General features: G+C 30.8%; 1 protein-coding gene and 2 long non-coding RNA genes across 4 annotated transcripts in view; 1 reads left to right on the top strand and 2 right to left on the bottom strand.

Moving 5' to 3' along the window:
* The window catches only part of LOC130451434 (prostatic acid phosphatase-like), a 5,817-nt gene extending 4,911 nt beyond the window's left edge, over positions 1–906 (bottom strand). The window contains exon 1 of the mRNA XM_056790446.1: positions 575–906. Within this exon, the coding sequence (XP_056646424.1) occupies positions 575–679 (105 nt within the window). The 5' untranslated portion in view covers positions 680–906. The remainder of the gene's footprint in view (positions 1–574) is intronic.
* A 15,055-nt stretch (positions 907–15,961) lies between these two features.
* On the bottom strand, positions 15,962–71,912 carry LOC130451408 (uncharacterized). Its single transcript, XR_008910724.1, has 4 exons — positions 71,641–71,912; positions 58,403–58,507; positions 43,529–43,589; positions 15,962–20,923 (listed from the first exon to the last, which is right to left on the bottom strand). It is a non-coding gene; the product is annotated as an uncharacterized LOC130451408 (long non-coding RNA).
* On the top strand, positions 40,915–44,332 carry LOC130451409 (uncharacterized). Of its 2 annotated transcripts, XR_008910726.1 has the most exons (4): positions 40,915–41,133; positions 43,345–43,436; positions 43,922–44,043; positions 44,233–44,332. It is a non-coding gene; the product is annotated as an uncharacterized LOC130451409 (long non-coding RNA). The 2 variants fall into 2 exon arrangements; XR_008910725.1 differs by having other exon boundaries at positions 43,922–44,328.
* Positions 71,913–134,493: the final 62,581 nt, after the last annotated feature.

The following is a 134,493-nucleotide window of genomic DNA, read 5'->3' as shown; positions in this document are numbered from 1 at the left end:
TAACTCTTATATATGTTTTTTGTTAGTTCTCTTCTAATGAATTTTCCGAAGACAAATGTAAGATAAAGCAAGCAGAAATAAAATTTTTTGCAGTACAAATATTAGAAAATCCATAAATTATATCAAGAAGTTTCACAAAAATTGTTTAGAAAAGCAACATAAAGTGATGACTTCATTTTTTACATTTTCTAGACACCTTTACAGTAAAAACTGTATTCCTCAACCAGTAAGAGGGCACATTAAAAATTCAACGAATTGACTTTCGCACTGTTTTGTTTGAAAACTTAAATGTTTTGTTTTGTTATCTACTTCGCATTTCGCTTACTAGAATGAAACATTCACCTAAAAATAGCATATTTCTATAATGAACTGTTTAAAGTTAATAAGTGTTAAAAAATTATGAATACAAGTGTTGTTTATTTGGATTCTAGTAATATTTCAAACACTCACATATTCATTTAGTCTGCGTTGCTACAAAATGCGCTCTTATTCGTTTTGTATGTATATGTACATGTTTCACAGTACGCCTAATCTCATTAGACTGGTTAAATTATAATAGTCTTATCAGACTTACCACAACTACTGCTATTAGCTCTTCTTTGTTATTAATATTGTCTTTCGATGCATAGCTGTAACTATTGGAACAAATCACCAAGAAAATTATTAATACAGCTCCCATATTTCGTGTTACTAAACTAGAATTACTTGTCACGTTTGTTGTCAACGTGCCAAAGATCAAAATAGTTTTTACCAACAAATCACCGGCAGAACAAAAACTTTCACAATTAGGTGATTACTAATCACATAACTTTTTATATTAATTTATTTTTCAGAAAATTTACAGCGTTAACAACGTAGTTTTACATACGTCAGCGATTCAACAAAGTGAATAAATCTCATTTGTGTATCTGATAACGGTGAATTAGAATATGTTGCGACTTGTTATTTGAATATTTACGGAAATATTTATTATACGATAACAATTTTTCATTTCTTATCGTGACAAAGCTGTTAATGGTATTTCATGATTGGTAACATAAAAAATACTTTGATGACACTGGACATAAATCTAGGATTGAATGATTTGAAAGTTCGTTTATTAACTACATCTAAATGGTGGAGGTCCATCAACTTATTAATACAGCTTAATATTTCTTCTAGAACAAATAAATAGGATTTTAGGGGATGAAACTGAATACCAAATGTCGACTTATGTAAATACCAATTCCACCTGCTCCATTAATTATTCACTGGGTGTAAAGGCTGGCTCTCGTTATTTGATTAAGAATCGTGAACTTATTAAAATGGAAAAATTTGCATTGTTTGTCCATAATAATCTTCAGTTTTTATAAATATTCCTAAAAAATCTTAGCCAATAAGCAATGAGTTTCATTGTGCTTGTAGCTTGATACAAAATCTAAACATAGCATTGTAAAGACTACTACTATCACAATCCTTTAGTAACAATCGCTATCGACCACTATTACTTACAAAAATTACTAAGAACATATATTGTTTATTCCTGCTAAAAACCGTAAGGATAAAATACGAGGTGTCATGGAAACACATCTATTTCAACTAGTATATCTCATACCCTCATGTATTCAGATAGCTTACTAAATACTAAACTGTTAATGGTGATAATGTGGTAACTTCTAAGATGCTTACCAACGGATATGAACGATTTAAAAGTGTAGTTGAGATAGTTCAGGATAAGGAATAGTCGGAACGAAAGGAAATATGAAAAAAACTAACACGTTCGTTAAAACAGGTGATTGACCATTCTAGAGCATAGTAAAGAACTTGAAATCTAATAAGAGTGTGTACTATGTGCTAATAAACAGATTAACGACTTCCTTTTCCAAAATTTTGATGCCACGATGCGCTATTTACTTCCATACATATCTGCCTTACTAATCAAATTTATCAACATGTGACTTCTGCTGTTTTTCAATAACAAAAATGCTGAAAGCAATACATTCTTGACAATAAAGATACCACCACGGAACACAAGAAAACCAATTTGAAAGAGGCCTTCAAGTCATAATGTGGATTGTTACTTTGCTAGCCACGTGCAGTACTTTGAAGGAGATTAATACAAATTTCATGATACCTTCTCTTGTTTTCAATAAAATAATTTACCGTATTTTTCACACCTCGTATTGCTTTGAATCCTAACAAAATATTCAGTTGAATAATTTATGGAGTACTTACCCAGTACAGTTCTTGTATTTGTTAGGAAACATTGGTCATACAATTTCTTGTTTCATCATAGAGTTGCGTTGCGTACATGGACACGGTCAATAATTTGACCACTATAACATACTGGAGTCTTAGAAAAAACATAGATTATCCATATGTACCTAGACATACATTACAACAATTTGAGAGTTTTTAATAGTTTTGATTGTTGTTTCATTCATACGAAAAGATTTACCTGTCGAAAATTCTAATTAAAGGCAGAGGCTATATAGCTAATATCGAAATTAACAGTTTAATATTTAAGTATAAAAAATTAATAAAATATAGCAAGACAAATTGATCAATATAACTTTGAAGACATGAAGATATACTATTATGTTTTAACTCTTAAGTAATATGGATACTCAATATATTATTACTTTTGTTAAATTTAGGATTGTACTTTTATAATAAAACAGTATACCAATTTATGATAAGGTCTACCGTTGAAAAAATAAACATATTCTTATTAATATTTCTTAAATATCGTCATATTAATGAGTAGTTTTTTCCATAGTTGAGGAAAATTTAACTCTCAAAAACCTTTCAAAAACGTTCTCAATTAAAAATTAAATAACAGTCAAGGCTTATTACATTTTCATTCGGATGGTAATAAAATTGGAGAATTGTTTATCATTTTCACAGTTATTTTGATAATATTGTAAACGTCAACCAAAAGAATTTATTAAAAATATCCGACTGCGTTATTGGGAAGTAATATTTATATTTCTTCAAGAAAATATACGTACAGCGAGTACGAAGTACCTGGCCCAACGAAAGCACAAAAATTTTAGAAAAAATATTTTTATTTTTCTCTTTTTAGCTCCATACACAAGCGATATTCATTAAGATCGATAACTTTTTTTCATCAAATCGAGCCATTTTTCCAAATCTGGAAAGAGAAAATAATCCGAGAGGGCTAAATCTGGCGAATAAGGTGCATGAGGTAGCAACTCAAACTGTAACTCATCAATTTTGACCATTGACCATTGACGGATGTCATACATGGCGGCATTTTTCTTGATGGAAAACAACACTTCTTCTTAGCCACATGCAGTCATTTCCAGTTTTTCCTTTCCCAAGATAGTTAATGAAAATTATCCCACGCGCATCCCAAAATACCGACGTCTTTGGAGGCGGTTCTCCATTTGCAGTCCATTGTTTGTTTTTTTGTTTCGAGTGTGAAGTGATGGACCTACCTTAGATCCATGGTTATGAAACCTCACAATAATTCGTCTTGATTTCTGTGACAAACACTCGATGGAAACATCTTCAAGATAATGTTTTTGTTCCATTGTGAGAAAACGCGGTATCCATCTTGCGCACAGATTTCTCATGTCCAAATTTTCAATTAATATGCGATGTACCGCACTTTTTGAAATGCCTACTATGTCTGCTAGCTCGCGTACTTCCAGTCGACGATCATCCATTACCACTTTGTGGATTTTCTTCAACATGTCTAGAGTCGTCACCTCATTTGGTCGGTCACTGCGATACTGGTCTTTGCAGGTAATAAGGCATCGTTTAAACTCGATATTCTACTGTTGATGACGAAGAAGCAGTATCACCAAAAGTAGGATATAATTCAGCTTTTATGTTGATTGGGCTAATGACTTTCACTATTGATGACTGCAAAACGAAATATTCGTGGTGTCTTGAAACATATTCTGAATAAATTGTATAGCATTATTTTTCAAGGAACCACCGCCATCTCTAGATTAGGCCAGGTACTTCTGGGTCCACCCTCGTAATATGTTTTCAAAAGCAGATTATTTCTACCTCGTTATACGAAAATGTAGTATACTTATGCTTGTTACAATAAGGTAATGACTATTGAAAGCATCTAAATTACGTATATACACAATACTTTCATTATAATTATAGAAGACAGAGAATAGAAAAAAATATGTTTGTCACATAACAAATATAGACAAAAATCGTTATTTAGAATCATATAGAAGGAGCTTGAGAAGAAATATGTCAAGGATTGTTGTTTAATGAAAAATATATTGGTGGTAACAGATTCAAGTTTGGAAATTTATTATTCAGTTCAAAATTTATATTAGAGGAACTAAAAAAACAATTGAATAAAACACTACTCAATACTTTCGGCGATTATTGAAAGAATAATGTTGGTTGTTTAATTTATATAGTGATACATGCCATTCAATAAAATGTAATTGAAAGTATTTAAAATATACTCAAATCTCCATTAATGTAGGTTTGCTGCAGTACCGAAAATTACTACTTCGGCCTTATAATAAGTAATTACAATTTGGAATAAATGGAAAAATCAAATTATTCATGAAAAAGAATAAATAAAACAAGCTTTTCATTAACTCATAGAGTAAAACTAACTTGGCCCCATGTCAATATCTGAAATCACTATGTTTATCTATTTAAAAAGATTTTCTATAAAGGCTTCCGGGGCTAGAAATGTTTATGGACATTCTATAGTTGGAATACTAGTGCTATTTGTCTCCATATAAAAACAGTTTGATCAGGCTCCGAACAAATAAAAAATAAATATTTATTATTCTGTATTTAAATAACGTACACATATTTCAAGAAAAAACAGGTTTCCTAAGAAATTAAATGAGAGACAAAACTGAGAACTGTACATTTAAAGGTTGGTCTTCGGTTCTGGTGAAAATATAAAAACTGACACATGAGGTAAAGAAGTAACAGATTCCAGGCCCTAAAATACGATGACATATATTGCAGACTTTTGGAATTCAATCATTTTGGAATTTTTAGTATAAAAGTTTCGAAATCCCCTGTAATCTTCCTGTTTGACGAGGTTTGGAATGAGAATTAGAAATTAGGATTGAAATTTATCATTATTAGTAGATGAGGTAACTCCTTTTAGCTTTCCTATATTGAAGGTTATTGTTTGCAATTCTTCAATTAAATTATATGAATGAAAAATCACACTCTTCGCTTCGTAAATAATATTCGCAATTCTCTATCCAATGAGTTAAAAGTCACTATTTTTTGTCATTAAATATTAATTAATGAGAAGATTGTTATGTCATATTTTTAACATTTAAAGTACGTATATTATCTGTGTTTCTATTTTCTCAAAACGTTTTGCCGCATATACTAGCACAGATAAAGATAAACTTGACGACCTTCTGTGAATAGCTGAAAAAATTTTATAAAAAATACTGGTATTCCAATTTTCGGAACTTCTAATAAAGAATAATTAATAGCAAATAATATATTTCCATATTATTTCCAACTTTAGTAACAAAAGAGGAAATCTTCACTTTCTTTGTTTAATACAGTAGAGCACACAAATGTAAATAAATTATTTGATTTAATAAACATTAGAAGCACAAAATGTCAAATCAAAAATGTTCTCAATAATTATAATTATCCATTCTTCAACATCTTTGTTAGAGGAATTATAGCGTGTTGTGGAAAAGGTACATCCAAGAGCACGGTATGAAGTTCCTACGATATAAAATCACGTAGGAACTCTATACCTCGCTAGTGGTCTACCAAGTAAAATATCCAGTATGGTTCCTGATGATCTGAAAGAGCACAAATACCTGCAATGAATGAATCGAATGATTAGTTGTGATTTATTTCTAAACTATATTGTTCAGAGCAGGACAATCGACAAAAAAGATTTGCTAGAAACATTTTTTTTCCATAGTTCTAAATTAGAAAAGCAATTTATTTGTTGATATAATATTAGTTAATGACTCGTTTTACAATTATTTTTAATACGTAAAAACTGACTGTTAGAATAGCAAATCGGGGTTTCTGAAAACTCATGTTTCAAGAATTCAATACCAATTATCGTTAGTATCACTTACCTTTTTATATATAAGTATTCCATACATACTTATCACTTCCAATAGTTAGTTCTTTTTTATCACTACGAAACTAAATCTTCCGTTGCTCAGAAGAGTCCAGGAAATTATTGTGTGAGCTTCTTCGGTTTTATAGAGATTACAATTAAGGAACATAATAACGCTCGAAATTATCAAGATTAGAGCTTTTTGATCGACAGTGTGAATCTACAATTGAAGTTATCACTTGCGCGAATATTTAACTCACGGTCAGATGGAACCAGATTATCCACATTTTTCAGTATCTCATCTAAGTTCTTTGTGAAAGTTAAAACAATTCGTAGCTCACAACACACTTTTCGGCTTAAACAAAAAAACTACGATTGAACGGAAAACCTCAGCTCAACCGACCACCTCACAGGAGCGAGAAATACTGAATTCGAAAAGGACTAACAGCTATCGGTCGCGTGCGAGTAGCGCATGCGTGCTTCTTCAGTGACGGCACCAGTCTCGTTATTCTAGAGCCACATCTTGTAGGTCGTCGTTTCGTCATACGTAAATTTTTAAATTTTACGGAAAAGCCTGCCGTGCCGTTCCTAAAGTTCCCTCATTAAGTATAAAAGTATTCTGTCCTTTTTTACTCAAGCTGCCGATAGATGGCAATATTATCAATTATGATATCTCTTGTGTCATACACATACTATGGTCGACGAAATCTCACATTATTAGATCTTTCTATAAAGTAGAATATTGTGAATTATTTAATCTAATTCCAAGTAGAATAATTGTTGTCTTTGAACCTGTACTGATAAACGTACGAAAAAGTATTTCCTAGTACTAATTTCTAGAAATCGGTGCAGTGGTTGTTTTGCGCAAAGGATAGCTGTAATAATTCTTGTTCCTGATTTCCAAGTACTTAGGGCTAAATTGTCACTATTCATTAAAAACATTTCTCTATAATAAAATAATTATAAAAAAATTGTTGAATACAATAGACAAATTTGGTTTTATATAAAATATAGTTTTGACTATAAAAACATAGAATTTCTAATTTATTCTGAAATACGGTTTGCATTTTTAAGAAAATTAAAACAGATATCAATGTTTAAAAAACTCGCATATTAATAATAATTGGATATCATTATTGCACGCTAGATAAACATCAAAATTCTCGTTACTATTTTTTTTCTAGTAATTTGAAAGCTACAGAAGATCAAGTTTCTAACAATGCTCGCGTTTCTATACTATAATTATATAATTTATTTTATAATCCGCACTCGCAACGGAAAGTTAAAAGTTATTAATAATTTGTATGGTTTATCAGAAATAAACGATCGCTGTAATTGCAAAAGATAAGCAATTAGTTGTTTACTGAAGGTATTCAAGATTTATCACCGTTTCTCTCCTCTTTTTCTTATCCGATATCAGAAAATCTTGCCAATAGGAATATATATTTACAATCAATAATTTGTTGTGAATTGATTTCGATTAGCGGTAAAATAATAAAATTAATTATCTATTTTTTGAAAATTATATCTCTGTGGTGGAATTTTTAATTAAAATAAAATATTTCACGGGAAATAAAAGTATTTTTGAATGTGTCTGGTTGTAGGATACATAGTATGGAAATATACAATTTTGAAAGTGGAAAAGTATATTGACTGTATTGATATTATTTTTTTTCTACTATAATTATATTGCAACATCAAAGATGTAACTTAACTTTCAATAAATTTACTTGTTAGGACAAGTCAAGTCTTTAGTATTAATATTCTCACTGAATATCAACTTCCAAAGAGGGTCGCGATATCATTTCTTAAATGGTTCGAAAAGACGTGGATTGTCTGTTAAATAGAAGAAAGCTTTTTTCAAAAGACTAAAAATACCGGTACATCGTGTTTGTTACGGCATTGCCTTGTATCGATTGAATCGATTTATAAATTATTGATGCTATTTAATACATGTTTATTGATAAGAACAATAATTCTTTCGTTCAAAATATATACTGAGAAAATCAAAAAGCACGAAAATTGAGAACATGTCATAAATAATAACGTAGGGATTGACGACTTCATATTGCTATTACTACTTGATACGTTACAGCTGTTTATGAAAATAACGTTCGAAATGAATGTTAGTTAGTTATCTCCAAATTCTTAATTTACAGAATTGTGTGTTTTATGGAAATAGGGAGATAGGTATATATAACATAATTGCATCCAGAACGCAATCAGCGCAAGTTATTCTTTACTTAGTTCTTCATATTCTAATGATTCTATGCAACATTTCAGTATTTGAATTTCATTCAATACGTCGCAAATTTAGGCTAACTCTTAGATTTCATCGAGTACATAGTACTAGTACATACTACTCTAAGGAATAAATTCAGTTATTAAAAAACAGTACACAAGAAATTAGAACCTTTTTGATTCTGAATATGATTCAGCGGAATTTCCAAGCTAAAAAGACAATCATAGAAAATTAAGGATCAACTGGAGAAGCGGCAGGTGATATTCTGCATTAAGTGTAGAAGCCCGGGTGTTGTCAAAATACTCCGAAAAATAAAACGTGATTACATCGAAGACCTATATGTTGAAAAAATCTGTACCCAAATCACAAATAGTGAAATTGGGAAACGAAGAAATACCAGTGACGGAATCTACATTATCAAAAGGTTTGAAGGACTGTAAAAGATGATACTGAATGGAGGAGAAAAGGAAAAGAGGAAGCTCTATCAACAAGCAGAAGCATAGTATAAACTAATGTAAATATGAGCGAAATCGCATCATCGAGACTCCTTTTCTATGATTCCTAAGACCGCGACTGCGGAGACTAATCAAGAAAAGCTTTCTGTGATACCCCAAATACATTTTTAAATATGTGACATTTTTTTTCGGACACTAAAGTCATCAAATCAATTAGTATTTGTGGTAAAGTCTGAAGGCATCGCGTTCAAAAAGGCCTTGTGAAACCCCTGTGAGTGCTATGCTACAGACGAGGGCCAAGTTCATCTAACGCACAACTACTCATCTGTCAACAAGAATAAACGGCATAAAATTGAAAGAGCTCTTTGAGTTGGCAACTATTCAGTTATAGAATCTAAAATTATTTTCAAATCGTAGAAATTTAAAGTGAGAAATTCAAGTGTTCCAATCATGATCACAAAATGAGAAAATGCTTAAAATTATAAAATATGTAAAATTAATACTTACTCACAAGTCGTACAACAAATAGCATCAATACTAATTACTTTGAAGGTTATAATCTAATAGTTTTATTTCTTTGTATACTCCTACTTTTGCTTCACCTTGTATGTTAGATAAATACGAAATGCCGCAATTTTACACCCACGTTAACCTAATGATTGTTGCATTATTATTGTTCCCATCATTTTCTATTTCATAATATCTTCAGTGATAAATTGTTGTTGGAGCTCCTACACGGGATAACTCGCCCATACTTTGATACTTTTGATAAATCATCTATAATTACTAATTGCGACTATATCAATTAAGGACACGTAATATTCATGTCCTGTTAGTATTTCACAAATCACTGTTATTATGAAATAAGAATTGTTGTTAAGATCTTTGAGAACTAGCATTTTAAATGTACATAATAACCATTTTTCCTGTGTAAGATTATTAAAAAGTTTCACCCCATTCTAATTACCAAAATGTAATATAGCATTTTATCATACTCAAGAAAACTAGGAGCTGTAATTTTACACGTAATCAATCTAGAAATCAATTATCCAGTTTTACTTTTTCCATTCAATACTAAAATTTAAATATGATTAATGGGGAGAATGTTATTATAAATTAAAATAGAAAGAATAGTAATATTGTGCAAAGTAGCAATTTATTCATAGGTTACTCTTATGTTCACTCCTGTTTTTGGTTTTCTTTTGATGTAAAATATATGGATTGTACAAGTGAGCTGCATTAACAGTAAATTCACGACAATTTATATAGATACAGAATTGAAACCAGAAGTAATAACAGTGTATCACTATATTTACTTCGTTAGAAGACTAAGCATCGTAAATCTAACGATTATAGTAACAAAAGTTGTAACGAGAGTAGAGAAGATGAAGATCAGCTAGAAGAAGAGCCACGGATAGATTCTAAAAGTGTTCTGGAATGTCTGCTTCAAGAAAAACAAGTAGATGACGGATTTGTGTATTTTATGGCATGTTAAGAAAATTTACACAAACAAAAATATATTTTCTCATTTCAAAAAGCGTTCATCGAGCCACGGAAGAGCAAAAGAAAATGCCTACTAACTAGGCAGCGCTTAATCCGTGATTAAAATGGATATATTTTAGAGAAAACTCAGTTTCAGTGCCTGAGAGTCGTCCAACAGTATTTGTAAAATAACGACCACAAACCTATTCAACCTTTATGGAAAAGCATTTTTTAAAACTTGTGCATATGACTTAAATATTGTAAGTTGTAAATTTTGCAATTGCTTAGTTTCCTCGGTTAAAGTTGCTCACTCCGGAGAATTGTTAAATTGACTATCGTCCACCACAGTTAATATTTGTTGTAGTATTATGTGATAGATTAAAAATCCCATGAAAACATCTCTACACATGTTTGTATATTTTAGAAATATAAAGGTGAACAGTAAATAGCAATTTATGAGATTCGAGATTATAATTCAAAATTATTCCGTGTTAAGTTTTCTTAACAAGCGTTATTGTACAGTTTGACACTACTATAAAAAAATATAAACTTATAAAATGAAGTACAAGAAGGAATTAAAAAGTCAAAGCAATGAGTTGGAAAGAGTATCGGCATATGAATATCTAGGCACAATTATTAGTGAAAACGGAAAATTCAACTAAAATTAACAAACTCAACCGATAAACAACAAACACACAGTTGCTATATACGTATAATTAGAATAATGGAGGAAGAAACAGGGAAACACCAAGAAGATAATACACTGATATGATAGAAAATGAAATGAAATGCGGGAGGATATGATACAAAGAAGCTCAGTTTAATAGGAATTTGTAGCTGTTCATGTTGAACTCTGCTTTTTTATCAAGGGTAAACCGTCCAATTCCAAGTCCTTTATTACTAAAAACAAGTGTTAATGTATTAATTTTGAAATGCTTCTGTTTTTATTATTTAAAACTGTAGGAAAAATTCGGAATTCTTCGACTAATATTCCCTCATAACTTACGTTACGCACCACATCTCTATATCTCAACAGTTCTGGAAGTGATCTAATTTATATTTTATGTTCTGATTATTACATGAGGCAAATGAAAAGTTAAAAGGTACTTTATGTGTACACTGTAACTGAAATTAAAAGTTAACGATCTATTAGTCACTTGTCCAAAATGTCTTCCAGCGTTTAACGGTTTCATTCAATCGACCCAACAACTTTGTAAAATTAATTTTATGTATCGGGAAATTAGTTATACGGATGACTTATTTAATTTTATATAAACAATGTATTCATTGTTGATACTCCAACATTCTATTTTTAGAAACTTCAAGGTAATTTGCGGTGTTTTGTGCGATTTAGAGAAAAAAAAAACGATAATACACTTAGTCACCTTCCATTACTCGTTTATTGCTGCATACATTTTGTCAGGACAGTCATATATTTGAACATTTCATGTGTCATATTTTATAAACGTTTGTTGAGCTTGAGTATTGCGGCAATGAATAAATAATTATTACAAATTATCATTGCAATAGAAGTGATTCATCTCCGCAATGATTAATATATAAAATACTCCAATTGAAAACTTTTAAAACTGAAGTTTAGGTATCTCTGAAAAATATATTTGATATGACATATCTATTACTAAAAGATTCTTAACAATGATTTTCTATGGAAATGAATTTTATGTAATAAATCTATTAGCAATGGTTTCGAGGTAATTATATTTCCCAGAATGGGTCTCATATTACTGCAGCTGTCTTGATAACTTGGCCTCGTAACTCTCTTTTTGTTTCAATTCTAAATTAACTATAATTTATTTATAACCATTGAGACATAGGCTAATTGCAGGTTCTTAGGACTAAATAAAACCAAATAGTTGTCAATAATATATTGCTATGCTATATAAGTTGAAGCGCGTTAACGAAAAGTGTGTTAAATGATTCTTTCGGTAAGGGCATTCTTTGTCATCAAGAAATTTTTTGTTTGTCCTGTCTCATCACAAGTAAATTTTTGCTGTCGTACGCTAGAAGGTATACTTGTTACATCCAAACGGATGATAAGCAAATCAAAATTTCTTATTCGTCTAGCCGTAGTGCAAGCCTGGATGGTCGGTCTAAACAAATCATTTTTAATAAGGAACATGAAAATTGTGTTCGAGTATAAGAAATCTTGTATACTTTGCCAACTCGCAGCAACAACAAATCTTTAAAAAGCTGATTGACTTAGTTAATTCATATTTAAAGCTGAGCGTAGTGCTCTGCATTAATATAATTTAGAACCACTCCCTTAATATAAGGTATGATGCTGTTACTCATCCCTCATTCATCTAATAGGAAAGTTTTTTTAGAGGGAATATGATACGCACATATCACAACGCTGCTGATAAGTTCCTGGTTTAACAAACAAAGGAGGCCACTAAATACCAACCTTCATGAGGTATCAAAGAATGTTTGTCCAACATATATTATGGTTTAGTTTTATTTATTTAAAAAATACGTACACATCTATAAAGATAAAATGGGCAAAGTCAATAAAATCCATTTATCTCTTAAATATAATTTACTGTTAAACCATAGGGGCATTAAATAAACCATATAAGAACGTATCACTTATTGTGAAGTCAAAATATAAGCTGAAGAGTATGCTTTTCTGATGATAATAATATTTTTCTAGTTATCAATACTATATAATTTTATTTTAAAATATCGGAATGTATTGCATCAATTTCAGGAATAATACTATTAATTACAATGTGGTACTTACAATAATCCCAATATGATTAACATAAAAAAATAACAAACACTTCAAAATCACGAATTACAAAGTTCAGTTGATAGAATCCATATAAAAACAGACTAAACTACTGGAAACTAAATACTACACTTACTAGCTTACATAAACATACTCCAACATGTTGTACTTTGTAAGAAAATGATAAATATGTCTTTTGGTAGAGGGAGGAACGTTATATTTGCTAAGCGTGTTATTTTGGAACGATATTAACGACTTGATGGTCAGTAAAAAACAGTTAAAGGAAATGACTGTCGCGTCCTTAAATTGAAAGCGTACCAAACTTCCTATATACGTACATATATAGTGGGTATGCAATGTATGAACCTTATATTGACAATGGAAACATCATTACAGTACTTTTGACTAGTTACAGAAGTTTAAAGCACTCGTGACAGCAAAGAAAATAGGTGAAATTGAAGGGTGAGATACAAATAATGATTTTACCAAGGCATCAAAGAGCTTATTAAACGTTGGTTTAAAACCATAGAATACGGTGCGGTTATATTTCGATTATCAATGCGTTGTTTTTGTATGATTACTTTATAAATAGAGTGACCATTTCAAAAAGACATCATTTATGGGACACTCTATATATTTGTCAACTATTTCAGAGCTTTGCGGGAATGTAATAATAATTAATGAAGGTGTCCTTTAAGTCAAATAAGTAATGATTAGTCAGCACCATATTTTTTGTATTGAAAGATATAAACCAATAATTAGAACACCAAACGTAATTATAAATAAAACTCGAGAGCTTTGTCATTAGTATGTTTTGGCGAAAATATTTAACATACAATATAATTGCTCTAACCGTAAGTATATCAAAGTAAATAACGCAATTTGCAGTTGTTTTTGAAAAATGGTAAAAATTATCGATACGTAAAATTAAATAAAATTGTATCCACCGTTACACGCCATACTCAGTAAACAGACGGCGAAACCAACCATAAGGATGGATGTTTTGTTTATCATCGAACTTGACAAAAATAAAACGTTCAATAAAGAAATACGGCTCCATATGAGGAAATAAGGAGATTTATCACAAATATTCCTTAGTACGATGACAAAATTGAGCGAAGTACACATCGAATTGCTGACACAACCCCCCTATCTTCCATATTTAACCACCAGCGTCGTAAATCTGAAGCAATGATCCTTTGAAAAATTTTGAGTCGAAGAAGAACCATTATTTATCAAAGGTGGCACAATATGAAATAGAATTCGACCAACGAAACTATATCACCTCCAGTAGAGTGAGTAAATTAATTAATATTTTTTCAATTGCTTTTAAAATACCGATTGCTAAACTGCATCACTCCACTATTAGAGTAGTAATTCCAAAGCGTTATTTAACAGATAAATTATTGTGAAAAATTAATAAAAGAAGCCGCACGAAGAATTTTTGTTTACATCCAGTTCCCTTTTCCAAATAATTTTGAACAATGTACGTATCATAAAAACAGCCCCCCTCTTGCAATTAAGGAGTGAAGTAAAGCATATTTTCAATTAAGTTTACGAATAAACTGCTTCGTAAGGATAGTAAATTAAATAACATAAAAAACAGTGCACCTTTCTCTCCAATCCCTTTGGTTACAAATTTACCTGTAATATAATTACTATAAACATAGGCGTAATATGTAAGTTGAATGCGTTTTTTAAAGCTTAGTCAAACATTGGCAGATGTTTTCAAAGGGTTGTTTCTTAATTACTACTAATTTTTAACAGGATATGAAAACATTTATAGGTAATTCATATTATTTTTTCTTATGCCGAAATTACTGCTGACGAGTTTCATATACGTTCAATTTTTCACTCAATTAAATGCAGCCTTTGATTTAATCTGATTTTATTATAGATTATCAATTAATTAATCGTTATAAATATTGAAAAAAGTAATTTTGGAATTATATTTAAATAAACTACATCATTGAGTTAGGTTAAGAAATATTTAATATTATTATTTTCAATTTTCCGCACTTCCATTGTAGCGGATGATACTAGTTTACAAATCTGTATTAGAAATATTCATCCAGACATTGGGATCAACAAATAATGAAAAACATTTCAACATTAACATTTTTTGTTAATTTGCATTCTCGAGTTTTGAGTTTTCAAATTCTATTCTGAACATTTTCTATAAGTTTGAAACCCAATAGTCTTCATAAGTCTTAAGTTCTCGAATATGTGAATCAAACAAGGCGACACCGGAGCAACCATATTCAAGAGGACCTTGATATAATACAATTATAATATATAATCATTAAATTTATTATTTGTCAACAAAAATCAATAGACTGAGCTGCCCTTATTAATCTAAACAATAACCAAAGCGGTGTTAAAAGTATGGAACAGATTTCTGTATGAACAAATTAATTACCCGTTAATTTGGTTTCAAGTATAGATTCATTTTTCCAAAAATTTCTTGTTTAGAATTTGAATATGAAGGAATATTCCACGTATGTTTTCCAAAAATATTCCCATTTTGGCATAATCTGTTTACTACCATTACTTTTTTCATGAGATATTGATGATACGAATATTTGCAATCTTTGTTTTCGAATGAATCCACAATTTAAGGAACTGAAAATTTGAATGGGTAGAATTCTGACGACTTAATCTTTCGTCCGATCTTTTAAAAATTCTTCATATCTCATCGCCTTCTTTTTAAACTTCCATGATTAACTATTTAGTAAAGAACAAAAATTTATACCGAAAACCTGTTTGTTGCGATTATTAATATAGAAAAATCCAATTTTATTCTATTTTTTTTTCTTCAATTTCGCCTTTAATACCTGACACTTTCCTACTGAAATAAGTAATATTAATGAATAAAAAACTAACTACTCAGAGCACGGAAAGAGGAAAATAGAGAATATGTGAACATACTAAATGTACAAAGTATCAACTATTTGATATAAATATTTTTCTATAAATCATTTTCATTTTTCTTTTTTATGTTTTTGATACTAACATTGTTTTGATTTTAAGTTTCTTTCGATTGAAAATTAGAATTTAAAACATGTAAGAAATAGACGTTCCAATCTATTTCGGTCTTTATCAAAATATTTTTTCTGTTATTCCTCGTAAAATAAATAGTAAGGACTCATTTTTATTATCAGTTTAAAAAATCTTATACTAACTAGACAGATTCTTAATTGGAATAGGTAAGTATATCAGAAATTAAGGTGTCGTTCGGTATAAAATATTAATTCCATTATACTTAGTTACGTCCATCTCATGTCTTACAACGTTGCTGCCTTTCAAACAATCAATCTCCCTGCGAAGACTAAAACACAATTTACCAAGGATTAGTACTCTTCGGGGGACTCTTGTAATATATGCACGGCGCTTCATCGACATCCAGCGGGGTGCTATCAGGACCGTATCGGTAGTAACTTAATTATAGTTCCACGGAATAAACAATAAATATAATATTATAATGTTACATTTAATAAAGATTTGGAAATATTATGGATATCTCTAAAAGGTAAGAAGTATTTGTTGATAATGAGCAAGTTATTTATTACATTTTGTGATCTTGTGGAAAGAAAAGAGGAATGAGAAACTAAAATTTATTCATGTTATGAAGATTTACAAATAAGAAACGGACAGAAAAAAGTTGGAAGATATTAAATCAGGAGATTAGATTAAGCAAGTCGAAAAATCGCTATTAGTTTAATTTAATGCGATATTGTCTAGAAGACTAAACACTTTTTATTTGAGATTGATGTAAGAAAACTTTTTCAATTATTTTTAAACATCTTAATATGAGTTTAAAGAATTTGAATGGTCAATTGCATCTTTTCCGTATAGTTAGAACAGATTTTATCGTCGACATAAAATAGATTATTTATTCAAATACCAAGATCATGGTATACACATTCCAAACAGTTTCTTTTAATCCGTCTCTGTCGCTACGAGAGCTATTAGGGGGGCCAAAAGTAAACGATGTATGAATTTTGTCGACAACACGCTTTATGCTAACATGTCAACGAATTAATGAGTATAGATTGTAGATAAAGTAAAAGGATAACAGACATGTTTAATCTCGCATCCAAAGGTTACGTTTTATTGTAAAACTCAAAATGTTCGTGTAAGAATATTGGCGCTATTCTCAAAGAAAACGTATTGCCGTGTTAATTAAACCAGTAGTATTACTAACATTATTAACGTCGTTATCGAATTGACAATTTCGTCTAGATGTAACTAGCACTAATAATTCGAAATTGGTGAAGACTGTAGACTATATGTATAAAGGTTAATTTGCATCAAAGTGTTCTGGTTGTGAAATCAAAAGAGCTTTAGATCCATTAACTTACTGAACTTATAATTACGAAATAAATTTTGAATCGTTTCCGAGCTTTCGAATACTCATGTATTCATCGAATTGGAATCAATTTATCATACCGCAATTTTCAACTAAGTGAAGTTTCTGAGTATACCTTTTAGATTCTTAGATAATTTTGATAATGGTAGAGTTATGGTATCTGTATTTTGATCAACGTCTACTTGAAATAATATAAAAACAATAGTTAATGAATAGAAATTTTTGCATGGATCGAACGAGGGCAGTTAGAAGAGACGACCTCGTATACAAGGAAAGAAAAGTACTATATCGCGAGTGTTTAATAGCAATTTTACTTTTCAAATTAGGTTTTGCTTACACCAAATCCTAATTGAGTACAAGTGTGTTTTGTTTGTTCATAGACAAAAATGTTCTCGCTGAATAAACGTAAGGGTATCTTGAGGGAGACTATGATGTATATTATCAAATAAATGGAAAAACATCTATTCCTAACGTTTCCTATAGATGCGATACATACAATGTGATAAATAATAAAAAAATCAATTTAAAAAACAAAAAATGTTGCTAGAGTTAATCCTCAGCAGTCTTTTGATTCTATGAATAGAGAAACTTGTAGCGTCGTCATTACCAAGACAAATAAAGTAATGGAAGTTATGCTGACGGAAGTTATAGAACAAGATAGAATGATGGGGAAGAATAAATGTAGGGAAAACAAAAATATCAAGGTTAGGAAATAAAAACATGACTGAAAAGATCAAAATAGGATCAAGAGAAGAGTTCACACACCTCAGTGTTATAAACACTCCAATAAGAGAAAGAAAGCAGGAGATAGAGTAAAAAATATTAAACGAAAACATAACATTTAACTTAGAGGCGTTTAATTAGAAGGAATACTATAAAACTTCATAGTTTATATAAATAAAATTCTAAAACTGTAGCCACCAAAAAATAATCTTTCTCAAGAAAAAATAAAATGTACCGTGTGTTTAATCTTTCTAATTAAATCACTTTCTTCCCTTTTGATCTAAAAAAGAGTATCAACATCAACCTTAGAAAAAAATGCAATTTAATTTTCAATTACACCACGATTAAACGTTAAGTTGTTCCCAAATAGGAGGTAATTTTCTTGATAATACCTTGTTCTATAACCTAGGGGGATGAAATCGAATACTAGAGGGTTAAAATTGCAATCAAAATGGAAGCCAGTCGCAGTGTAGCAATGTCGCGCGTGGGAGGAACATGCATGTGATGAAGAGGGGAACAGAGTTGCACCTAATTGACAACATATCCCCCTCGATACGGCTTACTGGATTTGGGATGACGTCAGCCATCCATCATGGCCCCTAACATCTAAGCCACACATCGATATTCAGACATTGCCGATTAGTAGTCCACGAATTAAATATTATATAGATAAATATACAGTTTGGGGCAAATTTGCACGATAAGACATACTAATATGTGCACACATATTGCGATTCGAAATTTCAAAAATATGAGTAAATTAATTTGATTGATTGATTCTATTAACAGAACTAATTATTCAAATATTTACGTTGTGCCGTCATGGCATGTTATAGATGTGCTATTGTATTTTTATATTTAAATTATTCATCTGTAGTGTCATTTAATATATACGTGCAGCAGAACTTCCCTAATCAACCGCCATTGCATGAGAAACTTCTCTTGAAATGTCGAGTTTTATTTGTAAGGTCATAATTATTATGTTTTTAGTGATAGGGAGACAACCTCATGGAGATAATATGAATTTTTTTAACGAACGAAACCTCCAATCACGAGTTTATAATCGATGAAAAAAGGGTGAGAACTAATCAACTTCTAGCCAATTATGTTAACCCCTAATAACAGTTAACTATGAGTTAATTATGAAAGAATTATTAACCCTTCGAGTGTTTGGTATTGATTACTCAGCAACTAGATAGATAAGACCTACCAATTACTAAGTTACAAGTAGGAATTAAAATTTGCTTGTTATTGTATTATACGTCTTTATAATATTTATTCCAACTTTTAGTTTTGTATGGTAGAATAAAACATTTGAAAAAGGTAACTTCCCTTAGTATTCAATTTATTTTATCAGTTTGTACTACTGTGGCAAAGATCCTACTGTTTGAAAAATGATCATGATGTTTGCTTTAGGTTAAGGTTATAGAAAAAATTCTTGTTTTTTTACAGAACATAAGAATTTTAATGTAAATTCTTCAACCCATTTACTTCTATTCAGTGTAAATTTCAAGAGAACGTTGCATTAAATTATAATAAAGTTGGTAAACTGGATTCATTTGCATTTGCGCCTTAAGCTGATATTATTATAATTTTATAAGATATACACGGAAGACGAAATAGTACAGATTTTTAAATTGCGTTTTGGAGGTCACATAAATCAACAATTCAATAATTTATTTATTTGGCCTTATGCGGGAGGCAAATTCTTATAAAATCCACTATAATCAGATGAGTTTGAGAAATGAGGTTATATCCAGAATTTCAGAAATCCAAAAAAAGCAATCTACCAGATTCAATGTCAAAAGAAAATTGTTTTTCTGCTGCTTGAACTAGTAATATTTGTTCATTCAAAAACATTGCTGAACAAGGTAAAGTGAAAACAACTAAAGAAATATTTTCTCAGGAGAAAATCTAGCAAGTGAAATTTAGTGATAAAAATCACTTTCTTTCAACTACGAGTAGATTGTTTTCCGACAAGACGGTTGGTCTGCACAATTTTTTTTTAAAAACGCTTTCAATAATAGTTATTTTTTAACATGGTGCGACTAAATGGTTCAGAACACCACATGTATTTCCAAATTATACAAACATTTCTAGCATTTTTAACAATATGTAGATTGACATGATTTGGGAAGTTCTACAGATTTCCACGAATTAAGGAAAATTCAATGGAATTACAGTTAACCAGCTTAGAGGAGACTTTCTCTTTATAATTGATTTGGTTATTGTTCAACTGAAAGAGATGAATTATTTGTGTTTACTATAATGTCATTTTTTGCTTATTCGGATAAATCCAGTAAAAATTTAATCTACTAATATTTAGAATTGATGATCGTACCAAAATTTCACAGCTTGGAACTTATATCTAAACCAGAATGAGAGAATTATGACCTTTGTAACGTACATATCATCCAACATAAGAAAATAAACTGAAACAAGTATAAAAAGTTTTCATGACTGTTTGATGCGCGTTTCCATAACCAAGTTATCTTCAAAGATTGAAGGTTCAGAGTGAATGTATCAGTAAACGAAGATAAACCAAAGCTCTATGAAAATAACAATGACACAAAGAAGGGGGCAATAAGATAATTAGAAACAAAATGAGTTAAAACTTACGTTAGTCTTGTATAGTTTTCCGAGATAATAAGGGAAGTAGGAGAACTAAGTAAATTCTATGAACTAATGAGTAGGCCCCTAAAGCTTTTTTTATAGTGATAAGAAACACATTTTTAAGAGCGACTAAACAGTTCTCTTTAGCCCTTCATCATATTAATAACGATTAAGGAAAGTGTTGGCAACATATAAAATAACTCACACATAATGATTCATAGACGCATATCGACCCATAGATCTGAAACAGAAAAAAATGTTATTAGAGATTTCTGTAATTACTTTATATCTGAAATGAATAATTCGGAAATATATTTTGCTGTTTATCATTAAAAAATAATAACGTTCAGTAATTACTGCTTATTTTAATTAATTTTAGTATATTTGTTATGAAAAGTTATGCTTTATTGGAAAAATTCATATTCATAGCAGTTTTACTTATTCGATATCTGCTGATAGATTTGAATTATTTGTTGCAACAACTTTATATGCGGAACTTCTTTTTATACGAAAAATGCAAATAAAAAAAGAGTGTGTAAACGTTTTTTGATGTTTGCTAATGTGTTAATATCTGTAATGGTTGTTTTATGCCATAATGCCTGTAAATACTAACATATTTCATTCAAGATCTCATAAATTACTGCAAGCTCACAAAATCAACTACTGAAAACATATTTGAAATACTTGTGATGTTTCTAATACTACGGCGGCATTTCAGTACCTGCTATATCCATGTGAGGTACATGAGAATAATTTTACGAGCAAATTGTGCGAAGCTAGGAGTAAATTAAAATGGTACAGATATCTTACCCAATGAGGTGTGACAACACTCCATATATGTTTATTTTGTTTTTTTTTAAATCATTGCGTGTTTGCATGCATACCATCACTCCAAGAATCTGGAAATAGTTCTCTAAGGAGCAATCGTTATTGAATTACTCGAGATTTAATTGTAATTGAGATTTGTTGGAATCCATAATAATCAGTTACTCGTCATAAAATTCACATTAAGGCATCTTATATCATTACAGCCATCATATTTGTGAGTTTCTAATTTCTAAAATGTTCTCGAATAATTGATGTTGAAGGCGACGATATATATTTGCATTGTTTTCTTTCTAAGTAAAGAATTTAATTTTTGTCGTCGAAAATAACTAAAATATTAGTGAATTCTGTATCATGAAATATAAACAGACTCCTATAATTGTGTTTGCAGTGTTAAGTTGCAAAAGTTGCAAAAAAGGCCAAACAAACCTACGTAATATTGAAATATCTGTATGGTGTTTTAAGTGATGTGATTTGAAAGTTTGAATGAGTCCGTTTAGGACATCTTACGACCTCAAAAACAGATGAAAATATACAAAAAGGAGACAAGCATATTAGTTTAAACAGGTAACAGATTATTCGAGAACTTATTACAAAACTTAAAAGACTGTTAATCAAAATTGACCATCTATGTCGAGGTAACTGTTGTTTCCTATTGCGATCAAAGTTGTTCCAATGGAAATAATAGTATACTCTGATTTTCCCAGATGTACTGTAACATTTACGAAGACTTAAATAAAAGGTCAACGAACTTTCTTACTTATAATGGCAACGCGTTTTACCTCAAGCTGTTTTTTGACTCGCGAGTGTTTGGCCGCTAGAAGTCTATCCATATTCACTCTAATCACCAGAATTAGGACCATGGGACTTTTTGTTCTACCCAAATAAAATGTGAAACAAGTGAAACGTTCTAAAATAATTCTTGACATCTTTGTGGTTTTTAATATAAAAATTCATCATATTTTTTGATCACACCTTATAAATGAGACACGTCAAAACTCCATCAGTTCATTTTGCTGTTTTTAGTTGCAAAAATCGTTTGAATACTCATACAAAGCCTAACAATTTATGTAATCAATAATGCATCTCTAATCTCCTAAAATACGAGTACACCCAATGTATTGTGTAAACATTTAAAAAATCATGATACTTATTTGAGATGGTTGAAAGTATTTTGTTCCGCATAGATCGAGAGTGTTTGTTTAATTTGTTTAATTATGCATTTTTAAATTAATATTGATTACAGAAGACAATGTAAACAGAAATTTAAATTTAACAAGTAAGCAAACCAAAGTATTAGAATAGTTTCTCTTATTGAAGACGAGCACAGTTAGAGGTGCGTTGCCAATATACTGCAACTTATTCAGTCAACTGTATCCCGGGTAGTTATATGATAGAAGGCTAGTGCTGTGTCAGCCGTCTTGATTAGAAATATGCCACGGTGTTGTCGTGATGTGATTAGAGCTCGAGAAGACAACACACTTAACTATTTTAATTTAATCAACTTTAAAATAATTAATTTGTATTGAAATTTTCGATTTCTAATACATTTCTTTCATAACACTCTCTGTCTTGTTGAAATACAGAAAATAGTTGAGACTATTTGAAAACATTAATAAAAACAACAATAGTTATTTTATCTCATTTCAATGACCAGAAATCATAATGATATTATACTTTTTGGCGGAGTGTATATAGAAGATTTTATATACTTTATATTTCATTTTGTTCTTCACTCTATTTTATTAGTTTTTCGGTGTATCGGCAATACAATTTTGATTTGAATTTTGAAACCTCATATTCTCTTCAAACTTAAAATGGGTGTATTTTGATTATTAATATTCTGACGCAAAAAGTTCGTTTTATCCATAAAAATAAAATAGGCACTATGATTTAAACGTAAAATAGTTATTTATACTATAAGAGATGTAAGTAACATTTACTATTGCGATAACAAGAGATGACAAACAAGTTTGATTTTGAATTTATTTTTGTATCTTTATTAATTTATATACTTAAAACAGTTAAGACTATTTCAATACATTCATATAAATGACGATAGTTATTTTATATAATTGCATTGCTCAGAAATAATAGTGATACGATACATTTTTGGTGGAGTGTATTTATTTTCAAGTCCATCTCTGAAAATAGATCCCGAAACGGACAATTAATTAGCGATTACTTTCGAAACAGTAGTTGCAGTCACGTTGTCGTGATTCTCTGGTCATAAATATGTCCGATGACACACCAAGGTATGTCCGATGGTTTTTAATAGGTGTCATTTGTATGTATTAGTGGAGTGGAGTTCATTAACTGAACGGATAAAACTGGTGACAGACGTGTTTGTACTCACATAGATACTTACACAGGAATTCGATCTATTGTATTGATGATTTTCTAAAAACGTAATATCGGAACTGATTTGCTTTTCTATTATTATTTTCACAAACAAGATATTCTGGATGAACAATTCAAAATAATCGGAAACCCAACTTACTACAAGCAGATATTTTTAGATTGGTTAAATTTATATGAAAATATTAATTCCACTAAAAAAATATAAAAAATTTATAGAAGAAAAATTGATGACATGCACAAATAAAGAGTTATCAACATATGATTCAATGTAAAATTATATTTAATAAATTTCAGTACCTCTTTAACATTTTTCTTTTATTTCGCAAAAATAAGATAAAGATAAACTTTCCGTCTGTCTATATTTGCTAACAATTTCGCAATATGATACGTGTAAAATACATAAAAATGGAAAAATCAACAAAAATAATTATAGACATACATCTACAGATATATCTTACATAAATACAGGGTGTGCCTCATACGAAACGACACAGAGAAGAGGCGTATAGGAGAGCCCAAAATATGACGGTTGGAAGCAATTTATCTCTATATCAAGTTGCATACCTGAGGAGTTATAGGCCTTGAAACTATTGCACAGAATTACGAAAAAAATGAATTTCTTAGCAACCCTTTAAGTTAAAAATATCGAATTTAGTACGGTGCATATATAAGTTGAAGGCGATCGAACCGTTCTGGTTGGTTAATTAGGGGTTATATAAGCTTAAAATTTGAAAAAAAAAATATTTCCAGACCACAGATAATTTAATTCAATTTCGCATATTTTATTTCAGATTTAACAAATTAATACATACAATAAGAACAATTTAATAAGAAAACAAATAAATAATATTGTAGAAACAACTTGAAATTGTTCATAATTTTCTCTTAAAGAAAATTTATTGTTCACCGAAAATTGAAATCGACTCAGCCAGTAGCTGATGATAACTTTTCATTGCAATGCAATTTTTTTCTGGAATCAATTGGAGAAGAATAAACAGACCCTATTAACGCCCCTCGCAGTGATTAATCACATATAATGAGGTCCGGTGAGCAGGGAGGTCAATAGTGAGGACAATTAATGACTAGTCCAATCCATTTATTTGGATGTTGGCGGTTTAAAAACGTACATTGATACTAAAATGAGGTGGCCCTTCATAATGCATAAAGCAATGTTCCAATCTCAATCTTTCGCCAGTTACCCGGTAAAATAACTGGTCCAATCAAATAACGATAAGAAGGTTGACCCAACCATTAATCTTAAACTCATGTTCAAAATCTCGAGAAGTTTTCATCTGATTACGCATATTTGTAATACACCTACGAGTGTAAAGCAATTCTCATTAGTAAAAAGAATTTTCTTGTAAAAGTGAGTATCAGACGTAGAATAAATCGACAGAAATTCATTCTCTAAACCAAGTCTTGACGTATTATGCTTTTGATCGTTAATATTATTCAAAATATGATGTTCATCTCGTTCATTTTCATTTGAACAGGACGTTTTCGATTAATAATACAAAACTTTCCTGTTACTCGAGCCCATCTTTCAGCATTAGAAAATATTGTGAGGAACGTATCTAAAAAACGAAGCTTTTTCTAACCCAAAAATAAGAGAGCAAATTGAAATGATCCTTTATAATATCCCTTATATGCAATTTGTTCAAGAAATACGGTAAGTATGGTTGATGTTTATGTCGTTTGAAAATATTTGTATTTTTGCTTTCTACAGCATTTGGTTTTTTTATCAAAAACATCTCTTGAAACAAGAATCCTTATTTCAACTGGTTGAATTCACTTTCTACTTCAAAACATATTTTCTTAGTTGTTACTATCTGGTGAAAATATCTCATTTTTATAAAAAGTAGGTTCATAAAAACTACTTTGCAATGATAATCAACTTCCCAACAATTTCCTATATAGTAAACTACATTTTTATTGAGATTTTTATAACAAAGCTTTTATAATTTGGCTTGGGTTCGATAGTGTCGTCCGCTTTATCTTAGTCTTATTCGTCTTGTTTAGAGTTTTCTGATACAGCCACACCTCGTCCTTTAAAATGTGTTAACCTGGATCGTGATTGTCACGATCCGCCACCATGTTCTGATAATTTATAGTTTCCAACACGGTAGTTGATAATTGTAACTTTTTTCTATGAGTTAACGTAAGTTGACGATTTCAGTTCTTTCACAGCAGCCGTAAAATTATAAATCTTTGATATAATTGTCCTATTCATTGATTCTATATTGAATTCGCAAATGTTCTGTCAGAACCTCGATTTCATTAACCAGTTTCTTTTAATATAACAAAAATAATTTATAAATACTTGTTTCTGTCTTTGTCGCCGTTTCTGTTGCTAATGTATAAAATTCTCGATAGCTGTATCGCCAAAACCACAACTATGGTTCACTTTTCAATGATTCAAACAAATTACTCTAGACTGAACTAAAGGTCTTGAAAATGGTTAGGCTAAATAATTTTAAATACATAAGTTTTAATTTACTTTCAGAAACAAAAAAATGCTTTTTTCTTCTATCTACGTGAGCTTAAAACGTTTCAACAGGCCAATTAAACCGTTGATTACCGCATATGTTAGTTTTAGGATTATCTGTTTAAAATGCTTACCTGAACCGTAGTTTATGGCGGGCTTTAATTACTACTATTGCAGTCATTCATCGGTATCATTGGAGTATATAGATATATATATATATATATATATATATATATATATATATATATATATATATATATATATTCTGTTACCAAATCTTCTCCAAAAATAATTTGAAATATCACAACATCTTAATAATACAGATTATCTCTAATTGCCTATTTAACTAATATAACTTTACGTAAACTGAATTATCTCAATGAAAATCACGCCTTTGATGGGCACTTAATATAGATATCTTGAGATTCAATCTAAATAATCAAGATTCGTTAAGTGCACCTCCAGCAATTTAAAATATTTAATAATATCTTATGATATTATAATAACATAAACTAGTTGCAAATTATGAATAGTAAACAGTTAACTATAATCAACACTGGATGTGTTCTTTTATGTCACGTCAACTGTCAGTCAAAATATTTTTTGTATATAGTTCGGAAGTGAAAAACTGGTAATTAAACTGAGAAACTTTAGTACAAATAACAAAAAATTTTTAGGTTATAAGGCTACATACATACCAGAAGTAGTAGTAAGGAACAAACAATTTGGAAGATAAGATCCCAATAAATTGAAAGTCAGTAAAAAAAATTTGACAGGTTTAATAGCGAAAGAAACCCTAATTAATTATTGTAGCCTGTTTTGACTAATTTTAGGATTTATAGTCCATCCTTTTTTGATTGGAAAAAGCTTACAACTATTTGAGGAACAATTTTAAAGAAGAGTTATAGAGAAGGACTAATGAATGATTTTTCTTTAAAATGAAAAAAAATTAGTTTATTGAGTACTAAAGCTCCCGAACGTTCCAATCAAATATCAAACTGTCATAAAACTCAGTTACCTGCGTGGTAAATTACGAGAGTATGATATTATCTAAGTCAATTTCCTGGGAATTAAGTTAAAAGTTTTCTCAAAAAATATCATCAGATATTTACAGTAGTTGATTCACTTTTCACATGTGGACCTTCAGGTTATATTTTCATTTTTGCAAATTTTGCAAATTATCGAAACAGATGGACATGTAAGTTTTCAAGGCATCGCTGTGTATATTAACAACCTAACAGTTTGGAATCATTTGAAAAAGTCTTATATATGAGAATATTAAACGCAAACGATCGTGGAAGTTTGGTGAAATGACACAAAGATTGCACATTCCGGATTTACGGCCCATAAGGAGATCATGGGATAAAGGGAAGTATATATTATGAAATTGTGAAACCTGGTTAAATAATCAATCAGTACTATATTGTCAACAATTGGTTGGATGACAGAAGTGCCTGGAATTGATTATTAGACCGGGCCTTACGCTCCTTCACGACTACGTCATGCCATCTTTGATTTCTCTCTCCAAAAATTGATTGAGCTTAGTTTTGAACTTTTTATGGACCTGCCGTATAACTCAGATATTACTCTGTCTCACTATCTTTGGTTTCGATCGAATATAATCATGTGTTTGAAAAACATCGAAACAATAAAAAAATGTATTAATTAAGAATTAGAAAATACTTTTTAGATGATTATATCTAATTTATTTTGTAATATAATACATTCATGATATCTCTTTTGCATACTTCTAAGCTGACAGTATCATTTTCCTTTACTTATAATTATGTTCAATCTAGTTTAGGATAGTACTGGTAAACAAAAGGTAATATTTCTCATTATCCCAAAATAAATGATATTATTATGTACTTTGTTTTTTAAGAATATACAAACAAGCGCGATAATTCTTATTGGATGATTTCTCTACTATTTTAAACTCTCTAGCGTAGTATAATATAATAAAACCAAAACTTTACAACATATAAATATAACACAAAGAAATATTGTATACACCAGCTGTCCGACAACAAAGTAAGAGTCAAAAGAATCTAAACATAGAAAAGGCGAACCAGGTCAGGTTGTTATTTCTTTATGTAACCAAACTATTACCTGTTTTTACCTGTTTTCTTTTCTCACACTAGCACTCTCTCAACCCTTTTATTACTAAAATCTAAATATGTAAACACGCAAGGGATAATATGCATACGGGGAACCCGAATATCTTTTTTCTTTAAGGTATCTTGGGTGATTTATTAATATATTATCGGTGCCTTGATTTTTTATAATGGATTAGAGATAATATATTTAGTTTTTATGATAAATATATTGAGAGAAAGGGTTTGTATGTAAACCAGGACTCTTTTGAGTTACGCAATTTAATACTTCATCATGACCTGGTGAGAAAGAGTTCCACGGTATGTCGACAGTTATATTTATCTTTTGGATGTGAGACACATTTCACTTTAAAATTCAGAATACATGAACAGATGGCTTCTGAACTATTTTCGTTCAGTCAAATTCGTGATTTCCACCTGTTTCAAAGTTGACTCTGATGTAAACCTACGTAGTGCCAAATATTATTAAACATCGAATTTTCTGACGTTTACACGTTGTGTATATTTTGTCTAAATAAATATTGTATGATCTAAAATACAAAAACATTTAGGTCTGGAACAAATATAAAAAACAAAGCAGAAGGAATAATCATATCAGCTAAATGGTCATATTTTAAACTGTGTGAACTTTTTCCCCAATATGTTTTTCATTTGGGGTGTGATGTGAATTATTATAATACAAAAGTTTACTTTCCATTTTCAATTACCACAATTTTCTAATATTCTACTTATTTTGTTAGTTTCAGCTATTATATATTTTTTATATTTTTATCCGCTCTCAAGACAATTTCAATTCAATTCATTAATTTATCGGTAATGACAAAATATTGTTAGGTATTTCAAGAAACGTTCTGTTGTTTATAATTTGAGAAAACAATGAAAAATGGTGAACTTCGACTGTCTATTTGCTTCGAAAATGTTCAAACTTTTCCACATGGCGTAAATAAGATTTTAGTATGAGGGTGATAGAATAAAACACGATATCCTCGAATTATCTAATCGACTTTAAAATATTATATTAGTATGAGCAATGAAAGAGAGTCCGTAAGTTCGGGACATGTTTAAACAGGCGATTAACTATTCAAGAACTTAGTGAAAAGCTCTGATAGTAAACGTTTACGAAAGGTGGGAAGTAAGAGACCTGAAAAATGGGCTAATACCTTTCCACCATGGCAATGAGTTGTGCCACAGTCGTTCTACATCCGCCTATATTCAGCACCACAAAATTTTTGGCTCTTCAAAATAAAAGATGGAATAGAGATGAAAGAAACCGTTCAGAAATGCTACTACTCATAGATAATCAACGTTGTATTGCGTGCCAATGGTACTTGGAATGAGATTATCACAAAATTTATGTTACCTTCAATGTTTAATAAAATTACACTGGTCTGCATGAAAATCGACCCTGACACCGTTCTTGACTATTCCTATGTAAAATGACCTCCTGAGTCCAAATTTTTCACCATCCCTCTCCGTTTGTGGGGGCATCACCAACTTGTTTTTTATTTATTTATTACATATTTCAACTTCTAGCCGTTAAACATTCGAAAACAGAAATTAAAATTTATGGAAATGTATGTGTATGGAAATATTGATTCTATATGAATTCAGTTCAGTGTCCAGCAACCTCACCTGCTTACTCTATCTGAATTAGATGATTTCGTCAGGAATTTGGAGTTACCAAAGACTAAATCTCAATTTCTTGCATCGCGACTTCCACCATAAAATTAGTTATCATGATTATAAACGGAAACCTTGCGCTGACTTAAAAATTGTTGCTCTAATCGCGGGCCGCCAGTCAGGAATTACAAAATATTGCTGCTTCCTTTTTGTAACCATAAAAGTGATGATAATGTCGCTTACATCGCTTCCCTGAAAATTTAGGAGCAGTCTCCGATGAACACGGGAAATGGTTCCATCAAGTAATTGCTAAGATGGAGAAGATATTTTCAAGGAAGTGGAATGCGAGTACGTACTACTGGTTTTTGCGACGGACAGCTGTATCTCAGGGTATAAAAGGAAAACAAACACCAAATGGTAGTACATATCTTTATTATTTATAATTGTTTCCAGCTAAGATAGTTCTTTTTACCGCTTTAAATCGAATCAGTGTTCATAGGTTTATCATTATAATTGAAAAGTGGTAACAATAGAAGTGCGGGGCTCCCCAGAAAATGTTGGGTGATAAAAGACGACGGCAGTTATATTTTAATTAAGGACGTCATTTTAATACATTATATTATATAACAACCGTTTTATGCGATTATTATGATTTTCATAAATTATATATGCCTCAAATTATTTCAATACAAGATTGTTTTGAAATTTCTTGAGCGGTGGTTATATTTGGGACATCGATCGCAGTGGAAAAGTGTTAATCAACAATAAATTCTATTAGTCGATAAAAATTTATTCGCGAATAATAAAGATAGTATAATGTTAATCCAAAATAAGTAATACTTTTTTCCTTAGAATAATTAAATAATGTGATAAAATTATCTCCATGATTGTTAGAAAACTATCTACATTATTAATTCCTACTGAATTGACGTAATTTAATGATTTAAAATCATGAAATACTAAAAAAATTATTACTCACTTTTTAACGGAGAAGTCATAATATTACCAATCGAATAAAAATATTCCTTCTATTTTTAATATAATTATATAAATATGATATTTTCGTATAAGTAATTACTAATATACTATAATGGGAAGATGTAAATATAAAAAGAACGGATACATACGTCTTTTTATATTTTTATATCTCCATATTGTCTTTTATAATTGTCAAATAGAACAAAATAGCTTAAAACTCTTTTCTAACAGTTTTTGTTACGATTTCATCATGCTGTGCCAAATAAAAATAATTTCCTTTTCTTAAAACAATAATAGTGTGTATAACCCTGTACAATAAATAAGTACCACATAGTAACAATTGTAGAAATTCAAGTTAAGTTCTTGTTTCAATAATATGCAATAACACAACCGGCTTTTTTCTAAGGTATAAAATTAATACATATTAATATGTGTTTTCAAGGTGTGTACGTAAAAGGTAGTTTCCAAGAATATAAATGAGTTAAATTAAAATAGTTTTCTACATTCTTTCTCCAGTTCGCATGTATATAATTGATAACGAGGTAATTTGTCAGTATATTTGTGGGTTACTTGTCCAAATATTAAAGATCGAATGCTCTGATTACTACGAGAAGAGGATGTTTGTCTAACTCAGTTGAAATGAGATAAGCATCTGTGCCGTACATAATATAACTTTAATGTATTAAATATTAACGGTTTTACACTTAGTTGGTTACCTGTTATTTTTATTCTTTAATAAAATCGACCACTGGCATGCATAGGAGGCGTGTCACGAAACTAAATCGTGAGATTACAAGAAATATAACAACTCCCTTACTGTCGCTACTGGCGATCGATTTAATTCCAATTTTAAAATTATTTGATTATATTCATGTCCAATATAGTTATTTGTAAAATTAAATATAGATGACAGGTAGAAATTAGAGTTCTTAATCATTACCAGAAAAGGCATTACACTAGATATTTTAAACAGAAAAATTCAAACCAAAGAAATATTTCGTGCCATAAAAGCCAAACGAACGTATTGACATTTTGACAACTTTACAGGAGAGATAAAAAACTATACAGATATCACTATTTTGAACTTTGAAGTACTTTATTATACATTATATAACAGCTAATCGAGAAAAGAAAAAATCCTTGGTATGGACCAGTAATTAGAAAGTTAAAACAGTAAAAAAACTTTTAATAATCTTGTATATATATATATATATATATATATATATATATATATATATATAATATAATTATATGAAATATTTACCGTTTTCCACAAAGTGCCAGGCTTACGTTTTTCTGGCTCTTATTTTCAAACAGAATAACTTTAGCTATTTAATACCTTATTTGGGAAGATAAAATAAAATAAATGAATACATTTAAAAATCTTTATTAAATTAAAAATGGCCCAGTAATAATGTTAAAAAGTTTGTGAAAGTAGTTTTAAAGTGGCGCCTACGTATTTTCATCATCCGTCGAACCAACTTTAAAACATAAATCTTGCAGGTCAGCATACTTTTCTGCTGAAATAGGTAATGGTCCACTATACGCCTTTTCCAGTACAATTTTGTCTAAAGCCACCCTCTTGCCTTTTCTTAATACTTTTATTTTCTTAAAATCAGCGTCGTCGTAGTCATATTTGAAATAAATATGTTTATTGTCTTCCTTTCTATACTGCAACCACTTAATTTTAAGCCAGTTACAGGGTTTCTTTCACAATCTATTTTGGCATTCTTGATTAAGGTATTTTTAAGATCTTTAATGTCAATAAAATCTTCCCTTTCCATTTCGAAGACTTCATACGGAGATTTTCGGGAAGCTTTCCTTATAACAGTATAAAATCCGGAAGGGTGAAAGATTGGAATATTTTTTTAGCCTGTTCGATTGTGGCATGTATATTATCTGCCTCCATTTGGCTATGCCCAGGCTCAAAAAATTTTTGATTGATTTCTGGAATATCGTAAGCTTCAAAACAATATAGTAAGAGAGCAGAAATGTACATATTTCTACATTGACTAGCACAAGTATCTGACATAAAAGTGACTGGCTTACCATCGGCTTTATTTTTGAGGTATTTCATTAGGCATATTCCAATCTCAATGGCTCCTTTTCGTCCAATACCTTCATGCCAACAGTAACAGTAGACTCTGCGCTTTTCCTTGCCAAAGTCTAACATAGTAAAATTATAAACTGGAATTCTGCGTTTATAATAAATCAATTTTGACGATGAAGATGGACAGTTACATATTGCCTCCAAGTCATATTCAACGAAGTGTATTTCTCCAGACTCAGCCAACATTTTCCCTTCATCACGGTGTTTTCGGGCAGTGACTTTTCTTTTTATATGCTCTTCGTATTTTGTTTTTTCTTTATCTTTATTATTATATAAATTATTAAAAATGAAACACTTGTCACATACACCTTTGCGTGGTCTATGGAAACCTATATTGAATTCTGTGTTAATAATCTTACGATAGTATGATATGTCCACTGGCTCTCTATTCTCGTCTTCGCATTTACTTTTGTAAAGTTCGTACATTTTGGTCACGTTCAAGTCTTAGTATAGGTATTCTTTCTTAGACTTTTGTCTCAAGTAGTGGGCCGGTGTTCGCGGATAAGAATTATCATGGTCTCGTATGAATTGTCTTATTTCCTCTGATTTTTTATTATGTGGTGTGTGATGGCCTCGCTGGTCGGTTTCACTGCATTTCTTTAAACAATTTCTGATGTATATTTCCGAAACATTCAACGTTGATAAAAAAATTTTTGGCATACTTTTAACTTTTCTGATAATTCAGTTTTTTTCAAAAAATAATTGTTTGTCATATTCCTTCTGCTTTCCTTTCCATTCAGTGTTCTAATTGTTGGTATGCGATCTATTAGGCTTACAATGTACTGTCTCTTCTGGTCACTGCTATTAATGTTCCAAAAAGAGGAAAAAATGTCTAGCCTTTCATCCTAGCTAAAATTATCAATACATTTTAGTTTACACGTTCCCATACATTTACTTTCCAATAATGATTATATTTCCTTATATTTTTTCTACATTCACTAGGATCAGCGTTTGCGTTTACGTTTTTGGTGCTCAGGAATAATAGATCTAACCTCAGTGGTATCAGTAGTATTGATTTGTACGCTTTCATCAAACAACTGTTGTACGTTTTCGGTAAGAATACTTTCAGATAATGTACTGGAATTGTTCGTATTATTATTTGTTACTTCAGAAATGGTATAATCAGTAGAAGATATAATACATTCATCTGATAGATGCAAATCTTCATTCAACAGATCGACAAGCGAAACGTTTTGTAATGATGTCAATACTGAATAATTTGGGAGATCAATACAGTCTTGGAATGTAAATTCTGCTTCTAGGCTATCTAGTATATGTTCAGCTGTACATAGTTGCAGATCAGGAATTGCAACGTTGCATATCTCATTAGCATTTGAGTTCGCATCAGTTAAATTTATTTCACTCTGAAAACAAAAACACACTAATAAATTTTACAAAAATATTATTTAATTTACCGTAAACAAAAACCCAAGCTAGGTAGCTATGTGTATATCAATAAAAAAGGAACTATTTGATTTAACGCTTTGTTTTGAGTTTAGAACAAACAGATGAATGAGAGTGTCATTTAGTCAAAGGCTTGACATTTTGTCTGAGCGTGCGAAGTCAATACAAGTTCCTGCATTAAAAAGTTAATATATAGATATAACATAATTTAGGGGGGATTTAAATAAATGTTTTAGTTTAGCTTAAATACTAAACTTATTACATAAATTCGTCGATAGATATGTAACAAGTAGGTATTTGAAATCGATGTTTCTGATTTACATGTGAAAAGGTAATAATTATAACAGTTTTAAATTAAAAAATCTGAAATCATTAATACAATAGTTAGAAATTTGAATTTAATAAAGCAAAATAACTGTGATTACATTTCTTTTGTTAACCAAAAGTTATAAAATAAACTCACCTGCTCCAATACATTTGTCTAATTTTGCGATCCAGGTGAGTTCAAAGACTCCAGAATCTTCCATGTGCGACTATTTCTTTTTATGTTTAAAAAAAAATCAATAACTCTCCTTAAACACTGAATTTCGGGGCTCCCCGCACTGTTAACTTGAAGTTAGTATCGAGGGTACCTTAACTTTTAAGAGCCATTAAAACGTAATTTCAATCAAATTCTTCCTAAGAAATGAGTATTAAACGTAAATGTTACTGCCAAAGTAATAAAATTGGTTTAACGTGGTATTGGCATTCAGTTAAGTAAGATATATGCTATTCAAAATAAGTTCTTATGGCTCTTAATTAAAACATCTAACTCGCTTATTGTTTAGAACTATATAAAGTTCTTATGTTTCTATGGTTGGCTAGAAATTATCAATTAGGGAACATCTAAAGTATTGAAATAACAATATAAACAAATACGTTCTTCTGGAACTAACTAAAAATGAAACCGATCACACAGACATTTACCAATCGAAAGTTAAGTTGCTATGGTTATAAAGAAAACATTAGTTTTTATGATATGTTACAACTGAACTCGGAAAGTATTGGCAGATGGTGTAGGACCACAAAATCAATTCGATATTTTGGTGATACGTTCATTTGGCTCTTATGGGACGATTTGACTTTTCATTGAATTTCGACAATGTTGAATATATTTTATTATTTCCGTTCTCAACATTTTCACATTGTTCTTAAACACTCAATTATTGATACAATACTAGACACTAAAAAAGTACAAAAATGAGGCAAGGAAAATATTGGTTAGTTTAATTTTCAGGAAAAAAAAAATTAGAACACTAGTTAATTGGATTTTGCTTCTTATTAGTTTTTGTTCGGCAGAGTTAGTGTTTTATAGGGAATATTGACTATGGAAAAGCGTAACAGAACTTTAAATTTAATAAGAGAGCAAATTATCAGAATAATTTCTCATATTAAAGAGAAGCGCTGAGAAAGGTACGTTGCCAATAAACTGGAAATTATTCAGTCAACTGTGTACCGGGTAGTTGCGAGATAATCGAGAGAACGGAGGATATATAGAAGGCCAGTACAGGGTCGGCCGTCGGTAACTACATCTGCAAAAAATTTTTGAGACTGCAGACTTCACGAAGAAGATAACTTCAATAAGAATTAGCTGAAGCTTGGAATGTAACAGTGAGTAACTTCACCAAACTTTAAGAATGTTTTAAGAAATGCTGGAATTGGAGGCAGAGTAGCTGACACAATTAATTTTATAAGAACTATTTTGTACTGAAATATTCGATTTTTAATTCCTTTTACTAACGTGCATACAAGATATTACTTCCATATCACCGTCTATTATTAATTTAAATATAAAAAACGTTTAAGATTATTTGAAAACATTCAATATATATCATATGTTTAGAATTAAATTATTTATTTAACTGACGTAATGAAAGAAAATAATAATCACAAATTCATTTATATATGCCTTACTTGTTAAATGTGCTCGTGATATATCAATATCAAATTATAAAAGATTTTCTTGTATATAAATATTATTTTCAGGCAAACTGAACGATTTAAGGTAGAATTCAATAAATGTGAGTATTTAAAGATAATCATTTACTGGGTGCTTTTTTATTAATTAAAAAGTCTTTATGCAATGTAACAAAATAAAAGAAATTTTATTATATAAGCCGCATTCAGCCAGCAATATTTCTGAACATCAAGTATTCAAAGTACCCATTGTCTTGTTTTTTTCTAAATTTTTAAATCCTCGCAAGTGTGAACAACACGTTACTATCTCTCATATATCAAAGAGCAGATTGTTGAGATAAGGGATTGATAGAAAGTTAAAGTTTTTATACATCGTTGCCAATTGTACTACCAATAAGGAGTAGGAGCAGGTTGAAAGGAACAAAATTAAAATATGCAATTACATATAAAGAGTAAATATAGTTGAAATTCTTTTTCACAGGAATATTTAGAAAAGTATCGGACCGAAAGGTCCAAGTTGGTATAATTACTGCCTCGCACATATGTACCTACTTTGCAAGGATAACAATATCGTTTGAAGAATTATATATTACTATAATTTCAGTAATGATCAGTTTTTGTATGTTTCATTTTTTAATCATCAGTTGATTGATAATTTATAACTAGTTCGCTAATTAGTCGTACCATGAGTCCATTTTATGAATAATTAATTGGATGGAAATTTAGTTTTGTTTATGATATGCATAAAAACTCAATTATTTTTAACCTTTCTCATGTAAAAGCTTGTTTTGTCACATTGACGCAAATAACTGCCTGTAATATTAATAAAATAATAATTAATTGATTCTATAACTGTCCTCAAACTGTTTAATAATTTTAATACTTCAAAATTGATATCCATTATTGATATTCCAACAATATAAAATGTAAAAAGGATCGAAAGTAACAATATAGGTAGGCCGAACACACTGAATTAAATATAAATATAAAATACCATTTCTAGGGTATCACGAAAAAACGTTGCTTCTAACAAAGGCACTACCATCAAAATTTCTATTGGTTTGAAAACTCGTGAATATTCAACTCTACATTATTCATATGAGACGTATTGTATATTATACGTGACAATATTGATTAGATCATTGCCCTCGTAATAAAAGAATTTTTATACATATATAAAATTGCTAAAATTTCGGCCCAATATTCAGTATTTAACAAAATATAACTTGACATTTACAACTCTCATACGTGATGCGGTCCTTGAGTTCTTAGCAGAATGTAGAAATATTATGAATTAAAAAAATGTGACTATTTTCCATTACATTCTTCCTTTATTTCCACACACTTTACAAAACATCTAACTAAGGCTTCTATTCCACTAAAAAAAGATGACGCATCTTTAGAGTTAAAATGTTATATATACCGCCTGTTTAATTTCATCGTTGCTGTTAATCTTTCACCCCTTAACTTGGCCTCCACCTTTGCAAACAAGAATTGGCCGAACGAGCCAGATCAGGGCTATATGGTGGGTGTCCAATCTCGGTGAAGCCACATTCGTGTACTTGGAAAGCGAAGCAGTGTAAACTGGAGCATTGTCATGAAGCAAGTGCACACCTTGGCTCACTTTTCCGCGCCTCCTTTCGATAACTTTTTGACGCAACTGCCTTAGTAATATGGCAGAGTAATATACCACGCTTACGATTGTATTTGATTCCTGAAAGTCAATCAAAAGGATACCCTCGCAGTCCCAAAACATTGTAGCCATCAATTTTTTGGTGCTTTTCGTGACCTTTTTAACACGTGCTTTCCTCTCTGATGCCACTCCATGAAATCTCTTTTCAATGTCGGATCGTACTAAAATACCATAGTTTCATAACCGGTTACAATTAATCGGATTACACTTTCTTGGTCCTCACGGCAAAGCTTTAAAAATCGCTCGGAATATTCTACTCGACACTGATTTTGCACAGTGCTGAGAATTCCACGTTGCACAAATTTCTGTCAGATTTAAATGCTCATATGAAATCCTTACTATACTGTTTTGGTAATGCCGGTCTGTGCTGCAATTTCGTTTGTTTCCAGGCGCCGCCGCCGGTCACATAGAAAAATTTCTTCTATCAATTTAACGTTTTCTGCAGTAGTCATCGTCACAGGACGTGCACGTGTGTCATCTTCTAATGATTCTCGTTTCCAGAGAAACAATTTAGACCAATTATGAATTGTTGAAAATGATGCACATAAGTCACCGTAAACAGCCTCCATTCTGTTTTTTATTTGGTTGGTGTTAATCCTTCTTCAGTAAAAAATGGAGCAAAACTCAATTTCAGACATTTTTCAAGACAACTTGACTAGATTGTTCTTGGAACTATACTATAACAAAAATTGATCCAAGCAGCAAGTTGAAACTTTGTGAAAAGCTTGTTGAGACTTATCATTGATGCTTGCATTAAGATTTTTGCGAACGCACTTCATTTACAATATGGCTAAACACTGCTGTACCTATATGAAGTAATGAATTCATCATTAATTATCAAATCACAAATAAAATCAACAGTAACATAAAAACAAAATGGTATACAAAATCCATTTTGTTCTCAAGATATTATTAATGTAAAGATCAGTGATAATTAGGTAGAATGTTGAAGGTATCCAACTATCAGAAGCTAAATTCACATGAACAGTCATTGATGAAGCAGAAACTACAATATTTCGAAAAAATGATATAACATTTGAAAGAGAATAAACGAATATTGTAATCAATTTTCAAACAAAATATATTTACATCAAAATATGAAACACGAATATATACATGAATACAAGGATTTCTTAGCTGTTATCAAAGAAACAAGCCACAATATGCTGCGGACAACTTTTATTGGATTTTGGAAGACCAAGACCCGCACTCTCAACATGCAGTCATACTAATTCCCAATCCACAATCTCAATGTATCTCGCATGACGATTTTATTCAATCGACGTGTGTTTGATAGGTTTTTCTACGGCTTATACGCATTTCATACAGGAAAAAATATAGACCACGTTTTAATAACACCAGTTTTTGACAGTGTTGGAGGATGTGACTTAATCATATCAAGCTCATTGATCCAGTTTTGCCGTGGCAATATATGTAGTGATGGAAAATAATTGCAGAAAAGTGTTCAATTTTTTACTGGGTGCACTCTTCAATAAACCGAAAACAGCGTTAATCGCATTCATAAGGGAAAATGTTTTGGTTGAGGTTATGTTCAATAATGAACAGTTTACACGGAAAATTTCAATAATAACAAGAAACAGTCAGAGTAGGGCAAATATGTAAATATCAACTCTCGTATTCTTGTAATTTGGATAGAATTTTTTAACATTCTGATAATAATTTTTGTTTTTGATAGACTATTTGATATTTGGAAAGCATATTTTTATGAGTTCTCCCATGAAGAAACAAAGGAACCAATGGTACACACGAAAAGCTTAACAAAAAAAATCTCGTAATCATAACATATCCTTTTTATTTGCCGTTACAAATTATAGTCTCACTTCTTTTGGTTCTTTATAATTATAATACGTTTAAGGTGTAACTCGTAATCTTCATCTTCTGCCAAAAATTTCATTCGAAATTAATGATTATAATTAACAACGCCCCGTGTTATTAGAAAACTGACTGGTTCCGTGGAACACAAATTAAAAAGACTGGGTATCGAATCGTTTAAAATCAGTACGGTACTTTCGGGGGAAAATAAGGGCAACCTAAATTAAAGTTAAAGAGTACTGGGGATGAAATTGTCTGTTTAATGAGTGTACTCATTAAAACAACTGTTAAAAATCCACTCTCTTCCTTTTTGTTGATTTTTCAACCAATAAAGTATATGAAACTGTAATATTACAGTCTCAACTTGATTGTAATTTCTTATTCAATGACCATATGATTATGACATGTATCTAAGAAACCAAAATAACACATTTTTTATTCTACATCTAATAGAAAAACAATGTTTCGGAACTCAATCAAATGTGGCGACCAAACCAATTACTATCAAATAAGATAATCGATTCTCTAGGATTTGTGTTGAGCTATTTCTAATTTTATGTTGATGTGGCAATGTGTCCTATAATTACCAAAAATCAATTGTTAATAATTATTAAAAGAAAAAAAATTTTTAGACCTACGTCTACGTGACTTGACCTAATAAAACGAGATGAAACCAGGTGCATGATTCACCCTTCTTCAAGAATGTGGCGGCAAAGGTGAAGAATTTTACCTCAGAATAATACGGAACTGTAGTATCTGGACCTTAAATTCGTCTATCGTGAGGCCAAATCTTCCCCGTCGCATATTTTAGGGTAATTTTCAAGCGAGATTATTCATTTCTCTACCTGTACACGAGGGCCAGCTAGACAAGACAAACATGACGAGTCAAACTGGTTATACGAGGTAAATTATCTTACAAATTGGTTGAACGTTGTCGGGTTCAAAATCCAATAAGTGTTTTTTAGTTTTCTAAATTCAAAGACCTTTGTACCATTAAAAAATACATGATGACGATATTTGCATTTATGTTACACATTCGTGTAGTAGTTAGCTGGTTATATCAGAATGTTGTGTAAGTATACATTTTAAATATTTATAAAAAAACTACAAATAAAATTACGTTTTTGACTGCGGTTCGTTTGGTTGACATAAAATGTCATTTTTAGTTGTTTGCTTATTTGTGGTAAAGGTGAAGGATTCTTTGTAATTCATTTCCGATCTTGAATAATTATGGATTAAGTATTTATTTTTAACTTCTATTTATAAGCTAAGTACTTGGAGCATTATCAAGTTCAATCTAAACTTGGTTTTGCATTTTCACCACATTCTATTGAACTTACTCTGTTGTTTGTTTATATGAAATTTCTTCAGAAAACTTTCACTATCTTTTAATCAATTTATTGAGTAACAAAAATTTAAATAATGTTTTTTTACTTGTTGTAGTATCTGTATTTGAGCATAACGAAGACCTGTTCAAAAATTCTTTGAGGCGGTACACTTTTTTTTTCAAATAATAAATAAACTTGTCTTCCATGTAATTTATTGTTTATACGCATTCTGTTTATATAAGGACATTTTTAGTAGACCGCTATTTTCATTTTAGTTAAATTTTTGCATTGGAAAACCTCATACGCAGTTTGGATCATCAATTATTATCAGAATATAGTTGATTATGCAAGTATTTTCATGTCTTATCTTATTACTAATCTTATTGTCGGCTGTGTTATGCCTTTAACCGTACTTGTAAATCTGTGAAGTGTCTCCAAATATACCATTTCCGTTAAATTACAAAGTAAATATACACAACTTCAAAGTACTTAGTTAAGTATGTCGTCCTACTTTTATGTCGTAAGATTTCAGAATTTCACACATTGTTCTCAGCAATTTTTGTTTTTTTCAAATAGAATCCGTCTATTTTTTAGGCATTCTATAATCTTAAGTAAGAAAACTAGTTAACTTGCATATACGTACAATCGGCACATACTTATGGCACAAAAGGAATTTAGAAATTTAGAAGATTGGATAATCTTGTTTGTTGGAAATAACATGCCTATCTAGAAAGTATCGGTATGGTTTCTTGGAATGTTTAAGTAATCTTGAGTTCATTACATTCTTGAATACAAATAAACATAACGTACTGATCGAGTGTTAAAAGGAAAAAACATCTTCGGGCAATATTTGAAAAAATTAGTAAACAAATTTTAAAGTTCTTATGAAAACGATCACGAAGCGTTTAACGTTAATTAAAAACTAGAAATCATACATGGATTTTGTTAGAATAGGTCTGTCAACGTAATTCATCGACTCAAAATCATACTTCTATAAAAAAATAACTGATTGCATCACTGAAATTATGAATAGAACAAAAATAATCTGACTTTTTCTACTTTATACTGTAAGCAACCAGAACTTTTCCTCTATATATTTAATAAGAAGTTTTGTGAATTACCAACTCTTTAGTTAACACTGATGCTACCACAGCTTTTTTCATATGAATAGTACAAAAGAAAAAAATCGAAATGCACCTAACTTTTGAAAACGGAATCAATTTAATATAGATAAGATATTTAACAAGATGGATCTTTATTGGATTATTATTATTGTAGCTGTAAAAGTGAAAAAGATTAATGTGATGTGTCAGATGTATGTACTATGGAAATCCAAAATATTAATATTATCTGAAAAATAACGATTTCAAAAGTGAAATTTGTTGAGAAGACTATTGTATTTCCAGTGTGTAGCGTAAAACATGGATCTCATTATGTTTGTAGTTTATAGAAAACTGGCAAAGTTGTAGGAGCTTAGAAGGCTTGTGTGAACCTTTAAAAGTGTAAATTATTCACGACGAGAAACGCTTGGGACGTCAATCGGTCTCAAAAGGAAGTGAACATTTGTAAAAAGTGGACAAACTTGTCACAATGATTACGTTACTATGAATGAAAGTTCTATGGTTACAATTCTGACACAAACATTTTCAATGGAAAAACACTGACACATCTAGCACTAGGAAGGCACGTTAATCAAGCCAAACAACAAAGTAATTGTTATCATTTTCGATTGTGAGTGCCTAGTACGAGCAGAGTGCGTTCGAGCAACTGTAAGTTCCGATTTTTGATAATTGCTAAAAGGGAAACGTTTAGAAACCATTTTTGACATTAAGAATGACTTCACCGTTGGGTGAAGTGCATTGCTAGCCAAAGGCACTGTTAAGACACTAATAAAATAATCCACTGTATGTTTTGATCTCATCTAGTCTATAAAAATAATGTCTCCATTGTTATAGTGGACTAGCTTCAAAAATACAAACACGATCTACGCCATTATAATACAACCGACAATTACCGACTGATGCTATACCGAATATATACCAGGACGGTAAGACAATAAACTATTGCTATTAAGAAAGTCTTCTAAACAGTAAACTCTTTAGTCTTTACTAAAAAACATTAAAAGTATGTTCAACTTACATGTAGCTTCCTGATCTACTCAATTCTTGTTATGAATTCTTAGTGCTCTGAACAGTCAAACCTGGAAAAACACATGATTGAACATTTGATATAGATAATAGAGAGACAAAATGAACGTATTAAATATTTTTAACCGATTCTTTATATTTTCAAAGTTGAAGTAAAAGTATGATAAGGCTTGTCCTTAAAACCAATTCATTTGAAAATTTACATTACGGATACAATAAATTTAAAAAGGAAATTCAAATTCCAAACATCTCCATGAAATATATTGAATCATCACCATATGGAGTCTAGAGCCTAAGGTTTAGATATTTGATATTCTTTATAAATCATCATGTACTACACCCTATATATATTTTTTAAAAATAATTCCCTCCTCGTTTTTTTTAGGATTGGAATTTTATAACGACTTCTCAGAGTAGCTGGTCATCAGCATATTTTATTCAAATTCTAGGTATCTCTCATACATTGGTTACTGGATAATGAATTCTTGGAATATTTATATATACATAGTAAGTTTTTGATTGTAATACAGACACAATCAGCAGTTACGATGGCACCGGATGTTCAAAATTAAATTAAAAAGTCTTCGTGCAATTTAACACATTACATCGATTGCCTCCATACTAATGTATAATCCAACCCAATTAAACACATGTGGCATCTGTTCAAATCCAGAATAAAATCTGAAAATATTTTAGGTAAGTAGAGCACGATAGATAATATTGGAAAACTGAGAAAAATCAATCAATCATGTAATTAAAATTGAAGGTTCCTACCTAAATGCAAATGTTGCTATTAACCACTTGGTTATTAACCTAAATACAGTGATAATTAAATAATTATGGAATAAATGTTAATATATATTTCTGTATGTAATAAAAATTCAAAACTATTGCTTTTTAATTTTACAATTCCATATTTAAATGTTTATTTCGTTTATTTTATAATAGCCATTTAGCCAATAATTCGTTAAATGTGGTACCTTTGACTCAATTGCGAATCTCGAATGATCGAAAATGCTGATAATCGTTCACCGTATTTTTTGTTTAATGATTTCCGATCTAGTTTTTACAATCGATGAAATTATTAAGTGCATAAAGTAACCGATATTCAGGTACGGATAAAACATCTAATATCAAGGAAAGAGGAAAATATATAATCACTACAATTTGATAAAAAATCTGTGACAAATAGGAAATAAAAGTGCAGTAAACCATTCTAATTTCATGACTAACCTTTATCAACATCAGTCACCATACCTACTCAAGATCAATAACATGTTTTTAATGGTGCTCATGAATTTATATAATTTACTCGTTATGCTATTGTCAAGCGAAACTTTATTGTGAACGCGAATTACTTATGCTTTTTATTCTTCAGTAGGAGGTCACGAAAAAAAATATGTAGGTATATAAAATAATTTAATTTTGTGTAGGTACTTTCCCCATCTTTCTTAAGAAGTATACGGAAAAGTATATGTTTTTGATAAATGGAGCTTCTATAACGTACATATAATAAAAGTACAACAATATAGCAACATTACAAAAAAGATATATACATAACTTCTTCATTTATGTATACTTTTTATACATATTTCCTTCACATTCCTTTTCCATGGATGTTTGGAGTCTATTATGATTCCTAAGTATTTATCTTGCTTTGATAGGCAAAGTTCTTGTCGATTCCATTTTGGTGCCGTGAACTTGTATTTTCTTGTGAACATTTCGACGTTTCTTTAAGTCTTTATCAAAATATGATATCGACACTGACAATTTGCTTATTTATACTGATCTATAGATCACCTTCATCATGAATATCAAAATAAGGATAAAATCAACTTAGAACTTTATTCCAATAAGAAAAATTAATTTTCCCTTGGTTTCCACATCTCAAATATATTGAATTTATTAGAATTTACAAAATAGAGCTATAAATTTTACTTAAATTATTTAGATTTGTTTTATCTTTTATAGCTATAACACTTGAAATGGATCCTCCTATAGCACAACCATCAATTTGTTTGTATATTTCATTTTCATATTTGATATATGTTGTTGTTAGTGTGAGTTCTATAGCGAATGGGAAATCTTGAAGAAACGGTTCCTAAGCAAAACTTGATATAAATATTCCATTTTTTTTCCGATATGTAGATGATTGCATTACTGCTGTACCAAAGAATTAAATTGAAAACATAAGTAAAACCACCAAAAAACAAAAGAAGTAATATTATATATCAAGTGCCTTGCACTAATTGTGACGCTGTCTACATAGGGCAAACATCTCAGCATTTAGAAAATAGACTAAGAGGTCATCAATACGATAAAAAAAATAGAACTGCAGTAACGAACCATGAAGTATTAAAAAAACATAAATTCAATTCAATTCATAAATTCAAAAATTCTTAAAATGGAATCTAATACGCGAAAAAGAGAATTTTTAGAAACGGTTCACATATTATGAGCGGTTTTTTTATTGGGAATGTAGAATTTTATGAGTTTTAAATTTTTACGAGCATTAACAATATCAAAAATCACCGGAAATCTTAATTAATTAATTAATTATTTCCCAGACAATGAATATATAAGTATTCGAAAGCTCGGAAAATATATTGAAGTTAGTCCACAAGGTTTAATTTTTTCCCATTTAGTATTTATTTTGGTGTAAAAAGTTCTTCAAAATATTCTTCAAATAAATAGATAATTGGGTGAGAGGAGTTTGAATACTTGATACAATTGGTCGCAGAGGTGTGTCAGGTTTGTACAGTTTTGGTAGACCAAATTTATTTTAGTGGTTATGGCAATATGAATTTCCAATTTTTTCGCATCTGTTGGTGAAAAAAGGAATAATTTTTTCAAGATCGAATTAGATCTTTATTTTGTTTCTTTATATAAATTCGTAGGGTCCCGTTTAATTTTTCTGTAAGTTGTCTTATCATTTAATAATTTCATAATTTTATTATTATTATTTTCTGATTTCGTTATAATAGTTATTTGTTCTATAAATTTCTTGGTTTTAGCTATATTTCCAGACTTTGTTTCGGTCTCTATAAAAATCTTTTGATAAAAAAATAAGACGAAACGTCAAATTGTTACCTCTTATTTTGAACTGATTTCATAAAGAGACCTAAAATCAAGGTATGAGAAGTAAAAAGTCAAAAAACATTATGTTTTACTTGCCAATTTGATGTCAGATGTGTTTTGACCATATTTGTACTAATCGGTTTTCGTCGTTATGTATATTCCTCAGATGTGTTTTATCTTTTTATTAATATTAACCCTATTCCAGCATAAGTTATCGAGTCAGAAAGTATATTTGATATCAGAATATCATCAACAATTCCAATACATTTAACTGACAGTAAGTCCATGTTAAGATTATGCGAACCAAATTAAAGTTATTTGTTAATGGCACCATAATAATTGCAATTATGGCTATTCTCAATGACTATACATGGCAGTAGTTTTATTCGCGGTACTTTTTAAATAATTAGTAGCAAAAACATTTCAAAGCTTTGAACTCAATTAGAGCAACTTTTAACTAGAGCAACCATAAATCAGTCGGCTTAACATGAATTGCTACATTATTGATAAATTGTGACTACGCATTATGAGTAATAGATTATATGATGATACCGCCAAGTTTTTATCTTGAAGTAAAAGATTGCGCATTTGAAAACGGACCATAAACACTTGAAGAACGCAATAAATGTCAAAAATGACCTTGTATGCTTATAAAATCTGATTTTTTGGTAGTTCAAAAAAAGGTCCAGCAGGTGGGTTATATAGAATGTTTATTCAAGTATTTATTCTAATAGTATTTATTACAATGTCATTTCTATATTTAATATCAATTTCCAGTTATTACATTTACAAAATTTCATTTTCTCATGAAATCGATCCAACTGGAATCAATGGATAGAGCACTGGATTTTGGGTCGGGAGATACTTGCTTTCCATTACATGTTTGATCCATATCGGTCATTTTTTATATCACAGTAAATTCTGAAAGAAATGTGACATCATAATAAAATTTTGAGAACTACTTTTGCAACGCTGTCCTATGTGATGAGCAGGGAACGTTTCAACCGATATAGTCAGTTAAGATAATCTCAACTTAAAACTTTTGTAGAAATGAAAAAGAAAACCGATTTTGGGAATTATTTTCGAGCATAATCAAATATAAAATTATGCCACTTCTACTAAATTGAAAAAAAAGTATTATAACGCTAGATAAGTTATTCTTCTTTCCACTGTAACTTTATCTTTGCCTGTATGAGCACGAATATTCTGAAACTGTTCCAAAAAACTTCTATGGACATAGTTTGTCCATAAACATAAATAAATTTTACAGAAGTATTCATAATTTCAAATATAAAGTTCAAAATTTTGATTTATGGATTGTGAAATAAATAATTAAGCCACGATGTTTGATAGTATGCATAAGTCCTTAAAGATACAGATTAATGGTAACAAAACATACATGATTAATCAATATTTTGATTCTAGAATTGCAGTTGAGTAGAAGAAAAATTCCGTTTGAATTGCATGTACGATAATTCTCGAAATTTTAATGTATATTCAAACCAGCTAATTTCTACTGGATATAACCTTGAGAATATCATACATACATAATAAAAAATATCAGTCAGTAACTTGTCGATGCTTGTTTAAAACTTTAGAAGTCATGTAACTGACAACACAGCATTGATAACGCCGAAGGAAAAATAAACAATGCATAACTATAATTTGCATAATACGGGGCTGTGTAATAATTGGTTTAAGAAAATTAATGCTCAAAATAAAGCGTCTTTTTAGGCGTAGAAGAATGTTTTCATATATTTTATCTCTTAAATTGTGTATACAGATATTTCCCTTCAATAGCAGTCTACTATTAAGTCTCATGAGCAGTATCATTGATAGGTTAGTGAGGTTCACGGTTTTTCTTAATTTTCGGCATTTCTTCATAAAAATAGCTTCTTATTATTGAACTTTAGTGCAAAATCCGTGTAAGGGAGTAAATCGTTGATAACTACCCGATAACAAATATTAAACATCAAGAATTTGTTATACAACTAAAGAAATATCATGGAAGAATTAACGCTCGAAAAAGTAATAAAAATCGAAAGTTCTTGTAGATCAAATTTGAAAATTGAGCGCGACGTCGGACTCTGTGATCTATATCGTCTTTTGGGTTAGAATCTCTAATCTGCTGATAGGTGATCTACTTGAATCCGGGTTATAGTTTCCGAAAAGTCCTGTGATACCAATTAAGCAATAGAAGAGACTGAGTTGGATTAGGATCACAAAAATTGACCAACTGCTGGAAAAGCAACATCGAAAAATTAGGCGCTTGGGTACAAAAGCATTGGGAAGCTGTCGGTAAAAACACAGTTGGCACAAAGTCTCAAATTTAAAGTCACTATTGTTATTATATTTGAAGAATTGCTAAAATAAGAAATTGAAATTATAGAAATATTTCTTTTATAAAATACTTTTTCCCTGCGCATAAAAATGAGTGTTAGTGTATGTTCATTTGTTTCAAGATAAGAAATTGCAAAATTGGTTGGAGGAAAATAACAAAAAATAAAATTAATTAGTTATTGAATCACTATCACGACATTAACTGATAAAAAATAATTCACTACATATTTATCATCAACTTATTTCCAAAAATAGACAGCTACAGGATATTATTTACTGGAGAGCATACAAAGAATTCATTTTGATTCTAAGAGATATTTTCTCCGATACTAAATAAATGAACAACGTATTTCGCTAAACAACGTATTTCGCTAAGGATAGTATCGTGATTATAAAGTTACCTTCGCAAATAATAATATTTTAGAAAAAAATGGAAACACCAAAGTGGATTAACTTCAACATATTTTCCGAGCTTTCGAATACTTATGTATTCATCGTCTGGGAAATAATTAATTAAGATTGCCGGCGATTTTTGATATTAAAGCTTGTAAACATTTTTAAACTCATAGAATTCAGTAATATATCTATCAACGTCAATTTGATTATTAAATGCATTAATATATCAAAAGGTCTAAGAAATTTATATATAATATATATACGCTATCGCGGATTTTTTTTTTACATTTTATCAGTGATAAAATTTCTATTTTTGTATTTAGCGTACAGGATACAGAATAAAATAGAATTTATTGTTTCAATTTTCGAATATCTCAATACTTTTGTTGTTTTTTTCATGTTTATTTCAATTATACCTGTTCTCTTATCTTGAATGCTTCTAAAAATTGATATAAAAGGAGGTAATTTCTACAATTTAACATATATCCTTCTACCAATAACTTAGTGAACTTATAATTTATTTTGAGGCCTCTACCTGTTCGACCTATATAAGGGTTTATAAACATATGTTTTATCTATTATCAACTTTCTAATAACTTAGAAAGGTGTTAATATTGTGTGGAAGATTGACAGTGAAACCCCTTCAAAGTATCTTCTTATGTTTTGTAATTAAGATCCTTTTGTCCATTATTAAATCCAACACCAGTTGGCACAAAATATCATCTTCTCGTAAGTCAGTTTGGATATTCGTGTATCACGTTCGCAAGTAATTGCAATTGTCGAAAATAATACTTTGGATAACATGCACAATTGACACGAAGCCTTCGAGGTTCTATTTGACTACTAGGCAAAACAGAAAGTGTAATAGAAATCACATTTTTTGATTTTCTATAATTATCTTAATACGTTAGCTGAAAATTCTACTAAGTAGTTTATTGCAAATATCTCAGTTATTATTAAAAATACTTCAAAATTATTCAAGACGATTTTATTGAAAATTTCAATCCCTGCATTCGTGTTGGAATTTTTTTCTTCATATTTTTATGTATTTTCAATTTATCATCATTTTTAATGTGGTTTTGAATTGTTTTCATCCCCTCGAATTGAATACAACATTTTTTACATATATAACATTTAAACATGTAGAAAAATCAAATTATATTAAAAATGAAAGCTTAACTTTGGGGTAATAATTTGATTCCTCATTTTATTGAACTATCTGCAAGAATAAAGATAATATTTTTCGATGATCGAACCATCTATTACAAAATTATCGATACAAAAAAGGACAATTAATGCTGCATGCTACTTGAAAATATGTAGTTGTTTTCGAAAGACGGTATACTTCAACACATATTTATTTAAAAAAATTAGACTTTCAGTCACCAAGTGTTATAAACTGAATGCAGTTTGAAACAACAATGTGATTATTAATTTTTTTAAAAAACGAGAGCATTTGCTTCAATGTAACAACAATTACAACTAAATAATAAATAGATCGTTAAAGTACGAGTAGTAATGAACAATTTGCCTCTAAAGTTCCTGGAGTGTCTGTGTGAGTGGTTAGTCGATAGGATTAAGATCTGGCGGTAGAAGGGCTATGCCAAATCCATATGTTCAATATTATATGCAAATTTGGCCTGTGTTAATGGAGCTCCTCTCAATACTGGTCTTTAATCGCATGTTGCTTTTGACGTATTATTTCAATTGAAACTGAAACGCAAGAAGCATTCAGAAAAGCATGATTCAACAAGTATTTAGAGGTTCTCCACGAATAGACATAGGCTAAAAATGTGGGGGTGGTAACATTCACTTCCAATTTTTTTTCTTCCACTTTTGCGGTAGTTCAATATCTAGAAACGAGTTGGAAAAGTTCTCTATGTAGACTGCTCCAGCCACATCCGCGATGAGTTCAAAAAACTGAACTCTAAACTAAGCTTAACTGAATAAAGTGTAACCAATAACCGTTAAAAAAATTCTTGAAAATACAAGAAAAAACTACTCGCCTGAAACATGAAAACTTTGAATCAATTTGAAACCACAAAAATTAAGTAAACATTAAACATGTAGTACAGACTACAGATATTAATAAATTATTTATTAATTTGTTACAATAATCAAATATTTATGAGGATTCCTAATTTTTATGGATTAGAATAATTCCAAGATTCTGCATTCGATGAATGCAGAATAATTTAATTAATGAACACACATAAAGCGTTTCTTTCATATGACATCCACTTGCTTGACGTACTTTAAAATACTGTAAACACTAACAAGAGCAACGAGAAAAAAAAATGAAAATAAACCAGAAAGTAAAATATCTATGTCACATTCTTACTTCAAAGAATGACTCGAAGATTTATATGCGTAGCGATAAAACATTAGTTATTCCTATCTGCCATGAAACAGTATGCAGATGTGGAAGGGTTGAAAAATGCAATTTCACACTACCAGGACCGGTTTCAACAAAATTATAAGAATGTAAAGAACGAATAGTTAATAATAATTTACAAAATTATTATCATGTTTAGACACAATTTGAAATGGATTATTGTTAATTATAGTAAATTAACCATCGATTTATCCACTTCAAATTACTACAAAGTTTTATTTGCCAATTATCATGTTGTAAGAATGGTATATTTTAACAATAACTTTGTATTGAATACTTTCCAAAGCCTTAGTTCCTGGTAGTGATAGATAGGATCTATACTTTACTAAATGGAGTTTAATTGCTACCCATATCTTATGTGAACGTGTACAGGATATATTGAAGTTAAGCATTCAAAGTAAGATTAACATAGAATCGACAAGAAAATAACAACTGTACAAGTTGAATCGTCATAAAAGTCGAATTTGACCAATGCGGCGGCGAGGCCACAAACAAGAAAAATGCTAGAAGATAGTTATTAATATTCCATAACATTTCGATAATTTCCTCGCAAGTTAACATAAATATTTTCACGTGTAAATGAATCGGATATTATTATACATTGAATTGAACTGATTCAATTGAACAATTCAATTTTTCTCATGTCCAAATTGACGTGAACTGTATGATAAACGCATTTTTATGAAATATTCAGTGCTTCAGATATCCGTTTTAGCCCAACTCGACGGTCTGTTACAATCATGTCATGAACTGTATCGATATTTTCGGGGATTGGCACAGAAACTGGCCTTCCCGATCGATCATCATATTCAATGAACAATTTACATTTTTTGAAGCTAGCAGTCCAATTTTTCGATTTTCACAATTCCTGTGGACATCTTTTTTCTTTCAATTTATTGCGTAACTCTGTTTACTTTTTTTCTTTTTTGACGTCAAACTTTGCACTGACACTTCTAATAAGTTATTGTTCGTTGCTATGGTAACGCAATATTTTGTTTATGAATGGAACTGGTCTGGACTAACTAGATATCAATATATCCTCGTATGTTACTTTCAAATTAGTTCAGTGAATATAACAAAACTTCTATGACGAACAACTGTTCTCAATTGACTATTTTACTGTCCTACCCTGATTCAACTAAACATTTGCGTTCCGATGCATATAGATAAGGGCTGTTCTGTTCTAGGTTTTTACCTTTTTGAACCGCTATGTACCCTACTTTGCATATTGCACATCATGAAAAGCAGGGACCAAAAAAAGATTTTATTTCCTAACGATGGATACCATCGGTTGAAACGCGTAGACAATGAACGACGAGTGAAAAAAATTACGGAACCTCTTGCTGGGAATTGTGACTCGTATGCTAATTATTCTTGCTTTAAAAAGGGAGAGTTTTACGCATTAAATACTGTAACGGGGAGAAGGTCGATTCTATTTTTTTGTTAGCAAGCTATTATGATTTATAATTAGTTGATATATCACTGATAGACACTCTTAACTAGATACAGTTTCTCATTTACATTTTAAGTTTATTTCAATGTTGGGACTGCTTGTAGAAGTGTATTACTCGATAAAATTCAAAAATTCAATCAAAAGTTATCTAAGTAATATAAAAAATCATCAGATGATAAGAGAAAGAATTTATAAATATAAAACTATTACAAGACCGTGATAAACCGCGGTAGATTTTTTTTTATTCTAGTCTTTTTGAAATTTTTGAACTTGGCGGTGTAAAAAAGACAGATGAAGTAAAAGCTTTCAGTTTTGCCTAGTAAATAAAAAGATAATTTCATTACGAAAATTAATTTTATCTAAAGAGAAAACAAATCAAATAAAAAATAAGGCAAAACTGGCAATCAGGTTAAACAGGGAAATATCTAAAAATATGCTGTAGACGTTTCCAAACATACCTGTGAGCAAAAAGTTATTTTGTTCTTAATTTTTCAAATACTATTCTAGTGAATTCAATATTTTCATAATTCGTAGTGGAAAAACTTCATTCTGCTTTATTTGTTTTTAGAATATATCTTATTGAGAAAGCTGCTCAAATAAATTTACAATTTACCATTTTATTTAATGTAGTCCCTGGATTTATTTGGAGACACCCTTTATAAACGTCAACTAACCCAGACAAAGATAAAGTGGACAAAACACTGGACGAATAGCTACCGTTTGTTATATGCAGCCTTTATAAAAACCTTTTTTTATTCAGGTATATATTAACATCTTTATCATATTCATAAATATTTAATTTGTCTTCGAAGTTGGCCGCGTGTAATCATTCTACGTGAGAAAATGTTCTTTTAGTATCCCATTACATAAATATAGAAGGGTAAAGGTATAAAAGCTTGCCGAAGATGCCGAAGGTGATATTAACTATACATTTTTGTTTACTCCATTGCCAGGGCGATTTGAATAAAGGGTTCGATTTGCAATTCATGAACCACCGCCGCCTGATATTAACTCCAGGTGTTGCAAATTTTCGTTGGAGAGCTAAAGCGTTTTCATAATATGTTCGAAAATGTTAAAAAGTATATAAAATATTCCTTTGATATTTACCCAACAAAACTGAAAAGTGAAAAGCAATATTCTACTATTATATTTCTAATCACTATCTTACTTTGATAAACTTTTTTGTTCAATTTTTTTTCAATTTTTCTAAGCATTTCTCTCAAACTAATGAATTGACTGACTAGGTTCTGGTCTCATGGAGAAAACATGGGTATAATAATTCCAGTACTTTTCTAACATTTCGATCTATCCCTTAAAGAAAGATTTATATTTGTTGTTAAAAAAGAAGAAAAGTGCAAGTAAGATTTAATATATTGGGAAAGCTTTATTTTTGGTATAGTACATCTCCCATAAATTATATCTAATGTCGCAATGACCAAATGTATTTAGTATCATCATGAATTTAACATAAAAGGTAGAAAAAAGAATTATCTTTTAAAATTAAAATTTCAAAAAATATTTTTATAGTTAATCAGAGTAAAATAATTCTTAATATTTTTTCTTCTAAAACTAATAATGCATTTCGGAATGAAACTAGTAAGAAATTATAACGATATTTATAGAGCTCCTACTCATTTCGAACAGTGATATTAATTTTCTAGTCCGTCATTTTATCCTAATATTGAGATTTCTTGTTGACTTCTTAGTTTTAGTAAATATGGTATCCTGTTTCTAACTGTAATTTGTTTGTTGAACTATATATGACTAGAATATCAGGTCGTCTTGTGAATCATTTCGCAAAATAAACCCTTTTACACTCAAGAAATTTTTGACTGTAGGTTGAAGCTGATTTCACGGGCTTACACTTTTCCAAAGAAAGAAGTCTCGATAAATTGTTTTGGTTCTGGTTTTGAGCCTCTGCAGGCGAACTCGGTGTTCGTGAGTCACGTCTGTCTGTCAAGAAAGTCTTGAAAATGCTGCTCTAGGTGGAATTATGTTCGACAGCTTGGAAGAGCATCTGCCGTGGTAGTGTCCGTGAAATGGAGTCAGATCAGCGACCTCTCTTCTATGCTCTAGCTGCACAAGTTTCTGTTTACCTCTGGGTTACCTATAAGGGGAATTGCTTTCTACTGTATTGAGTCGAACATCCTCAGGGTATACTTGCGCGCCAAGCAATACTCGAAATAATAACGAATCTGGGTATTGTAGAGGATTAGAAGCTGTTGCGGTGTATATAGCTTTTTGGTCTCGAAGAGGGCTCTATGTTTGTGTCAAATTACTTTAGCTAATTCGGCCATCTGTCTATGCTAGGACTCATTGCTCCCATCCTTAACACCAACAAGCGAATTTACGGTGATGGTGGTATTTTATGTACAGATAGGAGCAAATCCTGAGCTGCAGTGCCAGCCTTCTTTGTAAAAATAGCATTCTGGGTCTTTACTGCATTCAACTCAAAAAAAGTTTATATGATTTTCGGTACTATGATTTGTGCGTCATTTGCGATAAGCAGCAATTTTGTTTTGACTGCTTTAGTATAGTTTTTATCAAACCATGGATTGTTGTCTGTAAAGATCTTAAAGGAATAAGGAATATAGGCTTCCATACCTAGGAAAATTAATTCCGAAATCACGTTTGCACATACTAAAGGGCCATAGGAATTGAAGCAAAAATCATTTCAAAGAAGCATAAAAAGGAAATCTTTTAGATGCTTGTCGATCCGTAATGCCAAACTTTGCGTGGTCTAGGTGGATCCTGAGTTTGGATTTCGAGTTTACACGTTGCTGTAATTAGTTTATGATAAGTTGGGTTAGTCTGTTGGCTAAATCTTCAGCTTTTCGACCCTCATCGTCAGTTCTTTTGGAAAAATTCAACCAGCTGACGTGATGAGCATTGAAATCACCAACGATAACAATATCTGTGTTTGGATGGTTTGTTTGCAGGTAATCGATTTTATCGGCAAGGTTTGAGAATAACTGCCCGTAGCGGGAATCGCTAAGAGGTCTGTATAGCAAGCAAAAGAGTTTTGTTGCTCTTTGAGTTATTTTTTTAAACCACATAACATCAAATTTTGAAGGCTCAAGATTCTATTCCAGCTGGAAATATATGTCGTGCCTAACAAAGACGGCGTGTCGAAAATTATACCTGAATGGGGTGTGTAAGTCGTATCCCGGATGTACAAGGTAAACCTTGGATGTTTTTGAGTTCACTTTTATTTCTGCTACGGCCAGAATATGAGGCTTCTTCGACTTCCGATGTTGAAATGGTTAGGTTAGGTGTTAAGACCTCATATAGTCCATAAATCTACCTTAAAGGTATTTTTGCCTGATAGATCCTCCAGACCAGCTTCCACGCGGAGATCCGAATGGGAGTCTATTTTAACTCCGGAATATTTTGGCTTAGAAGTTGCCATCATGCTGTTTTTTTTCTTTTTTCCTTACTCACTCCATCGATTTACTGGTCTCTGACTCTCAGGCCGCGTCCCCGGAAGGAAATCGTTAACCTGATGAAGATTATGGGACCAAATTATTGAATCAATGTATTTTCATTGGTCTTTAACATGTCCAAGGATTCCGTTACATCCTAGCCTGATGATCCCTGGAAGGAAATTGTAGGGAATTATGGAATTATTGTTATTCCCTTCGGTTCTTGATAAATGTGTTGAAATTCAAATCCATCTAATCAAAATGTGTTAAAAAGAGTGCGAATATTCGATAGTGTATATGTTGCATGTATTTTCATACACTAACAAGCGTTAATAATATCCTATGCTTAGTTGCAGGTATTTAGACGTAAATACCAATTATTCAAATATTTAGTCATCAAAACTTTGGTTTAGGAGGTAAGAGACTCAATTATAGAAAATTTTGGTATTGGAGGTTTTTAATTATAGAACTCCAGTCGATTATAAGCGATCGTATAGATAGTGCTGAATTGGCATGAAACATTATTCTCTCATTGATTCACATGTTCATTCATCAATTATAAAAATAAAGCATGGTCGTGCGTCCGGCAGTGATGAATGTTCGGCCAAAATCGATTTTCTTTCCGCGAAATTTGTTTCGTATTAATTAGACTGAATAATGCGCGTAGATGAAATATTCGACTACCAAAATTAGTTTATAGTTTGTCACTGGATTATCATTTTTTGGTCCCATAATACAGAAAATAAATTTCAGTATAATCATTTTCTAACATTCAAAAACCAGCGCTGTTGAAAGGAGGAAATCGCATCCGCAGGTACTCAAATAACTTACCAAAAAATTGCACAAAAGCCTTTGTATATTTCAATAAGATTAGTCACTTTAACCATTCTCATTCAATTTTCAGACAAAATTGCGGTCTTGTTAGCCAAACTCTTGATTTTCATAATAGAGAAATAAAATGAGTACAATAGATACAGTTAGGTATAGTGGTAACAATAAAAGCAGGAGTACACTTGTGACCCATTTCAGGTATTTCATCATTTGAAAAGAATGTTAGTGATTATTGCTCAAATATTTTCGGGGGTATATACAATAGAAAATTGAACTTTTCGTTCTATTAATTCGGACAAAAGTTATTTATATCACAAAAAGTAAATAGAGCTTGATGAATAACTGATACAATAGAATAATAATAGAAAAACTGCAAAGTAACGGTGATTAATTAAATTGAATTAAATCAAATCGAATAGTGAATTTTATTAGATTTGATGCAATTAATTGGCGCAAGGTTCTTCGGTTTTTCACGATGATCGTATAAAACATGCTCTATAAAAAAACACGTTTCACAAAGTCTTTAGGTTAATGAATATTATCATACAACGCTCGTATCCAGCTCGAATCATTGCACTAATTCTTTTATAAGCGAGCATCCATATAATATTAGTCTGTAATTTGGAATAAATTAAATATCAAAAAAATGTTCAGACCAGCTGATTAGTATTTCCAATTGGTATATTACACTCACCTCAATAATGTTACACGGGGTTATGACATGAGTAAATCTAGATATTGAACGAAAAGGGGGTATCTATCACTTTGGTTAATAATATGGATTATTAGTGAAGTCAGTTCTTTCAAAGGAATTGTTGAATATGGTTTATTAATCTTATATGAACAAGAATGGAAGTTGCGCTTCTATTGTGGAGAAAAATATCCCAACCTGCCACCTATATAATAAAGAACTATAAATAAGATAGCAGTGCTAGAAGATTTGATACTCACATCGACCCTTTACATCTAAAGCAAACGAGACCCAATATGCCGCTGCAGTTTCTTTATTCAATTTCTTGAACGGTCAATGGATCTAAATTTCTTCAATTTAGTTCGCTAGAATGAAAAAAATTCTCTAATCTATAAAATCTAAGATAACCTATAGATTTTAAATAGCATTATTCATTTCGTTAGGAATAAATAGTTAAAATTAGTAATGTTTACCACAAACTGTTTTTCATGTCTTTCTTAGTGGGTGATATAATTATCTAGAAATAAAAAGTTCTCAAAAATGAATTTCTATCTTAGATGATATTTCGACTAAATTATATCTATATTTAGTATAAATTGGACTTCCATATTGACTGCCGAATAGTCCCCCACAATGTTTAACGTGTTTAAATCTATTTTTGGAGTACTCAGTGGTAATTTTTTATATAGTATAACAAACTAAAAACGAAATAAATCAGTTACATTATCGGTATACATAAACATTCGAATTTAAGTGTACCATGTATCGCATCTAATAGTGTGTGTTAAATTACGAATGATAGGTGATTGATTTATTGGTATTTGTCTGACTCCAACTGTTTTAAGTTTTGTTCGAATATTGAAGGAATAAGTACAATTAGCACTTTGAGCAGTGAGAATAGTCTTCAATATAAATAAATATTGTGTAACGTGTTTGATTCTTTGAGAAAGACATTTTCATAGGCAGAAGCACAGAGTGGCGACTAAGCATAACATGAAATCAGCATTGATCGAAGATTGGAAATAAACATGTGGTGCCGGAGCTACCTTTCGCAAACAAAATCCAGAAATTCACTATTTAATTGAACCAAAGTTACAAGCTATTGGTTGGGAAGGATAGTGTTTCAAATTAACTCATATCAATCAAAGTGAGAGTTGATTTATACATATACATATATAATAATATTTGTGTATAAAAAACTGTCACTTGAACATGAACGCAGATCGCTTTGAACTGTGTTTTTAGTCTGTTCTGCAATATGTTGTAAAGAAAAAAAAATCATTGTTTCCGGACCGAATGTATATTTACTTTAAGCAGTCTAAAAACTAAAATAAAATAGTGGTGCATAACACAAAAAACATCCAATTTCATTTTCAGTTTTTTACATGACAGTTAGTTATAATATATTTTGTGAAATATCCGTTAGCTAACACAATGTATATTTAACATTATTAACCAACATATGAGTATATCTAGCATATACATCGGAGTTTGTGTCAGATGATCAACGTTGAAATCTATCATTTCAGTACAATATATTAATAGCCACAATGTATTTTTTTGACAATTTGACATCTCTTCCATTCATCTTAGTTTAACTGTTAAACAAAAAGGTTTGTTAATTCAATAATATCTGCTAGTTATTTATTGCCTATTTTCTAACAACAAAATGTTAAAAGTTCTATACGTCGGTCGATAATAAACTGCTGTTAATTGTTGTAATTAAAAAAATGAAAGTGATTTTATCGAAAAAAGCTTCCTTATTTTTTTAGTAATATACCGTATTATATTCGTGTATAAAAAATTCATCAAATTACTACCTACTGTTTCATTATAATTAATCAATTTATCAAAAGCAACGAAGCAATGGTAACTGAACCTGCGACAGAAATTAAATTAAATGATAATAAAGTATGTCTGCTAATAAGCATACAAGAAAAATAAAACGTGTGTAGGATATATGCAGTATTTTAATTACTTTTCCGTCATATATCCTTCATTTTAGACGTTAACAATGTTTAAACATTGCACTGGACAAAGGTTGGTCTGAAGTCATAAATAACGCTGCCATTTTCAGGATGTTATTAACAATTTGTTATGTTATGAGAATATTGTCATCAACGTAGGGGTCACAAGAAGTCACTAACAAATGCTTTTTTTTTCTAGCTGTCAGCATAACAGGGATATTTCTCGGTACTGACCATGATAAGTGTTAATTGTTTTCTAGATTGTTTACTAATTATCAGATTCATAAAAATGGAAATAATGTTTTCACGTTACCATGACAATAAGAAATTTTCCAATGTCGATACGAAATATATATCAAATTTATTTTCTGACATGCAAATGAATATTTCTCAATTTAATCATTTGCCCATATATTCTACATGTGTGTGCACATCATCCCGCACAAATAAATAAAACACAATCATACAGTAAGCACTCAATAAAATAATAAACTATGGGTTTTACTCTGAAGTATCAGAATACAAGTATTGTGGGGTGATTACTTCTGTTAACAAAAATAAAGTTACAACTATCCATCCCCCAATCACCCCGTTCCTTTAAGAGACGAGAAAAAAACGACTCTTGTTTTAGACGTTTCCTGAACCTTGGGTATCTTAAACTGTTTCAACCCTATTTTTTTGGAAATTTGATGATCTATGACTATGAAACATATGTTTCAAATTGAAAGATGCCACTTTGTTTGGTATTTGTTTGATTTCAGCCCAACCAATATAGAAGATTCCACTCTGAATGACTCTGCTTATTCGATAAATATTGGGTAGCAGAGTTTAAATGAACTGCCAAGACTAGCAACGTAATGGTTAACCAAATGAGGTGATCAATCCTGAAATGATGAAGAAAATCTGCAACCGGTAGTGGATAATCTTTGACTGAAAGTGTACGAGCTAGCAGATATGGTAGGCCTCTCAAAAAGTGTGATACATAGCATATTATTAGAAAGCTGCGAGCAACATAAGAATCGTATTTGTTCATACTCGAGTAAAAACAATGAGTCGAAAATGTTGTAGTTATGTGTTTGGACACAAGAAAGCTTGAGCAAAAACGGTTGAGTTTTGTGGGATGCACGTAGCGTAATTTTCTTAATATGAATTATGAAAAAAATCAGCTACGAAGGTTTAATATTGAAATAGATCAATTATCCGTTATTGCAATGGCTAAAATTCATGAATTAAAGTTAGAATTGTACACAATGTCCGCCATATTCGGCTCCCTTAGATTATGATGTAAAGGTATCGAATATATTGAAATTCGCTGCGAAAAAAGTATAAAACTAAAAATGTTGAGAAATTTACTGTTTTTTTTTAATCGGGTACTCGATGATATTCGATCAATGTTTCCGGTATTGTAGCGAATTCAAAACATAGTAAGTCATTAGATACAAGACTTATCTATTACTTTCTGTAGATATTAATGTAACTAGCAATCATGTATGAACGTAGGACGATGATGAGAATGTCAAAGTGATCATACATAAAGTTTTTCTTTGATTCAGTGAAGTTTTGAAAAAAGACCAATCAAAAAGGTGCAAAGTTATCAGTTTGTTATTGGAATAGAGTAGTTGCACATAATACTCTCATTTCGCATGTCAGTGAAATGTCGTTATTTAAGAAAAAAAATATAAAAATGAACCAAAACTATGACCTAATATGATAGATCTAAAAGACATAAGTGTACTTTATCGAGTTTGACAGAAAATTAATGCTCTCGGTAATTAAGAAATATGTATTTTGAGTTTTTACATGTTTATATTATGTTATCAATTTTCACCTACCCCAAGAATTAAGAATTTTATAGGAACAACAACTTAACACGAATTTCATTCATTTTCTTGTTGATACGTTTAACTATGATAAGATTGTCTTTCTGGAACAGTTGGCGATATGCAAACTGAATACATTGTTGACTACCATTACATCAACACCCACAATTACGCTTCCTGTCGCGAGATCGATAACCACCTTATCATCTTCAGAGACCGATTTAGTTAACCGGTTTACCTTCAATCGAGATAACTTGGCTATCGAATCGTGCGTCAGACAGTGTAAATGTGAGTGTTGGTCTAGTGGTAGTAAACAGTGTGTTTCAATAAGGTTAAATATATTTCAGCAATGCAAATCACTCGTGGTATAATGTAATATATGTAACGATTATTTAGTAGTTGATAAAGAAGTTGTGTCATGTAATTTAAATTATAAACAAGTGAAATTAACGTAACTAATAAATCGTTACTTTCTACGTAATGGAAATGTGATTATCTTCAATATCATTAATATTTTTTTAGTCAGTTATTCATAAAATAAAAGTAACATATCGTGTTGAAATGGGTAATCTTCCTCATAATCTATCCAAAGCATATCTAGTTTATTACAGGCTATTATAATGGAAGAAATACAAAGCTAATTCACTCGGTAAGACTTTGTAAGATACAGCATCCTTTGTTCTTTCTGATTATTAAACGACTGAAAGATGACTGCTTATTTCAAGTTGTCTTTCAGAAGTTCGTGATATTAAAAACCCTAATAAAGGTTTGGTGTCAATTCTTAAGTCTTCTAGAAGCACACTTTAAAAATTAATGGAAAAAATGTTCATTATATATAAGCTTTATGTGTCAAATTTATGAAAATTTTAATAGATTTAATGTTCTGAAATTAATTCTAATGTTATACATTGTAAATAACTTTCAAGTTTTAATGGTCATAAACATTCTTGTCTTATCACAGTCCAGTCCTGAGTATCCCGGCGTGACATTAAATCTTAATCGTTTCTGAGTAGGTAATTCGAAAGACCAATCAAGTTCGTATGTTCCTATCTCGCTTTCAGAATCTGTAGACAAACTATATCATAAATTTTTAGATGAAAAGAAGAATGCTGTTGGATGAGAATATTCTCGAGCCTCAGTGTTATCTAAACGAGATTAAGGAATGGAAAAAGAAGTAAATTTTGTTTATTATGAATATATATGGACTTATATTGAAATGCAGTCTGACGATAATACGCACTATTAACATTTTCTCTATCGAGGTATTTTAATATTGGAAAACAGTAATGTAGAAGTACTACAACATCTAACTGAAACTATGCTAGATATATGTATAATATAAAAAATCGGAGGTGAGAAATTGAAATTACTAAATATAAACAAGTATGAAAAATCTTAGTTATCTATACAGAAAGCTAATAAAAGTATGAAAATATAAACACTACAATATGAAAAATTACGTACTAATATGACAAAAACATGCAGATGATTTAGGTAATATTCCACGTAAAATATCTTCGGAATCTACATTTCCACCTATTGTAATATCAACCTAAGTATCTTGTCTGTATAGGTTGTAGCGTTGTAGAGCATATGAACATTATGCAATCTAATTCGTTTAATCTAAAATCTGGTTTCGTAGTCTAAAAAATTTTCTAGCCAAATTTTGTCTTATTCCTTAGATAATGATACAGTCCAACACTTATTCAACATTTCTCGTCATTTTTAGATAACAATTGGTCTCAAAATAAGCTTGTGTTTTAGCAAATCAGAAATCATCCAGTAGGGGGCCAGATCTCGAAAATATGGAAAAAGATAAAGCAATCCGAAGTCCATTTCATTGACCATTGTTATTCTATCTTCAACAGGTCCAATAATTTACAATAAAATTCGTTGTGAATGGTTTTTTCTTTTTCCAAATAGTCGATGAACATTATGCAATGAATATCAGTTCAGTATGCTCAGACGACTTTGGTGTATATATACTGCTGATACTAGCTGAATAATCATTTTGACTTTGCTTCAAACGGCGCTTTGAATCATCCGTTGTTTATTGATTTATTTGTTGGTTACATTACGACAAAACAGGGTATCCATTGGAGAAGAAGCCTTTTCATAGTTAAATGTCTCATGTAAATTCGCGTTATGACTTCTATAATATATAATAATGGTGATGTCTACTATCTACCTCAGTTTTTCTCACCACATACGGGACTTTTTTATGTTTATATAACCGCCTCTATTTGACATCCTGCTTTTGAGCATTATCGGTGCTTGTACAGACATATTTAAACTCAGCATACCAGTTAATGATGGTTCAAAGAAAGCATTTGACTCAAACTAACAGAATTATTTTTTTATTGTTTAGAAAAACTCAGTTGTTCACTTAAAAAAAACTATTGAAGTGAATTAACTCAAAATTTTACAAATATTGTTTGAAAGATGAGAAAATATATTTCATGTCGACCTTTTTTCATCAGATCCGGTATTTTTTAATTGATGTGTTACGTGGCAGTTTTCTGTTCTTTTCCATTTGTTTAGCTCATAGCTAAGATATGTGTATCATAAACAAATGTGGATAATGTTTAGTTTGGAAATATATTTTCAAAAGCTTGTGCTTTACCAGCGGAGATTATAGCAAAAAATTATTCCTTTAATACTTTCTCGTGACTTAAATTGATTCCAAGTATTAATACTTATCTTCTATCACTGATTTTAGTCTCGTTAGAGAAAAATGTTTGATTCTTTTGTTGCCGTACTTTGACGTTTGCGTAGTATTTTCTATATTGTTTAGCGCAAAAAAGTCGCTTTTTAACCAAAAATTGTGAACGTGTATTTGTTACTGAATGTTTCACAAGATATTTATAACGAATCTCACGATAGAACGTGTGTATTCATGCCGACTGTCTTTACATAAACGAAAATCGTGTTAAAAGTGTCACAACCTAGCAACTTACATGTTTGCCGCTCTCATGTATATCTGTGTGGATAATACGAAACCGCGCTACTTCTCATGTGACATTAACCATTTGCGTGTGCCACACTTTTCCTATTGTACAGAGAGAATAAAAGAACACCTCCTAAGTTTCAGATTATGGTTAAAATGAGCTCAAGTTCAAACACTTGAATTACTGAGTATAAAACAAGTCACTAGTTCGAATCTATCCAGACTCATGTTGAGTCTTACGTTTTTTGAAGCGATAACACTACTTTTGTCATATGAACTATGTGATGATTTTTTAACATGTTGGTTAGGTAGAGGGTACATCATTAACATACAGTATGATGCAAATGAAAGGAATTCGTTATTTCGTAAGCCGGCGACTTTGAGGAAAAATCCCGAAACCCGTCAATTTTTTTTTTAACACCTATAAGAATACCTTTTTATTTTTAACGTCATCTATATGAGCGTAATTACGTCATCGCTAAAATTTTTAAATGGAAATGTAGGTCTTGTAATACATTATTTGAAAGATCTTTTAAATACCTATTCAGCCATATCAATATGTACAGTAATTGATTTGCGTATTATCACAAATATTATTTATGAAATTTCAACAGATTTCCTAATAAAATGTATGTATATGATGTAATTTTTAACACACACAAATAAATTTACCTACTTTTTACCGTTTTTAAAAATCTAGTTACCTTATCAACATCAACATTAACACTTGGACATAATTAACTTTCTGTAAAATGATTAATAGTATTATTGTATTAGACGAATTCAAAAAGTCGTTGTATCTATCAACATGAAGCTGACTGAAACGCAAAGAATTGAAATTCTAATAATAATTGGTTGTGGAGATAAAGCGAGTACGCAGAAAGAAGTATGTACGTTATTTGATAATAAATACCCCAACCGAGAACCAATTCCACAATCACAATCCACAATAAGTAAAATTGAGAAGAAATTCAGAGAAACGAATCATGTCAAAGACCTTCCTAAAGATAGTAGAAAACCAATACAGAAAACAAACAACTAGATGTTCTGTTAGCCTTTCAAGATAATCCCCAGTTCACGGCAAGTAGCATTAGATAATGACATGGACCATTCAACAGTTCTTAGAAAGCTAAAGAGGGAAAAGTGGTATCCCTACAAAGTAAGTTTAGTACAAGAGCTTATGGAAGATGATTTTGACAGATGAATTTTGATGGACCAAATTAACAGAGATCCGATGTTTTTAAAAAACGTTCTTTTCTCGGATGAAGCTACATTCCTTCTAAACGGTCATGTCAATCGACAAACTTATCGGTATTGGTATACAGAAAATCCACACTGGATGCAAGAGTACCCGGAGAATGTTTGAGCGGGAATAATAGATAATAGGATTATTGGGCCATACTTTTTCGAAGAAACCGAAACCTCATTTCTCTTCATTTACATCTCTGCGTCGAAATTTCACATAATTAATTGAATACAATATTTTGGATTTCCTTTGAGGAATCAAGATAAATACTAGGTTCCACATAAATGTTGTGTAAAGTGTGTGAGACTGCTATTAGGTTGGGCTTAACAAGAACCCAAACATATGCCTGTTGCTATACCAATGATTTGTACTAAAAGTTATTTTTGTTTGACTCACACAACAGGCATAACAACCAAATGCAAATACAATCCAAAATTATATTCGGCATACAGACCCATCCTACAAAGTGCCGAATTGCATTCAGAATTCTACTACGAAGCAACTTAGCACGACAAGATATTTGAAGTTAATAACCCAAGTTATGACCCGTCAACTTAGAAAGAACCGCTCTTATACATTTAAGTAATTTAAACGATTTAGTACGTAATTTGCATCTGTCTAAAAAACAGGCTGAGCTGTTGGGGTCCAGATAAAGCGACTGGAATTTACTTTATCCTGATACGAAAATTTATTATTTTTTATTCCTCTACTTTTTAAAGTAGGTGATTCAGTCTATTGTTATAGCGTTCCTGTTATGATGATTTTATAAAATTTTGAATATGACTTCTCAAAAACTAGTTTTGAAACAGTGTTGCTGCATAACTGAAATAAATTTCCTTCGGTGTCGGTTGGTTATGGTTCTAATATTAAAGAGGCTTACGAAAATATGAGATTTATTTTTAATAAAAAGTGAATATAGTAAACACAACATGGTTACATAAAATGTTTCATTTGCGAATGAGAAAGGAAAAATCACTATACAAAGAAAGTGTGGCCTAAGCGTTAAATCACTCATTCCAGGACAAAAAATGTTAAAAATAATCCTCTAGTGAAACCTGAAACATTCGCTTACCACCGTTCTACATAAAGCTCTTAAATTAAAGAGGGAATATTTGTCGGTCCACAAATAAAGCAACTGATGAAAAATAAGAACAAATGAATGATCACGAAGAACGTCCAAAATTTTCTAGGCGATAATAAATCGGAAAATTACAACTACAAATGAACTTATAATGTCATATAAAGCTTTGGGATGTAATATGTTCATATATATGCTTGACTCCTATCAGGATATTTTCCGGGAAATTTTGGTGCTGCCAGTGACGAACAAGGCGAGAGGACATTTCCTTAACGAGGAAGCGATATCAATGGAAACGGAGTGCAGGAATGCTAGCAGAATATTGTTGGAGACAAAAAAGATCTCCCAGCAGCAAAAATTTGGTTGTCAAACACAAACTGAATGATGCAGCTTATGACATTTTTGTTCCCATTAGCAGTCTATATCTCCCATTGAAAGAGCCCTCTTTTTAAGCAATCCTCGTACCATATTGCGTGACATGACAAAAATAGTTATACGGTTTCTATATAATAATTCCTTATTTAATACTAGCAAAAATGTAGGCATGTAAATAGCGATAAACACCACTATTTTATGTGAGACGGACGTGTGTACTAGTTTTTTCATAGACTGTACAGTAAGTGTTCTCAATTCTCAATAAATCGCATATAAAATCACTTCAATTTTAATGACTACTTATTTCATTACAAGGAATTAATTTAATAGTCCATAAAATTCCAACAGGTATAATGATCAGTTTACTTTTGAAAGTTAGCATTACGTAACGTTCGCGTGTGTAATAAACAAAGATGTTCAGTTTTTAATAATCCTGACTTTATTTCTTAGAGGTGGCATTAAGGTCAAAAAAATCAATTACAAACTGTACATTAATGCATTTGCTATTATGAATTACGAGTTCTGAAATAACCGATTCATTCCTGTTTCATGTATTATACGTTATAGATGAACGTACTAATAGAAAAGTACTAGAGGCTCACAGGTAATTGATAATTATATTGCTGAATAACTGGGTGTGGTTCTTTGGTATAAACCTTTATCTGCTGTTGTTATACAGAGTGAGATTTAGATATGGACCGTCACATTTACTTCGAATATAGATAGCACAATTTATATAGATTTTCATTTCAGAGGGTTGAATCATACCGATTCAAAGCACCAAATAATTAATCATGTAAACAGAAGCCCAACGTGGCTGGTGTTTTCGAATGTTTAACTCATGTGGATGGTTTTCGAGATTTTACCATTTTGAAATAAATAGTTAGAAAAATCATATATGGAAAATAAGGAATATTGAAATCCATTTGAATGAAGGAAATAAATGACCAAATAAAATAAATAAAACTCATTGACATTGGTTTTTTGGTACTGTTGAATTAATGTATAGTTTGAATTGTTAAAGAATAGACTTGGAATTTTATCATTGGATTACAGACAATTAATTCCGTGACAACAAATAAAGACATAAAATGTGTATTTATGCCTTTCATATCAATTAAAACTCTTATTCAATTCCACAATTCCAGTTGATAATAGATGCCAATTAATATGAATTTAATCGATTGATAACTATGAATGAATTAATTATGACATTGTATATATTGTGTGCAAAAAAATGATTTTAATTGATATAAAAACATGATTAAAACCTTGAATGCAATTAGTTTTAATGTTTAGAACGCTATTTCATCACTTATTGTTCGAATGAAATAAAAAAAAAGGAAAATTTGAGAATAATTGTCCCATATAAGTTGAAAAAGAATCTGATGGGCTACTACTTAATTATTATCCAATTCAGATTCAATTCTATGAATTCTGATCGGTAAGTTTTCGTTTACAATAATTCGTTCTGATCGGTAAGTTTTCGTTTACAATAATTCGTTATGCATTAGTGCAGATTTTGATATATTTTTTCAAAATACAAGATAAAAATGATTTTCTTGTATATTTCAGTAGCAAATTCCAAAATATTATTTAATTGGTATAATATTGATAACCTAATGCCATATTAATCGAACTGTGTAAATTTTTTCGATTGCTATTGCAAGCTTGCACTACTTTTAGATTAAAATGAGGGGGTTACGTTAGGAGTTGTCATTGTTGTTTCTGTAAATGTAAATGTATATTTTTTAAGTACCATTACATGGGATTGGTTGAAGTGTTAGAAGAGATATAATCTCTGGATACCTTCCCGGTTTTCTATGCTTAATCATCTTATGTAGAACCGTTAACAGTCAATCAGTTATTTTTTTAATTTGGGTATATAACGACTGCTCTAATGGTTCAATTAAATTAATTATAGTTTGATGCCGTGAATTAAACTTAGTGTACGACAAGATAATATATACATTTTTTTAATCGTTAAAAAGTCTAGTGCATAATATGATGAAAATTGTGGAGCTGCTCTAATTTATGGGGGTAATTTATAGTAGAATTAGCAGCTGTGTCTACGTTGAATGTTCGAAAATATGTAGTCAGAAAGTTGAAGACTGGCGACATCTTTCTCTATTGCAATATCTCAAGTCATGTTTCAAGAGGCGTGTTTGTCTTTTGTTTTTCTCTGTTTAGTGATTAGTCTCATTATATAATTATATGATTGTATAGTCTGGGTAGTAAAATTAGTACATTGTCTGTCGGTTCTCCACAAATTATAAATATCACGTTATTACCAACTATTATTTACCTTAAATCAGTTGATTTAAAGTTAGGTATAATTGGATGAGGTATCCTTAAAAACGATATTTCTCTTCTTAATATTTCCGACCATCTGATATTTGTTGACGCTTATTGACAGATTCGTTTCAACTGATGTCCTCGCTTATCAATTTAACCTTTAATTTGACGATTGAAATTTTTGTTATTGTTCTTTTATTGCTCAATCGAAACTTTCGGGTAAATAAAAAACAGAATTTGAAACTGAGAATTCATTATTTAAGAAATGTCCTATTAATATTATTTTGACACAATTATATCTTTACGCCTTTTCGTGTAGTCAAGCTCTTATATTACTGTTCAATATAAAAAAGCGTAAAAGTTGCTGGGAGTCAAAACTTTAACTGAAGGTGGATGTGGAAGGTACTGATCAAATATCACTATCGTGATTTGCATATAGAACAGCTTTTCACAATTTCCTGGTTGGAAAGATTGAGTTGGGTTTGTAGCGATCACTACTGTCTTGTGTACCGGTTTGTCCCTCTAAACTCCACTCTAAAATCATCATGTGTTGTCTAATGTTACTATAGTTAGCACCACAGCTCATAGTCAAAAATTCATCAATATAAAACCTATAAGTTTGTTTTTTAATATCTAAGAAGTCATCTATCTCTTGTTACTTCACCTAGCGTTTTTTTATAACAAAAAACATTTCATTATTATTTATAAAATGAAAAACTGGTTCCACTGTAAACACTCATACTTTTTAATTAAATATCAGAGCAACATGAAAATTTCACAACTGACAATTGAAAGTACAGAGTGTAATCATCTTTAATTCTTAAAAAAGATATATGGGGAAAATTGAGGGAAAACTAACAAAAAATTATTGTCTTAATGTTAGTTTTTTCAAAACCGCTAAATTGTATTAGCCATCAAAAGTAGAAAAATAATGGTAGCTTTGAAAATGTATTAATTTTGACTAAACTACGTAATTATGAATAATCAAAAATATTTTTCACCTTCTATGTCGAACATTTAACATATATAATGAAATAATGTAATATAAATATTTAGGCGGATATTCACTACACATTATTATCCTACATATTATTGAATAAATATTTTTTATTATAAATTTTTACATTTATAATATCAAGCTCAATAAACAAAAAAAAATTAATAATTCAGTTTCTTTCTCCGAATGGCAAATATTATATTGTAGAAAAAAATTATAGATTAGGTTCCATTGAAACACGAGAATTTTCAAAAATTTGACCAGACTAAGTTGATATTTTTTAATATAAAACCTGCTCATAAAAATATTTTATACAATGGTGTCACTGTTGGAAATGGAGAGAGGAAAGAAATATTACATTAAAATTTATTTTTTTGCAATAAACAATATCAGTGTTATAATGTTGGTTGCCTATTTATGTTGTTATTTCTACAATTCAAACTCCTCTAAAACCCAATTATATTAAAAATATCTATAGGGAAACGAGTTATGCCAACTGGGATGATATTGGATGATATTTTTAAAACGTACATCCGAAATTTGCATAGTACTCACCAAGAGCAAGCGATAAAAAATTCAAAAAGTACCAAAAGGAATAAATGCGAGTAAGGATAGGCTTGCATGGATACCTATACATTCGCTTTAAAATTAAATTTAAAAACAGTGAAAAGCTTAAACCAACATATTAATTATTGACATTTTCCAACAAATTTTTTCTAAACATTGTTCACATTAACAAGAAAACATTTTAATAAAAATTTTTATGTACTTACCAAATATGTTGAGAAAAACAAACAGCAAAGTTCAGCAGATGTATGTCCTATCACAAATAGAGTTCACTTCACTTCACTTCGTTTGAACCACAATTATAATAGGTATTTTTGTAAAGTTAGAGAAGTCCATTTTTAAAGTATCGTGGTCAGAGTTTTCAGGCTGGTGTTGGTCACCACTCAAATTCTGCGTTGGCAATGCAATGTTTCGCCGTTGGTGTGGGTTCAACACGAGAAATATGTCCCTCCACTTTTCCTCACTGCTTGTAACAGGCGATTGCGTGCTGTGACCGAACGCTAACAGATCTGGTGGGGATGAGAAAAACATCGTCTTGCGTTTTAGCAGTTGCAGTTGACTGGAAAGAAAATTGTGAGTTAGGAAAAATTACAATAAAACTGTTATAAAATACACGCTGTAAGGTTTGAACGTTCGTGATAATAATGTTTTTTTTCTTCTAATTTTCTGTTAAACGACTCTAACACTATCTATTTTATCTTCATAAGTATTTCGTTCGTTCTACAATACCAGGTAATTTTTCACTGTTAATGTAAATATTTACGATAAGAATCTCCATCTATTGTTTTAATATGACAAACAAGATTTTATTCGTATACTACGTCAAAAACAGTAAAAGTAAAAAATTGTCTATCCAAATATATTGTACAGATCAAAACCCGCCGAAAACAGTACATTAATACAAACGAATAATCCTTTATTGGTAACAATTCCACAGAAATGGATTATTTAATGTCCGAACTAAAACTTTACAGAATACAGAGATTACGTAAATATACATGTATTTTGCAATTTGCATAATAAAAAATAAATTTCTTACATTTACTGTTTTCCTAGGTAATTTTTATAAAATCATCAGGTTTTATGTTTCAAATTCCGCTTAAATCAGCGAAATTGTATCTAGGACCTAAAAATAACATAACTCGCACAATGAATGTCATACATCATGTTTATACAAATTTATTTTTGCAAACTTTTCGATTTTATCAATTGTTTATGATTCTTTTTCAATTGTATACATGTGCGTAACTTATGTGGCTGTCTCTAAAAGACACCAATAACGTACTTTTAGTCAATTATAAATTTAATAATTTCGTAACAGTCATTTATGTCATAAAATATCATCAAAATTCTAAACATGATCATCGGAACAAAATTATTTGGGAGTAAATCAGTTCGATACGATTTTTTGTACCAAAAGAATCATTTAGAATAAAAAGAGTTTTTTTTTGAATATTTTAAATTGAAATAATGTTGTGACGTATAAAACACAAATAGAACAAGACTTACAACGTGGTAGAAATTTGCTAAATTTCCATTAAATTGTAAAAATGTCAATTTCCGTTCCTTTTTAACAATAACTTTCTAAGTTAGAGGGAATTATTATTGCTCTTAAACTAGACCTAGTATGAACTGAAATCAAGGATTGAAAATTGAAATTGAAATTCTTCTGATTAAACAAAACAAATCACACGAATCTATACTGACAGTTTATTTCATTCTAAATCTGATTGAAAAGACCTGCTGATCTTATTCTATATAATGAGTTTAGTAAGATTGCAGTTTTTGATCATTCACTCTGTTAACCTAACCTATATCTATGCAACTTTTATCGTTTCAATCCTATTTAGCCATAAACGAAAAAGTGCCACGTGTAATAACTGAATTGACAGTGTGTGTATGAAAAATTGAGGTGAATTTCAATTGAATTTAATCCAATCAACGTAGCAATAACAAAATCCATTAAATACAGTTTTTCTTATTTTTCCTGTAGCTTAAAAAATAAATTTATTGCCAAAAAGGTGACACTGAATGAATAACTGTAATGAAATCACAGGCATCAAAAAAATCAAAATTCTGTTATTTTAATACAACAAACTTGGAAATTGGTGACTATTATTTTGTCTGGCTTGCTGTGTTATCGGAAATTTTCCGACGTCACTATTAATTAGAACCCAACAGATGGGGTGTACAAAATAGAATTTTTGAAAATTGTGTCAAATTTAAAAAATAAATGAATATTTTTAATGCAGTTGCAATTCACCATTTCTGGATAACTGATTTCAATATTCTAATTTTGACAAATCTTCATTGATACTCATTAGTAAGTAGTTGCAAGGATCAACACAGACAATAAGAAAAAGAAACCAACATATTGATTATGGATGATGAAAAAGTTTGGTTATCATTAAATATTTTGTAATATTTAAAAACAAGAATTTGCCTCAATGTCAAATTTGCTTAGAAAAGCATTCAGTGAGACACCATACTAAATATGTAGCACTTTTCATATTTATCTTGCTCTTCCGTATTAGTAATTCGAAAACATCTATTAGTTAACAAGTTGCTCTTAAATATCTTTATCATAACTTTGGAGTAAATAAGAAGCTTTTAAATATAAGTGACTAATGATAATCGACATGCACAAGAAGGATGGGTAATAATATCCTCACTGGAAACGAATGTCTAGCATGGTATATGTTTACATAGTGCAATGTGAAGCGAAGATAGGGTCAAACTAATGTTATAAGTAAATGTTGAGAATACAAATTAGTTTCGAAACTTTACAGATTTACCAAGGATGTAGGTAACTGTACTTTCCTCCCACTTTATGTATATTACAGCTAATCATCCATCATTCATCTAATGGTTATCCGTCAAAACCACATCCATTAATCAGAGCTGTCTATACCATCAATACAAAAAAACAAACTGAGTTAATTAAAAGTTGGGCAAAATAATAATTTTATTGTTTTTTGTTTGGTCAAGGAAAAGGATTCAACAACTTTCCTGTTATAAGAACGGAAAATATATTTAGTGCGTTTCACGTACTGATGGAACAGAATAAGTTGAATGGTATAGATAAAACAGATCATGTAAAGGAATAAGGTATAATTTTGTAAAAAATTGTTAGATCGATACAGATGCGCCAATTTTCTTTTTTTTTTTTTTTGTTTAAATTGTAATAATGTTCTGATATGTATTTGTGTAATTCGTTCCCAGATATTTCGAATCAACTCCAATAAACATCGAGTACTTACCAATAATCAGTAGTACATAAAAAAGCTATATTTTGAATAATTTTTATATAGTAATACTAAACACTCACTTCAATTTTTATTTTTTTTTTTACATTTTTATTTGGAAATTCTCCAACTTTTATCTAATTGTCCATTATTACCGATTACTTTACTGTTTGCAATTTACGATGAAATATCTGAAATAATAATATCTACCTATTTGATAAAAATCTTGAGGAGAAAACAAAAATATAACCAGATAAAAGAGGCACAAAAAACTGTGTATTTTTTTATTTCAGCAGGAAAATTTGCTAGGAACGTTATTATTTATATTGATTGGTGAAAATAGTTTTCCAAAAGAATTTCCATGGAGACTACTTAGAATAAATTAGATGCGTTTGAAACAGATATTGAAGCACTTTTCCCACTTTGATTCAATATTTCCAAAACGTTAAATTCGAACACATTTTTTTTGTATGTGAGAATAATAAGTTTCAAATACAGGAAATGACTTATTGAGAAAGCTAACTTCTAAAACTCTATTTTTAGGTCCCCTTTATATCAAATGTTGAAAGTAATTAAGTAAATCTTAACAATTTTTGCGGTGTTCCGGTAAATTATCGAATTATAATTGCGAAATTTTGAAGTTCATGAATAGAATTACTTAATAATTGCTGTTGAGATCATTAATTTCTTGATAAATTGTTTACGTTTTATTGACGAAAATTTAATCATAAGGACATTTCTGAAGAGTTACTTTACAAATCAATACTATTATTAATAAAGAGCTAGATTGGGTTGATCTATTTAGCTTTCTGATAAATATACAATGTTGGAAAATACCATTTCATGTAAATATATTGGGTTAAAAATATTCGAGTATATCACCGTGTAATATTTAGATGAATATTCAACATAAAAATGTGTGTTGACTCATTTTTATCATAAAAATTCTTCGTCGCTAGAAAAGAGCACTAAAATATTCCAATTAGAAAGTTCCTCATCACAATAGATACTGACAATATTCTAAATGGAAATACCAAGACTAAAAAAACTATTAGAATACAAATATGTACGTTTATGTCCTATTTTACTACATTTGGAGTTTAGAATTTGTAGATACTTTTTCTAGAGTCTATACTAGAGAGCAAATGCAACTGACAAAGTTTGATTTCATAAATGCGGTGCATGAGATTCATTTAAGTAGCTTTGTAACGATACCAAAAGGATTATAACATGAGAAAATGATTCTTAACATTGTTGACTTCAACATTATGATAGTTATCAACCTTGGACACAATTGGCGGTCGTTCAAGTCAGAAGCAAAAAAACATAAGAAAGTGTTGTATTTTTTCTCCATTATTTGGAGCACATAACAGAGAGGCGAAAATTGTGAAGGATTGAATGAAATTCGTGACGCGGGTGATAAGGTTGTATTGGTTGATACCCTAGAGGGATTTCATGAGCTCCGTAATATTGTTGCCATTTATACAATGAACGAATGATTATAATCAATATTAATGAATTAATGTTTCTATATTATAATCGGGCAATTTTTTTAAATAGTCAATAAATGTTAGTGATATGAAAAAAAATTGTTAATTGACTGGATATATAAACAATTATTAAATTGCTGGTCGGGTATGAGCTATAATGTTCAATTATTAGTATCTACATAAACTTTGGAATCAGTCCGAATGAAGCATTTTAATTTCGACATAATTTACAAGAAAAAAACAAAACATAATGTTGACCGAGAAACAAACCATTTTTGTGATTTTTATTCACCAAATGGCTCATTTCGACACAGATAATCTCAGAAAATCAACCGAAAAAATAAAATATTCTTGTTAGATCCATTTGAGTGATACATCAAACGAAATATTTTTCTATAGAAGATGCTTGGACAAAATTGACAAAACGAAAATATTGACTGCAATAATCTTGATGATCAGAAGCCTGTTGCGATAAAAATCTAGCCCCCAAGGAAGTTATTAGCTACTAACGTTTCCTAGGAATCAAACTGTTCTCAGTATCCTTTAGACGATACCATGTGGCACACAATGTTCTGGATTTTATGTCGTTTATTTTTATCAATCATGTGTTTTTGTATATATATATATATATATATATATATATATATATATATATATATTCCACAATGATAATGGAGAGTAACCTGGACACATTTCCAGCTCCAATTCTTCTTTATTGCATTGAACATTGGAACCTTCAAAGATAGTGTGATAATTGCAACATATTTTCAAACTACTTATGGGTGTTGTAAGAAATAGTAAATTTAATTGCCAAGTTTCAGTCGCAGTTTTAATTTCTCTGAACACTTGAATCATTTCAATAATATCAGTTGACGTGCTAGAGTATATTATATAATTCACTTTTTTCGTAGAATTTCTGAACTTTAAACCAAACAAAATCGAAAGTTTGAGAATGTATCATTTTAAGAATTTTGTACTAAGTCTTCAACTTTATGCAGTGTATTATATGACAAAAACATTGGATAATAATTATAAATGATACACGGTGAATTAAGGAAGTTCGCAATTGGTTAATATTGAAATTGATGGACGTCCGTCCATGTATCAAAGTGATATTTTATAAAATTCTCTTAGCACATCTAAATTGAATTTCGTGTCGACTTCTATAAACGCCAATTATTGACATCTACAAATACCTCGACTAACCAATCAAATTACTAAAAATCCGTTAACGGTTATAGTAAAACAAGCACATTGTAAGAGTAATTTACATTTGCAATTATAGGTAAAAAGGTAAAAAATTCTTTGTTAGGCACTGAGTTATGTGTGAAAATGGTTATTAAAATTTTGAGAATATACGGGACATGTGAGAAAAAGTTTAATTCAATAAAGTCCAATTTATTTACGTGGGTAAAAGGAATATAATCGTTTCCAAGCAGTGGGGGAATTTTTTAGCGGTAAGCATTTGATAATAAAAAAAATTGCTACAACTGATATTTACCTCTTTCTCTCGACTAATTACTCGACAATGGTACACCTGCACACCATTTCACTTGTTCTATTATTTCTAAGACTCGGCTTTGCAGTCAAAAGACAAGGTAATGCATATTTCGCGGTAGCTAGAGAGTAACTACATAACTACGGCGCGCGTCGTATCGCGTCAGAGCGTTATCGGCGATTTCCGGTATGGGACCCCGCCCCGCAAAAACACGAACTGCCACCATATTTTTAAAACTCCGCCTCATTGCAGGAGATCCCTATGCCAGGAAAAAAATAACAATCATTTTACGACCACGCCTATAATCCCCTTAGCAGAGGGGAAGATAGAAAAAAAGTGGGGTGGTTTCTGATGCGTGCAAGGTGGTTGAAATACCGCTCACGACATCTAGGAGACTATAGTCAAACTATAACGTGCTATTTTATTACAGAAAAGGTTTGTATCTTGCCTAAGTAGCGCCATGTTTTTGGAAACTTGGTTTACCGTCTTGTGGCGCCATCGGAAGTGTAAAACTGGAAACTTTGAAGATTGCCACTCATACGGGGTGACCCACCTGAAATCCATTTATATATGTTTAGTTTAGATGATACAATTTAGAATTTGGAAATTGGAAAGGTGCATAAACATAAAAATTAAAAAAAAAAGAAAACATTGTAGTTAAAATGTTCACTGCTTATAATTATGAGTTAAAAATTTGAAATTCGACTATATATTTTTGAGGAAGAAAATAATTTCCAGAGTATCGTGCTGTAGCATAGAATTTATTGAAAATTTTGAGATATGTGACTAATTTAAGATTAAGTCTATCATATACGAGCATAGAAACAAATTGTAGCTGACATTTGTCATCAAGTGGATTTCGATATTTGGATTGCTTTAGATTATACACTCCATCAAAAAGTATCGCATCTCTATGATTTCTAATCATTGCAATGAATTAATTATTTATATGAATCTTCTAAGATAATCTTAATTGTTTTCGTATTTAAATTAATACCAGACAGAAGTAATATATTATATACATGTTACTTAAAGAAGCTCAGTAAAATATATAAAGTACAAAATAAATCTTTTGTAATTAAATAAATTTAGTAACGTGTGTTACTTCCTTGAGTTCTAATCATATCACGACGACGCTATGGCATACGTCTAATCAAGTCCGCCAAGTCCAAATTTTCCCGCTCAATCTTCCATCCAATCCACTTCACTGTACTATTCGTCCGTTATCATGCATTAACATACACTCATTACCTATAAAAGGGGCATAAGGAACCACATGTGGCTCTACAATCTCTGTAATGTACCTATGAGCAGTTAATGATCCTCGAAGATAATCCACATCACAACATGATAGAGCTTCCTCCAAAATAAGCTGAAAGTTTTATGTTGCAAGGAAAATACCTCTCACCATATCTTTTATAAACAAGTATTTTCCGGGCTGGAGTGGGAGCAGTGTGTTCTACTCTGGCTCTAATTTCATCATTTTTTAAAACATAAAACAAGGTTTGTAAAGTTATTCTTATATTTCGAGCTTCAACTGACTCTAGTTGACGTGGTCTTGTCATTCATGTCCTCTTCGTGAAGCTCACAGTTTGGAAAATCTATCTATCTGCAGGTGCATTTGCCTTCTATCATATTCTCTGTTCACTCGATATCTCGCAATTACCCGGAACATAGTTGACTAAGTTGAATAAGAGGAATTCACACAATTTTTTTAATTATTCTAATCGATATTTCTCTTACCATGTACTTTATATCTTATTCAGTTCTAGTAGTGCAACAATGATAAAATTTAATTAACATTGATTTTGTAAGTAATGTTGCCATTTTTAGGGCTGATGCGATACTTTTTTGGTGAAGTACGTTTAGAGATTTATTTATAATGGTTCTCTTAGGCAGATGGGAGAAACTTGTTTTTTAAAAAATCGTTGATGATGTTTGGGAGAGAACCAAGAGCTGATGTAAAAAGATTGCTTCAAAGTCTGTTTTAAGTAACGTTGATTGTAACATCGAACCCAAGCGGGCCTATTGGACTGAAGTAATGACTTTCCATCTTACCCACCCGATAAAGAAAATTATAAAAATAAACCAAATTCGACCCTAGGAATTTCAAACTAATGTATACTTTCCATTATAAAGAACAAATAGAATCAATTCAGCATCTAATACTGAATGAGTTCAAGAGAACAATATATCTCCTGCTAAGCGACAAACGCTACTATGCTATAAATAAAAGAATACCTACTGAAGAAGGAAATGAAATAATTTAAACAACAGCAGTACCAAACATAACATATCAAGCAAAATTTGGACAATAAGAAAGAAAAATGAGACAAAAATATACACATTGGAAATTCAATATAAAAAAAATAGTAGTGTGGTATGAAAAATGAAGAGATTAGAATTGTAACGAAAAAAGGTGCCAATAATAGAGTCTTTAAAAAAATACAGAAGAGGATACCCCAAAGAGCAAAAGATGAGAAACAAAAGAAAGACTTCTAAAATATGGAAAAGGTTGAAAATAGTGTAATAAATTGGACCAAAACGCTCATCATACATCAGAAAAGGTATAAAGGAAAGAGAAGAAGAAGCATTTAAATCGCCCATGACAGATCATCTTTCCTTGTTTGATTTTTGTGCACTTTAATTGAGAAAGTGGTAGTATATTTACTAAATATAGTTCGAGATTTTATTTCAAATTAATTATATATATATACCTTTTGCTAATCTAGCAGGAAAGAATCTGAAGAATTGAAATGACACTAAAGAATATATGACAGTCTTCAACTAACCTAGAACTTCCTGTATAACAGCAAAATATACCATCAACCCAAACCTGTCTTTGAGTGGAATACCTATCCATCAAAGTGTAGAACTTCTTGTACCAAAAACTTTTGATTTGACAAGTAATTATTATCGAAAATGATAATGATCTTATCGGTGACTGCAGTTTCTGAGGATCTCAATTATTTTATTCATCAAAGCAAAGAGCAGGTAGGAGATTCCAAAGTTAAAGTTTCGAATCGTACTGAAGGAACTGAAATGTGTCTGTATAATAGAAGAGATAGATAGGGGATTCTCATCTCGTAGAGATTATGGTGAATGTTCTTAAAATTGGGTACTAGGCCTATTTATTAATTTTTCACGATTGTCTTAAAAATTCTTACTTCTTTATAATGGAAACCAATTTCTTTTTGTACCATTAGTACATGTAGAATATTATGTAAGAGAAACAAACAAGTATATGAAACCAACAGATGTGAAGAGTACTATTGGCATGTTTTTGGGGCTTGGAAATTGTGTGTGTTTAATTAATATATCAAATACGGATAATTTCTGCTTGATAGAGATAGTAGAAATGGACTAAACTATATCTCTAACCAAGCTTGCCCTCCAGAACATATTTGTTTCTATTTGTTGCCATAACAAATTAATATCAAGAATTCATCGATCATTGATGGTAAAAAGTCGTTATTACACGGTTCAATGATATATTTTATCAACATAATAACCAACATGGTCTTTCCATCTAAAAAAAGCTCCACAGAATCTGTAAGTTTAAGATAAATCGAAAATATTTGTTGATCCACTAATTCGAGAGTCGATAAAAGTCTCACAGTTATGAAAACTTTCTGATAAATAGTATTAAACAATAAAACCTATGTAAACTGCTTCGTGAAAAGAATTTTAGTACACTTAATGACCTCCAATTTTTATGAATCCCCTCATTTTCAATTCATACTACTGTTGATCCTTGGAAACGAGATATCCATAAGACAAAGCATCAATCAGTTATTATCTAATTTGATTTAACCAGTTGTTTTACTTCAGATTCGTATTAGAATAAAACGAAAAACAGATTGAACATCTCAAAAATTTAATCATATTTATGCCACTGATAGTATGCCAAAACAGAAATATTTCAACTTTTAACTAGAGATTTTGGATTACAATGATAGTACATTTGTACATTATTTGTAAGACATGCGGAGAATTTCTTAAGAACTAAATAAAATCGTTAATACTAAATGGAATTCCGATTAATTCACAATATTTTAAATGATATATCTAATATAAACGAGTATGTCAATTATCTATAACCTATACTGCAAAAAAGTCTATAACTGACACAAAATTTGTACAAAAATACACGATTTTGCGAACAAATGAAAATCAGTTCAGTAATCAGTTTTGTATAAGGTTTGTCACTGAACTGAATGAATTTGAAATTCATTTCTATGCTCACGAAATAAGAAAGGTCTTTTCAGAACCTATATGAAGTAAATAAATCATCGCCAGGTTCCGGTTTTAACTTTTATTATAATTTAAACACCACATGTGAACCATATGTTTAACCCATTCGGAATACACTAATCGGTTAAAAAATTGAATAATTTTTAATCTCCATTGAATTGTAGAAAACCCTAACATATGTTACACATTCATTTATTAAACAAAAAACATATCCGTATCGTCCAAAATGACAGAATTAAATAAACGATTTTCCTTAACCCTTTTGTTCAAATGTAGAAACGAAATTAACTTTTTTTAATTGTCAAGTTAAACATTTTGAATATGCTGAGTACTACAAAGAGTTCAGTCAGGTGGCAAGTAGTACCATCTCAGTAGGTGGTCATCAGATGTTCTATTCACATTGCTTGTACATTTCTGATAAGTATGATAGATGATACAATTTACCGGAAGGATGAAGTCGTTAAATAAGATCGTTAATAAATAATTTATTGCAAATGTTTTTTTATCTCAAAAATTTAATAACACCGAAATCCAGCATCACTAAATGTAAAATCAGATGAAATCATCTGCAAGATAGCTATCGATAAAATTAAATTGTACTTATTCTGATAATTCCAATTCATTTTAAAAAAAGGTCGTGGAGTTGAAAATATGAGAAATTTGATAAGTATTTCTTCTAGATAAAACACCACGATAGACCTAAGCGTACATAACATTAACAAGTCTTGTCTAATCCAATGAATATATCCTGAAAATAATTAATCAGTAATCATTGGGATATATAAGAAAAGAGCAGCTCAATGGTATGGATCATAGTCCAATTAAACATGTAGTAGAAACCAGGACTCACGTTAAAAGAACAGCTGTTAAAGTTAAAAACTGACACGAATACTAAGAAAATCCCTCACTTTTCCACCATAGGGTGATTTATAAGGAATGAAAACATATTGAACATTTAAGAAATTGACCATTGAAAGAAACATATCTATTTCCATAGATAAATAGTAAATGGCTCGATATAAACCTTTTAATTATGTGATGTCTGTAGTTTTCATTGAAATTTGGCTTAGATATTAATATGAATATAAAAATAGGATATTTTTAGTACTTACTTATCTTATTATCGTATTCGTCTATAAAGGTAATATCAGTCCTGAAACAACAATAACATTATTAATATTATCATTAAGAGTCTACAACATTTAAACATTTGTGGAGGTTACCAGAAGGATGACAAAAAATACAATTTGGTCCTCTCATGACATATGTACTCTTTCTACAAAACATACGCTCCTTTGCAAAGAAAAGAACATCGGTATTCCTTAAGAAATATCCAACGGAATGCACTTAAGTCATCGATATTCGATGACAATCCACTTTATTGTCGATTGTAATTCATGAACAAATATTTCACCGTTACCGAAGTACTTGTACAGGAAGAACGGCTACCTCTATACAGAATATCAATTATTCGAAGGACAATTTATAGGATATACATGGCATATGAGTGGTGCGTTGACGTTTTATGTGTTAACCATAAAATGAAACAATTTCCTGTTTATGTCTACAGGTCCGGCTGTTCACTTTACATAAATAGATATTTCAAATGTTTCTTTGGAAGACACACATTGTTAATAACTGAAATAACATCTTTTTTAACAGTTTTTGTACATACGATCGTACAATATTTCTATATTGAGGACAAAAATGTTCTGAAATCCAAAAATTGTCAAGAAGGAGTATTCAGGTTAAGAATAATGTAAATAAGTAAGATAAGACTACGTTTAACAATCAAATCTAGTAAAAAATGAGAAATACTATAAACACTGAATATTATTTAATAAAATCTAGCAGCCGAAGAGGATAAAGATTACTTGTATGTAACGCCACATCAAAAAGATATGCAATAACAGTAAGGAAAGTATGTGAAATTGAAGGGGACAGTTAATGATGAGCGGACAGCACAGAGATGTTTTTGTTGCTGTTTTAACCGTCTGTAGGGAAAGATATTCAATTTTAAAAATAAGCAGTGAGTTAATTGGAATTTTTTTTGAGACTATGAGAAAATCATATTCAAAAGAAGTGTGACATGAATGTACCTATAAAGGTAACTTTACTTGAAATTGTTTAAACAATTGTGTTTTCTGTAGCACACGTCACACTTCTCGCACGTATCCAAACAGGCCAGTGGATATATGAAGGAACATTTTGTATTGGATCTTTGTGTCGTTTCCATTGAAGTTCGTTTTCCATAGATCGACTGAGTTTATATAGAGATGAAATGTACACAAATTTTGATTACACTGACTTGTTATCAACCTTATGTGAGTGTTTAGGAAACTCTAGTGCAGCTCGAAGAAACTTTCCAAGTAAAAATACATTTAGAGCCATTGAATGACGTTCTCGAGAAACTGGGAATGTGAGACCTGAAAAAATAAATTCTGGTAGGCCAAAAGCAACAAGAACCATCAATAAAGAAAATATGATTTCAAATTTAGTTGATCAAAATCCAAAAGTTAACATAAGGAATATGGCAAAACAAACAAATATATCTTCTTGAAGTACTTGGAGGATACTTGAAGAGCAACAGCTACATTCTTATTATTACAGACAAGTCCAAGAGCTCTTGCTACTTTTACGCGATAAGGTATGTTTAACTTCCATAATGCACACTGATGTGATGTGATGACAATCCACATGACAAAAGGGTATCACATTACACTCATTTAAAGTTAATGTTTGGGCAGCTGGGCTTGAATGGTAATATGTACCTGGATCACTTATTCGAGATATTAGAAGATTTAACGCTAAACGAGCGAAGATCTCTATTTTTTATGCACGATGGAGTTCCCCCGCATTTTGATACAAGGTGTCGTAATTGTTTGAGTAGTCATTTTTTGAATGGATGGATTGGTAGAGTTGCAGAAGCTCCGATTCATTGGCCTATTCGGTCATGTGACTTTAATCCATTGGATATCACAGTTCGGTCTTATCTTTATGCTACAGAGGTAGATTTAGCTCAAGAATTAAAATACAGAATTCAACGTAACATTAATGATCTCATGGCTGACTCCCAACCGTTTAGAAGATTAATGGATTCTTTAGAAAATAGGATAGACTTAAAAATGGAGGACATTTTGAATACCTACTCTATTTGAATTCTATTTTATGTTATTAGCCTTTTTTTTTACATTTTCATTATTATTACTTATTTACATTATTACTTCATACCAGCAACGTTACTACTTCATAATTATCAAATCAAAATATTCCTAATAAGGTATACACTATCGAGTTTTATCAAGAGTACCTTTTGGATGTAAAATTAAATGATGTTCAAGTTCACTTTTGCTTAATAAATCTAATATTGAAAAAGTTATGTTCAATACTACTTGGTACGAACCGTGTAACTAACCCCCTCTATGAGTGTTAGACATAAAAACAAACTCATTGGATGTATCAATTTCAATACAATGTTGCCAGTAGTTACGGGCAAAATCGTGATCGTGTATCGTTTCTTCCAACCTTAAATATTTTTTCAATTTTCTGCCTATACTAGAAACGGGATCACCTTTTTTTGTATAGTGAAGATATTATTTTAACGAGAATAAGTGAAGCTTTCACCGCAAACCTGATAATCCCACTTATTATGATATTATGATTTGACATAAAATATTCGAAAATGTGGATGAGAAGAAAAGGTACTATGGATTTTGTATCCTAATCTAACTACTCTTATACTCTATATGTTGTTCAATGAATTTATTTTATTTTTTTAATGTTTTATTTCTGTAGCTGTTCCATATCCTAGAAACGAAGTATATCGTTTCCAATTCATTTCAAGCTCTCTTGAAATAGTCAAAGCTGGGTTAAACTAGTTTATTACAATTTTAAATATAAGTAATAATACTGATATACTTCTCCATGTATTAAAATTTCCTGATAAGCATAAAGAAATTTGTCTTTCATTTAGATTGTGGATTCAAAATACTGTTTTTGTTGATGAGACACTGGATGGATAGCTAAAAATGTGTGTTTTTCTATTTTACAATTAACCAATAAATCATGTAATTAACACGAATATCTGCTCAATATGTTGTGACCATATTCATTTAAGCAAATCCATTTCGAGAAACTTTAAGTATTAATTTGATAAATTGAGCAATAGTTATCATTATATGAACATAATTGTAATAATAATCGTGTCTCTATTGCAGAAAACAATTATTGTACAATCACTGCTCTGTGTATGCATTTTATCCACGTAATTTATACTAATTTACACAACAACGTTCATATTCATTACACTCGATAGCAATATCCTATGAATTATTAATATTCCCATTCATGAAGTTTTCAAGTATGCAGCTTGTTGATAATGATTGGGAATATTAAAAACGTTGATAGGAGAAATGGACAGTTATTATTTGTAAAAAACGTAGGTGTCTATGCAATATGGAATTATAATGTTACGCAATATGTTTAGCTTCATGACAGGAAAATTTATTGATTTCAATATACAAGGTGTGAAAAATGTCGACCCACACTCGTGTATTTAAGCTGCGCGCGTAAATCAAATAGGTAACATATTTTTCCTAAATTGTAAGAATCTTTTTTGATGTTTGTGTGAAGTGTGTCAGCTATTTGTTTACGATGCGAAAATATTGTCTAGCGATATTGACTATGAACATAAAGTTTGCTTGAAATTTTCTATTTCCAGTGGAATCACGGCTAAATAATAATTGAAAATGATGTAAAAGTGTTTGGGGAGTCCACTTTATCGCAAATTGGAGTATTTGAGTGGCACAAAGCATTCAGTGAAGGTCGTGAAGTCGTAGAAAACATGCCTCATGTGAGTCTTCCATCCACGACGATAACAGTTGAGAAAATAATACTCGAAAATCGTTCTGTCGACATTCGAAAGATAGCAGATGCTCACAACATCTCAACGTTTTGGCTATAAAGCTATACTAAACTAGTAAATACCAACATCGAGTAAAGGTCAAAGTCGGTCGAAATTCAAGATAATGCTAATCGTTTCTCCGATGCACGTGGTAAAGTGTACCATGAATACGATCAATATTGCCAAACGATCAATAGAGAGTACTGTTTTATGTCACGAGAATAAGCCGTCACAATCAACCTACCATGAAACGAGAGTTATCGATTATTTGCCACCGTATTCACTAGATATGGCTCCATGTATAACTTTTTCCTCTTTTCCTCTTACAACAAATGTTGTTGTAAGAGGAATGTTTTTTAGAACCAATTTTTAGGAACGCCTTGTTGTTCATTTGTTTGCTTACTTTCTAGAATTATCCAAGAAATTCCTTTCTGGTATAAATGCATACTTGTTACTATATAAATGAATGCCATAGTAAATACCAACCGGTGATTAAATACATTATATAAGTAGTTAACAGTTAATTATTATAAATAGTGTCTATTGTAAGTGTGTGAATAAATTGAGTAAGTAAGAGACAGTGTGTATAAATTCACCCTACTGTTAGAAATACTTTAAATAAATAAGAAATTATTAAATCATTACATTAAAAATTTTTTTATTGTATTTGTGATTGTGTACAGCGGTAATTTTATAATTTTATGATTTCATTCTGAATTATTGGATCTTATTTTATTTTCTATTTTGTTTGTCAAAATAATATTTCTAAAAAGGTATTGAAAAACCAATATTCAAAAAATCTATAAAATTAGCGTACTCAAGACCGGTTCTGATATCTGGCAGCTGCTAGTGACCAGCGTCCAAGCCCTTGGGATACAGATTATGAATTCGGTAAGTATAACGTAAGAATTAAATTAAATGTAATTTTGTGTGTTCTCATGGGGTTATTGATGTAAGAAAGTTTGTAATTATTTTGTCAAAGTATACATGACGTCTTGGTTAGGGACATCTTGTGTTTATTTTCATTTTTAATTTGGATATTGAGTGGCATTTCTGGCAAAATTAAAAAGTGTAGTGATGTTATATATCTTCTAAAATTTAATATTGTGATAATTTTTTCTTTATTTGGAATTAATTTGATAAAAAATAACTTGTTTATGTATTTTTTTATATAGAAACACGTACGTATCGTGATAAGTTCAATGAAGTTTACAGTATACTTTAAGACTTTGAGGTCAAATTCAGCTAATTTGTAATATATTACGTTCAAGAAATAATCAACTGCTTTTCCAAGTCACTATTTTTATCAAAACAGTCGTACAGGCCGTGAATCAACCTCGCTAACACTTTTAACACGGTGTATATATAGATCGATTTTCAGATTGAGTGATGCTTTCGACTCAAACCTTTTTTTCCAAATCTTTGTTTATCATAAATTTTTCATCGGTATATGGGTGCAGTTATATGTAGTATATATCTATAATCGATGATGAATTCTGTATTAATTCAACTACAGTTTCTAAAAGATCATCATTCAATCAAGCAATGTTTTTATTTTAAGTCCTAACAAGACAATTAAATTTCTAGGTTTTTTTCACTACATTCCAACAAATATTAGTTTTCGATGAAGAATTCAAATAATCGACTGTGATTATTGGAATAATTTATGAGTCATAAATTATTTCTATATTTACGAGTATATTCACCAGACTAGGTACAGGACTTTAAGGTCCATGACTTATTTTTTTTATTTGTCTTTTGATTGATTTCACAATTCTTCAACACAGTTAGCGATTGTGTACTTTTGCAATTCGATTCTACCTCTCTAATATGTTCCAACGCTATTCCAACCATTTATTCTCTGGCCTCACTCTTTTTCTTGTACTTGCTTTCCCTTTCTGCAGATCTACTTTCTGGTATCCTTACTTACTTACTTTTTGAACTGTTGAGTATCATGTTGCTGATAGATATACAAATACTTCAGTTCTTCGATATTCTTTTCCTTCCAAGCGCTCAATTTTCATTTCTCTAGAAATTGTTCTCAATACCGTTCGCTCTCATATAACAAGTTCTGTTCTTTCTGTATCTTTTAAAAGGCCTTTTTCACTTCCGTATGTAACTGTAAGTGGTATTATTGTTCGATATATTCTAATTTACACTACTCTAGTTTACTCCTGAGATCTTATTAATTTGCTTAATAATCCGGCGACTTTATTACCATTCTTTATGTACTCCTTTATACCAATCACATTCTTTCTTAGTGCATTATACTTTGTTTTCTCTTAGTTTATTCTTAGTCTATAATTTTAGCAGCCTCTTCTAGTTTATTCAATGTTCTCCCCATTTCCTTCTTTGATCTGGGCATAAGTGTACTTTTTCGATTCTCTGATAGGCGAAAATTAACATATTTGGTGTGATATTATAATATATTGCAAGTTCTGTCATTTTCCTATATAATGAGGTGTCCACTACATGTATCAAACAACAATATATAGAACCAGCATAGGTACGTCAAAACTGAGTTTTTTATTGATTCAGGCACCTTCGCCAATTTAAAAAAAAGCTACGAAGAAATAGGAAATTTATTTGCGAAAATTTCTCGAAATAAAATAAATTTCCATGTTTTATTCTCTTGGGCAGAACCAGAACACATCCATATATAATGTACCGCCTATTTCTTGAAATAAATCATTTTATAATTCGGAAACCTGCTAGCAAGCGATAAAGCTACCTTGGATCCACCGATCTATTCGGAAATACGATGCCGTGTTGTGTAGATATGCATTTCGGTTTTTATAAGCCGTTTCACCTTGAGAGGAAGAGTGTGTGTGTGAGCCGATATATGACTGGAAATGATGATATACTGTAATAAATTTGACATTTTCCCACATAAAATAGATTAGATTGGCGTGAAATAGATATTCTGTCCCGAAATTTATTAAAACGATTTTTAAACATTTTTGAGGTGAAATGTTTTACGGCAAATCAGATGTTTCTCTAATAGGTATCAATGAAGATTCGACAAGTTATTTCTATAGGAGCTGTGTCTCCTATGATGAATACCCCAGATTGTTTTATAATAATTTCTGGATATTAAGTCTGTATTTACGACGATTATTTGAAATGTTCTCTACCTAACAAAGAAACAAGACATTTTATTCTCTATATTCATTTTTATTTTTCAATATGGTCTCCTTCTAATTCTATGCAATCAGTTCAGCGATACTCTCACTCTTCTAAATAATAATTGTAGTCTTTCTCTTCAAAATAAGAGTTTACCTATACGATTACGTCTCTTGTAAGTAAGACTTTCAGGTTAGGAAACAAAAAACTCGCTGGAGGCTATATCTGGTGAATATGGTGGAAGGTTACCTGATTTGAGGTGTCATCCACGAATTTTAGCCAGTGCAATCACCAAAGTGTGAGAAGGTGCGTTGTTCTTATGGAAAAGCACTCACGTTTTTTCAAATGCGGTCACTTTTTTACCATTTCTTCCTTCACCTTATCAAGCAAGTGTGGTCGAGCTAGGTCTTATCTACAGTTGTGAATCGACGAAAAAATTCGGTTTATTTTGCTCACACTCTTCAATAAGGCCTGGAAAATGCGCTTTTGATCCAAAATGTGCCAACATGGCACTCTCCAATCTCAATCCGCCGGCCATCCTATACCATTCGGTGAATTAAATTTTACCAAAAATTGTAAGTGAACCAACCATGATTAACTGGTGTGCAGAGTTTAAAGTGGTCGTACAAACACCGATGGTACTCAACGATCAGGACATTCAAAAGAGCCGATTATAACTGAAGATACAATATGGTAAGGATCTTTAAGTCCTGGTAGAAAACGGTGATACGAGTCATAAAGATATGACACGAAAGTGTAGACACCATTTAACAAAAGCCAAATGGGTGATAATTTTCCACACAATGGAACCAAAACAACAACGAATTTATGATTTTTGCATCGATCTGAGACTGAGATAAAAACTAGATTTACCACTATACATCTGAATCAAAACAATAGTCACTTGATTGAATGGAGCCTGAGAAAAGCTTTTCAAAACGAGCAAAAGCTGTATTTTGAGATATACTCCATTTGAAAAAGGGAAAAATAAATAAGAATTAAATTATTGAACCGATTGGGAGAGAGAAACCCTAAAGAAATGACCCCATATGCGAAAGAAAAACATTTTCTTTCAATAAGACAATAAAATGTATCACAAATCGATAGTTGATGGTGAAATACAATCAATTCCACATCCACCATATTGTTTAGATTTGATCCCAAGCGGCAACTGGCTGTTTACATGGGTGAAATTAGTATCCACTGATAAAGAAATATTTTGAGGTAATCTATAAAAATGGTATTCAATAATTAGAAAAGCGTTGTACTGATTGTATTACTCTCTGTATGAATAACTGGTTTTTCAGTAATCAGATGGTTTTTATATATAGTGATCAGATTGTATGGAAATTTCCAGTTACGGTAAATTAAATTACACTTATTTTTAATACAATTGTGTTTGAAAAAGAAATATTCTTATATTGTCAAGAAGGTCGCTTGTACTTTTTATCAAGACGACCACAGCGCATCTGCATCCGCCTCCTGTCAACATGCCATCCGCGGTATACCTGGACCAAGCAGGTGTTCCCCTTTAACATCCTCTGTTAACCCACTCTCACTTTCGATATTCTATACAAGGCAGTGTCACCAACACGGAATTATGTAATTATTTCTTCCTATAATTTGTGTTGAATTAATATTCGGAAATACAAAAACGGACTCGTCCAACTTCAGTTCGGCTAAAAATTCCTTTTTATGAATTCAATTTGGTCAAAATGTGGATCTTATGAATTTAATTTGGTGAATTTTCAAGCTCAGTTTGATAAACAATCAATTTAATTTGGTCAAAAATTTCCCTTTCAAGTTAAAATAAAAATGGGCTCTAGGTTTATTTTATGAAAGTTTAAGTTGGTTGAAACTTAAGTTTTTATGAATTAAATTTAGTCAAACATAATCATTTCAAGAATAAGTTTGAGTAAAAACTATTTTCTTAATTCAGTTAAAAATTAGTCGAAAGTAGCTTTCCATTGTGACCCCTTTTTCTATAAAGCAATGTTTATGAGACATTACCACTTGAAGAAATATTCTGTTAGGCCAATAAGTATTTAGAGAAATATCTCGGTTACCGGAAACTACATTATATAATAGTATTGATCAGTACTGTAATACAATAGTTAAAAAAAAGTAAATAATTGTATGAAAAGAAAGACTTGACATTCGAAGAATTGTATTCTACAGTTGTAACACAACGTTCAGCAGGCTATTTGAGACCTTGGTCAAACCATTCTTTGGGTTTAGATGCAAAAAGTTGTCGCACCGCATTTTCAATATCTTCTTTGGATTAAAAATTTTTCTTACGCAACAATTTCGCCATGGATCTGAATAAATAGTCATCTGACGGTGCAAGGTCCGGACTAATGCTGGATGTGGTAGGAGTTCAATGCCACCAAGTTTACCGATCTTATCCTGCATAACATTCTCAGTATGTGGTTTAGCATTGTCCTGTTATAAGAGGACCGGCTTTCGGTTAAACCTCATACATTCGCATTAGTTGTCCACTATAAACCTTGGCATTGATAGACTTAAATCGACCTCTATATGCAACGTCTTCTGATAACTGTCTTTTGTCTAACCACTAACCACTAACCTTGTTCGGGTTCTTTAGATAAATCCATTTCTTATCGCAAGTAACAATGCGTCTGATAAAGCGATCAAGCATATAAAGCGATAAAGCGGTTTACAGTATAGTGCGATGTATAGTATCTTCAGAAAGTCCAATGGAGTTCGTTAATAGTCGAGTGTAGGTACTAAGTTGGTTTTCTGTTCCTTCCATCTGAGTGCGAACAATCGTGAAGTGTCAAATCTCCACTATTAAAACCAGTAAACCAACGTGATGTCGTTCGCTTATTAACTTCGCCTTCCACTTCAATTTCACATATTTTTTTGCTGCCACGGCTGCTTTAAACTTCTGTTTTCAATAATGTCTAAGCCATACACGAATTTCATATTTATCGCACTCCATACAAAAATTTACTGCCTTGTCAATAGACAAAGAGAGAATTTTTTGAAAAAAGTAAAGTAATTATACTCTTCATAGAAATAGAAAATCGACATTACTTATGAGGCACCCTCTGTAAATCCACATAAGGAACAAAGAAGCAATTAACATCCCACTGTTTAATTTATTTTTATTTTTCCTTCAACAACTAACAGCTTCATTAGAAGTCATATAACATTCTTAAATTTCTTAGTCTTTTACATTCCTTGTACTTAAATGAATAGTTAATTTTTCGGCCAGAAAAATTACTTTTCATTCCAGTTTTTTCAAATGTTTTTATCCGTTTTTACCTTAGAAAGATATTACTCAAATACTGTTACTAACAATTGGTAATTGGAAAAAATCAAACTTCCAGATTGTATTGTGATGGACATTAGAAAGATATTGTTATTCTGTCCACTTCAGCTTTGAAATCCCAATGAAATGGAAGTCTTTCATACATCAAACCGTAACAACTTGAAGATAGTCAACAAAAGCGGTATATCTAATCTATTTAAAGGACGAAGTGAAGTGCTTATTATTTATTAATAGAAGAAACACTGTTGACATGTTAATAATACATCACGCCTTTCATTATTGAATGTGTCAGCTACTTTTATTGTTAAAGTGATAACACATTTAATTTCCCGAAGTAACAAGGGTCTTCATTCTGATAAACAAATTGAGATGTGAGATTTGATGAAAAATCATATTCTTTCTAACGTAATAGAGAGGATTAATAATGAATGAACAACTTAGAAACATATATTTTGTATATCTTATAATAAAATATACCTTTATATTTTTGTTATGAATTGAATGAACCAACATAATTTGCGAATTATTTTCCATCCTCTACTGAAAATTGATGTACATCCCGATTTTTCTGATTTCTATAATTCTTATCCATTCATTGCTGGTAACATTCTTCTGTCATTTGTTCCAAACTCTATACATTTTCGGACTTCGAATACCAGATTATAGAATTTAGTACAGTACAGTGACTTACAAGAATACTAAAGCGGTTACTATCCTTAGATTGCGAAGAAATGTTAAATGTAGCTAGCTGTGTTCCAGAGAGGTAGGTCGAATTTTCAATCTTCAGGAAGCTAGGCTATCGAGAAATTATTACAAATAAACAGAGGTATGGACACTTTTGTCAGAAGTTATCAGACACGACACCAAGAAGACCATATGCACAGGGCGAGTGAGTAGGACAACAGAGAACCAAGATCGTTGCAGAAGCAGTAGCTCTTTTCTCATCAACAAGGTCAATAGCAACTTAGTTGTTAGCACAATATAGAAGCAAACTTGGAATGTGAAGCGTTTATAGACGTATAAAAGAAGGCTAGGATTATTGTATATCGACTTCAGTTAGTACAACCTTATGTCGAGGAATATCGAAGAAATTGTGTCCAGTGGTGTTAATTACGACTAGCGAAGAATCAGAAACAAAACATTATTCTCTTCAGTAATGGATTACGGCGCTGCCTAGTCGTAAAAATGATTAATGTTTTGTTGAGAGAACTGTTTGAGTTATGGTATGGAGCGGCATTCCTTACTACACATCGATATATTCAATAAATATTATAACCTAACCTGATTTCCACTGCGACCTTTTCAGATTATATATATTATCTGATTCCAATATCAGTATATTTGAACCAAATTTTCTAGCTAGATTACATAGAGCCAGACAAACTTTAGACTACTTCTACTACTCTCATCTCCCACCTTCAGATCTTCGGCACCAGAATGTGGTGGCACGGAATGAGATAATAAGACAGGAAGATATTGGTCACCCGATTGCGATTTAGCTAAACGGATCAAGAAATCGTTGTACTTGAGAAATTCGAATCATCCATATATCGAGAACTCCCTAAAATAAATCACTGTAATACCACCATCATTTCTCACAACTTTTGACACAATCGAATATACATGTTTTTATCCCCATTGTCATCGGTTTAGAATTTTCTGAAGGTAGAATTCTAAATAAAGTGAAAAAATAATTTCAGATTCTGTTGCTAGTAAGTAAGTAAGTTCAAGGCCTTTTACCCCAGACGTAGGCATACAAAAACAATACTGATGATACTTCTCACTAGCCAACCCGGTACTGAACATATTAAACCTTTGCGTGACTTTTTTTTCTATCTATTTCAACTAATATAAGTTAATTAAATAATGGGCAGAATTTTTTTTTACTGAAAGAATACCACACCAATATTATACATACACAAAATGATAGGTTAGTCGAAACATTTCGTAACATTAATTTGTCAAGTGGGCATTTACTTAAATGGGGATGGAGAGATAATGAAAGGTCTCCGAAATACTCGATTTGAAAATTATTTGGTATATGTTCCTTTATAAAGCAATTGAGTCCGGATAGAAACAAATAAAATATATGGAAAAAGAAATGTTAATCTTTAGTATATACGGAGTGGGCTACAGAAAACATTTCACACTCCTATATTGCAGTTTTTAAAGAAATACATAAACACTTTGTCTTTGTTATATGTATGAAACATTTATATACAGTGTAAATTGGATAAAAAAAAGTATTTCTTACATTCTCTATTCCAAATCAAGAAATCAAGGGATTGGGCATAAAGAAAATAAAAAATACCCTATTATAATTTCTAACTAGAGATGCCCACGATATTCTCGTTTGTGAGCGTCTCTACTTGTCTCGAGAACCGAAACGATACTTTACATTTTGCGAGACAAGACGAGAGACAAAAATCTCGTACGTTTTTTGAGCTCTCCTAGATATTTCCACTTTTTATAAGAATAATCATTGCCTCGGACTAACAAAAAAATTGGAGGGTTTCCTGTTTTTTTTTGATCGGAGTCGGCTGAATAATATATCAGCTAGATGCCTTTGTTTAAATTACTAGGTTGAAAATAAAAACATCATTCAATAACTTAGATCAATACACTTTTCATTAATCCACTCAAATACCTCAGTCACTTTTGTAGGAAAAAAATCTATACCATTCATACTCCCTAGTTCATTACGCAATGATAGAAAAATTTATTAAATTTCCCATTTCCGAACAAACAATTTTTACAATATTAGAGTTTGGTAAACGAATCGTATTATTAATAACTGATATATTGGGAAGTTATAATTTATGAAACCATAATAGACTTTTTTCTTTCTCGATATTTGGTTTTGTTCATTGAAACTTATTTTTTGTACTTCATGTATCTGATGGAAAAATTTGTGAGATTTTTGCAAGGTATGAGACAAAATGAGACTTTCAATGCTAAACGAGGCTTTCTACTGCTTTTCAACATTTGAGACCACAGAATCCGTCTTGTGTGGGAGCCGAAACGCCGAGAATTTTCAAAATTCCACGCAACGATTGTCGGCAACTTGGAAACACCTGCTTCATCCACTTCGTTCCAATGCCACTCCGGTCAACAATAACATTTCCTCTAAAACCCCCCGAGAAGCCGATCTCCGCAAACAAAACCCGCCAACAGGTCCCCTATAATTACAAGGACCAGGCGACAAGTTCCCCAGTTAGCTCTAGACCAGTAGTGAGTGTGTTACTGTCTTGATGCTTTCCATTTCCTCGATGAAATGGAGTAGGCAGATTGAGGCCTTGGAAACAACCGAAAAAAAAGGAGTGATTTGTTGCGTGGAGGAGGCAGATTGAGACCACGAAATCGGATTAATTCTTACTAATGAACGAATGACCACCCTATCTCTACCCCCACCCTTGATAATGTTTCGAAAGTAGGAGCCAACACGTCGAGAATTTTCGAAATTCCCACGCGGTTCAACCCGTGAACCTAGTTCTTTTGTTCATGTACAGGGTGATTCATTAAGAATGTCCAATCTCTGAACTGTAGATTCTAGACCTCAAAATATGATGATTCTGCTCAACATGTCTTATGCAAATATTGATAGTTTCTTTCAAACTGAGCACGGTGCTACAAAAAAAATCACTGCCGATGAAGAAGATGAAATTTTAATTTGTGTTACGGAGAATCCCGATATCTGTACTCGCCGATTAAGTCTGCAAACAGGTATAAGCCAATCATCTATTTTTAGAATACTGAAGCGGGAAAAATTGCATCCATATCATTACACTCCTGATCAGAATTTATTACCTCAAGATTTACCTAAGTGTCTACAATTTGCCCATTTTTTGCAAGATAAACAAAATGTTAACCCCGATTTTCTGGATACAATTCTTTTTACTGATGAGGCAACATTTACCAGACGAGGAATATTTAATTATAAAAATAATCATTTGAGGGATTCTGAAAATCCACATGCTATGAGGGAAACACATTTTCAGCACGAGTTTAAGGTTAACATTTGGTGTGGTATTTAATAGGTCCTTTTGAACTGCCTACCAATTTAAATGGACCTCTTTATTTAGATTTTCTTCGAGGACATTTACACGAATTACTAGAGGATATACCTCTCGCTTTAAGACAAAATATGTGGTTTTTGCACGACGGAGCACCACCAGATTATTCTTTACAAGTTCGTCAATACTTAAACGAACAGTTTCCGCATCGATGGATTGGTCGTGGAAGTGAGTTTGCTTGCCCATCAAGAGGCCCTGATTTAAATCCTTTGGATTTTTCAATTTGGTCGCAAATGGAGGCATTAGTTTACAAAGAAAAAATTACTTCTCTTCCACAACTGCGACGGAAAATAGAAGTCGCGGATATAATTAAAAATAATAGACAAGGATTATTTGATATTAAGAGATCTTTACGAAAGCAGATCATAAAGTGTATTGAAGTAAATGGTGGACATTTGCTTTAAAATTTTTTATTTTTGTTTATAAATTTGTTATTGTCACTTATTTAAGGAATAATAAAAATTTTTTATGAAAAAATTAAAATTTATTGAACTTTTTAGAAGCAAATAACTCGATAACTCAAAAAAAGGTAACTTTGATTTAATTAACTCAAACAAGTGTAACTACGCTATTAGCAATGTTAAATTAGAGTTCAAATTATGATTCCTCGTGCCAAAAAAACGTTAAATTGCCAATTTTCAAAGAGAAATTGTGAAAACATAAAAAATTATTGCGAAAAACAAAATATAAACTTTGAACAACCTGTATCTCGGAAACTAGCAATATTTGTAAAAGACATGTTGAGCAGAATTTGAGAATTTGAGTTATAGAATCTACAGTTCAGAGATTCGACATTCTTAATGAATCAACCTGGATAGGAATAGTGCGGTTTCTTATTATATATATATATATATATATATATATATATATATATATATATATATAAATGTTCTTAATTTTAGGTCTCTTCTGTTTTAAATTTAATTTCTTATGAAAGATTGGTAAAAAACTGACGTTTCGACTTCAGTTTTTGTCAAAATATTTTTCATACATATTAAAAATATAATATAAATTTCCAAAAACTTTGGATGGATTTAATAAAAGGAATAAAATAAGTTTCATTTCAATATGCCAATTATTATGTAAGTGTGACTCCATATTTTTTCATATATTCAGTGGTTAATGGAATAATTTTTTTATATATAAATTAAATGAGCTAAAAATACGAATAAAATTGGGTCAAAGCATAATGTGTGAATATTTTTTTTCCTTTTCAGTTTTTTCTATATTTTTATGGTTTTTGTGTACTTTTAGAATGTTTGGAAACATCGGGACATAAATAATAGGAAAATATTATTTTAAGTTATTCATTAAATCCCAAAATTTGCAAACAAACATATATTTTAATCGATAATATTCAGGTATCACAGAAATTGCAATTATCTCTCCTAAATGCACACGCAAATAAAACTTATCCCAACCCCAATTTAAAACCAAAAATGCTCTGTAGAAAATTATGCATATGTTCAAAGAAGGAAAAAGGGGCGCGGTTGTCATGCCAACCTTCTCATAGACGTCCGGTATACACCCTTCCTACTCATTGGGTACTAGCATGTATAACAAAGGGTATGGGACCGGCCCTGTATGTATTAAGGTAGGTCGTGGAAGGGCATAAAACAATTGTTTAGGCGGTACATAGTGGCAGCCATTATTTTTAACGATTACATTTGACTGAATTGACACACTTTTAAAAGGTTACTTCCAAAAGGGTTGGGGCAGTTTTTATCTCATACCCTCAATGGTTGTTTTTTTAGTAGTTGCCACCGTTTTTTATATTGAAGTATACGGTTTTTATGTGGTAGTGAGTTCTTGTAGGGTAAATATTTTTTGTTTTTTTTTCTTTATTTTAGTCTTTTTTAGTGATTGCTGTAGGTGTATTATTGATTCGTTTTATTTGTACTACGATATTTTTTTATAAATAAGAGTGATGAATTTGATCAAATAATTCACACAATGTTAAGCTATATCAAAGAAGAGCAATGAAAATTTATTATTTTAAAATATTCAAATTACTAGGTTGAAAAAAAATTTTTTTGGAATATAGAAATATACCTTACTTGGTTGATTAATACTTTAGTTAATAGTGACCATACCAAAACTACAGAAAAATTTATGTTTGGTTGCTGAGGCTTGGTTAACTAATACCCACGTAACTCTTTATCTATCAATCTATTAAATAATTTTAATTTTTAATCCTGCTAAATTTAGAATGTAATGTACAAAATCATCCTGAATTACAAAATTTTTTTATTCAGTCAATAAATTTCCCCTTAAGCGTCCTGTTATATTTTTTGTTCCTGTTGTCTTCTCTGTACCATGTTAGGAATAATATCCTGTTGCACGAAGTTTCTTTATTTCTTTATATTCCTTGTATTCTCCATTTATCTCCATCCTTATTGCGAATTATACTTACATATTTGTATCGCATTTTCGCTTACTTCCCTTTTATTTGTATTACATTTCATAAAATGTTTCCCATATTATAATGTTTTTAACATGAAAAGAGAACAATGAATCCTGTTTTTTAAATTAAGTGTAGTAGTGTAGCTTTTCAATAACATTGAGAGAATAAACACAACGACGCAAAATTTTAATGTCAAAAAAAGTGTATATCATTAGTGCCTCGAGGGTGGACAAAGCCCTGAGATATGTTAAAAGTATCTGAGAAGGGAAAACAATGGATTTGGATCAAAAATTAATATTCCTCAAGAAATATAAAAATATACTACATACTACATATAAAGGCTTTCTAATCACTTTTATTTTGTACATTATGAAATAACCAATTTTTAAATAAAGTAAAACAGTTGTTGTTGATTCAAATTCTCTACTTATATTTATCCATTTATACAATCGATCCCTATCTAATTTTCATACACTAGGTGTCGTAAAAAAGGAATTTTTCCATTTCAACTAGTATGTCTCAATCCCTCATGTGTGTGATAACTTGGAGTTTGTCATTCTGTTACTATGATCACTTTAGTCAGATCCTGTTTGTAATGTCTGTTGAGAAACATGAATATTGTAGAAAAATTAATATTAAATTTTACTCAAGCTAAAAAATTGCTAAAGATACTATTAATATGTTGAAAATTGTCTATTGTGATTAATTTGAAGACTGCCTTAATTGGTATGAGCGATTTAAAAGTGAAGTAAGTTAAGAACGAGAGACTGTCTGTGTCAAACATTTTTGCAAATCATTTTCAAATAAGACGAGAAGTGACAAAAATGTTTCAGGACTCTCGACTGACAAATAAAAAGAAAATCGTTCTTAAATTTTCATGAAAGATCGTCTTCATACAGATCCGGATTTCAGTCTAAGGGAAACAAATTTACACTCTAAATTTCATAATGGATATTGGAATTTATCCGCATTGATGTTCGAAAAAATATATCTGAATCTGACTGTCTTCGTCCCCGATAATATAAAATTGTTTTGATAGTATTCCTGGAATTGAGACAAAGCAGATGGAAGTCATCCTGAAAGAATGAATGCTCCATTTCAAAGTGCAATAATAACCAAAGGCAGTAAATGGAATAATAATATAAATTCTATGTTACTTCGTTTTCAGTAAAATGATGCATCTTTTATAATTTTTGATCAAAATCCATTTAATGAAAATAATGTTCTATCATTTTTCCAACCCACATGTGAGCTATGTAATTTAATTATCCTAAAACCCCCATTGTCATTCGAACATCCCATCCCATTATCCAAAATAACATTGGTTGTACATGCATATTTCCACTAATGCTCATTACTTTAACGTGTTACACAATACGTATTATGGTTTTGTGTGTCAGTGCTGTGTACGCTGAATTCGAAAGGCAGAAGATGGACGACCGATTGATATGCTCTTCCTCTATAGTTACCATATTACATATTCCTGTTTGTTGAAGGATTACATTGTTTATAGAAGTGTCTACGGATGTCCGGCTCAAAGCTTCACGCTTCCCTTCTGTTAACAATTTCTTGAAACAGGTCCGCATCGTATTATACTCAGTCAAGTTAAAAATATAGGAAAAAACAATTTTTTGTTATTTAGTGAGTAACTTTTATATTTATCCCAAGTTATTACTGTGGCTATATACCCTTTTATTTTGGTTACAAAATTCAAAATTTTGCTAGAATTTAAAAGTGCTTATTCATTTTCAGCAAATAAATTTTCTCGTTCTAGGCTATTCTATTATGGTTGTACACATTGATAATATATTGTGCATTACATAAATATTATATGTATAACATGATCATATTTTAAAAATCATGAATAAATTTTAATATTTGAAAAGTTCAATAAATAGTTTAAGCAATTAAAAACTATTAAAAGGATTTAAATTGGATATTTGTTTGAATCGTTGTTGTTTATCAAGAATTGCTTTTAATATATGTTTACAGAACGTTTTCAATAATTTTTATTCTTTTGTATCCGATTTTGTTCTAATGGGGCAACTCCCATGAGTTAACTTGTAGGCAACATGAGTTTTGTGGCAAGGAAATAGCCGAAAAGAGAGATACAGGAATTAAACCCGTTCAGAAGTTTATACGATCTCACACGAGCATTATTTTCTATTTTCTTCGAACCGCGATTATGGGAGACACAAACTGCTGTTCTGCTTATTCTTTTAATCTGCTGCAAATATTTTTGGATGGTTGTCTAACGTTGGTTAATGATGTTTGATAGTTATTCGATTCTATGACTTCTGCCCTAGCATGTCGTTGTCTAATGTTGTTGGTCAGAAAATTACCGCATTTGAACGAGAGCCATCTTTGGCATTTACGGATGTCCAATACACTTGGATAAATATCTCAAATGTTGTTGATTTAAACTGTTGTGTTATTATGTTTGAGAAACTTTGGCTGGCCATTCTACCCCAAAAAAGTCTAATATTCAATTATTCAGTAGTGACCAAGTCAAAAAAATAGGAGCTGAAAAATGACAATCAAATATCGACACATGCGAAAAAGACATTACCTTTCCCGGTCCCGTTAATATATATATTTGTTTTTAGGTTTTGTCATGCTCTCAAAGTCTCGTAATAACTTTTTTATGTTTTTTTTCTGGTGTTATATTTTGCCTCATGTTTCTCTATTGCTTCACCTATTATATTGTTCAAATCACTCATGTTCTGTAGTCATACTTTTGATAATAAATCTATTTGTTGTGTAGTGATAAATGAATAGTGGAGAGAAAGTTAAGTATTGTTTCCAATTCTTAGTACTCATTTTTCAAATAATATGATGTGGCGTTGTGTTTTCTTCTCATCTACGGTTCACTACGTTAACATCATTTTTAAACTAACTACAATATTAATTACACTGTTATCACTATACGTGTATTAAGTACCTTTTGTGTCGCTATACTCTCATAACTGATTAATTCTAACAAACCTTCTCTTTATCTCTTAACCTTCGAAAATCATTTATGGTCTAGAAATATCAAGACGTAACTTTTTTTTTATTTAGAACTAGTTTATAAAACACCCATTATATCATAATTTAAAAGTACAACAATTGTCATAAATTTAACAAAATACTCTTCGCCGATGCCATTAAAAGCAATAAATGTCTTTTAGTTAGTTGTCTTTACGGGTGTTTATCACTTCCCATAATAATCACGGAACTTTATTTTTACTACTTGTAGTATTCTACTCCCGGTTACATGATCGGTAAAAGCAATTCTACGCTCTATAAGAAATCCAAATATTGGATTAAATAAGTCTTAATATCAATAATGATGATATATTAGTTTCGCGCATTTATTGCAAAAACATTTTTGGATAATAAGTGGTCATACTTCGATTAACTGGTGTTATAGCTCCTCAATACGACTCTGTATTTGGAAAAACACGCACGTTAGACTATTTTAAGGAATAATAAATAAAATATCTGATGAATCGAGCTTTAGTGGTTTTATAACAGGTATTATGCACGCACAAATTGACTATGCTGGTTTTCAAATTGACTACCCCGGTGTTTATATTATACTATCGATGACATGTTAGATGCTTACTATGAAGGAATGTATTTATTGGATGAGCTGGCTCAATCAAAAACTATTAAACATAAATATGAAATATACTTATTATCGAAGATTATTGATTAAATATTTTCACTTGATAAAACAGGCAATGAAAGGGAAATTTTATCGATACTTCGTATTCTTTATATGTACAGGAGGAACCTACAAATTTGATTTATTATTTGAATATCATAAACTTCTTTGCGAGCAATATATAAGAATATTTATTACTTCACAAATGGGTTGTTCTGACTGACCTCTGGATGTGAAGTGTGTATCTTTGTTGATCCTTTAGCATCCTTGTATAAATATATATATAAACGTCTTAAATTTTTACTCCTTAGACCTTTTTATGTTGTTTGTTTTCCCTGATTATTTCTGGGACTGAAATTATAGTGAAGTTGAAGAATATATAAGTATTCGAAAGCTCGGAATATATTAGTTAGTTAGTACACTTTCGTGTTTAATTTTGCTACAATCCCACTACGAAAACTCTGCTGCATCGTAAATAAGCCAAAGTCGTTTACTGTATGAGCTTCTCAAATGATATATTTATTTCTCAATTCTTAATCAAAAAGCTATACAAAGAAGTAGACCAAGGAAAAAATAATGGCCTTTCGCTAACTATGATCCTATCAGCGGATACTAATCGAGAATAAGATTTTGGTCACATTTTTCTAACGTCGCGTTACATTTTGGCGGAAATTTCAAATTTAGAATATGATCTGCAAGAACTTTTGTTTTTTATTACTTTTCGTAATGTAATGTGTTCATTCCAGATGCATAATAATTGTCATTGAGCAGTTTTCAAGGATTTACTCACTCACACGAATTTTGCACTAACATTTGATACCATTAAAAACAGCAAACCTTATAAACCTCTAAATGACGCTGCCCATTTAAAGGGAATCAATTATTTCAAAAGTTCAAAAAACCATGGATAAATGAACACGTCAGCTGATCGCACTCACCTACTGGTCCATCAGGGTAGAAAGAAAGTCATATGACTACGACCCAATTAATTCGATCAGTTTCCGAACAACAGTGAATATGATCCCAGTTAATTAGAGCATTTAGATGATGATCGAGTGAACCCAATGATAGTTTCCGAGAAGTCCTATAGTGAAACAGCTTGAGCGTGAGACAGAAGATCTCAAAATCAATGGGAGAGTGCAGCAAGGATTTTTTGTGATCTTCAGAACACGTTTACTGATTATGGTATTTGTGAACAAAATCCATGAATAATTAATGAATAGACAATCTCAAATTAAATAAAAAAATTATTGTGCTTATAAATTTTACCTGCAAATAGAAAAGCACGTACAGACTGAAGTAGATAATATTCGGATAACTTGAATTAATATATCCAAATTCGGGAAGGCGAAATAGAATGTGCATATTGCACCATTTATTCTTGTGAGATAGAAAGCGCGTGGGCGGGGGAGTTTACTACCGCTCATGGTGTTTTAGTCACTTCGACGGCAAGCGGTGCGCTTCATGCGTACGCGTATCTTACGAGAAATGTCGTCGAAAGGCTCAGATTTGTTAATGAAATGCTTAATCGATTTGCCAATTTTGACAATTTCATTTTCTCTGATGAGGCTCATTTTCATATCAATAAGTTTGTGAACTGTTAAAATTATCGTTACTGGAATAGTCGCTATATTGCGATGTTGAAAGGTGAATTGTAACGTCAAGAATAGTAAATTATAGGACTTGGTTTCAACATGATCGAGCTACTAGTCACACGTTAAATGGCTCCATAGTGGTTGTGCAAGAGATGCTCCCAAGCAACTTGCCCAGGCCCCCTCGTGGTCCAAATTTGAAGCCTCTTGACTTTGTAAGGATACTTTAAACTGACTATTACTTTCCATCAACTGACCAACTGTATTTATTCATTGTTTGAAATTAAAAACAATTAATTTTATTCGCATCGATAATTGATACGACTGGACTTACCGTCACCAGCAAAAATTGTTGAGATCGGTGCATATTATCATACACATATCGCTTCCAGCACGTAGTGTTCCGTTTCCGTCAAATCTATTTATTTTAATATGAATTAATTCAAACTGCCCAGAACGTATCGTGTTATACTCCAGTATGAATTAGTTCAATTTAAAATTATTAAATAATATTTTTCCTTTACGGAATGCTACGTGTCGTAAGCGATGTGTGTATTATAATATGCACCGACCTTTAGAACAAATCTTGTCGGTGGAGATACAATTCTGATCCACAATATCTATGCTTGATGCTAGTCCGTCCTAATGTATGCACACCAATACCTGCATAGACCAATTATTGTAGTAAATTCGTGTTACTACGCAATGTATTTGGACACGTTTATTAGTTTAACTGAAAAGGATATATGCAGTTTCCTTTGATTTATTTTCGAGTTTCCATAGGCGTTATTCTATTTTTTGTGCTCAATAATGAATGAAGGAAAACTTATTTCAGTTGTGAATACAATATGGAAGGAGATGGCAAAAAATAAATTCGTTAATTTAACAGATAAATTATGAAAATTATCTGTGATCAACTAGGGAGCTTGTTGGTCTCAACAAATATGAAATGTAGGTAGGTACTGGTTTGGATATTCTTAAATATTAATCCTATTAGGAAGTGACTGATTTCTGCACCTTTCCACTTCATTTTCGACACATTTTTAAAAAATTATTCATTGGAACTATCTAATCGTAGGCTAAACGTGCATAATAGTAGGATAGTACCTAGTTATCGGACAAATATTTTTTGAAAATCTCTAGTAATATTTTTTCCAGCTCTTGTTATTAGATGTTATCCCTGTCAAATACGTTTGTGCAAGAGGTCCAGCTAATTACAAAAAATTGCTGTGAATTGCTGCTGCAATTTTGAATCAGTTTCTCAGAGATTTTGTGAAAAAATATGAAATTTTAAGTTAGGAATATAATATTCTCTTGAATCTTGTATCTTGTTTTTAAGGATATTGAATTTTTAAAATTCATATATGTGCTTGGTTAGGTTTGTTTTTTACTTGTGGAGTTGAATTAATTAGTGTCCAGTGTCGATTTCTCGCATTTTCGATTTCAGACAAATATTGGTCAGATCTTATACGAGAACTGCAGTATCAAACGAGAGTATAGTAAATAAAGAATTGGAATAGCACAAAAAAATTATTCTAGTAATAATCCTGTTGCATCCACTACTCCGTCTGATTAGGTGATAAATACTACCAGCGAACAGTTTAACAATGGTTTGTATATCAGGATAAAAAGGCTAGTACTTCATTTTAACCATTCCTGATGTGGCTACATTCCTCCAAAAGCAGAAATTAATGCCAAATACCATATACTTTAACCAGAAGATATTTGAAACAAAGCGTGCTCTAGTAATTGAAAAAGAAAAGAGAGAGAAAACAAAAAAATCAGTGTTGTGTGGAATGTAATATGAACAAAATAAACGAAACAATGGTACTGTTCAGTAAATGAATCAATATAGTTCAATAACTGTCAAAAGATGTCCAATAACTATTTTATTTTGGATATCAAATTCACAAATTTATGATATTTACGGATTATGCATGTTTTATTTCTATACTAATTTCAATATTTTCCCTCTTCCATTTATTTCGTCCTGCCACTCTCACCTCTTCTTAAGATATAGTTTGATGGTGAAACATAAAATTTAATTTATCATTATACTCTCTTTGTCGGGCATTAGTTGGACGCAGCTGCGCTCTCTATTTTTTGTATAAATTGATAACGAATTTATGATAGCCTTATAAAACAGTCCAATATACTGCTGCTTCTACTTTGTTGAGTAGTTAATAAAAATGAGTTATAACTCTTTAAGGCGATAGTCATTAAAACTGCATAAATTCAACACTATACTTTGACCATGAACGTACCTTAACGTTTTATTTAAGTGTTGACAATGAAACATTAAACAAAAATCAGAAGTTAGATGAAAAATATATGAATTCATGTAAACTCAATTATGATATTTTCTTATTTTCCATTGAAGCAACTAGTTGTAAGAAAAGTGATAAGAATTATCCTAATTATCATTAACATGTCAACAACTAAGTTGGAGTTTCTGGAACCGTTGATGATTCTTATTGAGCACACTATTCTCTTTTCAAGTCTTCAGGGATCGAAGTATTAGTGAAGTGGTAGTTAACAAACAGACCAGTAGAATTCAATATCTTTTACAAGAACAAAGTTTTTCCTAAACTCTATATACAAATCTGGATGCAGCTTATGGTAAAATGAGAAACATTTTTGCCAATAGAATCATTAATATTGTTTAAGAATTGGAATTACAGCGCTTCGACGTGAATTAAACCAACAGCAATGTGCTGATCAACTCGCTTAGAATTCTGGTGATGAAGCCACCGTTTTTTTCTGGTTTTCCGAAATCAATCGTAATCGCACTTGGCTACAGGCTGAATTTCGTGAAGGTTGTCCAAAATCGGCTGTTTTCCAGAAAACATCGATACTGTGTGTAAACTGATATTGCAAGTTCGTAATGTGATATTGAGATATACTTGAGCATTAGTTTAATTCGCTAAATCAAATATTGTATGAGCAATTGGCTGTCAAAAGCTTTTGTCGATTGGTGCAAAGAAATACTGAAAAAATTCTATAGCGGTGCTTCGAAACACGTCTATATCTATCACGATAGACAACGAATCATGAATCTTTACATATGAACCAGAACCAATAATCGACTGTATGGATCTTTCAAGACGAGTCAAATCCAATAAAAGTTGTTCGCGTACGAACCACTTCGAAGCAAATGGTCAAATTTTTTTTCGGAATAACTAGACATGTCGCCAATGATTTCTTAAATAAAAATAAAGGGCGAAGTCAATGTTTTTCTACACCTGAAGGAGGTACCTCAAATGGAATGGAAAATATGCTTCGACAATTGCTTGTGCATGCACAAGTGTCATCTTAATGAAGAATATTTCAGAAAAATTATAAATATTTGTTTTTATATCTGACAAAAAGTAGCAGCCCTCGTATTCCTGACGTGTTATCCTAGCATGTCATTTCGATTAGTATTTTCAGAACAATACTAGTTCTGTCATCCCTGAAAGAGAACAACAGTTATTGTTTCAATTATTTTTTGTTTTTTATTATAATTTTTTGATATTGATTAGATTGTTGGCTTTAATTTCATTAGACGAATATGATTCAATACCTGTCAATAATGTATATTTTAATGAGAACATTGTCAAGGGAAGTTTCCTATAAACAAGACATAATTATTAATATTCATTGTATAAATTTTCTTTTATTTAAAAAAACATTGGTTCACAGTCTATTAGGCTCAATTGTTTGTTCAATAAAGTCATTGATAATAACAGCAAAATCATCACTTTTTTATCAATATAGTAATTGAATATTAATTTGAATTCTAAGTTAAGAAATATATTCAAATAATATTCAAATGCTATTGTTCCATAAATCATAGTACTAATGTTGTTTTTTATTGACTAAGGTTAAGTTGGTACGGAAAGCCTCGATTTAGATTTACTCGGAGGGCATTGTGTTACCCTTTAATCCCTACAATTTGGAAACTTAGTACCTAACCATACTCCCATATTTTTCTCTTATATAGCTTATTATTAACCATTTAAACATGTTTTTCCGACAAGGCATGGTACCGGCAGAGTAGATGCTCGATCGTTTCTTCTTTTCCGTAACACTCTTTCTAATATTTGTTCGTTGTCGCTTTCCATTTCTGAAGTTCAGTGACCACTCCCATGGTATTCTGGGCGTTTCGTAAATTTCATCACCTTTTCTGTTTTCTCTTCATTGGCATTTGTTCAAATCGCTCTGGATTTCGTGTAATTACTTTTTTACTTATCTTATATGATGTTAATCTCTTTTTCCTTAAAACCGTCTTTTTTATTGACTTAATTGCCGAAGAATTTTGTGAATTTGTTCACAATTTCACGTAAAATTTTCATTTTTTTCTGTCTTTTGAAGTCTATTAATGGAAGTTTATGATCATTAAAGTAGTAAAATTAACTAAATATTATAACATAACTAGGGCCCTTATATTATTTCCTGTAGCTACGTTCTAGTCACCAAATACCAAATTCTTGACAAAAAAGGCACTGACATGCATTTCTTCAATATCCTGTTAAGGTGTATAATGATAAAATGAACGATAAAACTCTATTCATTAATTTTTTATGCAGAAGTTCCACTCGTCGCAGAAGGAAATAAGAATATAAAAAAAAAAGTTAACATCAAACATCTGTTACCTGTCGACGACGTAACCCTTCATCGGGCTTACCCTTTTAAAAAAATTTTTGTTGGATTAAAATTGGATGATACTAAACATTCAGTTTCTTATGGGACAACGCGGCGTCACACTAACCTAGTTATAAGATGACAAACATTTTTGTAGTGAAAGAAAAAGTGAAATGGTTCATTTACCTGAAATAGCTGCTTGTTTGTAGTAGTATTAGCTGATAGTCCTATAACAAAAAATGTATTTTATCTTCCGACTTATCGTAAAGATTTTCTTATGGATCTCAAAATAACATACTTTAAATAGACTAAGTACTATAACAATTTATATTAGAATACTATAATAAATAAATCTAGTTGAACTATGATTACAGACAATATTGGGTTGATGAAGTAGGAAAACTTAGAGTCCAGCTTACTGTGAGCTTTAGTAAGATATCAAATTACACCACTGTTACTATTTAAAATCAGAAACCAGGGTATGTTAAGTATTGCATACCTATATAAGTATTTAGATATATTGATAGAAGTAGTGAATAACTTCTAAAGAATAAATTGTCATAGTCTTATGAAGACCTCGTTATTTTTTCATGAAACTCTGAAATATAAGGAATTGTTACAAGTTAAGCCTATAACTCAACACATCATTCCTGAAGATTAATATGAAATTAAACCTAAGGCTGTTGATATGGATGCTACAGAAGTTGATATTTTAACATATCATTAATTCTAGCATTAATCTGTCAACAATTCCGTAAATTCGAAAGACTAATATACATATTTTCAGTGATCTTATTTCTATCTTACCAATTCTATCGAAAGTTTTAGAGAAAACCATTCGCTATGACGTTTTATCTTCCAGCCAATCCAGTTTTGGACCTGGCTTTAGCTGTAGAACTGCCGTACTGGAGGTTACAGATGATATACACATTACTGTATAGTATGCAATATTTTGCAGCAAAAACTTCTCAATGACCGATGATAATGTTTCCACTATAACCAATGAGGAATTTTCTGACATCGTGTTTATGCCAAAAAGACATCAGATGCATTTAATTGGTGTATGGTCCCTAAGCCATATTGATTCTTTGCATATCCAGAGAACTCAAAGTTCTTATCTCTTATGTATATGGAATATATAAGAGAATATATACCACACAATTAACAAATCAAATTGGTTTGGTATGAAGAAGAAAAGATATTTACATAGGGTTTATAATGAATAAAAAATAATAGTAAATAAATATCCACCATTTTTATATGATATAATTCGACGTGATGTAAATTATGTACAAATACATTTTAGTGCACATATTGCACCTCCTGCTTAACACGCTTTTTTATTAACTTATATCATATAGAAGCTTTGCAACCAGGTTTGAAAGTATTCAAAATTGGAAGCATTCCAATTCAAATACAAAAGACTACTCAGTAATAGTGTTGAGAACAAACTGACTTTGTTGATAATATGAATAAAGTTGGTGTTTTCTAAAAGTATTATATTTTACACTTTACTTTCAATTGTTTATTAAGCGATGGTCGTTAAGTACTAGTAATAAAATCTGTTACTATTACATTTTATCTATAATGTGCATGTGTACGTGCACACACGATGTATTGGGAGAGACGGCACTCTTATCAGCCTTGACTTTGTCATCTATTTTTCAAAGAATACTTATCAATATTATAAACTAAGCAAACATATGAAATAATTATCGAAAACAAATAATTTTGACAAGTGAAAATTGAATACATGACAGCAATTTGTTAAATTAATGTTAGATATTGCCTTCAAAATTGTACTTCCAGTATAACTATTATTATTGACACTGACAAGTACATATTCGCAATATTTTCTGAAATCAAAAATTAAAATTTATTAAATTTTTAAAAAAGTAATGAGGGGACCAAAATTACTTATGACGTACTTCGAGTTATAACTCTAACTTTTTGATTATTATACTATATATTATACATATCATTCATATAATTCAATTCTGCAGGCTTCAATCTTCTCCCCTTCGTTCGATCGTTTGCTATCGACCATTTTTTAAGGGAACCTCCTCTTCTTTTTCCGCCTTTATCTCTCTCTGAAAGCATGCTCACAATTCTCTGCTGTGGTAATCTGACGATGTGTCTTAACCATCTTGCTCTTTGATCAAACTATTTTTGTTATTTCAGGCTTCTTATATATTATCATCATATACCTTCTAGCATTTGGAGGATTTTTTCCCATATGTTGATTGTTTTTGAAATGTTTTTTGCTCACTATATTTTCAATAGCGATCCTATTTTTATGTCACCTTTCTAGATTTGTAGATGTTATGGTTACTCCTATATAATTACCTTTCTCAGGCGCTTTTCCATATATATTTTGTTTTCTCTTCAATATTTGTTAGCCGAACTTTTTCGCACAAATTTACTAAAAACCTTTTCCATTTCTCCAGTCGATAAATTTATTCGATAAATGATGTCCCATTAAAATTCTTTGGCTGGTATAGGTTAATGTCATTTTTAAATTTTTTCGGGATATCTACTTTTTCAAGTGCTCTAGTTTTTTTGTGTATTCAGTCGTAGGCCTATTTAAAATTTTAAATTGTTCTTAACTGTTGTTTTATATCAGTGATTAGGTATTATAATTAAAATAATCTATGTGCTATTAAATATAGATATTAGTATGTATTAGATAGTGCCCCTATATGTTCAGGCTATTTTGTCTGTGTTCAGTTGTTGTTGTGCAATTTTGACAATTTAAATAATATGGTGTTGACGTCTTTGAGTTGTCAGAAAACAACCAGCGTTTTATTTTTTAAAGTTTATTGTAGTTTTTCCACTGCAAGGACTAACATAATCAATATGTGCAACATCAACTTTCTTTATTTCGTACACGTTTTTAGATTTTTCAGGAACTTGTTAATAGATAAAATACATAGATAGCTGAATTTTCGTGTATTTCAAGGGAAACACTCATTTTACAACATTTGCTGATCTTTGAACTTTGACAATGACATAAAAATCCAAGCAAAAAATTACGTTGATATACACATTACCGAAAAGTAAGATACGTTCGTGCACGTAACTTATTCATATATAACAAGATTTTATTTCTAAATCACTCGTCGGAAAAACTTCGGAAATTCGTATCATAAACAATCATTAAACACACACATAATGATTGTCGCTTTTTTTTTATTTTTCAACCAGCGAGTAAGGCAGATATGGACAGCCAGAAAGAATTCTACTAAGAACTCCAAATAGTATGTAATGTTAGAATTGAGCAAATTTTCTATTGCTGATCAGATTGTAGAATGTAGATAATATCGAAAATCGATATCTCCATAATAATGATAATATTTGGAAAAATGGATATCGATTCATACTTATTTTTTGATATCTCAATCTTTAATACATCTGAAGTGATTTTATAATTATTCGAAATAAAAAATGATCTATATCGAATTCTAGAATTCGTTATTCATATACTAACCTTTCTTTGTGAATATGGTACAGCCGAGAGTAACTTTCTATTTCGCATTTTCAATTTTCGGTTGGCGTGTGAGACGCTGCCGTTCAATCAAAAGAACATACTCCTTGGAAAAGTCGGGAAATGACACGTGGAAAAACGAATATGGCCTCGTTTGGCTGCTGCTTCATACGAGAACTTATATAATATCACTTTTCTAAAGAATCCCGATAAATGATATATCCAACCCTGTCATCGCGTCTTCTCGCTAGACGTATTCATCCCCGTTGAATTATTGCTACTGAATAAAATTTATTACAATTTTTCCAAGCTGCATCGTAGATTAGATATATATGTGTATGAGATATATTAAAATGATATTATCGTTTATTCAGCGAACGGCCGGATCTAGGTAAACCTTTCACAGATACTTCTTTTCGCTAATAATACTATTGCTATAATATTTCAGCATTAGCTTATGGTTCCATTTCCTTTCGCATTCCAAATCAGAGGAGGAATCCTGTATATAGTATAAGGTGAGGCAATAATTCCGTCACACTGCTTCTGTCAACTGTCATTTTATGAGAAAATCGAGAAAAGTGATAAATATTTATGTGCTCTGTGTCATCAATTTCAATTGTAAAAACGTCATTTAGTGAATTTTGTTGTGGTCATCATACAAGAACGGAAGGTTCTAGACGCTCTGTTAATGGGTCAACGTCCGAAACAATTAAAAAAATCATGAAATAGTGTTAGTCGCTGAGAGATCAGAATAGAGATGAACGAAGCCGAAGGTATCTCACATGGCTACGTGAATGATCGTTTGCTCATAAGCGACCATAAACACATCGTGTGCCAAATCACCAGAAGTGTTCAGGGTCAACCACAATATCGACGAGTTTTTTCACCGTTATCGTGAATGAAACGTGCACTCATGACAGAAACCAAACACAGGGGTTTCATCGGGTTAATTGGTGTCAAATAAGACCCAAGTGGATTTATTAGCCAATAAAGTTACGACGTTCTATAGGCTGCACTCGATAGTATCCACATTGAGGATTCAAAAAGGTAAAACAAAGGCGAATATTATGTCAACCTATTAGGTCTATGTAATGAGGATGAAAAATAATTATTCAGTCAATAAAACTTGTTTTTTATCAGCACATTGCAGGTGTACACATATATGTGGTTTCCATGGCAAAAATAAAAAAAATAGGGTACAAATTTCATCATCATCCCTACTTATCTCCAGAACTAGCTCTGAGTGACTATTCTATTACGTTAAAAAAATGATTTTTCATCTAGAAACCTATGTTTCATTCGGAAAGTGTACTGATTCATTGTAATGTATGTATAAAGTATCTACCAAACTAATGAGAAAGTATAAGATATCAAAAGTGAAGTAGAAGCATATAAAATCGACAATAGACCAAAATTACGAAGCCATGGAATGGCTAATTGGATGAATGGATAATTTCCATGAAGAAAAAATAATGTTTTTTAATCCATATGATGACTCTTAATAAAGGAAATCATGGTTTTTCATAAGCTGTTCAATGAAATCAACTATATTTATGGATGGACACCGCAATACAGTACAAGGATTCGTCATTCTCCCTAGATTAGAAATATAGTAGAGTATAAAAATTTAACTTTTAGAGCTGATATCCATATCTAGTATCAAGTAGAATATATAGTTTCTTTTTTATCGAAATTGAAATTACTTTTATTTTGCTTTTTAAAATAATGTCAGCCTACTAAGAAATTCATTTTGTTATTGCTACCCAACTACGTTAAGAGATAACAAACAAACAAACCGAATACGAGACAGTGCTATTGAAATCATCACATAAATATTATATATTTGGAATACAAACACTCGGTATTAGAACTGGCAATAAAAAACTCGAAACACACATCGAACACGTTAAAATTCACACAATACAAAAGAAACAAGTGATTTATTGGGCAATAGCAAGTCCTCAACTTGAATAGGCATCCTCGAAGGGTATTTTTGATTTAAGAGCCGTAGAGAAAGGATAACAATATAAATGGAATGTTTTAAATAACATCACAAGCTCCATTAATTCGCATAAAATCACCGATAACCATCTATAAAACGCATTTTTTAAAGTCGCACATGTCAAAAAATATGCATATTCGCCGTAAATCCATAATAGACCTTTTATTATGCACCAGTAGGCAGGTATGGTTCCCATAACCCTTTTCCTTTTTTAAACAGACAATGCTTGATTTGTGGGCCATCTGCATATAGATATTATACATATTATCCCTTCTTTTATTAACTAGTCTTGTGTTTTATACCCTCTTCTATGGGTCCTCCTTTTTATTTTTTGTCCCTAAGGTAATGAGTTCTCTTTGTGTATCTTACCATATGGGTCGGATATATATATATATGTTTTCATATACCGACGGGCTTTATACAGGTAACGTTTTTTTGACCAACGTTTTGTCTAGTCTTTACAAATAGTCTTGTAAGAAGTAAGGTCCTTTTCATTCCGACACACTGAATAGAAATAGTTCATTGCACTTTGCCATATTATATAGTGTATTCAAAAAATAGGGTGATTTTTCGAATGCCGTAGTTTCCTTGCATTCGATTTTCATCTTATATTGATGGCATACAAGTTTCTATTACATATTTTGAAGGTTTGTTCTAGCAGTTAGTAAATAACTGTTTCATGGTTTTGTTTATTTCTTAATATCACAAAATGTATGAAGCTAAACTGAAACTCGCACAAAAGAACCTAGTCTAAAGTAAGCACGCCAAATTCGTACTAATGTGATTGATTTCTTCTATTACAATGACTTACAATCTTCAAATTCTTGCAAATCTTGGCAAATTACACCATGTTCATAAATTGAAGAAAAATTCACTAATTATTCAGAAGCATTTATTATGTAATATAATGAGTATTTATAAATAAAGATGTATTATTAGGAAAAATTATTTTCTGAGCACTCCAAGTATTTTTCAATATTAATAAAAATAGATTACCTGGAATATACGGACTTGACAATTAATTATAAACAAATTTTTCACGTTTATGGAAATTGTTCCAAAGTATTGGTAATACTTCATTACGGGATACCTGGACTTAAGACAATAATAATATATAATCAATGCTTGCTCAAAGTTACTCATATCTACTGCCCGACCTTGGAGTGATTATTATTTGTTTCCGGGAACTTTGTTGATAAGCGCCTGGACTATGGTTTTTAGGCACGAACTTATTCGTTTTTATTTCCTGAAGAAGGCGCATAAAACTACCGGCAATCACTTTACAACTCCGTCAATACGGAAGTTTTTCATCTCAAAATGTTTTGTTATCATTCATTTTCCAGTGTTTTCTAATAAATAAAACTCTAGAGCAAAAAAAGATAATAGAGTGAGCACTAAATGAGTGAGAAAATATTGTTAATGTAATAAATAATAATACAATTTCATTTGTATTCTTAAAAGATTGCTGAAATATCTTCCAATCAGTTGGTTTCAAATCGAACATCTTTTTTCAAAAATATGTGGCATCAGATGTGAGTTGATAAAATGATGTATAATATGCTACATTTTGTCCATCATGTTAAACCTTTTCGAAAAAGCGATTGACAAACGATAACAAGAAATAAATGTTGTCAAGATTAAATTTTCCGCGATTGAATATATATATATATATATATATATATATATATATATATATATATATATACTTATGGTGCTTTAGAATTCTATTTTTGCCTTCGAACTTATTCACGTCCTATTTTTATTTCCGGCTTTCTTGTACCGTCGTTAGCTAATATAAAGTTGAAGAGTGCTCTTGTAAGATCAGTGGCGGTACATCTGTATCTATGAATATTGAATTTTGTATTCTTTGATATCGTCCAATGATTTAATAAACGAATAGATTTTTTCGGAAAATGCCACGAACACAAACACAAACACAAACAGTTAGTTTAAGAGGAGAGGCATTCTTAATTATAGTTTGGTGAAGAATCTTAGTCTTGATACGAACTTTTGCCAAAACCTCATAAAACTGAACCAGTTATTAACATCTTAAAAGCTTCCTTTATAGCAGAGATATAAATATAATCTAAGTTGTGGATAATTGATCTTTTATGGCCTTAATAACTAACACGTTTATCGCTAATATTCTTTTTGCTCAAATTGTAAGAATGACAATTACTTAATATTTTGAACTTATTTGTTAATCTTGAATTATAGTCAATATGATACCATTAACATACAGTATGGTGCAGATGAAAGGAATAAATTCGTAATTTCGTAAGCCGGCGACTTTAAGGAAAAATCCTGAAACCCGTCGATTTTTATTTCAAAACGGGCTATTCGTAAGGATAAATTTTTATTTTTGACGTCATCTATATGAGCGTAATGACGTCATCGCTAAAATTTTTAAATGGAAATGTAGGTGTTCTAATACATTATTTGAAAGATCTTTTAGATACCAATTCAGCCATATCAATATGTACAGTAATTGATTTGCGTATTGTCACAAATATTATTTATGAAATTTCAACAGATTTCCTAATAAAATGTATGTATATGATGCAATTTTTAACACACACAAATAAATTTACCTACTTTTTACCTCTTTTAAAAATCTAGTTACCTTATCAACATCAACATTAACACTTGGACATAATTAACTTTCTGTAAAATGATTAATAGTATTATTGTATTAGACGAATTCAAAAAGTCGTTGTATCTATCAACATGAAGCTGACTGAAACGCAAAGAATTGAAATTCTAATAATGATTGGTTGTGGAGATAAAGCGAGTACGCAAAAAGAAGTATGTACGTTATTTGATAATAAATACCCCAACCGAGAACCAATTCCACAATCACAATCCACAATAAGTAAAATTGAGAAGAAATTCAGAGAAACGGGTTATATCAAAGACCTTCCTAAAGATAGTAGAAAACCAATACAGAAAACAAACAACTAGATGTTCTGTTAGCCTTTCAAGATAATCCCCATACCAGTTCACGGCAAGTAGCATTAGATAATGATATGGACCATTCAACAGTTCTTAGAAAGCTAAAGAGGGAAAAGTGGCATCTCTACAAAGTAAGTTTAGTACAAGAGCTTATGGAAGATGATTTCAATAGACGAATTAAGTTTTGTGAAATTTTGATGGAACAAAATAACAGAGATCCGATGTTTTTAAAAAAAGTTCTTCTCTCGGATGAAGCTACATTTCTACTAAACGGTCATGTGAATCGTCAAACTTATCGGTTCTGGGCTACAGAAAATTCACACTGGATGCAAGAGTACAGTAATCAAATACCCAGAGAAAGTTAATGTTTGGGCGGGAAAAATAGATAATAGAATTATTGGGCCATACTTTTTCGAAGAAACCTTAACAGGTTCTCAATATTTAGAATTTCTTCAAAACTTCTTGCTACCTGAATTGAACCGGCTGTTTCCAAACAGAAATTATTTATGACTGCAGCAAGATGGTGCGCATCCACATTATGCTGTATTGGTCCGCAATTATTTGAACAACGTCTGTCCAAATAGGTGGATAGGTCGAAGAGGAACAATAAAATGGCTGCCTAGCTTACCTGATTTGACTCCTCTTGATTTATTTTTATGGGGATACTTGAAAAGTGATGTGTACCAAAATAGACTACATAATATCAATGAACTCAAAGAAAGGATACGTATTGAGATTGCACAAACAACTCCGGAAGTTACAGAGAAGCTTCGAGAAGAGTTTGCGGCACGTCTTTCTCAGTGTATTTTAGCTGAAGGTAAACAATTTGAGCATTTAATTTAGGTTTCGTTGTATTTAATTAGTAATACATATTAATTTTTAATAAATATAAAATTAATACAAAAATCAATTACTGTACATATTGATACGGCTGAATAGGTATTTAAAAGACCTTTCAAATAATGTATTACAACACCCACATTTCCATTTAAAAATTTTAGGTATCCTTACCAATAGCCCGTTTTGAAATAAAAATCGACGGGTTTCAGGATTTTTCCTTAAAGTCGCCGGTTTGTGAAATAACGAATTTATTCCTTTCATTTGCACCATACTGTATATTAAATACAATATTCCAATTTATCTTATTTGGAATTTCGGGTGGAGAATATTGATACTAAAATGATCCAAATAATAAAAATGACGGTCCAATAGGATGGGAAGCTATTATGTTGGACACGATAATTTCTATAAACGAAATCAATACTGACAGTGCCAATCAAAACTCAAAATTAAAGATCAACGCTTCTCTAAACCAAGTACGAAAATTTACTTGAATTATGCATATAATAGGTTTTCCAATACCAGATACATCATAAGCTGACAGTTGAGAAAATAGGTTGATTATGAAGTGTTCTATTAAAGATTATTTAGGGTGAATTCTTAATGTTGTATATAAACACGCCTCTGCTAAGGGTCTTGCGGATGCTCGTACAATAGGTTTTGAGATATACATTTTCTTGTATGCGGTAGTAGTCATTCAATCACATATTCCCAAGTATATCGAATCAATACACATATACGCATACGTTTACAAGAAAATGTTTTCGCTTGTTAAACTCGTTTATTTATATATGAGATTGAGAAGAAAAATCCCTACGATATTTTCAAGTTTCAGTAACAGAGTTCGAGTTCTCTATTTATCACTAAGATAGGTAACGTAATTTGTTAGATTACTTTTTAATGCCACAAATTTATTTTTAAGAAGTATTTTAGTTCTTCTTTTTATATTCTATAAATAACAAAAAAAAACAGTTTACAGGTCTTTAGGTGCCTCCTAAAAATACTCTTTACGAGCGAATGAATGGAAACTAATTTTCATTTCATTTTAAAACGTACAAGCTTATACAATTGCATGTAGCTAGCTTGTTACTTATTACTTTGTTACTTTTAACAAAGCATATTCACTATAATGTGATGGTGATAAATTTTGTATTTTAATGAAAGATATTTTTTTGCATTCACTTAGTTTAAGTGCATCTTTAATTACACTTCTGTAATTTCATACGGACTTCTTATGGTATTCTAATCCATCGTCATTATAATTTACTTTACGTTCTTCCATTGTTTTTACGCATGTGTCGTTTAATGAAGAGTGAAACCAGATCCATTCAAATAAAAACAATTACAAGTACATTCTTAGGCATATATATAAAATAAGATGAAGAAACCATATAGTCAAGTCACTCTCTTTTTAATAAAAGAATATGCTTCGATATAGAGAAATCTATGTCTGGCAATTCCTTACTACCTAAAATGATGAAAATTTCAAATATAACGTATATAGGAGGTCTTCCATCCAAATAACAATGTGCTTTGACAAAGGTTTATTATTGGCGTCGTCATTTCGATTCTGTTTTTCCTTTACTTCTCCTTTTGTGAATAGCTACTTGCTTTTTCTGCTAATGGTGGATTTAAATTCTCCGCGAAATGCTTATGGGTTGCTCTTCGTATATATGTTGTTAGGCAAATGAACTATTCCTATTTTGTAGAAGAAACTTTACATGCATGTGTCGTTATATTTCGCTTCAGATTTCTTTATGTCTGTCGAGTTAATGTCATTTTTCCACTAATAAGGCATATTCTCGAGAATATTGTTGGTTTTATTATCATTATAATCAGTTGTGCATTATATCGTTGAGTCTTAGTAGTTAAATAAATTATATTTTCAACATAGAATTTGACAAAACTGATTCTTAAACGTTTTGCTTCAATAAGCTGTACAGACTTGCATTCAGTAATCGGGAATTTATTGAAGTGTTCGTTACGTGATTAATGAAAAATTGCAAATAACTCATCTTTTCAGATAAAGAGCAACTACTGCTCAAAGTATTGGCAGTAGCAAGTATCTTTAGCAGAAAAACATTAGAAACTTTGATATGATAAAAGTCTAAAACATATTAAAAAGAAGAACAGAGTAGTGGATTCGGAAATGAAAAAAATTGAAATTGCATAATATTGCCTCAAGGATGTTACATTTCAAGTAAACTCTCCAAAATTCCGCTTTGTTAAACCTACTGTTTTGCGCTATCAACAAAATTTTTCTACGATGATCTTCAACTTTTTCCATTTTAATGTGTACAGTAGAGTGCCCAAAAAAGTAACTAAGTTGAGAGACTCTTTGGCGTTGACGTTTTCAAGAGTGGTCCAAAAAGTCTAAGTTGGTCTGACTGACTTATAATCCCTACCTACTATTCGACAAAAAAACATTTTTGCCAAAAATTTGTTAGGGCTGCATAAATTGACAAAAACTCACCATTAATTGGTAATAGTTGGCTAAAAATTTGTTATACTCTCTGGAACGGCTACAAACAGCAGGATTTTCAAGATGCGGTCTCGACCACCTGAGGAAGTTACCTAAAATCAAAAAGTGCCGATAGGAGGAAATTTTGGGACCAAATGGGTCCCATAATGTAGTGCTGGAAATGCAAAAATCAAAATAGTATCAACAACAGATGAATAAATTCAAGAAGTTCATTTATAACATTCTTTTGCACATCTACAATAATTTGGACAACGCTCATCAATATCGAAACTTTCATTCTTCTGGGTATATTATCTTTGCCATCACATGGCCAATGTGAAATTATTTCGACGTTCCACAATATAAATCAGTAAACGTTTATCAGTTATTAACCACTGCTTTACTAAAAGAGACGTATTAGCCTCTTTTTTAAGAAATACAAAACCCTCGAATAACTACATCAGCAATAAAACAAAATTAATTTTCCTCGTGTCAAATAAATCTTCGAATCGAAAAGGAAAAGAAACAAGAAGAGACATCAGAGAACATAAAGACCGACGTTGGAAACCTTTAGTTATGTGATCTGATGGTGAAGTGAGTGTAAGTAACAAGACGTGACTGGCTAAATGAACTAACAGGCTTAGACTGCTTCGACGGTATAGATTGCTGGAAAGCTTTACCACTATCTTTTTCATTTGAGAGAAAGAATTACCGAAATTCTTACACGGAATCGTCGATACGAAACGGCTTACTTCTAGTTTATGTTATTGAAAAAAAGGAGTTCACTGTATACGTAGAAGCGAAAAGCACATAAAAAATCTTTACATTTGTGAACTGCTACATAAAAACTAGAAATTTATTAGAATCCAAACAGTCAAACAAATCTAATACGAAATAATATTATGAAATATTCTAAGCAACTTTTAGTAAAATTAAGCCGCATCTATGAAAAACATTTGCTATAAATAACTCTACAGTCAATATGATTCAATTTTTGATTAACGAAAGCTTGGCAGCAAGTGTAGGCACATCACATCAGGATTCTGAAATATTTATGATTCTCGAATGTATCCATCTTAAGACACAATAGATCTTCCGGCTCGTGGTGTATACGACACCCTAGACTACACATATATACAACCTGATCTTTCTAAACAAGATAATTTTTTTGTAGAATTCCGCTACATTGTTTATTAACGGAGAACACTCAACTGGAATGAATAATAATGATATATTTATTCGAAAAATATGTAGGTCATTACATTTTATATTACACCCGTTACGTATTCCACAACTTCATCCCTTCAATTAAATCAAAACTTTCCAAATAGTTAACGCAGTTCATCAATATTCCAACCCCTTTCACAAAATCCGGAAATATCCAAGATCATCTGAAACTATAGAAACAGTAGTATAGTAATTATCTCCAAAATAATAAATGACAATATGTGGGGTTAATTTCGTAAGGTATTCTGATGGATGAAGCCCTACGCTAGACTGAAACGGGGTGCTCCTCGATTTATTATCCCTGCAGCACAGCAGATTACACCGAATGTGATCCTAGATGATCGGGGCAAGGACGAGCAGGATACGAGAAAAGCAGATGACACTAAGCCCTTGTCATATGCAAAGAATGTTGCGATGTCATGACTCTTATCTTGTGTAAATACAGAGTGTTTGAGACTGATGATGAATAAAAAAAGAGAAATAAAACGCAACGTATATTTAGTATTTTACATGGACAAATATATTAAAACTTATTATAAATCTTAAGCTGGAGAAATTACCAATTAGGAGATCCTTGAATCTTTACTCTGTGGACTTATGTCTTTTTGTTAGATTTATTTTAATGAGGAGCTGGACAGTCTGAATATTCACTTAATGAATATCATACTTTTTATGGATTTTATCATATATAATATCTATTCCAAAATTATTCACTAATTGTGAGCGATCCGCTGAGTACTTGTCATATCATACGTCAGCCTCTTCTAAATGCTTCTAGTGTTTCTGTGAAGACTACAATGAGCAGAGTTGAATTAATATGAATAATTATATTGTTCGTAGTTGAGTCGAGCAATAGATAGTTTTTTGATAGTCAGTGTGGCCAAAAATCGAAAAGCAGGGCATGGAGTCCATCCGTTCAGAGGATAGGTGTTTTGGGGGCATATTTGCTTCAATCGATGTACAGAATTCTCAGTGCTGATAGAAATATGACTACGCATATTTGCGAAAAATCTATTAAATATGCTATACATTCATTTTATGCTGCTATTGGTCCACCTTTCTCGATTAGACGATAATGCTCGACCGCATTTTACAAAAGTAGTCAATGATACTTTGGACTTCTTCCACATTTATCACTCCCAGACCTACATCTCATCAACCATGCTTGACACCAGCTACAAGAAGCCTTAAATGCCCCTCAGCCACCCCAAGAATTTTTATATGGAGTTCAACTATTGATATAATTGAAATGATACACAACCTCAAATTGTTGCTTCTATTATTATAAACTACAAACTTATCACGTTAAACGGCATAAATATGCTTACATAAAAAAATGTCATTTATATCTGCAAAAAATACACATATCTTAAAATTTATTAACTTCCGTTACTAAATATTAGATGATTGATAGAATATGTGATTACAATCACCTTATTATGATTTGAATTTTTTATACACTGTGGTACAGTTGAACAGGTTCATAAATTTTGGAATTTTTATTTCAATATATACTTCAAGAGAAGATTTAATTGACAAGAGATATATTGAATGAAAATTCTTTAGAAGAAATAAGAACGAACGCTAGAATAGTTTTTGCTTCTATGTAAAAAACTAGCAAAAATACGATTAGGTTCATAACAGAAATAACCAGTTTGCTTGTGGAAACGGATTATACCACTCTCAATAAATTTTACTGTTTGTGAAGATATATAAAGCCACAATGTTAATATTTTGGTTTGGCCATCGTGTTCTTCTGACTTGAGAATTATTCAAAATATTATGTTATGTTCTCGTGCCTGTACGAAAGTACGTACTTTCGACACGGGCCAAAAGTTAAAATCTCGGTCCTGCTCATCATGATGCTCGAAGCCAAACTTTCGGCACTTGTAGTGTAATATACTATTTTGCTAATTTTTTTCAATTATTGAAGTTAAAATATAAGTAAATCGAAATTATTAAGCATATTATTTCCAGAAAAATATCAATTGCTGTATTGTATTTTTTCCTCTTTAATCATATACGAGTAGAATGCAGAATTTGAACATTCAAACATCATCTAAATAATTAATACTTATATTTATCAGAAAAAAATTAATTTGAATGCCAAAAAAATTTTGCACGTAGTCAAGTGAGCGGCAGTGTATAGTTAATGGTTTTCAACTAATTTAAGGCATTTGTAACCATTTCTATTTGGTCTGGATATATGTTATTCGTCGATGTTTATATTACATTAATTTTAAGATCGAAGTTTTCACACAGATGTTCTGAATTATTTAACCGAAACCACTGTAACAAACAATTAAACCCGAAAAGGAATCGTTCTGCTTACTAAATTGCCTAATTTTCATGCAAACATAAACCTTTACCATAAAATCATCTTAAATGAGTTTAAAATCGCGGAGGCAGTGAGGAAATATTAGCATATTCAGAATCCACGAAGCAACAGGTGGTTCTAATTAACTTACAGCTTTGTGTATTATTCATTTCAGCGATAAATTCGTTCTCAGCGTGTTGGATATAAACTAAATTTTGAATATACGGGTTTTATCAATTAGTCGGTTGAATATATAGAAAATTACAGCCATATTTTTGTACATGGTGAGTGTGACAACGGTTGAAACTCCGTTATAAAGGAAATTATCCAAAAAAATTATTAACAAAAATTGTAGATCGATATTAGGGTCGCGATGTGGCTGATAAGTGTGTGACAAAGCATACATACTTTTTTCAAATACGGCACCTTGTATATTCCGTTATACGTGTATTTCTCCTATAATCCTCGTTATAACAATATGCAGTTTTGTTAAATTGCTTCGAATCGGTATATCATAACTTGTGGATAAACGTTGACGAACATTATTTAGTATCAAAACTAATGGTAAGAGGAATTAACGATAAACATCTGTATACACGGTGAAGAAAAAATAAACTTATGATTTTATTTATAATTTTGCGTTTCTCGATAGCAGATAAAAATTAAGAAGATTATGGGCGCAAATATATCCTAATATCACCGGTTATCATATCATAGTTAAAATTACCATGAACAACAGAGAAAAATACTATTAACTTTTATATATTTCCATAAAACTAGATAAAATATCACATATGGTGTCAATATAATAAGCCAGTATAATATATGCAGCCGATCTGAATGAAGTGTAAACTTTGGTGTCGCTAAAGGATTACCAGTTAATTCTAGGAAGCCGTAGATAAGTGAAAAAGTTAAAAGTCAAATAAATGTTCAAATTTAAAATTAATAGAAGCCACCTAAGTTTGAGATATCGAAAATGAAGATGCGTCGCATTTTAGACAAGCTGAGAATATGGCCTTAATAGAGTTTTACAGTTACATAGACTCGCTGAGTCTATCCACATGGCCCATAAATCCCTTGAGAAAGGCAAACTCCAAGTTTTTTACGAAGTAAATGTAACAGGGCATGAAACGTTCACCTTCAATCGAGGAAGGCTGTTGGAATACGACGGAATGCATTCACTTTTACAAACTATCCCCTGTATCGTTGTCAAAATTTTCTGCTTACGCTTGATAACCTGCTGTTTCATTTCACAGCCTAGCGATTATTTGATTGGGGTACAGTACCATAAATACCACTGATTTAGCGATGAATGTCAGCTTTTAGTACCGAAGAGCAGCACGTACTTTGCAGTCGGTATGATTCTCAATAGGTGGTGGCCTTTTAAAACCACACCAACAGATGTAGACTCGTTCAGATAGGTCCAAAAAGAGGTCTGTGCCTTCCTAAGAGAGAGACAGTGCTGCGGAGGCGTAATTTATAAAGAATAAAACAATAGGTTCAGTAGTAGAGCGCTTTACTTGTCCGGCAAACATTGTGTTGTTAATTTAGTGAATACCTTGGTACTCGGCTAACTTACTTAGAGAAAACTAGGTTTTCACTATAAATAAAATTTCTCTCAGTGTACAGCGTTTTGTAGAGAATATTATTCTGAAATTTATTATCGTTGAAATCAATGTTATTTCCTGCGATTTCATGGATGGACGAATTGATATATTTTGAGTAAAATGTATTCAAACATCAAACATCGAGTGAAACACCTACATACATATATTTAAAGAAATTTTCAACGGACTCAAATCTCAATGAAACTTCATTTTAACTTCTTAATCCACCAATTCAATTCATAATCTCTCGACAGATATTATTAACTGATAACACTATTTCCTTTCGATTTCCATCTGACGTGCAACTTATTTCCACTACCACAATTTCCCCACAAATCCTAAATTTTCTGTAATAACGCTAAGATGAGTATCCACTAAGCAAATATCTGAACTTGGATGAGCCGTAGGGGATTTCCAAGTCATAAAATTGGATATTATGAAATCATTTGTGGTGTGATATTAAATATTTAGCATTTAAAGTCTATCAGTGAAACGTTCTTGAGAAATATGTTTTTTGAGGATTATTTGGTTTGAAGCGTTTTATAAAATTTTGAAATAAAAAGATATGAGCTTTACATTTGTATTATTTCTGTTGTTGAGTAAGTATGGGTCAATATCACTCAAGAAATATAAATGATATAGCTAATAGAGTAAGTATTTCAACCGGACAGACATATTTTATATGAAAGTTTAAATATTTATCTGCTTAATGAGTACCGCGATTGTTTAATGCAAATTATTAATCGCTAGCAATAAAAATTCAAACGATTATCTGAATATTTTCAAGTTATTCCAATTCAATTTTCTCCTCAATATGTCTTAATCGATACAAAATACCATTATATGTCAGAAATGTGTTCCCTAGAAAGGGAAAGGGAAAGGGAACCAATAAGGTCATGGCCACAGTTTTTTGGGATTTCTAAATATTCATTAATTATTTAGAAAAACGTAAAATGATAACTGTATGATACAAGAGTAATAAGTAACATACCATTATAAGTTTACAATACAATTTTTGAGTTGTCTACCTTGATTAGTCAATGTAAATCTACCTTCATTAGTCTGTCAGGATATGTTGGTGCTATATATATATATATATATATATATATATATATATATATATATATATATATATATAGATTTAAGGTCTCTTCTGTTTTAAAGACCATTTAGATGCATTTGTATATATATATATATACATATATATATACATACATATATATATATATATATATATATATATATATATATATATATATATACACTTCACCACTTCACTACGAAGCGAAGGGCTGCAAAGTAAAAAAAATCGATTTTGAAGGTTCATTTCTCATAAATTTCACCCTCCAGTAACACACGCCATTTATAATGCGAAAACTTTGAACAATGATAGACAGAACTATTTATCTGAATAGAATACCTTATTATTCTCTACATGATAAACTTCTTTTACTTCCTATGCATAAAGTTTCTTGAAAATGCGTATCAACTTCCTTGATAAATTATAGTCTCTTGCATGTGGAGAGGATGATAGATATACGCTTGAGTTTGATACGAAGAAAATGGAAAATATTACAATCGTTTCCAATCAGGTCAGAACCACTATATAAGCAAACAGGTTTTGTTGTTTTTTGAATAGGAAAATAAATTATCCTGCTTTTTTCTCTGATACTTAATTTCGTATATTACTTAAAACATATCGATAAAAGAGGAGAATATTTCTTCTGAAATTTCAATAGAATATTTAAATTGGTAAATTTTTTAATAATCAAGCAACTAATTCATCATGGTTATTTCCAAGTTACATCAAATATTGTGTTGTTCTCGTTCAATATTGTGAACAATTCTCTCTAATGTCCTTTATGACGCACTGGGCGTTTAACATAAACAAAAGTGCAAATTTGAACCTTCAGCGATAATTCAACCCTTTTAACCTTTACTGTAATTCTTCCATGGATAATTATACAGAACAGTAGCTAGGCATTAACTTGTATATTACGGCGAATTAAGTGGTTGATAATGTTCACTTATGACTTTTGGATAAAAATGAGAAGTTTTTGGCTTCTATTTGAGCTTGTAAATCTTCTGTGGAATATCCAAGATCATGGAAAAGTGGTGGAAGAAGTACCATTAAATTTAGAACTCCGACCATTTGGTAAAAACCATAAAATTATCACGAATTTTTGTAGCGTGAACGTACATGATTTAAAGATTAAAAGTCGAGCTAAATTACAGTATCCAAGTACTAGTTGTGTGCAACGTTCAGTCTAGTGATCACCTGACTTGTCAATACCTAAAAATACAGGGTTTCTAAATTCATGCGACAAAGTGATTGCTCGTATGGAATTAAGATGGGTATTTCCTATAAAAAAATTTCCTTGGCTCACCTTTTTCGAGATATCACCTTTAAGGTAGTGACTTGAAATTCTGAAATGTTCGTGCACTCACAAAGGACTAACCACGGGTATTTTTCCAATATTCTTGTCACATTATACGGGGTTGAAATTAGCAACCTTTACTTTTTTTTCATATCAAAAATTTTTTTTCAGGATAAAGTTTTATGGATTAAATTTTAACTAAAAATTTATTTTTAAATTTTTGTCCCAAAACCAATATGTACGGAGAAAAAAAAATTATAATTTTCCCTATAGATTAAGAGCAAAACATCAAAGAAGAAAAATGTAATACAATTCATAATAAATATTGGAAATAACCACCTCTAGCCAAAAAGACATATTCCTCTTTCTTATGGTGTCTTCAAATCGTATTCAAACACAACACCCGTATCTAATATGTGTGTTGGGTAGACCATTAAAGTTTTCCTGTTTGATATGTCTTGGAGACAGTAGACCTAAACCAGAGCATTAGGTAAGAAGAGCCTGGCCCTTGAAAAAAAATATAAAGTCTGGAAAAAATATTATAGTCTATAGAATTCATTAGTAGCTCGTGCTTTCTCAGCTCATAAGATCATAAGATACACACTATAGATATTTTATGTTTGAAAATTATGTTCAACTTGTAGAAGACCTCCTCCTAGCATAAAACTCCACTTCTTTCATAGTCACTTGGACAGGTTTCCGGAAAATTTAGGAGATATGAGCCTAGAGCAGAGAGAGCGTATGCAAGAGCACCACCAGGGTCTCTGGTGTACAAATATGATGTGTGACTATTGTTGTTTGTGATACAATAAGACTACACTTAAGAAAAGTTCAGATCAGTTCTGGTTTTTATTACTTAATTATTTTTTAGTAAATCCCAATAAATACATGTTTTTCTCTGTTTTATATTTACATAGCTTCTAACTCAGAAACTAGTGTAGTCAGTTCAATTTTTTTGAATGAAAAACCAGTTAATTTAGTACATAAGGGATTTATTGGAAAAATGGGTAGTATTGGTTTCTAACTCTTTATAACAAAGGAGTGTGTATTGTAAATATCTCTATTTCTATATTTGTACTAGAATATTTCAATTCTGTTAACACACTATTATGAGCTGAGATTTATTTATTAAATTACCCATTGTATAAAATCCATTAAAAGAACTAGGTGAAATATATTTCTCACTATTGTATTTAGTGGTTTTCAAGCTGTTCACTTACGCTCGACTACCCCATAAGTTTTATTTAAATGACGTACAAATGTATGCGTCGAGTATATTCACGACACGAGTATTTCGAATATACCTATGGAATATATTCCCCAAGCGAGTTGACATCCCGTGTAGAATCTTATTCTCTTTCTCTCCGACTCTAACATACCAACGAAAATCTTATCTACGATATGTGTCGGTGTGTGTGCCTCGTGGTACTTATATATATGTGACATGTCGGAAACGAATGTTTCTTGCGGTAACGCGTTAGATAAGCAACATCTGAAGCCGGTTGCCGTGGAAACTGCGATCTCATCCTGTCGTCGTGATAGCAAAGAGAAGCTTCTCCGTTTCGAACTGCCATTCTAATATTCCTATTTTCTTTCTACAAGGATAACCTACATTTTCGAATCAGAATGCTGCAGCATCCTTTGCTTGACAAAAATTGGTTTGGTATAATGTTTCTTCACCAACTTTTAAAACGATATAAATAAACGATTGAAGGATCAATATTAATCTCAATGAATTATTTTATCATTGACAAATATAAATTTAATTTAAGTCAATTATGGCATTCATGGAACATAAAGAATAAAGAAAGGGGAATAATTGATTTTCTTCGCGCTATTAGAGATGACATCGAGTAAATTGGATTAGAATTATTTCTAGAAACTAAAAGAGGGCCTAGATTCTGATGTTCAGTTCAATTTCCAGTATAATATCAATATAACCATACTGAAATGTCTCATTTTGTATTATTTGTTTTTTTTTTTAAATTCGCTGCGAAGCTTTTGGACTTTTGAGTTAAATTCTATTTCTACTACAACAATATTTGTATCTGATATTTCGAATAGTTCTACAGGTATATCTGTTGATTTTTTTAAAATTAATCTAGAAATGAGTGTATGTGTAGAGAGTATCTCTTCACGTGTACATTATCAACAACTTATTACACTTATTTGTAAAGAAGTCTGTCAGCTATATTATGAGCGGTTTTTTATTGGAAACGTGGCAAGGAAACACCAAAGTGGACTAACTTCAATATATTTTCCAAGCTTTCGAATGTATTCATCGTCTGGGACTGAAATAATATTATAATATTATAAATACAATATAAGAAATATGTAAGAATGTATAACAATAATAAAATTTTACGTACAATAATTAATTAAGATTTTCGATGATTTTTGATATTGTTAATGCTTGTAAAAATTTTAAACTCATAGAATTCAAAATTCTATTGTATTCAGATTGAATAGGTTAGGTCGTTATAAGTGAAGTTGAAATTTATAGGTTAGGTGAGGTTAGTTGGTTGTTAATGGCGTTGAATTTTTATAGAATTTGTTATTCCAAAATCTAAAAAATATGCATAAATTACACTAAGGTTATTTAAATCAGTTTTCTTATTAATGTATTGATCATTTTGGGCAATATATATTGTTTCTATAAATAAACGTTTTTTTTTAGTTTTTTTTAGTTGGCAGATTCATAATTCATATTGTGTCCTTCATGATAGACATGAGTAGCTAATGAACATCTATCAGGATATAATTGTGACAAAAAGTACATTGGTCAGTCAAAAAGGTCACTGATCAGTCGGATAACTTCTCACAAGAGTGATAGTAGATTATATCAAAAAGCACCGAAAATCTTAATTAATTACATACATATTTCTTATATTGTATTTGACCATAATTTCAGTCCCAGACGATGAATACATAAGTAATCGAAAGCTAGGAAAATATATTGTTAGTAGTTAGTATAAGTTAGTCCACTTTGGTGTTTCCTTGCCACGTTTCCAAAAAACCGCTTTTCAATAATTTAGAAGCATTAATATACCAAAGGTCTAAGAAATAAGAAATTAAACAAATATATATACATTATATTTTATTTAGTTCCTGTACTTTCGTATTCGAATAAATTTGAATTTTGTCATAATTGTATATCATCATGTAGATTAGAGTTCTCCTCAGAATATAAAATTTCCCCTACGTACACATATATAAGAAAAACGCTAACACATTTTATTACAGAAATATCAGACATATGTGTATCCGAACAACTCAGAGAAAATTTCATCCAGTAAAGAGGAAAAAAGAAAACTTGTAAAATCTATAACTGAAAAGAGACGGAGCAATGCTGCTTCCTGGATTGGTTATAATACAAATGGGATATGTAGATACAGAGAATATAAAACGAAGAAACGTCAGTAGCATGTGTGTGTTGTAGGTTTCGACACAACAAGTCTCGTGTACGAATAAATGTAATGTTCTCGACTGTTTGCTTGGGTGATTGTATCAAGATTCGACAGCACAACTCTTGACTGATGCCAAACTTACGACGCCCATATATCTCATATATGCTGGGTTTTATATTCCAAAGCTGGGACACTTGGCAACGAGATAAAAAATTAGGTTTCGAATATTGAATAGTAAATATCAGAAGCTCGACGCTCGAAGTGAATTTAAAATGGATTCTATACTTGTCAACATTTTATTAAATTTACCTACTATCTGGTCTTTCTTTTAGAATACTCCTCTCCATTTATTGCAACTTTAGACTGAAGTAATATATATCAAAATTGTAGTTATAAAATCGGTCAGTTCATAAATCATTTTAAGAGATTATTGATATAAACATAACCTCAGTTACTCCCAAATCAAAGTAAACATCTACGTGTAATATTTAAATCTTTTTTAAATGCTTATTCCTTCAACTTAAGCCCTTATATATTCTTTTATGGTTTCTCTGCCAAAGTTTACAGGCTCCAATGAAAGTAGTGAATAAAAATGTCAAAGAAAAATATAGGTGCACATATCTGACCAAAATTATATTATTATATAAATTGGGATCTTTTCAAAATCAAATCTATTAATTTATCTAAATATAATTCAGTTGATTCATTAAAAAATATTCTTCTCCATAGTACATTCGACATCAACATCTTAAATTATCGTATGTTATGCTAGAAAACATCGATAATACAAAAGCTATTTCAAGAGAATTATTTAATTATCTAATTATTTAAAGAAAAAATCATCCTATACGTTCTAAGATTAAATAATCAGTTAAAAAATTTCTTGTATCTTTATCATGTGTGCCTAAACGTTTGTGGACATTTCTCTATCTGCAGACATTCTTTCATAAAACGTAATAATTGTATGCTTTCAAACTTATTAATCAAATTTATCTCTAACACTTAATCTTCCCCTATTCTTCAAAACGATAAAAATAAACAAACATACAAAAGGAAAAAGGACAAAAGACAAGTTATATCAGGTGGACGTGAAGCCTCGTACTAATCTGCTAATGTAATTCGTTACACTGTTAGTCCTTTTGTTAACAAATCGCAAATAAAAAGGCGAGTGATTCCACATTAGATGTCGGGGTATAACCGCAATATCATACCCTCATTTTTTGTGAATAAATGCCTTTAACAACTTCTATTCATCGACAGTAATTTATCTTTACGATCAGGTAAAGCTGGAAATAGAGGTGTTATTGGCTTTGTAACAGTATCACTACACTGAAACCATTACTTCAATTTAAAATTTGAGAATGCATAAAAGGAACATACTTTCTAATTCTCCAGTATTCTTGAAAATTAGTTGGATTAGAAAACTTGTCGTACCCAATAATGGAACAATCATTATTCTCAATATTTTCATCATCGCTGTTCGCTACCAAAATCCAACAATCGTAGATACGAGAACTATTAAAATATGTTAGATTGAAACTGGAATCGGACGGTAACAATATATGAATTAGGTACGTCAGCTGGAACTTCTGGAACCGTTGGTGATACTCATACTTAACACACTGTTTACACTTCCACTACACCAACATTCATCATTACAGTAAGTTACCGAAACTAATATCTACAATGAAGAAGAATGATTTATAATTATTTGATTTTCTACACGTAAATCATTTTTTCGGTCTTACAAAGATGTTTTTAGCTCAATCATAGATATGGATACAGGTTATTACTAAAACAAAATATATTTAGTGTGATAGCTTCACTACTTTTTACTAGTATTTTAATTATAATGAATGAAGACTATGAAGATATGAAAGCTTATATTATTAAAGAATGCTTTCAGCAAGTAATGGTCATTCTTCTTAGGTCAGCAATAGGCATAGATACCAGTTACTACTAAATCAAAATATCTTCCAAAAAAAAAATTAAATATTCATTGGCTAAGTTTAAACAACAGATATTTCTGGAAGATGTGCTGAGTAAGGAGCTATTGTAAATTTCGTTAAGTAAGCCTTCATGGAATGAAATTTCTGTCGACAAAATAGATTTGAAATAAAATCTTCATATTGAGGAATTTTAATTATTTGGTTACTCCATAAATTATAAGGATCTTTTCCCAAACTTCCGTACGTGTTGATTTGTTCATCATTTCAACAATTCTAGAATATTTGT

This window comes from Diorhabda sublineata, chromosome X (assembly GCF_026230105.1).
Source record: "Diorhabda sublineata isolate icDioSubl1.1 chromosome X, icDioSubl1.1, whole genome shotgun sequence".
In the NCBI taxonomy this organism is placed as follows: domain Eukaryota; kingdom Metazoa; phylum Arthropoda; class Insecta; order Coleoptera; family Chrysomelidae; genus Diorhabda; species Diorhabda sublineata.
This window is presented reverse-complemented; position numbering and strand designations above follow the sequence as displayed.